Source organism: Pleurodeles waltl, chromosome 4_2 (genome assembly GCF_031143425.1).
Source record: "Pleurodeles waltl isolate 20211129_DDA chromosome 4_2, aPleWal1.hap1.20221129, whole genome shotgun sequence".
In the NCBI taxonomy this organism is placed as follows: Eukaryota; Metazoa; Chordata; class Amphibia; order Caudata; family Salamandridae; genus Pleurodeles; species Pleurodeles waltl.
This window is the reverse complement of record NC_090443.1, coordinates 554,894,330-555,016,225: the sequence shown is the minus strand read 5'-3', so window position 1 is coordinate 555,016,225 and position 121,896 is coordinate 554,894,330. Positions and strand designations below refer to the sequence as shown.

Sequence of the window (121,896 nt, the reverse complement as noted above, 5' to 3'; positions counted from 1 at the left end):
GTCACACTAAATAAGCAAATAGCCTCTACCATGGATCATCTCTATCTGTTATGAAAAAACTACAACGTATCCAGAATTCCGCAGCCAGGCTACTACTACATATAAAGCCGCAAGCCCACATCTCCCCTGCCTTGAGAGCACTACACTGGTTACCCGTTGCCAGACGATGCACTTTCAAGCTGCTTTGTATCACCCACAAAGCTATACATGGAACAGGACCGCTTTTTATCAGAAAGAAAATTACCAAATACATCCAACAAAGAACCCTCCGCTCAAGACTGGCACCCCGCCTTAGAACACCACCATACAAGAAAAAGACTGTAGGTGGTACTTCCTTCTCCGTCCAAGCAGCCAAACTATGGAATTCATTACCCCCAACTATAAGAGCCACAGATAACTTTCTTGTCTTCAGAATACTACTCAAGAGTTGGCTCTTTCCTTCATAACCACCTTTTTCAAACAACTATGAACTGCATATGTCTATGTGGATAAATATTTTTTTCAGATTATTTGTATATTTCTATTTATTTATAGTTTCTTTGGAAAATATGTATTGCTACTGTCATAACAATAAAATACACACACACTCTAAACCTGTCTGACTAAGTATTTTTTACCCATGATTCTAATTATGTATTGTATGTGCAAATGTGTGTATATTCGTGTGTGTGTGTGTGTGTGTGTGTACATATATATATATATGTGTATGTATGTGTATATGTTGTTTCTGTGCTTGGCATGTTTGTGGATCATTGCATGGCTCCTGGTTTTTGGGTTGTTATACTAGATATCTATGAATTCCTGCTCTCATCTTATCACACTTATCTACTCATCACTCTTATATCATGTCTCTATCAAACTATCCTCAATTCTCACTCTGACTCATCACTTCTACCACTTTCATCTCCTAAATATCTCTGCCTAAGCTCTTCCCTCCACCTCCACATCTAACTCACCAAACCTCACTCTACCTCTGTGACCTCCCACACAACCCTACTAAATTCTCCTGCATTCATCTCGCCCTGCTACCATGCTCTCCCTAACCCTTCCACATACTCGTCCCCCTCCGGCCCTCTTTATTCATCCCAAGCCTTTGGGTTGAGTAAATGAAGGATATACTCCCAATTAACACTTCTGGATTTCTTTCCTCCTCCACCCCTCCATTACTCCAGTCAATCTAACTAACAAACTCTCATATCCGCGGCTCAAATTAACTCATAATAATACTAAAACTGTACTCATTATTAACCTATACTAATCCATCACTAATTCTTGTTGGGTTCCGGAGTAGCGTGCTACTCATCGAAAAGCGCTTCGGCGCCTCGTCAGGGGTAGTAAGCGCTATATAAATACGATTACAATACAATACAATTACAATACAATACATCTGTGTTTACCATAGCAAAAAGAGATAAGCCAACCAACATATCAAAAACATGGAATGTAGTCTGCATTTACCTCACTTTTAAAAGACGGGAATCCCCGGATCCTGCCCATCCCACCTGAATAGGCAGAACTTTTAGACAAGCCGGTTCTGTTCACCTCATCAAAGATGCACAATGATCTGTGCAACAGGGGTAGGTGGTATTCCAGTGTCAGCAGTCAGGTGAGGGCAAAAGGGGACTCCTGATTGGCTCGCCAACTCCTGCAGGGTAACTTAAAAAAATGAAAAGAAAGAAAAACTCCTCTTGGCAAGGTAAAAACAGCTCTTTACTGTCAGGATAGGGAGAGTGGCAAGTCCACACCAGTAAACAGCCAGTCTCAATTTGCTTTTTCACAGACAGCTTCTCTTATACAGAGTCAGACAATACTGTATTACAAAACGTCAAACAATTAATCACTTCATAGTTATACATTAGTTGTGTAAAAACATCATGCCACCTGTGACCCTATGACCCTAAACTTTAACCTAAGTTACTACACATCCTTTATTGGAGGTCTAAAAATACTTAATAAACTAACCACTCTTTATGCTTGAATGCATTGTATTTGTACATGTACTTATTCATGCTGCTCTCAACATCCTTTGATCAGATTTTGTGTTCCGTTTGGCTAATTCAATCGCCTGCTCCTATTCTTCAATCACATTCTTATTTAACTAGGATAACAAAATGCATGCCTTTGTGCTTTCAAGTGAACTCTTCACCTTCTTCTCTTTAACAAGGGTTTGTGGCCTGCACTGTTCTTTCACCATATACAGATGTGTGACACTCTCTACTGTTGTCTACTCTTTGCCATATTTTATAATTCACATATCGTATAACATTGTTGAGGCTAATCAACCAGACTATGAAAGGTTTCCATCATGTACCACAGCATGGTCTTAACAGTAACCTGCATCTGAGGAGGTTCTGTATAGTGACGCTTTGGCTCATATGAATGTGCATATTCTATTCTGGGGCCTTCCAAGGGAAACTTCTCAGGAATGTAGTCCTTCAAACGCTGTGGCACAAAGCCTTCGTATTTTGGAGATTCTCCATAATAACCTTTATCATAAACTTGTATATAGGGCACATCAGCTATGTCCACAGCCTGCTCCTGGTTGGTGACGTCCATCTCTAACAGAGACCAAAATCTGCTTTACCAACTGAGAGGGGATTTATAGTGGGAAATGTCTTAGCTGGCAGAGCCCTCCCTAGTATGTAAAAGTGACAATTTGGTTGTTGACTACATTATTGCTGGAACACCACACACTTATGTATTAGATGAAGTGGTCATTGTCAGTGTGGCCAATGACTGGGGCGATTCCAATGGGCTCATCATCAACAGGATTGCTGTTGATGGGACTGTAGTCAACAGTGTCCACGGTGCAATGTAGGTTTGCCAATGGTGTCATTGTTGACGAGGTCATCCTTGCCAACGAGGTGGCTCTCAATGATGGAATTGTCGATGATAATTGCTTTTTCAACCTCAATGGTAAAGGGACTAAGTTGAAGACATTGTAGGAAGAAGTACTGGCAGCTTGTCTGTGGAGCTAGATTTGGAAACCATTTTTGTTTGCTGACTGGTCCTCGGCCTTCTTCAATTCCTTTTTTTAAACTTATTTTTATTGATTTTCATTTTGAAACATATATTACAGAACTTTGCCGCAAGGCTATCCACAGCTGCTTCCTTCCTGCAGTCTTGGGCTGTTAAGCGGTTATCAGCCTATCTGTTGTATATTCCTCTTTACCCACCTGCTCTTCCTTTGCTAACCACATATCTCCCCCCATGGCTTTAATGCCTGTTCGGATGAAGATTTGGATTCCCCCTTTGTCAAGACTAATGTAGGTACTTCAGTAGCAAACTGCATCTGATGGATCTCCACATCCGTTTCTGTGCTGCCTTTGTGGTAATGCTCAGAGCAACACTTTGCACAGAATCATCCCATGATGAGGGGCATTCCCTTTAGATGGGAACCATATGAATAACTTACAAGGCTAACCTCAAAGCTGTCTGTGTGTGTAAATCTTCTTTGGTCCATCAATTTGAGCAGGATTTGAAGAGAGATCTCTTCTCCTTTTCTGGCATGGTGGCAGCTGATTGTGTCTCCCTAGCTCAGATAAAATATGAAAAACTCTAAAAACAACTCACAGTTGGGTGGACCTGAACGTAGGGTTAGTTGTTATCCAGAGAAGACCAAATAGAATTCAAAATTAGGTCAAAGTAGAGAGAGATAGGAAAGAGCTCCCTCACATATGAGGTGTGGTAGCAATATGAGGTATGGTTGCATGTATATCTATGAATGCTTCAATGATGGTGAAAGTGTTTTTTGCTAGAGGTAATTTGATTATTCAGTCTTAACAAAAATGATTTTTTTAAAACAGTTTCAATTGAATTCGGTCAATGCAGCTTTCTAATAGGATGCTAAAACAATAGTTTTGTTTAAAAATTGTATTTTCGTAGGAAAAAATATGCATACATATTCATACTGAAAGTGCTCCAGAAGCCTACATGGGGCATTGCAATTCATTGCTCATGAAAAAAAAATTAAGATCTTTGGAAAAGGGCATTTTTACACAAGACACTGTTACTTTATCACTGTTGGAAGGCAAACCTCGATGGATCAACAAATGTGACTCTAGGCAGATTTTCCTAAAAGGTATGCTGTTCAGAAGCAAAGGGTCTGGGTGATTGCAAGCAAATTACATCGGGAATTCTGAAATTTAGGGGCATATTTATACTCTGTTTGCACCGAATTAGCGTAATTGTTTTTTACTCTAATTCGGTGCAAAACTAACACCATATTTATACTTTGGTGCAAGACCCGTCTAGCGTCAAATTTATGGAGATAAAGTCTTTTTTTGGAAGTGGAGACCTACCTTGCCTTAATGAGATGCAAGGTAGGCGTTCCTGTGTAAAAAATGACTCTATGGCCTTAACGCCATATTTAGGGGCATATTTATACTCTGCGGCATATTTATACTCTGTTTGCACGGAATTAGCGTCATTCTTTTTACTCTAATTCACTGCAAAACTAACTCCATATTTATACTTTGGTGCTAGACCCGTCTAGCACTGAGGCCCTGATTTATACTTTTTTTGCGCTGCATTAACGTCATTTTTTGATGCAAAATTGGTGAAAACTTACAAAATATTGCCCCTTATTTATACTTTTTGCTGCAAAATTGCACTAATTCAGTTTTGCACCAAAAAGTTTAGCACCGGCTTGCACCATTTCTGTGCACCAGCCGGGCACCATATTTATGGAATGTGCAAGCCGGTGCAATGGGTAGGCTAGAGTAAAAAAAAAATGACTTTAGTCGGGTGGGGCTGGCAGTAAAGAAGAAGAGGGTTTAGCACCAAAAAATGACTTTAGGCAGGTTAGAGTAAAAAGAAAATGAATCTAACCAGATTAGCTTCATTTTATGGTGCTAAACCTACCATGCCACATGACTCCTGAGTTTGAAAAGGCAGGAGTCATGCCCACCACCCCAATGGCCAGCACAGAGGACAAGGGTCCCCTGGGCATGGCCATTGCACCCTCTGCCATGTATGGGGGCCCATTTCAGGGCCCCCTATGGCACTTTAAAAAAGAAAATGCAATCTTACCTGTACTTACCTGGGATGGGGTCCCCCATCCTCCGCAGTCCCTCCGGTGTGGGTTAGGGTGCCCCTGGGGCCTGGGGAGGACACCTGTGGGCTTATTCCATGGTGTCCCACCATGGAAATAGGCCCACAGGTCCCCTAACGCCTGCCCTGACCCAGGCTTTAAAAAAAGGGGCAAAGCAAGCTTTGCCTAAATTTTGGACCCCTCCTCCCTCCCTTGCACCATGTTTGGATGGGAGTATAAATATGGCGTTAAGGCGATAGAGTCATTTTTTGCACGGGAATGCCTACCTTGCATCTCATTAAGGCAAGGTAGGTTTCCACTTCCCAAAAAATGACTTTAACTCCATAAATTTGGCGCTAGACGGGTCTAGCACCAAAGTATAAATATGGAGTTAGTTTTGCACCGAAATAGAGTAAAAAAAAAAATTACTGTAATTCAGTGCAAACAGAGTATAACTTTGCCCTTTAGCGTCAAAAAATGACGCTAATCTGGTTAGAGTGATTTATTTTGACTCTAACCTACCTAACATCTTTTTTTTTTTTACGCTAGCCTACCCTTTGCAACGGCTTGCACCATTCCATAAATATGGTGCCCAGCTGGTGCTAAAAAATGGTGTAAGCCAGTCCAAAACCTTTTGGTGCAAAACTGCGTAAGTGCAGTTTTGCACCAAAAAGTATAAATAAGGCCCTTAATTTGAAACCCATGTTTGATGTCCTCCAATAGTTGCTTTTCTAAACTCTGTTAATCCAAACATGTACAATTCTGCCATTTTTAGCCTACAGAATTTTCATGTATGCCCATGATACATAAATCATTCTAAAAAATGACTAAGAAGTTTTTGTTCCAACATGTACACCTAAAAAAACACCAATGGATCTGTAGGCTCTACAGAAATCGCCTTGAGTGTTCCATGAGTACAAGCCTAATGTGATAATGTTTAGTTCATCTTAGCCACATATTTGTTTGAAATGGCTAAAAAGATATTTGAAATTATGAGAAAGTAAAATAATTTAAAAAGGATGCTACCCCTCACCCTATTTTGTGTCATGATCCTTCACCAGCACCATCATGGTGCGACACATTTTCACCCAGCACTCTTGGAGTATTTTTGCATTGGTAGAGGAGTGAGGTTGTAAGGATGAGACATAGGACAACCTCAGTATTACCTGTTAAAAATGTATTAGGATAGTATGATCAAACGAACCTCCTCAGTACGGATATTGTAAACCTAGCCCATACAAGGTTAAAAAGCAAAAAGGAGTGTGAGAAGCACAGTTGTTAGAATACAATTAGGTTGCATATGTGCCTGAATTAGGGAGGTGGGTGGGCTGCGTGTGAATCTATGAAAGATACCAATACTGGAAAACTTCAGTTACAGGTAAGTAACTTTTCAATTTTCCAATACTGGATGAAACATAGGAGCCCATTGTAACCAATGGTGTGCCCCTTTTTAACGCTTGCTCTGAGCAGGCATTAAAAGTTGCCACAAAAAATTACGCAGTGGAATCTCTTACATTCCACTGCGTCATTTTTGCAGTCCCCATAACGGGGTAACACCCCCTTCGCATACATTATGCGAAAAAGGGTTACAAAGTGGTGCAATGCATCAATTGCTTTACTTTGTAAATATGGTCCCTCGATTTTTGAAGCGTAAAAGAAATGACGCTAATGTGGTGCAAGTGCTTCTTAAATGTGGGCCTTAGAATCAGAGGCTGTGGAAGAAATACATGCGCATAAGTTCCTGACCAACTTACTAAAAATTCGTTCCCATCTGACTCTGGAAGTAAGCGCTTCCTGGTAAAGTAAAGGTATTTCAGGTTATGGTTGGAAGTAAACAGCTCCATTTTTGGTTTGCCTGAGCAACAAAATATGCTCTTCGGTTAGGTTTGAAGTAGCTCCTACATGCTGCATTCTTTTGTTCGGCTGGGAATGTCTGTCTAGGAGTTTGTTATGCCTTCATCTGAATATGATGTTGTGTCAACTAATTCCATATGTTCTGGGTTTCTTTGGATAGTAGGCGTGATCATGTTGCTCCTTGTTTGTTGATATAATACATATGTGTTGTGTCATCTGTACATATCAAAATTGAAGAATTACTTATTCTAAGATGGAAAGCGTGCAGACCTAGAGAAATGTATCTGAGTTCAGGGACATAGATGTTAATTTCAGTTTCATATAGAGATCGTTTGCTGTTGACTCGTAACTCTTACAAATACACCTCCCAACGTCCTAGGGGGGCATCTCCTGTCATTCTGAAATTGTTTTTTTTCCTAAAGAAAAAATAATCAGACAGTTGGGCCCATATTTATACTTCTTTAGCGCCGCATCTGCGCCGCTTTTTGACGCAAAAGCGGCACAAACTTACAAAATACAATTGTATGGGCCTTGGTGTTTTTGCATCGAACACACCACATTAAGTCAGTTTCATCTAACATGTTACTTTTATCAGATCATTGAAGTAACCTGCCTACGGCAGCCACTGCTTGTCTAATGCATCTTGAAATTGCCTGATGTAGGTGGCAATGTGGCATCCAAGGGATAACATCATCCTGAAAAAGTGCTTGAAAAGCAACTTGGTGATTAACCTTTCTTGCTCTAGTTGTGTGACTAAGGCAGTGAGACGAGTTATTCTTTCCTTGAATGGTAATGCTTTGTTTCCATTAGTATCCAAAATGGCATCCAAAAACTAGAACTTCCTGTGTGGACATAGAGAGGATTTGTCCCTATTTAGCATGAGCCCTAGCTTGTCAAATAGCTGCAGACAGTCCTTGGTAGGTTCTGTGACTGACTTGAAATAATTTCCTTTGAAGATCCGGTTGTCTCTATAGTGAAAAAATTGGGGGCCTATTTATGAAAATGTAACGTATAGCAGCAAGTCACCTTGCAGCGCTGCGTCACAGGGAAAGGAAAGGAATGCACAGTATTTAAGGCAATACTGTGCATTCCTGTTTTTTCCCTTGCACTGGTGCCCTTTTGGCAGTCAGGCACCAATGCAGGCACCCTTACACTATGGTGCAAGAGTGCCTGTGTTCCATGTGGAATTGTTTTTGTGCAGGAAGGGATGCCACCTGCAGAAAAATAATCCTAAAAGGCATGTTCCTCTATGTGTGCAGCAGAATGCAGCACACACAGAAAGAGGATGTAACAAGGAGAAATAAAGATATTTCTCCTTGTTGCACCTCAACTGAGAACGCACATCTTTTTGGGGCATTCCCAGCTCTTAACAGTTCTTGTGACCCTGGAAATACATAAAAACCCATGGGAGCTGTGCAGGAACACCCAGGCAATGCCCATGGAACACCTTACCAGGGTAGAATAAGGCAATGCAGCAATTTGTGCTGTGCTGCCTTACTCCAGATTTATGGAGCCACGCAAAAGAGCCTTGCGTGGCATCATAAATCACATGTAAGTTTTGCATCGCCACATGTACCACATTGCATTGCATACGTGATGCAAACAAACTTGTACATATGCCCCTTGATATCTTTGTTTTCTGAGATGGACACATAACAGTGCCATCTACTTTGTGAATATCTTTGGTGCAGATTAGAGGCTAAAGGGAAGGACTTCGAACAGGTCATGACTATTGGCTACTTGGAATATTCTGCATCTTCGATGAGAGAGATGAATCAGGATATGAAAGTATGTGTCCTGTAGGTCAAAAGATGTTCTGTTATTAATGTTTGGTGCGTGTGCCTGTCACCCGGGAGAGTACCCTGGCACCTATAAAGAGGGGAGAGCCAACCTGTCTGAATGTCTGTTGAAAGATGCAGATTTTCAGTTTCTTTCAGAATTCCAGTAGATATCTGGTGGCTCTGGTATGAAAGGGGAGTTTTTTCCAGGCTTTGGGGAAATGTAGAAGGCTTAACCTTTGGCTCTGGCCCAGCAGATGCAGGTTACGTGGGGGAGGAGTAGGTTGGCATGGAAGAGATGGCCTGTCGGTGTGTGAAACTGGATGCTGTTGCTGAGGCATGCTGGGCCTTGGTTGTGTAGTGCTTTGTATGTGTGAGGAGCTTCAAAAGGGCACACTTTGTGGGCAAAGAGCCAGTGGAGGTTTTTCAGGTGCTTGAATATCTGATTGTGGTGAGATAGGGTTAGTGTGAGTCTTGTGCTACATTTTGGTGAGCTGGGTAGTGATGCCATCATAGAGTCCGTTTTCATATTCGAGCCTACTCGTGATAAGGTCTTGAGTCATGGCTCTTTGGGTGTCAAGGGGAAGCCACTTGAAGGCATTCCTGAGCATTTTAAGGGTATAGAAAAAGGTGAAGGTGACAGTGTAGACTTAGTCATTGATATTCAGTTGTTGATCATGATGTCCAGGCAATGCTGGATGGGTGGTGAGTCAGGCCAAGCTCGGTGAACCACCAGCCTGAGGACCAAAGGGAGGAATCTTTTGCCGAAGAGGACCACATCTGTTGTGTCTCTGTTGAGCTTGTGGCAGTTCCTTTTCATCCAGTATGCTACCGAGATCATGCGGCTGATGACATTTGCTAGGGTGGTCATTGTGTCTTCCGATAAGGAGAGGATGAGCTGAGTGCTGTCTGCTTTGGAGATGTTAAACCCTAGAGAGAAAATGATGCTGGTGAGAGGAGTATAGGGATCAGAGACAATCCTTGTGGGATGCAGCATATCAGGTTGGCAGCTTTGGATGAGGAGAGCGCTAGGCTATTCGAGTGAATCCAGTATGGAAAGAGCTGATTTGACATAGTGCCAGTTCCTAAATGCCGGTCTGCTGGAGGAGTACCTTTTTCCAAAATTATGGTTATTGTTGCATTTATTTGGTGTTTTTAATATATCTGTTTTCATCGTCTGCATCAGGGCAGAGGTAGGTGACAAGGTCTTTTACAATGTAGTTGATGGTATTGAACCTGACAGTGTCAGTGACACTGATGGCTTTGATGATAGTAAGGATGTCAACCGTTTGTGTTTCCTCAATGGCTCCATAAATACTTTCTTCTTAGGAATAGCTGCCTCAGAAAGAGGTTTATGAGGCATTTTAGACTGCACCTTTCCTATCAGAACAATAACTGAGGCACGTCTCGTCTGGACTTTTTAAAAGCCTTTTGTGTGACCCCTGAGAGGTTTAGGATTTTTCTTCAGGTAGCATTTTTGAAGGGTGTTCATAGTGTGTGTGGGCCCTTTTTTGCAATTTATCTGATGTTTTGGATGAACTATCAACTTCTTCCTCAGAAGAATGGATATCTCCAGACTTCAATATTTTGAGCCATATTAACAGCCTCCTGTCTATAACCTTAAGAGTTCTAGCTGAGAATTTCCTACAGATCTTTGAGTCCCATGCCTTGTGGACTGGATGAAGGCAATATATACACTGTTTATGGGAAGCCTCAGAATGCGGCCTTTTCTTGTCAAAAGTCCGACATTGTCTCAAAGTCCTTTTTGGAGGTTTCATACATAGTCTAACTTGTATAAACTTTGTACCTTGAAGATTGTAAGTCAAGTCTCTCAGAAATGTAAAGAGAAATTATGGAAAAGTCTACGTTATCTGAGTGAGCAGTGCTTAGAGGAGACTTCATTCACACACAAAGGCCCATATTTATATTTTTTTAGAGCTGCATTTGCACCGCTTTTTGATGCAAAAGCGGCACAAACTTGCAAAATACAATTGTATTTTCTAAGTTTGCGCCATTTGTGCGTCAAAAAGCGGCGCAAATGCAGCTCTAAAAAATTATAAATATGGGCCAAAGTGGGGTAGAAACCTGAGCTATGGTAGCCTGGGTAAGGAAGGATGAAGGCAGTGCTTTGCTTTGATTGGCTATCAGATTTTTTTATAATGGTTTGAACAGGCTAACTCTAGTGACTATGTTAAAGTATTACTATTTATGTTTAATATTGTACTGCTAACTACACCTACTTAGGGATTCCAAGCTCAATGACAGGGATGGTTCAGGCATATGAATATATGAAAGATCCAATATTGAAGAACACAAATGCTTGTGCCACATGTGAGTACTTAATTCTGATAATATTCTTATTGGCCACAGTCCCTGATATGTGTACCCTGACCTGTACCATGTGTGAAGAATTTGGGCATCAAAACTGTTTCCAAGCTATGCATTACCTCTCAAATAAATTTGAAAGTATGGTCCTCTTGATATTAATAACCTTTATTAAAAAGAATATTGTATTATTATCATATCCGCACAGAATTCTGGTTCTGAATGTCTGCATATCCTCTTGTGTTGATAAATGTTCCACACCTTAGCTGGACTTACCAAAGTCATCAATGCAACTGATACATAATGATGCTGCTACATAGGTATGGGATGTAAAGATGCAACCATATCAAACCTGCTTTAGCCTCATTGCATTGCTTTCCCACTAAACCAGAGATTGTGCTGAGGTCCAAGACCTAGATTCACAAAGGTAAGCATTACTTTTTGAATGCTAAACCTTTTTAAGGATTCACAAACCAACGCAAATTCGTATTTGCATTGGTTTGTATGGAAAAGTAATGCAAAGAAGCGCTAAATGCTGCTTTGCATTACTTTGTGTTAATGGGGCGTTACGTGGGCGTACTCGTGCTACCACCCATGCTTTTTGATGCTAAACCCTATCCACTAACACTAGTAGAAAGGGTTTAGCAACAAAAAATTAACACCTTTTGAAAGCAGGCGTTAAACAGAGAAATGTTTTCATTTCTATGTGCTTTTCCGACTTTGCACGTGTGCTGCATTTTACAGCACACATACAAAGTAGGAAAAGCTTTTTCACTTGTCTGGGCATAGTACTTTGTACAGGAAGGGAACCTTTCCTTTACAAAACCTATAGTAGATTCAGGCACGCACCCTACCACTGCGGTGCTAAATTGTCCGCCCGGCACACGGCGCACGGCAGCTGAAATCAGCGCTGGCGCTAGGGAGCAGGGAGGAAAGAGCCATTTCTAGGGGAATATGGCGCTCTCCTGCTTCCTCTCTGTCACGCAACGCAGCGCAGCATCTATGGGTGCTGCGCTACATTGCCTAACAGCTTTCAGAATATGGGCCCATGTGGCTCATCCATAAAGCTATCAAGAAGACGATTGTACCATGTTTTAAAATGGCACTGCCTACAACGGTTCTCAAGATCTGATGTGCAGTTTAATTTGCTATGTGGTCGAAAGTCGAAACGAGTAAAGGTGGCTAGTAGGTCATTCTCTGGCGCAGCTCATTTCAATTGTCTGCCCTTTGCAATTTGGCTAAAATCGTGTCTACTCAAGGTCATAAAAGCCTTAAAGACCTGGCGTTTCCTATATAAAAAGCCAATCTTTACGAGAAAGTAAGATGCCAAGCGCCGGATTTGCATCGTTTTTTTTTTACACAAATCCGACGCAAAACTAACTCCATATTTATACTTTGGCGTTAGACCCGTCTAGCGCCAAAGATCTAGGAGTTTGCGTCATTTTTTAGCGTGGACACCTTCCTTGCGTTAATGATATGCAAGGTAGGCGTTCCCATCTAAAAAATGACTCCAAGGCATGTGCGCCGTATTTACACTCCCGGGCAAAAATGACGCCCGGGAGTGGGCGGGTAAAAAAAATTGACGTCCAGCCGCTTTAGCGTCATTTTTTAACACCTGGTCAGGGCAGGCGTTAAGGGACCTGTGGGCTCGGAAGGAGCCCAGAGGTGCCCTCCCATGCCCCCAGGGACACCCCCTGCCACCCTTGCCCACCCCAGGAGGACGCCCAAGGATGGAGGGACCCATCCCAGGGAACTTAAGGTAAGTTCAGGTAAGTATTTTATTTTTATTTTTGGGTGGCATAGGGGGGCCTGATTTGTGCCCCCCTACATGCCACTATGCCCAATGACCATGCCCAGGGGACATAAGTCCCCTGGGCATGGCCATTGGGCAAGGGGGCATGACTCCTGTCTTTGCTAAGACAGGAGTCATTTAAATGGGGGTTGGGAGTAAAAAAAAATGGCGCTAATCGGGTTGAGGCGAAAATTTTGCCTCAGCCTGACTTGCCCCATTTTTTGGCGCCCAAGCTCCATTTTCCCCTACACCGGCGCTGCCTGGTGTAAGTCATTTTTTTTTACGCACACTAGGCAGCTCCGCCGGCTAACGTCATTCCATAAATAAGGCGCCCGCATGGCGCTTTGGAATGGCGTTAGCCGGCGTTAAAATTTTTGACGCACAACTGCGTTGGCGCAGTTGTGCGCCAAAAAGTATAAATACGGCCCCAAGTGTTCCTATGTTTCTACAAAAGGAGCACACACGGTCTGTAAATGTCACTACAAAAACAAAGTTTCAAGGAGCAGAATGCAGGAACATAGGAAAGGGTGGCACTTTTTCTTACCAGCTAACCAATGATTTCCACATGCTTTAGCGAGGCATGTGAGCAGACACAAAAATATTTTCCTAATTTACTATGAAAGCAAAGCTCTATATGCAGAAGTCCTTCCTTCAACTCACTTAATTTTGAAAAAAAACAGTACTTTCCAGGTATCCTAATAACTGTAGGCTGTTTAGGTTTTAAATAGGACATGTTCCCCTAACAAATTATTTAAAGCGGGAAGAAGAAGGAAAACACATACACATTTGTATTTTCACAAATTATTAAGTTCCAGCAGCAAAATGTCCCTACATTACATTTTAATTACATTTTGTTTTCTTGCTAGTAATAGGAAACATAGTAATAAATGGATATAGGACGATAATTTTTGTAATCTTGTAAGTGCCATACAATTTCTGTGCATTTCACACTATCTTCCAACCCTTTCACAAAATAGGGGTTGGTGTATGTAAAGCATCACAAAATGTAGATTTGACACATTTTACTGAAGTGATTATAAAACCGTAATCATATACACATTGTTTGTTGTTCAACTGTACCAGGTTTGGAAAGTATGAAAATTCCAAACGTATAACAAGAGAATCAAATCAACGTCACCCAAATTTTGTCACACTAACACAAATAAACTGCAATTAAATCACACCTGAACAGATAGTATCCAAGTTTGAATAGCTAACCATGGAATGTAGCAAGAATAGAACATAAGATTATTAAACCTGGTAATGACCCAAATTCAGAGAAAAAAAAGTCAGAGAAGAGAGTCCTCAAAATATGGCATGCAGTCTACGGCCCAATAAGGACATCATAAATGAGACGAGCAACTGGAAGATATAAGGAGACACTTTGTATAAGCAAAGTTTTAGATTTTATTTTGCAGTCTTTTCTGAATGTTCACATGCCCCTGGGGCATATTTAAAAAGAGCCAGTAATGCACTGAGTTGCCCATTGCTTCGATCTAAAGTATCAGGATACAGATTTTTCCTGATCATGAATGTCGCTTAGGGAAGAGAAGCCCCCCTCATTTTTCTCCTCAATCTAAGGTCCACTTACTGTTTAATCCGTGCCTCAGTGGCCCGTTATTGAATGTGAGGACCATTGCATGGACACAGCTATAACCTGGGTGTATTTCTCCACAGCAGACAGAGCTATAACATGGGAGAGTCCTTCTTGACATCCTGTTGTTCTGATCCAGGTGTATTGGTGTTTGGGGAGGAGGAGCTGTTTTCAACAACATTGCTTCCGAGTAGGTTCATCTGGTTCAGCAGATCAAAGGGCAAAGGTAGCACAACAGTGGGCGGCCTTGCACCTGTCAGGGCCTGCAGGGTGTGCAGGTATCGCAGCTGGGCTGCAGCAGGGGTTCCAGACAATGTTTGGGCTGCCATTTTCAGCGATTCCGAGGCTGCCCTCTCAGCTTCCGCTGCGATGACCTGGACCGATTTGTAAGGGAATGAGAGGAGATGCTATGAGCTAAAGAACATATGAGTGATAAACCAGAAAACTCTCCTCCTCAATTAACCAACATTACCTCAGTATCTCACTGAGACAAAACCTGCAACTGATGCCGCCACTCCTAGTTGGTTCTCCCAAATAATTTCCTTATGGCATGTTTCTACCAAACCCTCATGCTGAGGCAATTGTCCACAAATGTCACTACTCCCAAAGAGCATCCAGCATGCCTAATCGACCATCATATGTCTAGGGCTCACACACACCATGTACTCCTACAGTTCAAAATACCAACATAATTTTAGCCAGTTTTATAGAATGCCCTGCAACTAGCTCTTCCACACCCCCTTAGTAAAGTCAGCACTTTTACACTGTTTCAGTGAGGTCAGCAACCTTATACTCCCCCAGCACAGACAGCTCTCCCTGCCACAATGCAGCCTGCTCTCTTGCATCCTACTTTAACTTTAAATAGTCTAAAAGCTGTCCCAACAAATTGTTCCCTTACACTCCCGGATACACAAAACAGTCATAGCTTCAACACCATCCTCTGCAGGTAATAACCCTACATTGTGCTCAATCAACCACATTCCTAAACCATTCCTTGTAGTCAGCAATCCTATATGGTCTCTGCAGACTACATTTACACCATTTATAACTGCACACAGTGATCTCTCATATCACCCCCTAGTACTGACAAGCTTCTTACGCCGCCTTCCAACTCTCTAACATAACAATGTTTTCATAATTGTGTTGGACATCACATGCTAAAAAGGGGCCATCAGTTCCCAGTGGCCTATGGATCTTTGTCTCTATCCATACTCTGAATCCCTTCTTCCATTGCCAATGTCTGTCTATGCTTGCAGTGACTGGGCTGTAGTGTGTGCCCCTCCATGCCTACACTGGATTCCTTTTTCATGACAGTCGTGATGGGCTGAAGTGTGTGCCCCTCCGTGCCTGGAGTGTCTAGGCTGTAGTGGGGCCATTCATGCCTCGAGTAACTAGAATGCAGTGCCTGTGTCTCTTCATTTGTGCAATGATTGAAGTGCAACGTCTGCACCTTTGTTTCTCCAGTGGCCATTTTGCAATGCTCTTACCCGGACTTTGGCCTGTCTCTGGGCCTCTGCTTCTACTGCCAGTGACTGCTTCAGCTCAGATGGGAGCTTCACATCTTTACTAAAGAACAAAGATTGCAACAAAAATTAGAGGTGAAAAAAGGTAAAGTATAAATAAATGAAAGCAAGAACTGATTTAAAAAGTGAGGAAAGTTCTTCAAATACTTTCTGAAATTATACAGATGTTTCCGTTCAAATTCAGGTATATGGTTGTTCCAAATATAGAAGCATAGGGGGCCTGAAGATCTTAACCAGGAATCCCTGGCCTTCTATGTCTCAGTAAAAAGGAGCATTCAGCAATGTATATTAGCATTACAATAAAAGATTTCAGCTGTTGTCATAGGACATCCAAATGAACAAATGAATTTCTATAAGGCATTCGTTTGTGGAACACAAGGTAATTAATATAAAAAGATAGCATTAAGCAATAGGACTTTGTACACCTCAAACTTCACCATCTTCTGGACAACACACGGTCAGGCTTAAGAAAGAACCACAGCACCGAAACGGCACTTATCATGGCCATAGATTACATTCGAAACATCCTAGACTGAGGAGAAATAGAGGCCCTCATCCTGCTCGACTTCTTCCCAGCCTTCAACACTGTCTCCCACAAAGGATCCGCTCTCAAATAGATCTGTTCCTTCCTCACGGGAAGAAACCAAAGGGTCAGGCTGCCACTCTTCACATCAGAGATCAATAAACTGGTATGAAGTGTCTCACAGGGATAAGCCCTCAGCCACTGCCTTTTCAACATATACATGACACTGTTTGCAAACATCATCTGATCACAAGATATCACCGTCATCTCCTACACCGATCCTCTCCCTGATGGACAAGACAACCATCACCAGAGCCAGCTTCACCAACTGCATGACCATGGTAGCAGAATGGATGCGAACCAACTGCCTGAAGCTCAACTGTGACAAGATGGAAGTACCAGTCTTCGGCAACAAGACCTCCCCATGGGATTCCACCTAGTGACCATCACAGCAAGGACCAACACCCAAAAACCATGCAAAAAGTCTAAGGATCATTCTAGATGACAAGTTCAACATGACAGCTCAAGTCAATGAAGGGTGCTTCCACATACTACACATGCTGCAAAAGATCATCAAATGGTTGTCTCAGAATACCAGACGGACTGTCATGCAATCACTCATCACCAGAAGGCCGAACTACGGCAACACTTTCTACGCTGGAATCTCCAAACAACTCCTACAAAGACTCCGGACCATTCAGAACTCAGCCACAAAACTCATACTTGACCTCCCAAACCGCACCCACATCACACTGCAAAGCAGGAAGCTTCACTTGCTTGTCATTCACAAGTATAGCAGATTCAAACTTTCCATGCACACATACAAAGACCTCCACTACACAGAACCAGAATGTCGGCACAGCTGCATACTTTTTCACCAATCCCCCAGACACCTACGCTCTTGCCTCACTCTTACTTGCACACACTCCCCACATACACAAAAGCAAAACTGGAGGTCACTCATTCACATAGCACCCAAGACACGGTCTGGCCTTCGTCAACAGATCAGAGCCTCCTCCTCACTTCTTGCATTCCGCAAGAAGCTGAAGACCTGTCTCTTCATATAGGCACCTTCGGATCAGACACCTGCACACCTTGCCCAAGTGCCTGGATATCCTCCTGGGTGATTAGTGCGCTATGCAAATCAGCATAACTTAACGTAACGTACACAGCAGAGACCATTTGTTTTGGAAGTTGATGAGCAGCAGTTGAGTGTGGGTACTCGATGTAGTGTTATCAGTTTCAGCTATTTCTGAGTATGTTTTCAGAGCAGGGTTCTAGTAGTTACTTCCAGGAGTGCATTCAACTGGAGTGTGTTGCATTTCCTGTGTGAGACTTTAGAGTGTTTTTCATGCAGGGAAGCTTTTTGTGTCACCCATGCGTGCAGACAATAAGTGATGTCATCATACAATACTGGAGAGTGTGCTGAAATGAGTGGATGATAAATCAGGAGTTGCTTCTGTTCAGATTTACTGAAAGATGCCTTTAGACATGTAGGCCCGTATTTATACTCCGTTTGCGCCGAATTTGCGTCGTTTTTTTCGACGCAAATTCGACGCAGAACTAACGCCAACTAACGCCATATTTATACTCTGGCGTTAGACGCTTCGGGCGCCAAAGTGCCCGGAGTGTGCGTCATTTTTTAGTGTGAACCCCTTCCTTGCGTTAATGATATGCAAGGGAGGCGTTCCCGTCTTAAAAAATGACTCCCAGGCCTTTACGTGGTATTTATACTCCCGGGCAAAAATGACGCCCGGGAGTGGGCGTGGCCAAAAACGGCGCTTTTGCGCCGCTTTTTAACGCCTGGGTCAGGGATGGCGTTAAGGGACAAGTGGGCTCAAAATGAGCCCAGAGTGCCCTCCCCTGCCCCCAGGGACCCCCCCTGCCACCCTTGCCCACCCCAGGAGGACACCCAAGGACGGAGGGACCCATCCCATGGACATTAAGGTAAGTTCAGGTAAGTATTTTTTTTTTTTTTTTTTGTGGCATAGGGGGGCCTGATTTGTGCCCCCCTACATGCCACTATGCCCAATGACCATGCCCAGGGGACAGAAGTCCCCTGGGCATGGCCATTGGGCAAGGGGGCATGACTCCTATCTTTACAATGATAGGAGTCATGTTGATGGGGGATGGGCGTCGAAAATAAATGGCGCAAGTCGGGTTACGATGATTTTTTCGACGTAACCTGACTTGCCCCATTTTAAGACGCCCATGCGCCATTTTCCCCCTACGCCGGCGCTGCCTGGTGTACGTGGTTTTTCTCGCGCACACCAGGCAGCGCCGGTCTGCTTGCGCCGGCTAACGCCATTCAATAAATACGGCGCCCGCATGGCGCTTCAGAATGGCGTTAGCCGGCGCAAAACTTTTTGACGCTAAACTGCGTTAGCGCAGTTTAGCGTCAAAAAGTATAAATATGGGCCGTAATCCCCAGAACAGCAGTATTTTTTCAGCGCTACCAGGAACCACTTTACAAGCTTGTCCAGAGAGGCACTCAGCCTCTTGAAATCATGACTGGTTTCGATGAGGCCATACTATAGTCTGATACAAAGGTTATGAGGTGGACCCGGGACCATAAGGGTACAGGAGAACCACTGGGATACAGTTAGTGTGACAATGGAGTGGGTTGCACCTGACAAGGATGATTTAAGTTATCAGATAACAGATTCACTGAAAACCTAAATGTGAGTTAAAAAAAGTCGTTTCTGTTAAATCTATTCATACCAGGAAAAGTGAGGACTGATGAAGAAAGGCAGAGGTATTCCTATAAACAATTAAACTCAGAATGCAACAACTCTTATTTGTTCAGGATAAGGATTCCCTACTAAGATTTCATACAAGTATGCTAAAGAGTGCTGTTATTTCTTATTCACTAGCATGATGACCATTTTCATCCATATCTAGATTGGATTTAAGAAGTGGCAAATCCTAGACGAATTGCAGAGGTGCATGTAGAAACCCATGGGTCCCACAGTAAACACTGAAAAAGAACAAGAAAATACTGTTAAGAGTAATGTGAATCTATGAGAGAAGAAACGTACACTGAAGAAAAATAAAGAAAAGAGTAACGTGCGTTAATGAGAAAAGAAAGGATGCTTAACAAAGCCTAAACAACGTTATGGGGTAATAAAGTGATATTCTGCCACCAGGGACCTGTTGAATGACTAAGAACTTAGAATTATTTATGTGTGATAGGATAACATTTATGGCCCAATGCCAGTATAATCCAGACTGACTGTTAGAAACATCAGAAACACTGCACAATTAATTGTGCTTACAGTTTTCGCTTCATTAATAAACACAACCTTTTACATGCAAATCGGTATGTTGAAGACAGTTTTGTTTAAGAACTTGTATGCTAATGTTAGAAGGAATGACTGTTGATTCCTTATACTTAAAATGTTTAGAAAATTATACACAGAGATTTTGAAAGATAATGAAGCCCAGGTTCAAAGTTAATCTTATGAATAAGACTTTACTTCCCTCCAGTGCTATATTCGGAAACAAAAAATGGGAAGCAGGGCATGGAGTGAGGGATTGAGACACTGGTGTGCCAGACCAAAGTGATAATGGATTTATATATATACCACAGCACAAAGGGGCATTTAAGGAGGTATGGATAAATTAACCACTGGGTTTGTACTGTTCAGTAGACGAGGGGGGGGGGGGGCTTGAGGCTTGCGTTTTTAATCAAAGTGGTTGTGGGATAGAGAATACACAAGTTTGTTTGGAGAAATAGGCTGAGGGAGGGTTCAGTTGTTTGACCATTTGGAGAATGAGGAACTGGAGACAAGGAGTTTTTACAGTTTGTAGAAGTAGATGGAGTAAGTTGTCTGACAGTTTGACTGTTGCTAGATGCAGAGGTGTGGGCGGGCCAGGAGATTGTAGTATTGAAAGAAATTAGGGGGGACAAGGAGTTGAACTGTTTGTGGAAATAAAGGAGGGAACATCTGGATTTCGAGTTGTTTGTAGAAAAAGGGCAAAGGTTTGTGATGAGTTTGTACTGTTCTTGAAGGAGAAGAGGGGGCAACACGTCTGACAGTTTGCGAGCAAAGAGGAAAGAGGATTTGATAAAGGAGTTTGAAAAATTAGAATAACGACAAGGAGTTCAACTTTTTGAAGACTCGAGGGAGGGCCAAAAATCTTTACTATTTAGAGAGGTAGATGATAAAGGGCAACCGGGCTTGTATTGTTTGTCAAAACAGGGCAAGTGGCAAAACGTTTGATTTGTTGTAGACAAACAGATAGTGGCATTTGTAAAAGCAAACAAGGGTGCCCAGGAGCTTGAATGTTTGTAGAAGTAGAATCAAGGGATCAGGACGTTTGTAGAAGTAAAGAAGGAAGGGATACGAATGCCACTTTTCGAAGAAGTGGAGAACTTTGCCAAGAACTTGCATTGCTTCTGGAACTAGAGGAGGATCGGAGCAATTTGCAAAAGTTTGACTGCTTGTAGATACAGAGGAGAGTGGGAACCAGCAGACTGTCTTGTTAGTACAATTATGTAATTGCACGCTCAGGAACATTCAATTATAAAGGTAGAGGAGCAGTGGCCAGGTTCATATAGATGAAAAGGAAGGGTGTATGGGGTCTGAATAGTTTGTATCAAAGAGGGAATTGGAACTTGTGCTGTTTCCTGTGGTAGACAAGAGGAGTGGGATCCCAAGAGATGTTGTGGTTTAAGGAAGCAACAGCGGCAAGGTAGGAGCTTTTATCATTTGTCACACTGTGGGGTGCAGTAAATGGCACAGGAGTTTGTTTTGATTGCAAGTGTCTGAGAGGAGGACCTTGGGAGTTTGTGTACAGAAGTCAAGGTTATGCAAGGGTTGGTATTACCAACAGGAGTGGAAGAGATTTAGGAGATAGTATTTTTGGTAGGCGAGGGCTTCAGTTTCCAGGAGTTTTTGTCAGCTAAGTGCTTAGAAATCTGGGATGAGGCCTAGTCATAAATAGTATTTACAGGAGCAGATGAGGAGACCCAGCTGAGATTATGTTCTCATATCTACCTGTGCATTCCACAACACAAACTGAATCATCTTTGCATATGTTTCAGAAAAGGTGAAATAAGCAGAAGGGTGACAAGTAAAGACGTCGGGGTGAGGCAGTGAAAGAGACAGTATTGTAGTGGGAAGAGAAAATGGAGCAGTATCCTTCATTTCTGTGTGCCTCCGACCTACATTTCCATTCTCTCCACTTTAATCCCCCAGCGACACGTGACAGAATCCAGGGCCACCTGCAATGAAAAAACAATTCAGTTCAAAGGTTAGCGGGAGGATGTTACAAGGGGAAGGTAAAGAGTGATGTATTAAAGAGGCGATGCAGACTAAGGGCAATAGAAGAGTTAAACAGAAGGAGTGCAGTGAAGACACCAAAGAGGAAGAAAATAGTGGAGGTGTGAAAGACAAGTTACACAGAGTGGGGCCTTAAGAAAAGGGATTGGTGGGAATGGGTTAAACATGTAGAAGTTGTATAAACACAGTCATTAGACACATTGAGAGATATTAAAGGGCAAAGTGATATAGACGGTTCCCATAGTAAGACCCAGGTCTTTTCAGCTCATACTATGGTCATCTACATCCAAGCCTTGAATTCTATGTCTTCTTTCTATCTTACGTCCCAAGCCATATGACACCCTGTTCTCCTTCCCCACCAGCCCAAGCACACTTTTTGAAGGAACCTCTTGCTGATGTAGTTGGTCACCAGCCCCACCTTACAAATTCTAAATTACAAACACTCCATCCATTCTGTGCTGTCCCTTCTCTACTACAAGTATGATGCCACCTGTCTTCCCACTAGCATTCTTACTTTTGACTAGGCTCCTTTTCCTACTGATTCCCACCTTGGCTTCTTGTGCAATGTTCTTCCTCTCTGTGAGAATCTCGGTGAAAGACTTGTGTGCCAGAAGATGCTTGGTAGTTGTCTGTGCAAGCAGCTGCAGGGCACTGGTCATGTTGCTGACCGAGGTGAGGAGGAGAGATGCATTTTCTATTCGGTAATAACAGATAGCATCCACCTCCACTACAATCAGGTCCTTTGTGACCACCTAAGCAGAGAAGAAGGTAGGGTGTCAGGGTCAATACCAGTGATTACATACTGGGTTATGAAGCTTAAAGTTTGCAGGTGTATGCTCACCTCATGGAAGGGGATTTCCATGGTTTTCAGTCGAAGGTCTACCTTATGATAGGTGTCTAAGCATGGTAGGAAGAAGAACAGCCCTGGGGAGAGAGAAGAGACATTGGTACTGGCCATTTTAAAAGTATGTAGGGTTTGTAACTCAACAGCATGATACCTGGATCTTGATGTTCATCCCTGTTTAAATCAGGCTAGCTGCAGAACTCACTGCACAACCCTGAGGTGTGTTTACATGCAGTGCAGAAGATTACTGAGCCATGCTCTGAATAAGTAATGGAGTTTATTTCAGGTATTACACATATACAATGACATATCCAAATTGGAGACACTAACTTGGAGAGAATATGAACAGGGCTCAGTTGTCTGGATTTAAAGGGCAACTGACAATCCCAGAGGAGATCTGAAACACCTGGAAGATCATACATGTCCCAGAGGATCATGAAGCAGATGCCCTCCTGTATTTTACGTAGTGCTTGAGGAAGCCCCTCCAAAGTCAAGCTTGTTGAGATGTTTGCATTTTAGCACCATATCATTTTTTGTCCAGAAAGGAAGGTATTATTCAACAGAGGAGAATGAAAAGGGTAAAAGTTAGGGTTGAGCAAGGGGTATTGGTAGGTTTTTATTTACAGTTATGTTTATGGTATGGTCAGAGAATAGTAATGTTACAGTTGGATAAGGGATGGGTTGGATGTAGCATCAACACACTGGTAAGGTTGTATATGATTGTGTGAAGTGGGTTTCCAGTCAAGGTAGCTCTTCTACAGAGGTCTGGTATTCCAAACGTGCACCTTATCAATTTGTACCAGCCCCTTGGTTGTGATGTACTTGTGGTTACCTGCTTCCCTGGGGCACTGGTGACATTTCACTGTCTGCAGGTACCTTTGTGAGCGGAAAGTGTTTAAGGTCTAATATTGTGTTCTTTCTCTGTGGTGTCATACTGAACAACCTGGTGCCATTTAGTTGATAACTCATTTCAGGTACATACTTCGTACCATGTACAGAGCATCATAGTGCTGAATATTAAGTTGAAATTGTATTTAAACATTTGTGAAAAGATAGCTCAAGTAATTCTCAGTTTGATTGCTGGTGCAGGATTATTTACTAGCATGATGATTAGTGAAGCGCAGAGAAAATGGGCAGTGATAGGATATATAGGTTGGGCCAAGTGACAATGAGCCAACAATGGTACCACTGATTGAGTAGACTGACTTTTTCATTTTCAGTGCAGGGGAACCCTTCCTTGCCGATTGGTTTTAAGCAATGTTTATAGTAAAAATGAAGCTTTGATATAACAATGGAATTTATAAGTGGGTTAACCTTGTATAAGCTTATAGTTAGGTTCAATGTATGGAGGCTTAATGGCATATGTAATAGAATCCACAGATTTAGGCTTTATAATCTGGCATTGTTGGGAACACAGTCGCAGTCAACAGGGTCACAGGCTATTATCTGTATCCCCAGCACTTGCCCTCTGGATGAGTGAGGAGCTACCCAGTTGGCATCAATAATGTTTTATCTATTATACTATGCACGTGTTTCTTTTATCCGAACTATTGGTATGCATGCAGTCATTTATTGGATGTTCTTGTATGGAAGCAATAGTTTCCATACTCGTTTTGCACTACGTATAGGAAGTAAATTAAAAATATAACTGAATTTGTTTAATGTTTGTAAAAAAAATGATCATCTTATAATGCCTCATAAGAATTGACAAACCCTAAGCAATTTAGTATTACCCTGTACTGATTGTAGATTATGAATGGTATTGTTTTTAGGAGCTACTGTTGCCTTGTTTAATAATACATAACTGTAATCCTAAGCACCTTATCTTTAACCTGCTTTAACCCCCTCATTGATTGCAGTAAATGCCTTTAATGAATTGCTATCTCTAAGTATTGTGTACTTCTGGCTGATCAAGATTGGTATTTTATGTGGAATGAACTCTGTCTTTCTTTATAATGTATTGGATGTTCTGTAAAACCAAATTTCAGATAATGAGTGAAAATGTTTTTAGAAGCCAATCCTTGCACCAAACTTTGAATAATGAATGAAAATGTGTTTAGAAACTAATCCTTAAAGAATTTGTTAAATTGTAATTTAAATTAGATATATTTGCAGCCAAATACTATAGTTGTATCATGGTTAATCTTTGATTGTGACTGATGCATAGTTGTGAAAATACAGTTTTTATCTAGTTTGTCTACAATGCAATGATTTTTAGTAATCAGACAATAAATCTTTCAAATTTCAAAATTCAGTTGCCATCACCTGCTTACAGATGTGACTGAGCTGTCTGCAGCCCACCACTTTAACATTAAATTAAACATTAAATGTTTATAGCAATAAATTTCATATTTCATACCTCACCATTCCTTGCTTTGTGGCTACATTAAGCAACCACTAACATCACATTATTAAAATTTTTGTTGCTAGGTAGAACATTGCAAATAGCTACTGGTCTGTTACTATCCTATTTATTGATATCTGGATATGTAGATAACTTTTAGAACTATGTGCTTCTTTCTTAGCACCTAGGTTGTTATTATGACCACTCCATACATTCTTTATATTTTGTAATGCGCATGGGATAGTTAATACACTACTGCTTTAATATCTAGTTTTTTTGTTTATTCCCTGTTCCTAATTTTTGGGTAGGAAGAATTCTGTTAATATACACAGAACTTTTTTTTTTTTTAATCAATTAGGGCTTTCAGAAGCAATCCCTTGATTTCTGACTTTACACATGATTGTTAGTTATCCCTTGTTTTGTGAATTTGTATACTATAACCTTGTATACACTGCTGGGTTTTAAGGGGTTCCCTCCTAAACGAGAGGAAGTAAATTAAGCATGTGAATCTAAACAAAAACCAGTGCTGGACAAGTACATATGATTGTTCTGTACAGTCAACAATACTTGTGTTTCCTTCTGAATCAGTGTAAAATTTAACATCACAAAGAAAACCACCTAAAACTCTGTCATGAAGTCCGATGATGCACTTTTTTCTAAAGGCTATATACTGCAGTACTAGTTTCTAGGAGTGACATTTCATGCCAAGCAGGTTGCATGAGGCCATTAGTTGCAGGGTCATCTTTACAAGGAGCAATGTAGTTATTTTTCTCTTGGATACCACTAATGTAATAAGGGGCCAGATGTAGCAAGATATGCTTTTGCAAGTCTGAAATTGCGAGTCGGTGCGACTCGCAATTTCAGACTTGCAAAAGCATATGCAGAATGGTGTCTCAGACACCTTCTGCGACTCGCTATGGGGTCGCAAAGACCCACCTCATTAATATTAATGAGGTGGGTCGCTTTTTGTGACCCCAAAGCGAGTCCCTGCACTCACAGGGATGGTGGCCTGCTGAAGTCAGCAGACCTCCATGTCTGTGACAGCTTTTTTTAATAAAGCACTTTTTTTTTTCATTTTGCAGCCCGTTTTCCTTAAAGGAAAACGAGTTGCAAAATTAAAAAAATACTGAAACCATTTGGTTTCGTTTTTTCAGAGTAGAGCTCTGAAAAAATATTTTTGTCAACATTCACAAAGGGGAAGTGGTCCCGTGGGGACCCCTTCCCTTTTGCGAATGAGTTACCACTAGTGTGACACTAGTGGTAACTGCAAGTTGGTTTGCGACCGCATTCGCGGTCACAAAGCAACTCTGAATGGCGATGCGGTCGCAAATAGGAAGGGAACACCCCTTCCTATTTGCGAGTCGCATTCCCAAATTGCGAGTCGGTACCGACTCACAATTTGGGGATGAGCATCGCGTTCGGCCTTTTGCATGCCGCAAACTGCGTTTTTCGCAGTTTGCGACATGCAAAAGGCTTCGTACATCTGGCTCTAAGAAACAAATAATTTACCCACAACTACATTCTCCCACACTGGAACCTTTTACAGGTTCACATGCTTTAATTGCTCCCTGACATCAGGGTAGGAATACCCAGTAGTTTAAAACAGCAATAAACATTGTAAAAATGGCCACCATCCTACAAAGTGTTAATTCAGTAGCACATGCATATAATTGAAAAGCATGCAAACCTCATCTATTCAGATTAATTCACCAGCTCACTCACTCACTCCCCAGAGAAGCCTAGATAGCTCAGATTTTCTGATTTTTAAAGTACAGGAATGGAAGGGTAGCAACCAGTGAGTTTCTGATCAGGGAGGATGGTAAGCCACACATGAATTGATGAAAGATACCAATGCTAGAGAAATGTAGTTACAGCTTAGTAACTTGTTTCGACTTCAGCACTGGATCTTTCATAGAGCTACATGCCTGAACTAGAATAGTTAGCAGTCAACAGTACATTATACAGCAGGAAGCAAGCTAACCTTGTCTAAGAGATTGCACAGAACTGCTTGTCAGAGCAAGAATCTCCTGCTGCATCCATACTAATGCATTATTACAGAAATCACAATGGCTGCTATGCGATATGTTTGCACATCTGTATAAGGAGCAAGGTAAGGGGGTATAATAATAAACTGCTGTTATGACTGTCCATAATCTGGTGCTCCCATGGTATAAATCATCCTGCCACCCAGGGTGAGATGCCCAGCCGGGAACCAAAGTCCCAGAATGGAACATCTGTACAGAAAAATACTGAACAACACATATAAATCAAGTCTAAATGGTCTGTGAGTCCAAGGACAAGTTCCAAGACATAAAGGTTACCAAGACATAATTTAGTTTCCAAATTTCTCCCACTCATGAAGTAAAGACATCCTTATGATATTTGAACCCCAAAATGACGTTTGGCTTATTTTAGACACTCTGGTTCACTATGGGGAACTATTTGGGCTCTTGGATCTACCAAACACTTCAGATATCCTTCCTCTTGCATACCTATTTGGTCTATGTTTTGCAGATTTAATTTGGGCACTACTTGGATGTTTGGACTTTTTTATACACTTCCCTGAGGATTTATACAGAGCTACTATCATCCTTACTAGATACTTATTTTTATCGTTTTGAGGTTCGAACAACACAAGGATGTCTTTACTTCATGATTAACTTCTTAATAACTCCCTCTTGGGAGTGACTCACATTTCCTTCTTGTCATCGACTTCTGTAATGACATGACATGAGTGCTTTGTATATGTTGTCTGCAGCCTTGAAAAAGTCCAAGTGATGAAACAAGTGACGGCTGCCTTTCCTTTTGATTTGTACCATGAAATGAAGATCAGGGAAATTTAGACAATAAAAAAGTGTCTTGATTACCTTCACGTCTTCAAACTTAGGGCCAGATGTAGCAAAAGAAAGTTTTGCGAGTTGCAAATTGCGAGTCATACCGACTCGCAATTTGCAACTCGCAAAATTGTATGCAGAAAGGTGTCTCAGACACCTTCTGCGACTCGCTATGGGGTCGCAAAGACCCACCTCATGAATATTAATGAGGTGGGTCGCAAATTGCGACCCCATAGCGGGTCGCAAAGACCCACCTCATGAATATTAATGAGGTGGGTCGCAAATTGCGACCCCAGAGCTAGTCCCTGCACTCACAGGGCTGGTGGCCTGCTGGAGACAGCAGACCTCCAACTCTGTGACTGCTTTTTTTAATAAAGCAGTTTTTTTTTTAATTGCAGCCCGTTTTCCTTAAAGGAAAACGAGTTGCAATTCAAAAAAATAATGAAACCATTTGGTTTCATTTTTTCATAGAAGGCAGTGGTCCATTGGACCACTGCCTGCTCTGAAAAAATATTTTCAGCGACATTCAGAAAGGGGAAGGGGTACCATGGGACCCCTTCCCGTTTGCGAATGAGTTACCACCCACTTCAAGTGGGTGTTAACTGCGAATTACTTTGCGACCGCTTTCGCGGTCACAAAGCAATTCTGCATTGCGGTGCGAGTCGCAAATAGGAAGGGAACACCCCTTCCTATTTGTGAGTCGGATTCACATTTTGCAAGTCGGTACCGACTCACAAAATGTGAATCAGCATCGCGATGGCCGTTTTGCATGTCGCAAACTGCGTTTTTCGCAGTTTGCGACATGCAAACCGGTTCCTACATCTGGCCCTAAATCTTGGACTCAGACCATTCAAACTTGATTCATATATGTGCTTCGATATTTTTCTGTACACATTTATGCATTAATGCTTGGTAAAAGTACACTTTTTAAATATTGCAGCACAACAGATATCATTCAGAGGCATTACTGCACACAAAGCTGTCCCTCCTGCTCTCTTCAGCCACTCATCTTCTCAGAGATCTCTGTTTACGTTTGTGTGACAGAACATGTTGACTCAGAGCGATCTTGATAGTCTCTTCTTAGAACAGTGAATGCTCTTCAGGCTTCTGAAGGGCACACATATTTGGAAAATTTTTCTGATGTCTTTTCTTTAGGCAAGATAATATTTGAGGCACCTGTGTAGCTCCTGAAATCTTTTCCACTAAGGTACATTTTGGAAAGACAGGATCAACATAAACTGAGGAGGATGTCTGAAGGTAGCTTTGAATTTGGACACAGTACCATGCTATCCGTGGAGAGCTGAAGGAAGGGTTTTCTTGATAGTGCATGCAGCTCACTCTATTTTTCACAAAGAGGTCAAGGCAAGAAACAGCACAGTTTTCAAGGAGAGAACTTCAACTCTGCTTTATAAATAGGTTCATACAGAGTTACCATGAGGTGTCCAAGAACATTGCTGAGCTCCTGAGGTACTGCCAGCAGTATCTCAGGAGGGAAGAATCAAAATATCATAAATTGCTTGATTATCTGTTGAATTGGGAAAGATGAGCCAGAAGAACATCTGTATCTGGAAACAATAGCCTGACAGACGTTGATGGAAGCATATTTGTTGCCAAATTTGATGAGAGGTAATACATTTGGCAATACCTGAGAGGTATGCATGCCCATTTGATTTAGGCTTTTACTAGCACAACAGACGGGTGGATAAGTATGGCGCTAAGGCCATATCGTCATTTTGTGCCTGGGAACGCCAACCCTCCATCTCATTGACACAAGGTAGTTTCCGTTAGCAAAAAATGACTTTAACTCCAAAACTTTGGAGCTAGATGGGTCTAGCACCAAAGTATACATTTGGAGTTAGGTTTGCGCCGAATTTCCATTAGAAAAAATTAAGCAAATTTGGCATAAAGCAAGTATAAATATGAGGGCAGGTGCTCTAAAGTGAGTTCTGAGTCAATGCGGATTTCCAAGTTGCCTACCACTGCAGCTGGCTCAGGACCAGGGCCGGATGGCTGGACGTAGATTTTGATATTGTTCAGAGTTATTATAAATTCTGTTTTTGAAGAGTTATGTTTTACAAAGTTTGTGGCCATCCAAAAAAAGTATGTGGTAAGCACAGAGGACAGGTCACATTTGTCAACAGCTGAGGCACTACTGGAGCAACTTGAATGCTGGAGATTAAAGATCAGTTGCACATTGTCAGCATATCTATAAAAATATGTCCCAATAATATTCAAAGGTTGAGCTAGTGGGGCTAGCAGGGGTTTCCAACCTTTTCTAGAATAAGAGCTATGTATGGTATATAAAAATCATCCTGAACTGCTAATATTATTAGTGTGGGAACAGCGACCATGTCAGACAAGATTACATCAGTTGGGACCTTAAGCAAGATTACTAGCAGCGACTACTTCACTGCATCAGGCAGGGTTGCCAGCAGTAATGTGAAAAAGGCTTTATGAATTTGGAATGCCTAACTAACGTGCCCCTGGCACCAATGTAATAGTATTAGTAACAAGTCTCCCAATGACACAGGATTGAACAATCAAATATCAAACTTTCAATTTTGGAATAAATGCATTAAATGAATTAAGCAAACGCTTCTAATTTAGTAGGTTGGGCTGCACACTAGAGAGCGACCTACAAGTGTATGGAGAGCTACCAGTACTCATGAGCTACTTGTTGGAGATGCCTAGGCTAGACAAATGTTAAAAAGCAGACAAGATAATACAGAACCCTGTGGTAACCCAAAAGAAACCAATTAAGAGTTTGATTTGAATGAAGGAAGGAAGATGGTTTGAGTGTGAGATCTAACAAATGTTAAAATAACATAAAAATTATGGTTACAACTAACTCTGTGCTGTGTCCTGCCCTGAAGGGCAGCTTTTAATGGATGGAGACGGTTATTGGATTCAGTAAACAGTTAGAACTGGTTGAACAAAAGGTTTTTTAATACTTTTGCAAAGAATCAAAAAAAGGGAAATGGGATGAAAACTCCTAAGATATGAAGTGATTTTTCATGCAAGGTTTTATAATTCCTAACTTGACAGTCCATCTCGAGTAGGTGTTCCGCTACCAGCCAGTGTTTGCCACTGAATGAAGGCTCTTTGGGCTGACTGGAGGCTGAAAGCAAGGGCTGTAAATTGATAGTGTTGTCCAGCCATCCAAAATCTTAGATATTGCCTGTGGTTCTGATGACTAGGGATATTAAAGTCTGCTCCCTGTACGATATTTTTTGCAGAAAAGAGAGGATCTTCTGACCATCCTGAAAGATTGAAATATGAGTAACTTATTTAATTCCCAAAGATCTAAAATGGGCCTCCAGCCATCTGTTTTCTTTTTGACCAGAAAATACTTGGAGTAGAAGAAGCCATGTTTGTGTTGATGTTTGGGAACTTTCTCTATCGCTCCTATAAGCGGGAGCTCAAGAATGTCCTGTTGGTAATGCTAAGTATGATAGTGATTCTCAGAGGTTGGTGGTTCACATGGCGGCTTCTGAAAGAATTCCAGTGTGTGCCAGCAATGTACTAACTGAAGTACTGAATGGTCTAAGTGATCTTCCCCTATTAGCCTGTAAAACTTGAAATTCTCACAAAATGGAGTCAGGGTCAATATTTAAATTAGTTTACCACATCATTCTCACCGTTTGTGGGCAGATAGGGGCCTTGGGCTGTGTGGTTGTATATATTCACGTAATACTCTTCATTGAGGACAGAGACCCCAGCATCGTCCAAAGCTCAGGGAGTGTTGGATCGGGGCACTGGGGTATGTTTTTGACACTGTTCTACAAGTAGCACACAGCCTATGGATCATGAAGCTGACCAGTAGTATGCAGTCCAGGTACTCAGTGATAGTTTTTGCCATGATGAAGATAGCCTATGGGTAGAGATTACCCAATGTGACTAACTATAGACGTTCCACTGAAAGAAAGATGCCCTAATCCAAAGTGATCAACAATGCTGGATGTTGCAAAGTTAGATTCGAGTATGTGTACAAACAGTGCAACCAGGCCCATCAACGTAGGCAGTTCCAAGCTGAAACAGGAACATCCCACTGTATCCACCGCAATTTGGGGTGCCCCCAAAATGAGCAGATAACAGTGTTTAGCAGGCAGGATGGCACGTTATCTGTCTCCACTGCTAGACATGTGGCTGGAAAAGTGTCGGGATAGTGCCAGTGATGCGCAAACTGGGCCTGGGCACAGTAATAGTACAGCTCCAGGTCTGGTGTGCACATGTGCCCCAGCTCAAATGGCTGCGTGAGCACCTCCTATGTGACTATAGGTTGCCTGCCTGCCCACATTAAGCATGTTAGCTAATGAGATTCAAATTAACGGGACAAAGAATTGTCTGGTACGTGGTATAGGAATGATGATAAAAGTACAGAAATTTAAGGAAAACTATCATTTTGGCAATTGCAATTGTTCCCGCCATAGACAAACGTAGTCTAGACCAGAGAGGCACCCTTTCTTCCAACCATGTCAGTGTTTTCCAATACTTCTAACACCATATATCATCCAAGTCCCTGCTGATCCATACTCCCAAATTTTTGAGTGCAGTTTCTGATCATTTGAACGGGAACTCAAGGGATGCTCTGTCATACATTGTGTGAGGAGAAACATTACCGACTATGCCCAGTTTATGGTTATGCTATGCCAGTGAGGCATTCAAATATTGTAAGATTCTTGAGTAGCAGAGGAGCATTGGCAGCGGGATCTGTGACATCATCCGCACACATGCATATTTTTAGCCTTCTAGTGGTGTAATTCAGACCTTTGCTGGAATGGAGTATTCTGGTTGCAAGGGCCTCCATGGCTATCGCAAATAGTATAGGCAATAAGGGACAGCCTTGTCTGGTGCCCCTGCCAATTGGAAATTTAGGGGTTACAGCCCTATTACCTCAGAGACGTGCTACTTTATAAATGTTCTTATAAAGTAATCTAATTATTGTGTGAAGCATTAACCCCTTCGCTGACAGGCCTTTTCCCCCTCCTGTGCCGAGCCTTTATTTGGCTATTTGGGGCAGTTCGCGCTTAGGCCCTCATAACTTTTTGTTCACATAAGCTACCCATGCCAAATTTGCATCCTTTTTTTCCAACATCCTAGGGATTCTAGAGGTATAGACTTTGTGGGTTCCCCTGAAGGAGACCAAGAAATTAGCCAAAATACAGTGAAACTTTTATTTTATTTTTTTAAATGGGAAAAAAGGGCTGCAGAAGGCAGCTCGTGGTTTTTTCCCTGAAAATGGCACCAACAAAGGGTTTGTGGTAGCAAGATCACCATCTTCCCAGCTTTCAGGAACAGGCAGACTTGAATTAGAAAACCCAATTTTTCAATACAATTTTGACATTTTACTGGGACATACCCAATTTTTACTATTTTTTGTGCTTTCAGCCTCCTTCCAGTTAGTGACCAAAATGGGTGAGAAACCAATGCTGGATCCCAGACAGCTAAACAGTTCTGAAAAGTAGACACAATTCTGAATTCAGCAAGGGGTCATTTGTGTAGATTCTACAAGTGTTTCCTACAGAAAATAACAGCTGAAATACAAAAATATTGAAATTAAGGTGAAAAAACTGCCATTTTTCTCCATGTTTTACTCTGTAACTTTTTCCTGCAATGTCAGATTTTTAAAAGCAATATGCTGTTTCGTCAGCTGGACTCTTCTGGTTGCGGGTATATTTAGGGCTTGTAGGTTCATCAAGAACTCTAGGTACCCAGAGCCAATAAATGAGCTGCACCTTGCAATGGGTTTTTATTCTATACTGGGTATACAGCAATTCATTTGCTGAAATATAAAAAGTGAAAAATAGGTATCAAGAAAACCTTTGTATTTCCAAAATGGCCACAAGATAAGGTGTTGAGAGCAGTAGTTATTTGCACATCTCTGAATTCCGGGGTGCCCATACTAGCATGTGAATTACAGGGCATTTTTCAAATAGATGTCTTTTTTACACACTGACTTACATTTGGAAGGAAAAAATGTAGAGAAATACAAGGGGCAATAACACTTGTTTTGCTATTCTGTGTTGCCCCAAGTCTCCCGATAAAAATGGTACCTCACTTGTGTGGGCAGGCCTAGCGCCCACGAAAGGAAATGGCTCAAACCCCAACGTGGACACATCACATTTTTTCACAGAAAACAGAGGTGTTTTTTGCAAAGTGCCTACCTGTGGAAACCTAGCAAACCAGCGCATTTTTTAAAACTAGACACCTAGGGGAATCCAAGATGGGGTGACTTGTGGGGATCTGACCAGGTTCTGTTACCCAGAATCCTTTGCAAACCTCAAAATTTGACCCAAAAAACACTTTTTCCTCTCATTTCGGTGACAGAAAGTTCTGGAATCTGAGAGGAGGCACAAATTTCCTTCCACCCAGCGTTCTCCCAAGTCTCCCGATATAAATGGTACCTCACTTGTGTGGGTAGGCCTAGCGCCCACAAAAGGAAATGGCCCAAAACACAATGTGGACAAATCAAATTTTTTCACAGAAAACAGAGGTGTTTTTTTTTACAAAGTGCCTACCTGTGGATTTTGGCCTCTAGATCAGCCGGCCCCAGGGGGGCAGAAATGGCCTAAAATAATTCCAACCTCCACGGGGAGTGACCCTTGCCTACGGTGTCGCTCCCCTTGCGTGACATTGGCACAAAAAAAAAAATCCCCGATGCCTAGTTGTTTCTGGCCCCAACCTAAAATCCGCTGATCTGCCCCCGAGGGGGGCAGAAATGGTCTAAATACAATTTGCCCCCCAGGGGAGCGACCCTTGCCTAAGGGATCGCTCCCCATTTGTAAAACAACAACAACAACAAAAAAATGCCCGGTGCCTAGTGGTTTCAACCCCCTTTGGGGGCAGATCGACCTAATTAAAATAGGCTGCTCTGCCCCCGAGGGGGGCAGAAATGGCCTAAAATAAATTTGCCCCTCCAGGGGAGTGACCCTTGCCTAGGGGGTCGCTCCCCATCTGTAAAACAACAACAACAAAAAATCCCTGGTTTTTTAGTGGATTCTGTCCCCCTTGGGGGCAGATTGGCCTCAAAAAACTGTCTAGTGGGCGTTTCTAAAGCCGGATTGCTTTACAATCCGGCTTTTGAAACACTGAGAGAGACTTCAAAGGGAAGCCTCTCTTGCCTCCTCCACGTGATCGGAAGAGAAATGCTTTGCATTTCTATTCCGATTGCGCTGGAAGCGGAGCTTCCAGCGCGATGGAGGAGGCCCTCTGTGACAATCAGCGCGCGATCGCGCGCTGGCGTCACGGGGGTGATTCGGGGGTGGAAGGGGAAGGTCTTCCCCCTTCCATCCCTGCCTTTGGGGGGTGGGGAGGAACCCCACAGAGGGAGCGCTAGCGCTCCCTCTGGGCTCTGTGCCCAGGACGTAATGGTTACGTCCTGGGCACACGAGCACTGTGCCTCAGGACGTAACCATTACGTCCTGGGCACAGAAGGGGCTATATAAACTCAATTTGCTTCAAGAGCATGAAAATCTATTTCCATTCAAGCAAGTCAAATGCTTTAGTTGCATCTAGAAAGATAGCGAATGCCTCCATCTGGGGTCCTAGAGAGTGTGGGAGTGCACAGGTACTGTGTAGGGTTTGTGCAACTGAGCGTCTGGGGTTAAACCCCCACTGATCAGGCCAGACAATGCCTGTTAGGAGGGGGGCTAGCCTATTTAGCTAAAATTTTGTTACCCACATTTATCATAGAGAGCAGCTTGAAGAGGTGCATCTCTCAGGGGGTTTATAAGGCTTCAGTGCAGTAACAATTCTTGCCTGTCGGAAGGAAGGTGTGCACAGACTTTTCATACATAGTCCGTAAGTGTAGTGCTAGCATTCTTTATAGAACAGGGGGGCCAGACCACCCAATCCTGGAGCCTTATCTGCTGACAAACTATGTATCATCTGTACAATATCTTCCATCATGTATATATATATATATATATATATATATATATATATATATATATATGTAGCATGTAAATCTGCAGCACTACATGCCACGAACAGATGTACACTGGGTAAGTGACATTTTCCATATGTGTGTGTTTATATATATATATATATATATATATATATATATATATATATACACACACACATATATATATATATATACATACACACACACATATATGGAAATATGGAAAATGTCACTTACCCAGTGTACATCTGTTCGTGGCATGTAGTGCTGCAGATTTACATGCTATGCATTGCTTCCCCCATCTATTGTTGGGCTCGGAGTGTTACAAGTTGTTTTCTCCGAAGAAGTCTTTTTGGAGTCATGGGATCGAGTGACTCCTCCTCCCGGACATACTGGGCATGGGCATCAACTCCATTGTTAGACTGTTTTCCCGCAAAAGGGTGTAGGAAGGAGTGATAGAGTGTAAGAATATAACTGTTCTATAAAAAATAGTAAGTAAAAATAGATGTCCATGCAAATGTAAATGTATATACATATGTACAAATAAGAAAAACTGCAACGACTACAGGCTTCCGGGGAGGAGGGAGGGTGCACGTGAATCTGCAGCAATACATCCCACGAACAGATGTACACTAGGTAAGTGACATTTTCCATTTGATGGCATGTGTAGCTGCAGAAAGCAAAGCAAAATACAAACGCTGTGGGATAGCATAACTGGATGGACGGAATGCGGAACCAATCAAACATTCACCCCCAGTCACAGATCTGGGTTTAATCCATCCATTATTTTGCTCACCATGCCACCCCAGTTTGAACCCAGCCATATGCAAATCAGTCTTGACCCTGTTCCACATGGGAACAGTCCAGCCCGAACTGCCAGGCCAGGTTCTCCCTGGACCGGAAACAAGCATCCTGGGCCCGGTTTCGGGGTTTCACCCCTCCTCAGCCAGGCTAGCTTGAATCCAGTGGCACAGTGAGCCCGGGACCCACGTCTGGGCATACCCGGCGCACTTAGGGCGGCAAAAAGCAAAGCAAAATACAAACGCTGTGGGATAGCGTAACTGGATGGACGGAATGCGGAACCAATCAAACATTCACCCCCAGTCACAGATCTGGGTTTAATCCATCCATTATTTTGCTCACCATGCCACCCCAGTTTGAACCCAGCCATATGCAAATCAGTCTTGACCCTGTTCCACATGGGAACAGTCCAGCCCGAACTGCCAGGCCAGGTTCTCCCTGGACCGGAAACAAGCATCCTGGGACCGGTTTCGGGGTTTCACCCCTCCTCAGCCAGGCTAGCTTGAATCCAGTGGCACAGTGAGCCCGGGACCCACGTCTGGGCATACCCGGCACACTTAGGGCGGCAAAAAGCAAAGCAAAATACAAACGCTGTGGGATAGCGTAACTGGATGGACGGAATGCGGAACCAATCAAACATTCACCCCCAGTCACAGATCTGGGTTTAATCCATCCATTATTTTGCTCACCATGCCACCCCAGTTTGAACCCAGCCATATGCAAATCAGTCTTGACCCTGTTCCACATGGGAACAGTCCAGCCCGAACTGCCAGGCCAGGTTCTCCCTGGACCGGAAACAAGCATCCTGGGACCGGTTTCGGGGTTTCACCCCTCCTCAGCCAGGCTAGCTTGAATCCAGTGGCACAGTGAGCCCGGGACCCACGTCTGGGCATACCCGGCGCACTTAGGGCGGCAAAAAGCAAAGCAAAATACAAACGCTGTGGGATAGCGTAACTGGATGGACGGAATGCGGAACCAATCAAACATTCACCCCCAGTCACAGATCTGGGTTTAATCCATCCAGTATTTTGCTCACCATGCCACCCCAGTTTGAACCCAGCCATATGCAAATCAGTCTTGACCCTGTTCCACATGGGAACAGTCCAGCCCGAACTGCCAGGCCAGGTTCTCCCTGGACCGGAAACAAGCACCCTGGGACCAGTTTCGGGGTTTCACCCCTCCTCAGCCAGGCTAGCTTGAATCCAGTGGCACAGTGAGCCCGGGACCCACGTCTGGGCATACCCGGCGCACTTAGGGCGGCAAAAAGCAAAGCAAAATACAAACGCTGTGGGATAGCGTAACTGGATGGACGGAATGCGGAACCAATCAAACATTCACCCCCAGTCACAGATCTGGGTTTAATCCATACATTATTTTGCCCACCATGCCACCCCAGTTTGAACCCAGCCATATGCAAATCAGTCTTGACCCTGTTCCACATGGGAACAGTCCAGCCCGAACTGCCAGGCCAGGTTCTCCCTAGACCGGAAACAAGCATCCTGGGACCGGTTTCGGGGTTTCACCCCTCCTCAGCCAGGCTAGCTTGAATCCAGTGGCACAGTGAGCCCGGGACCCACGTCTGGGCATACCCGGCACACTTAGGGCGGCAAAAAGCAAAGCAAAATACAAACGCTGTGGGATAGCGTAACTGGATGGACGGAATGCGGAACCAATCAAACATTCACCCCCAGTCACAGATCTGGGTTTAATCCATCCATTATTTTGCTCACCATGCCACCCCAGTTTGAACCCAGCCATATGCAAATCAGTCTTGACCCTGTTCCACATGGGAACAGTCCAGCCCGAACTGCCAGGCCAGGTTCTCCGTGGACCGGAAACAAGCATCCTGGGACCGGTTTCGGGGTTTCACCCCTCCTCAGCCAGGCTAGCTTGAATCCAGTGGCACAGTGAGCCCGGGACCCACGTCTGGGCATACCCGGCGCACTTAGGGCGGCAAAAAGCAAAGCAAAATACAAACGCTGTGGGATAGCTGCAGATACACTTGCTATGCATAGACTACAAAGCAGTTGCTCTCCCCCAAAAATGCGGTGGCTAGCCTGTAGGAGTTGGAGTTGTTAGGAATAATGTTCTTAGGACAGCTTGACCAACAATGGCCTGTTGCTTTGAAAATACATGTACACAGTAATGCTTTGTAAATGTATGTGGTGTGGACCATGTAGCAGCTTTGCACATGTCTGCCATTGGTATGTTTCATAAAAATGACAGAGGCACCTTTTTTCCTAGTGGGATGAGCTTTAGGTGTGATTAAAAGTTGTTGTTTTGCCTTTATGTAACATGTTTGAATAAATTTAACAATCTATCTAGCTAATCCTTGTTTAAAGATAGGATTGCTTTTATGTGGCTGTTGAAAGACAAAGAAAAGCTGTTTAGTTTTTCTGAAATCTTTTGTTCTATCCACATAATGCATTAGAGCTCTTTTAAGGTCAAGAGTGTGAAAAGCTCTTTCAGCGGTTGAATTTGGCTGTGGGAAGAAGACTGGCAATTCCACTGTTTTGGTTTATGTGAAAAGGTGATACAACCTTTGGCAGAAATTTGGGATTAGTTCTAAGTACAACTTTATGTTTGTGTACTTGGAAAAAAGGGGTCCTCAAGCGTGAATGCCTGTATTTCGCTAACTCTTCTTAGTGACGTAATCGCTACTAGGAAAGCAACTTTCCAGGTTAGAAATTGGATCTCACAGGAATGCATGGGTTCGAAAGGTGGGCCCATTAGTCTTGTGAGTACAATATTGAGATTCCAAGCAGGAACTGGTGGTGTTCTAGGTGGAATAATAAGTTTTAGTCCTTCCATGAAGGCTTTAATAACTGCAACTCTAGAGAGGTATGTTGTATAGCCTGCAAATATGCTTATATGGCAGTAAGATGAATTTTAATAGATGACAAAGTTAAATTTGACTTCTGTAAATGAAGTAGGTAGCATACAATATCTTGTATTGATGCTGTAAGTGGGTCAGTATTTTTAGATTGATAGTAATAAACAAATTGTTTCCATTTGTTAGCATAGCATTATCTAGTTGTAGGCTTGCAAGCCTGTTTGAGAACTTCCATGCATTCTAATGGAAGTTGCAAGTATCCAAATTCTATGACTTCAGGAGCCAACTCGCCAAGTTGAGAGCACTGGGATTTGGATGTCTGATTTGTCCTTTGTTTTGTGTTAGCAAATTCGGTCTGTTTGGATGTTTGTAGTGAGGTACTATTGACAGGTTTAGGAGTGTTATGCACCAATGTTGTCGTGCCCTCGTTGGAGCTATGAGTATAATGGTGAGAGAGGTCTGACGCAGTTTGTTAACCAGAAATGGAAGTAGTAGGAGAGGGGGAAAAGCGTAAGCATATATCCCTGACCAGTTGATCTATAGAGCATTTTCCTTGGACAGAGGGTGTGGGTGTCTGGATGCAAAGTTTTGGCATTTTGCATTTTTGCTAGTTGCGAATAGGTCTATTTCTGGTGTCTCCCACTTTTGAAAGTACTGATGAAGTACGTGAGAGTGCATTTCCTGTGTATCTGTTGGTGTGTTCTGCTTAGGAGATCCGCTAGCTGATTGTGTATTCCTGGGATGTTTTCTGCTAGTAGATGAATTAAATTGTGAATTGCCCATTCCCATATTGTTTGGGCTAGAAGGGACAGTTGAGATGAATGTGTCCCGCCTTGTTTCTTTAGGTAACACATGGTCGTCATATTGTATGTTTTTATCAAGACAGTCCTGTGTTTGAGAAGTGGTTGAAACACTTTTAGTGCAAGGAACACAGCTAATAATTCTAAGTGGTTTATGTGATAATGTAGCTGCAGATTTATATGCTTTAGCTGTTTTGAATCCCATCCCATCGACATCAAGGCTTCGACTCCGAAGAGTGTAAACGCCGACTCGGTTCGGAAGTCGAGCTTTTGGTGGACTTGCTCGACTCCGGTATCGAAGGAGGTGTGGCCTTTTTTGGCGCCGAACCCGATGGTCAGGCGACGAGTATTTTCTTGCGGGTCGAACCATGGCTTCCTGGCAGTGGTGCACCCAAGGCCTTCGATGACTTTTTAGGAGTGGGCGTAGGGGCAGTCATGCTCACGTGCTGACCGGCAGTGACGAGTCTATCTTCCTCCGAGTCTTCTTTGCAGTCGGTGTTTCGGATGGAAACTGACATCTGCACCTGTTCTTCCTCAATGGTGTCGATATACTCGGTACTCTTCGACGCCATTTCCAGTCTTCTGGCTGTCCAGTCACGGAGGGTCTTCTTGGATCGAAACGATCGACAGGCCTCACAATCCTCTTCTCGGTGATCAGGAGAGAGACACAGAATACATACAAGGAGTTGTTCTGTGTATGGAAATGGAGTCCGATCCATCAGGCTTCGACGTGGTAGGCCCGAACAGGCCCGAGTTGAGCGCTCAAGCCCAGAAGGGCGAATTTTGGTTTTCAACAGTACTATTGGTTCGACTATGGGTGGATCGCGATCGAAACAATACCGACGGTCAAAGAAAGTTATCTAAGGTTTCCGATTCGAAATCTCAGAGCGAGAGGAAACACGTCCGAACCAGACAGTGGAAAGAAAACAATCTAACAATGGAGTCGATGTCCATGCCCAGTATGACCGAGAGGAGGAGTCACTCGATCCCATGACTCTGAAAAGACCTCTTCGAAGAAAAACAACTTGTAACACTTGCAGCTATACATTGCATCGAACATATATATATATATATAAATATGTGTGTGTGTGTTTGTGTGTGTGTGTTTTGTTCTGATGTGGATCTGACAGTAGTCTGATATAAAAGGATGTCGAAATCAAGGACTGTTAGCGCAGTGCCCTTGGTATTAGAGTTGCTGGCTCGTCTATAAGTTGAGTGATGTAAGCACTGTTCCAGGGATTGCCAAGCTAGTGTTTTCCCAGCTGTATCCCCTTCTTCATATTTTGTGTCTGCTGCTTCTTTGTTTAAATTGCGAGTTTCTCTAACTGCTGCCTCATCATATTCAATTACGTTGTTCTTAATGTCCACTAATAGTGTAATTTCATCAGATATGAAATACTCCAGTTCCAGCACACAAATATCCCTTTCTGGTGTGATTAGTTGTGCCATAAGCATCTTTAATACTCCCAGCTCTTTGTACATACAAGTCCCACTGATAAAACTTTGAATGCCTCCCAGACCGTGCATTCTGAGATCACAGATTGATGATGAATATAGACTTATATTGCGCACAACTAATCAACAGAGTGTCCCAGCGCACAAGTCAAGAGGTCAGGAGGAACACTGACAGTTAAATCTGATTGAAGAGCCACATTTTCAACTGTTTCTTAAAAGCTGACTGACAAGAAACAGCCTCTAGTTCCAACAGGAGCTTATTCCAGGCCATAACCCCTAGAAAAGCAGCAGATCTGCCGCCAGTTCTAGTCCTTCGCACTCTAGGAATAACTGCCAGTGATTTATTAGCTGATCTTAGGTTGTGGGAAGGGCAGTGAACGCTAAATCTGGATCTCAGATATTCGGCCCCAGATTGGTAGAGGGCCTCATGTGCCAGCTCCAATGTTTTGAACACAATTCTTTTCCTTATCGGCAGCCAGTGCAACTCACGGACAAATGTGCAGGCTCACCTGTAGTTTGAGAAGGAGGCAAGCTGCTGCATTTTGCGCCACCTGTAGTCTCTCCAGGAGATAATCTGGCAAGCCCAAATAAAGTGCATTGCCGTAGTCAACTTTGATGTTACCAAAGCCTGGATGACTGACTTTTTTAGAGGAGAAAGACAGAAGATGTAGAAACTTTTTCGGTGAGCTCAACATCCCAAAGCACGTGCCCACCACTGATTTTATTTGAGGCTTAAAAGATAATTGTTCATCAAATTTCACTCCCAGGTTTTTTCCCAATGCCATCCTGAGGGCCAGGAGGAAAAGCATTAGTGGGCCAAAAGGATTGCCAGCAATTAGAAGGTATGTCACCAATAACAAGAATTTCTGTCTTCTCTGCATTACACTGTAGCTGATGTTTTGCCATCCAGTGAAATACTCCAGTTAAACATACTTTAATCAAGTTTGCCGGGAGCTTACTGTCCTTATCACAAGAAAACAGAAGCTGAGTGTCATCAGCATAGGATATGACTTTGGCATTCAGAGATTCTGCCAGTAGAGCAAGAGGGGTAAGATATACATTGAAGATGGTAGGGTTCAACTCCAAACCCTGGGGGACCCCTACTTACCAATCTCAAGATTCAAATCTGCTTGCTGTGTCCCTCTAGAAAAGAGGAGAGCCATTTCAGGGCCTGACCTGTTATTCCTACATACGCTCTAGGAGGCCGGTATAGGGTACCGTGTCAAAGGCAGCTGATAGGTCTAGCATTATCAAGACCACCTTTCCCCCATCATCTAGTGTGCCTTTGATGTATTTACTAACCTCCAGGAGTGCTGTCTCCATGCTGTACTTGGGTCTAAAGCCTGACTGACTGAGGTGTAACAGCTTATTAGATTCAAGATATCTGGAAAGTTGAAGATTGGCATGCTTTTCCAGAATCTTAAAAAAAGCTGGAAGCAGACAGATTGGTCTTTAGAAGATGTTCATTAAAAGAGAAGTATTCAATAATTTCAGTACTGATTTCCTCTCAGAATAAACTGTTATCAAGTGCACTCAGTGGGAGCCTCCATTAGAACATGCAGTCTTGCATTCCCTCAAACAAAAGTTCTATCAATATTGGTGTATGGTCAGAGAGCCTTCTAGGGAGGCTGAGTAAGTAAATGCTTCACCAGCAAAAATTCTCATCTGGCCGTCTGTACTGCGACAGTAAAGTCTGGGAATATTGACAGGCAATTTCCCTGATAGATGATCCCCCTGTTTTCTTGCCAGTCTCAAAATGGAGTCTCAATTTTTGTAACGTAAAATGTGTGCAATAATACGCTGTGCCGGAGCCCCCAGAGAGAGCCAACGACCCAAAGAGCGGTGCATCCGTTCTACAGAAAATCATCCACGAGGGCCCCTCTGAATAGTAGCTGCAGCATGGTTTCAATATACATTTCTATTTTATTCATAGTTGTAGATTCGGGGGAGTCATAGAATATGTATGTTATTGCATCTGAAGCATGCCTCTAAGCCTTCATTTTTAGCTTTGATGACTCTCAGCACTTTTTCCATACGCAGCAGTTATTCACTCCAAGCTGTGTCCTATCAGTCAGAGACCCAATGCTACAGCTGATCAAGATGGCCATAGCACTTATCTATTCACTCATTCATGTGGTCCAGTCTGTTCATAAGGGAGTCAATTCTAGCGTCAATTATCTGTACCTTACTTTTCGTTTCAGGGAAGAGGCTCCTGGTATCCTGCTCTGTGGCCAATTGCTGGCAGCCCACCAGGGCAACTCACCATGACTCTAATCCTAATTAGTACATTTGACGAATGGATAACTGGAATTTGTATGGCCCCACTTGCCCATTCTGGCACAGTTACTCCCCAGAGGTGGAGGAATCCTCTGTGCAGTATGAAATGAGGTTGAATCGTATTTCACCTAGGCCAGCTCAAGACTCAATTAGGTAGCTCAAGCCCCCAATATGTCACAGTAAAGGTTAGGCCCCACCCCACGTCAGGACCAGTGTGTTCACAGCTGAAGATTGAAATACTGGGGGTGAGTGCATAACTTGGAATTTGCAGCAAGAAAGAATATTCACCAACGGCTTCAGCTGAATCAGAGGTTCCTCTGACGGAGCAAGGAGAACGGGTACTTTCTGGGCCACAATTAGGCTACAGAACGGGTACTTTCTGGGCCACAATTAGGCTATCAGTATATGATGGCACAGCTCTCTTTTCATCTTGTTCAACGCCCTCTAGATGAGGTGAAATGGGGGAAAAGTGAAGACAAAGTTCCCTCAACATGGTACCGAAAATGCAATATGCCACACCTCCAGTAGAATGTGTTTGCTGCAGTCATATTGGCATTTACGATTCACATTGGCAGCAAACAAATCCAGATGTGGTTTGACCCAACAATGGAAGATTCTGGTGAGTTGAATTTGATTCACCACCCACTTGTGATACTCCAAGGTTTGCTGAGGATGTCTGTCGGGTCTTATATACCCGTTATATGTTCTCCCATCAGCTTGACTTGATGGATGGCTCAGTCCTATAGCTTTTGAACTTCTTCTGACAGAGGGCAAAATGTTGTTCCCTCTTGCATGTTCATAGAGTACGTGGATGTTGTATAGTTTGTACTTAACAGAACTGAAGATCCTTTGAAACTGGGTAGGAATGACTGCAAACCTAGAGACAGCTCCTAGTTCCGGCACACTGATATGAAGTGGTGTTTCTTCTGTCAATCGTCTGCAACTGACAACTAGATCTTGGAAGTGTGCACCCTAACCCTCCATGGGAGTTTCTCTTATTACAAATGGGACTGTTCTTGTGCAAAGCTCAGACCTATAACTGTGTTTTCCTCTCACGCAAACCATGGCAAGGCAGCCTTCATCCTTTGGCGTGACTTCGATCAGATCGTCAAATAAACCTTTGTGCTGGGCCAACTAGCGGTTGAGTCCTTCTTGAAATGGTCATCATGTGAAGATAGAAAGCAGGAATAATGGGATGCAGGATGATATTATTCCCAACAGTGACTTGAAGAGGAGTTCTGAAAGGACTGTTTTGCCTGTAGTAGCTTTGCTAACTCACTTAGCTACAATATTCTTTCTTTGAAATAAATGCATTTTTTGTAACTATCCAGTTTAGCGCCCCAAAAACGGTATTTTCATCCAAGGCTTTGGAGACGACTTGTACTCGTATAGGGAAAGTCCTAATCTGTTGAAGAGCCATAGACAACATTTGCTAATTTCCCTTTCACCAGTTAGTTGTCCAGACTGGGGAATACATGATGGCCTTGCCTCCCGAGGTAAGCTTTCAATGGAGCCATACAAGCTATAAATATTCTTGGGCAGGTTTCAGAACTAACTGAAGCACTTTGAATTGAAAATGGCGACTGACCATTTTTAAGTACAAATGTCTTTGATGTTTGAGTTGGATGGGGATGTCAAAATATGCAACCTGTAGGTCTAAGGATGTCATGTAATACCCTTCCTTTAGGAGCGGGAGAACGTTTTCTAGTGTCACTATAAGAAAAGATTGTTATTTGAAAAACTCCTTTAGCAGTGTTGGTCTTAAATTAGCCTCCATTCGCTCAATTTCTTTCTGACATGGAAACAAGGGAAAAAAATACATTTTGCCAGAAATTGGGACCAATTCTATAGTTCTTTTTCTTACCATGGAGAGATTCTTGGCTTGTAACAGACTACGATCCTGATGTGACTTTGTGTGGTGGAGTAGGTGGGGATTTCTAGTTGAACTCCAGAGTATGACCATATTTCACAAGGTCTAGACCCAATGATCTGTTGTGATAGTGGTCCACTCTCCGTAACAAATGGAGATCTTATCCCCATTTTTCTCCCCATCCCTGCCCCCACCCAATCCCATGAGGATGTCTGAGCATGAGCATGACAGGATAGATTCCTTGGCTGTTGCCTGAAGATTGCTACTGCTGCCAGGAACTTTCTTGCATTCTTGATTGATTGCCATGTTTTCTGTATGGCGTTTGTTTTTGGTTGGCTGTATATTGCTGCTGGTAATACTTCTGGCGGCAGGACTGGTGAGGCAGCTGGTATGTCTAATTACTGTAGGACTTAAAAACCTAATTTGAAGCAAAATTGGCCCCTGCCTGTCTCTACATGAAATATTGCAGTTGCCTCTGCTGACGACCTCCTAGAAAACTTGCAATGTCTGTGTTAATCTTAACTGACTGGAGAACATCTACAATTAACGGAAGAACTTCATCTGCATGTCTTCCGAATACTGATTCTCTGTCATATGCCACATCCAGAGATCTGGTCTAGATCTTTGGCCTAAAGGTAATGGGGTGAAGCCATTGCTTCCTGCACAAAACAGTTCCCATCACAAGTTGCCTAAAGTCAGTGGCTGCAATGTCCAATACAAAGTCATTATTTGTGGAAGATGTTCTTTTGCCCTCATGTTAAATTGTTTTTAACTTAAGGTTGCTTACCTTCAGGCAGCAAACCTAAGTAAAGGCCAAGGTTTGACCACAACTGCCTGTCATAATGGCTAATGATTGCCAATGAGTTGGCTGCCATGATGGGGGGTCACAGCCATGGCAGAAAACCTTTTGCTGTTACCGAATCATCTTCCTTCTTTGTCAGGTGGACTAAAACAGGGAGATATCAGATGCCTGAATTTTCTCAGAGCAGCCTGCATTATGATGGAGTCCACACATGGGTAACCAACTAAATATGCTGGAGTGTTATCAAAAGTGTGATGGTTTTGATCAAATTGGAGAATATCTGCTTCCTCTGCAGACGGAGTTTTTATTACTTAAAGGCCTTCAGCCTAGATTTGGTCGATGATCAAACTGCTTTCACAGCGTTTGAGTGTAAGATATTTAAGCTCATATAAAAAACAATACGCTCCCTTGGTTGGAAAGGGCAGGTGAAACCATTTTGAAGCTTTCTCCATAAGTGAGTAGAACCTCCGTTGTCATCCGGAGGAGCATCTGCTGAAGGTGGAGTAGAAAACCCAGATGCTGGTGCAATGTAATCCTCCCACTCTGTTCTTGTGTACTGTGCAGTCTCCATGTACTTCACCTTCCTCCTGGATATCATTGTCCTTATGTGCTGAGGGTATGGGCATTCTTGGAAGAGGTGATTGGTGAACAGGATGTACTTTGGAACCTGGAACAGAGATGCCTGATGTAGAAGGCCGACTTTGAGGCTACGGCTGAGGCAGCGATTGTGGTGTGGAAGGATGTTGGCCTGGTTCAGCACCTGGAGGTTCTGGTAATGCTGTGAAGTAACCAGCAACGATCTGTTTATATCTTTTACCATTTCTGCTGGAACACTGACCACTGATTGTTGTGGGCAATTAGGGTCTTCCTCATAAGGGTCATAGTCATAGTGACACTCTTCTTCATCTTGAAGTTCTGATAAGGTCCATTAGGATCAGATCCATCATTTTGCTATTCTGGACCAACCTTAAGGCTTTTGTCTCCTTCAACATAGTCACTGTCAGCACGGTCCTGGTACTTAAATGTAAGTTTATTATGACTGTAGCCTGGACCAAAATGTAACTTCTGTGTCCAAAAGAAATTGAGCTTTTAGTGGCAAGATGTTATTGGATAAGTGTGTGCTGGTAATAAGGACAGAGTGTTTCCTTTCTTGGAAACTAATGTAATTGTCAATGTCTTTCACGTTTGTTTTGCAATCTGGATCTTTACCAACAAAACTGTTGCTGGACAGTTGCTGGAGTTGCTGTAGCGGACGAAGAAGTCATTGTCGCCACTGGAGTCATTGATGCTCTTGTTAACAGGACTGAAAAAATTGATAACCACACATTTGTTTTTTTATCGACAGTTGTTTCTTCTGTAACAGTGCCTTCTTTGTCAGTGCTGTTGGTGCTGATTCAGTCAACAGTCTGGATTTTGGCACAAGTTTCAAAGCATTGTCTTCAGGAGTGTTGGAGGCCCAGATTTAGGCCTGTCAGAGGAAGACTTTTATGAAAATGTTTTTTAAGAGAGCACAGCAGCTCAGATGGACGTTGGGCTGAGATTTTTGCTCAGATTTCCTCTGAATTTTCTTTTGTGGTTCTTTGGAACTTGAAGCAAACTCCTCGGAAGAAGGTATGAAAGTGTCTCTTTGTTCTGAATGTACTTTTTGGGGGCTTTCCTTGCTGAGAAGTGAAAGAGGAATCCCCAAAGGAGGTCTTTTTTGCCTTTTAATTTTATAGCTACAACAAATGTCTGTCTGCCCCGTCTTTGAGAGTTTTTGTATAGAAAGTCAGTCATATTTTGTAGTAGTTTACTTTGTGGGAAAGATGTAGAAATTCTGTCCTTGACAGTCCTTTGAATGTAATCTCAGACTCTCACAGGTCCCACCTACCTGAAAAGGAATTTTTGTGAAGCAAACATGAACTGTTCAGTCAGAAACAATGCTCAGACGCATTGCCCAAATGTGGTATGATTTTGGGTCTATCGTTGGATGCTGGGTCATGAAGAGCCGATCAGCATGCAGAAGCACTGGGTGCAGAAAATTACCAGTATTATATCTTGCATTATGCAAGACCTAATTTATGCCTATTTGAATACTTGTGTCTGAAGAAAACATGAATGCTCTTTGTCTGGGAGTTCCATGTTTGGCCGTTGTGGGGTCTGTCTAGGCCACAGGATGACGGAGATACCATCTTAGCTCCTGGTGTGGCTAAATCTATATACATATGTTCCAGGTGCATTGTCTACGTATGTATTTAAGAATAAAGAGCACAGAAAATATCAGGAGGCCTCCGGCCATTTTTACATGTGCAGATGGCAGACTTAAAAACTAGGTGGTTGGGTAGATCAAGGTAGAATTAGATCTTAACTTGCCCAAACCTTCAGTGCGACCACATGATAGAAGGGTGCAAGAAGGTAAAGCCTTGGTGAGGATAGTCATGAATTTTGGAAAACTAGCCGACATTTTGGTGGATAATGTTGCCCGATTTTAGGCACATGACAAGGCACCAGATTGCTGGTGAAAATTAAATGGCTCGGAATATCTAATTCTTTTTAATCCATGGCAAGTCCTTAGTTTAACTCCTCCTTTCATTTTGCGAGAAGGCATTCTCCTCATTGCTAAGTAACCGGTGTTTGGCAGAGTAACTACTTTTTACATTGGATGGATTAACATTTGAGATTTCAGGACAGAGGTAACTGAAGAGAGGAGATCATGAAGTGGTTTGTATTACCTGGTCCCCTAGCCCTTCCTGGAAGCAGCCGTCCCAGTCTGAATATGACTGCTCTCTCGTACTCTCGTACAATCTAAAAGACAGAAAAGGGAATTTTAGAATGTACTGTAGAGGAATTTACATTGTGTGGCAGACATATATGTTTCTGCAACCGGACTGCATCCATTCGGAGATTACCTGAACATTAGAAGCAATGAAAATCCTGCATTTACCTTCATTACAGATGTACATGCGTTATCTAGCTAAAAGTGGCCTATTCCCAAGACTTCTGTGCAATATTTGTCACCTGTCCTCAGATCTCAAATAAATGCAGAATTAAAATACTTGTGACCGAACAAAGCAGGATAACCTTTTGTTAAATGGTTGTGTGTCTACACCTACCACTTAGTGCTGGACTAATCACATATGCTTATTCTCACAAATGTTTTGTTCTGTGACATATTTTCTGTCCTTCCAAAATGATGATGTGCGTTCCTGCTCCTTAATGTGAAGGAAGCACATTATAAGAGTGCTCCATCTTTCCTTCCCAGACTAAACCTTGAACTGCAGTCTTACTTTGCCTTACCTTGGTGTAGTCTTAATTGCTTTCTGTCAAGCTGCTTACTTCAGTGGGTAACTGATCTTCACCAGCTACCTTGTGTGAAACTGAAAATGTTCTACATGAAGAACTTGCAGTTCGGAAAGTATAAACAAATAATGAGTTTAGGAAAAATAGGCACCCAGGGAAGGTGGGAAATATGTGATGCACTTCAGATAAAGGAGAATTCACCATAGAGTGAATGTGTGATGCATGATAGGAGAATATTTATTTAATAATGGATGTGGTACAGATGATAGAGCAGGGATGTAAAGCAGAGGTCAAGGAGGGGTGTACCTATGCCACATTTTCATAAAATCCCAATAAGATACAATTAACTGACAATTAATTCAAACAGCACTCGCTCCCCTTGTCAGTGTTAACCCTGAAAATTTGGTATACATCTGGTCCTCCTGGATTTACAGTGGACAGCCCAGTAATAGTGATGTATGTCAAAGTACTGAATACAGAAATATTGTCTGTCATAGTCACTTGCAAAAATATCATCCCATTCGGTGTAAGTTTCCAGTTACTGACTACCCTAGGGTGATATTTTGAGACAATATGAAAGACAAAACATGTATGTCGCACAATATTTTCAAAATGCTATTCTGGTACCAGGCATTAATACCCGAGAGAATTTACATAACAAAATGTTTAGCAAAAAGATTGGCTTAGCTACATATTTTCAAGCTGATAAAAACTGCAGATAGATCACAGTGTAGAAGTTAGGATGCATACAGTTCACCAAGTTAAAAGATGATGTGCAGATTAAAGGTGATGGGTGCTGTAAAGATAACAGACAGCACACACATGAAAAATACTTTAGAGATGATGACCTATCAATCAGTCAATCAGAGGATGTGTAAAGCGCACTACTCACCCGTGAGGGTCTCAAGGCGCCGATCGGGAGAAGGGGTCTGCTACTACTGGATCAGCCATGTCTTGAGGTGTCTCCTGAAGGTAAGTAGGTCCTGTGTCTGTCGCAGGTGGGTGGAAAGAGTGTTCCACATCTTGGCGGTGAGGTGGGAGAAGGATCTGCCGCCGGGGGTCGTTCTGTGGATGCGTGGGACGGTGGCGAGGGCAAGGTCGGTGGAGCAAAGCTGTCAGGTCGGGTGTAGAAGGAGATCCGTCTGTTGAGGTATTCCGGTCCGGTGTTGTGCAGTGCCTTGTGAGAGTGGGTGAGGAGGTTGAACGTGATTCTCTTGCTGACGGGGAGCCAGTGTAGGTCTCTCAGGTGGCATGTGAGTGGCAGGGGTGGGGATGTCCAGAATGAGGTGTGCGGAGGCGTTCTGTATGAATTGAAGTCTTTTCTTGAGCTTGGCCGTGGTTGCTGCGTAGAGGGCATTGCCGTAATCCAGTTTGCTGCTTGCGAGGGCTTGGGTGACCCTCCTGATTCAACACCCTCTGCATGCTTCAGAAGATCTACAAATAGATCCCCACTGAAACCAGAAGGACAAAGAGATGGCGTTGATCTGCCGCCGGGGGTCGTTCTGTGGATGCGTGGGACGGTGGCGAGGGCAAGGTCGGTGGAGCAAAGATGTCAGGTCGGGTGTAGAAGGAGATCCGTCTGTTGAGGTATTCCGGTCCGGTGTTGTGCAGTGCCTTGTGAGAGTGGGTGAGGAGGTTGAACGTGATTCTCTTGCTGACAGGGAGCCAGTGTAGGTCTCTCAGGTGGCATGTGAGTGGCAGGGGTGGGGATGTCCAGAATGAGGTGTGCGGAGGCGTTCTGTATGAATTGAAGTCTTTTCTTGAGCTTGGCCGTGGTTGCTGCGTAGAGGGCATTGCCGTAATCCAGTTTGCTGCTTGCGAGGGCTTGGGTGACCCTCCTGATTCAACACCCTCTGCATGCTTCAGAAGATCTACAAATAGATCCCCACTGAAACCAGAAGGACAAAGAGATGGCGTTGACCTGCTGGGTCACGGATAGTGATGAATCCAGGATGAATCCCAGGTTGCGTGCGTGGTCGGTGGGTGTCGGTGCGGCTCCCAGTGTGGCAAGCCACCAGGAGTCATCCCATGTGGATGGGGTGGAGCCAAGGATGAGGATGTCAGTTTTGTCGGAATTCAGTTTCAGGCAGCTGTTCTTCATCCATTCGGCAATGGCCGTCATTCCTTCGTGGAGTTTGGTTTTGGCAATGGCGGGGTCCTTGGTGAGGGAGAGGATCAGCTGGGTGTCATCGGCGTATGAGATGATGTTGAGATTGGGAGATCGAGCGATGTTTGCGAGCAGAGCCATGTAGTCGTTAAAGAGGGTCGGGCTGAGTGACGATCCCTGGGGTCACCGCAGATGATTTTGGTGGCTTCAGACCCGAATGAAGGGAGGTGGGCTCTTTGAGTTCTGCCGGTGTGGAAGGAGGTGATCCAGTCCAGGGCTCTGTTGCGGATCCCCGCGATTTTGAGGCATGTGCGTAGGGTGTGATGGCAGACGGTGTTGAACGTGGCTGAGAGGTCCAAGAGGATGAGGGCCGTGGTTTTACTGTTGTCAAGTATTGTTCTGATATCATCGGTGGCGGCGATGAGGGCAGTTTCAGTGCTGTAGTTGCTGGGGAATCCGGATTGGGATGGGTCCAGAGTGTTGTTCTCCTCGAGGAAACTGTTCAGTTGTTTGTTGACAATTTTCTCTATGACCTTTGCCAGGAAGAGGAGCAGGGAGATGGGCCGGAAGTTCTTGAGGTCCTTTGGGTCTGCCTTGGGTTTCTTGAGGTGGGCGTTGATCTCAGCATGTTTCCAGCTCTACAGGAAGGTGCCGGTCTCAAAGGAACTGTTGATGATCTTCCGGAGTTGGGGTGCGATGATGGAGCTTGCTTTGTTGAAGATGTGGTGAGGCCAGGGGTCCGATGGTGAGCCGGAGTGGATGGTGTTCATTACTTCGATGGTGTTGTCGTCATTGACGTGGGTCTAGAAGAGCAGAAGGCTGGGGGGTGGTGAGTCTGTGGTGTTGGTGGTTGACGGGGGGTGGGTCTGAGTATTGAAGCTGTCATGCATGTCTGCAATCTTGCGGTAGAAGGTGGCTTGGGAGTCGCAGAGGTCTTGTGATGGTTGGTTGTCGTTGATTTTGGAGCCGGGGTTGGAGAGCTCCTTCAGGATGTTGAAGAGCTGCTTGTAGCTGTGTGCGTTGTTGTCGATGCGTTCCTTGAAGGCGGTTCTTTTGGTGGTTCTTTTGGTGGTTCGGATGAGTTGGTGGTGTCTGTGGATGGCTGTGTGGTTGTCCGGTGTCTGATCTTGGCGCCACTTCTTCTCAAGTCTTCAGCATGTTTGCTTGGAATCTTGGAGGTTAGCGGTGAACCAGAGGGCCTTTCTGTCGGTGCCTCTGTTCGAAGGTTTCTTGATCGGGGCAAGAGTGTTGGCACAGTCGTCGATCCATTGCCTGACTTTGCTGGCTGCTGTGTCGGTGTGGTCAATAGGTGGGTTCTGGGAGAGTGTAGTGATCAGCTGGTCTTCGGTTACCTTGTTCCATCTGCGGTGGGGAATCCGTTGTGGGTGATGGTGTGTTGTGGGTTTCTCGACCATATCAAAGACAATGTACGGTTCGGAGATGACTGACAGTTGAAAGATGAACAGTTTACAGATTATGGCTGTTTGGAGATGAGGGGCATCTCAGAGATAAAAATTCAGACATTAGGATGTATACGCTGTGAGGGGTAGTGTGGTCTTTGGTTTATTTTCATAACGAGTCAAAGAGACACTGTGGCAGACACTGAAAAACATGATTCAAGATGCTTTAGATCAATCAGGAGGTGGCAGAATAATGTGCAACTAGAATGGTGTGAATCTACAAAGGTAGTGTTGCAGGTAAATAGTATTTACCATCAGAGTTGGTTGCCGGTTCAGATGTGATGAACAGTGCAAAGATCAGATCATGAACCACTCAGAGATTATGTGCCAGTCTGAGACGATCATGGTTGAGGGGATAGATAGGTATGAAATGATACAAAGAGCAAAGACGATGGACCATTTGGAGAGGACAGATATGGAGGAGACTATGAGAGGGTTCAAGGGTTATGGGCAGGTAAAGGATGCTGGATAGTTCAGATGTGGTAGACAAGTAACATGATTGAATTATCCATCATTGAAATTTCAGAGACAGTGGATAGCTCAGATAGAACATATGCTTCTGAAGTGCTGTAAAGTTCATGTATTATTTTATTCACCTCCAACAATGGACACCTTGAGATGCCTCACCTTCACACAGAACCAGATGGAGATGGGAAACGTCAGCACAATGACTAATAAAGATGCAAGGGTCAGAAGCCACTCACAGACCCCAAGGCCCACAGCCTTTATGCCTAAAAAAAGAAAACGTAGGTAATCAGAGTCATCAGATTATTTTTGAGACAGTTACCATTAAAGAGCAAATGGATTCGTCTGAAATCAGAACCTGTCAACAAGCATGCTATCCATGAGACCAATACAGAAGAACAGTGGCCACAGCACATGCCACTCACATTACCCACATACCTTTCCCACTGTAGTAATCTCTTTGAAACACTGGAGTGGTTTCATTACTGTAAGTGAGCAGAGATAAACTAGCGTTATGCAGAATCAGCCTTGAACACCCGTAGCTGATGTTAAGAATTGTTGGTGAATGTTAAGAATTGAGGCAAACACGAATGCATACAATCCATTCAATGAGTGGGGATGCAGATCTGAACATTCAATCGGCCCAATCCTTGAATCATTTGAGCTAAATCAGAACCAGCTCACAGCAGAGAGTTACTACCTGAGTCTAACATGACTGATGGGTACAGGTGGATGCAGGTAATAAGGCAGGCATCTATTAAGTTGGAGTATGGTAACATTGTTCTTGGCAAAGAATGAACCAAAAATATTCTATGATGTTTACTAAATTGGCTTGTTACACCCCAGGCTCATCAAGTGATAGTTCGCATCCCAGCGCCAGACCCTGCTTTCATCCACTTGCTATTGCTTCTCCAGCTTTCTCCCTTGCCCAGGTCCACTACTAACTCAACCTTTTCCTGCTCACATGGGACCACGTAGTGTATGTGTTTATGGGCACAACTTGAGAATCTACTACTGCTACAGGCAGGCAGGGGTAGAAAAACACAGTGTGGAATCAAGTGGCAGTGTTGCATAGGAAGAAACAAAAGTCTTACCTGTTAGCTACAGTTCTCCAGTGTTGGTATCTTTCATAGATTAACACTGCCAAACTAGGATTCAATGGTTGTTTTTGAAAAACAATAAGCACTGTGAAAATGGCCACAGGCTTAAGAACTCTGTTGGTTTAGTAGCATATTGATCTTTTTTTAAAACACCCAAACTTTACCCAATGAGGTTAACACATTGAGCATTCTCACCTCCACTCCTCCCCCACTTTACCCACACTAGATGGCAACATAGCTCAGATTTCCAAAGCATGAGTGACAGGGATAAAGCAGTGAGCTTCTTACCTGAGAGGAGGGTGAGACACAAGTGATTCTATCAAAGATACCAAATTCTGTAGCACTTTAATTATAGGTAGGTATCTTGTTTATTCTCCACAACTAAATCGTCCATAAATTCACATGCTTGAATTAGAACAGTTAGCAGCCAACAGTACATTAAGAAGCGGGAAGCAGTCAGACAATAGCAACAGAACTGCTTATCTCACTGGAAAATCTCCAAGTATAAGAGTGATAGATGGAATGCTTCAATTAATGTCAGCCATCCCAGTCCATCGTTATTTTGAAAACCATGCAAACTCAGTTTGGATCTAGATATATGGAAGTCAGTCTTCCCTGTGCTCCAATGAGAACAGTCCAGCCTGAACTGCCAGACCAATTCCTCTCTGAATCGGAACACAAGCATATGAATGAGTGCAAACTGAGGTGGCTTGGTGTGCAAAACAATAATGGATTGGGATGTGGCCCGAGTAATTACCAGTATCCCGGCTGTAGTACTTGATAAATACATACCTGCTCTTCTAGGTTGCAGCTTGACAGATGACATTTGGAGAGACTCCTGCTTATATGGCTGCTGTTGAGGAAAATCCTCTGATTGATTGCACTGTCATTCTTCCTCACAAAGGTTGGTTTGCCTATGTATAAGTATAAGCTGGGATGAAAACCATCTTGACTATCCTTGCTTAGAAAGCAGACAGCCCCTTTTAGGGCTGACTGAAGGGCACAATCTGGCCAGTTTGTCTTGTGTATTTAGTTTGGTTAAATTCGAATTTTAGACCACTGTGCACAGCCAAAGACTGCAGAGATCTTTCTTCTTTGGAGGCAGATTTCAGAAAGAAGAAAATGAAAAACTACTGGCTCACTGGAGTGTCAGTGTCTGAATGTACCTCGAGTATACGTTTTGGATTTTGAAGCAGTACATCTTTTGCCAGATGTATGACTATTTCCTTTTGCAACTTGCAAATTATGAATTTTTGTGACTCGCAATTTGCGATTCACAAAAGGAAATGTACTAATGTATCACAGACACATTTAGCGATTCCAAATAGGGTCGCAATTTACCTGACTAATCAATATTCATGAGGCAGGTCGCAATTTGCAACCCATTGGGAATGGGCAATAACACAGGGATGGTGTGGACAGCAGACCACCATGTCTGTGTTTGCTTTTAAATAAAGCAACTTTATTTTTAAACACAGCCCGTTTTCTTTAAAGGAAAACGGGATGCATTTCAAAAAGAAAAATGAAACGTTTCTGTTTAATTGTTTCATTTTTTTAAGGGCAAGTAGTGGTCCGTGGGACCACTGCCTGCTCTTAAAAACATTTCGCAACCATTCACAAAGAGGAAGGGGTCCCCTGGGGACCCCTTCCCGTTTGCGAGTGTCTCACCACCTATCTGAAGCAGGCAGTAAACTGAGATTGTTTTGTGACTGCATTCCGGTTGCAAAACAATTGTACATTCCCCTGCAATTCGCTATTTGGAAGGGACTCCCTTGGCGTGCTCCTTTCTAACAGCGACTCACATCCCCTATTTTGTGAGTTGGTAATAGGTTATCAACTTGCAAAATAGGGTTTGCACATGCCGGAGGCCATTTTTTCAGTCGTAGAGAGGCTGAATCTCAGTTTGTGACAGCTTAAAACGGTTGTACATCTGGTCCCTTGTCCCTTGAGAATCGAAGGAAGGGTAACTTGAAATTGGGTGTGATCAGCTCACTCACTCTTCCTGAGGAGAGCAAAGCATGAAAAGAAGCACAAGTTTCCAGGAGAGGAACTTCAATTCTGCCTTGTGAATAGGTTCAATTGGTGGTCCTGTGAGGCATCTAGAAACAGAACTGAGTTCCCAAGGCAGTGGCATAATACTTTGAGTGATGAAAGGTGGTCTAGGAGAACATCTATATCTGAAGAAGAACTTTGTTGGAAGTGCACTTTAGGTTGGATTTAGTGAGCTATAGTAAATATGCCAATATCCTATGACGATGCACCTCCAGCAGATGTCACTGTATACCATGGTAGTGGATGGTACATGGGCTTGCTATAAAACATTCCTGCAGTCTTGTGGAATGCCTAAGTAACCAAAATACAGGTCATCAGGATTCAGGCTGTGAGGTTCAGGACTCCAGATTGTGGTGTAGAACTTTGTCTTCTTGCCTGTACAGGAGGTCCAGATGGACTTTCAGCAACAAAGGGGGAGTGCTCGAGAGAAATAGAAGCTTGATATATGAATAATTTCTCTACTGGAGATCAGTATAATTTTTTTACCACTATTACCTTGCTGAGAAGCCTTGTGGGACTAAAGAAAAATGCAATAAAGCTGAACTAGCTCATCAAAATTTCTTCATTCAGAATTCCCTGTTGACAATGCCTGCTAGTGAAGAGATGGCATTCCTTGTTGTCCCGGGTCACAAGTAGTTCTATGTGGAGCTCACCCTACAGTGTGAACATCCAGAGTTATTCTGAGAGCATTTGCGTGGTTGTTCTGAAGATCAGATAAGTATTCTGCTTTCAGCTTCATGTTGCTGGTCATCGTCCAATTCCACAGTTGCTGGGCCTCTTCTGATAGGAGCAAAGATCTTGTATTTGTCTGACTGGATCAGGGTGGTGGTATTTAGTAGGCGTGGAAGAAACACCTGAAGACCCAAACAAATGGCTTGAAGAAAATTAGGTGAAGATTCATCACGGCCTCTGACCCTCTGCCTTCTGTCGTCAATTCTTGCTTCTGAGCCCCATCCTTCCATTCATGCACCAGTTATCATTACCCTTGAATGTGTCAGTCCAAGAAAAGGAAGGCTCTTTGCAAAACTGTGTGGTATTCTCCACAAGACTTGCTTTAAAAGGTGGGTACCAAATGACTTGACATCCTGTGGTCCTACAGCCTGCCTTTACTGATGTTTGATCACCTGCAGGATAGGTCTATTAGGAGTCTGCAGTGTGGGATTAGAGGAATGCAGGATGGCCTACACATCAGAAGTGACATGTATTGGGCACCTTGACAAATGAGAGTGCCCATAATGTGGTTAAAGTAACCTGTTTCTCCACTTGATCCAGTGGTGGGAGAATGTTCCCTTGAGAAGCATTGAGCACTGTGCAGGATGTCAGGTTAGTTGCCAGTGATGGGGAAGGTTTGGCCTCATTCATGCTGAGCTCCAGATGATGGAATACTCTCAGACAAGTGAAAGGTGAGAAAATCACCTATCTATGGAAACACTGGGTAGCCTACCTTGCACAGGTGTGCCACAATGGAGCTAGACATTTTTTGAAAACGTTTAGTGTTGACGTGGTGGAATGGAAGTCTTTTGAACCGACAGTGCTGTCAGATCATGGGAAAGGGTATGTATTGTGTATGGTTTTGATGAATGGTGATGTGAAAGCTTGCATTCTGGAGTTCTACAGGCATCAAGAATTCCCCTTCTTGTGGGAGGGAAAGGACCTCCTGAAGACTGACCATTCGAAATGGCTGTGACTTTAGGGGACTTTTTAACTCAAAAGATACATGATATTTTGCCAGCTGCCTTTTTACTTTTCCTGTAACAGAAACATTGATTCTGTAGGTTTTTAGGTACCTAATTTATCCCTCTTTTGAGGAAGAGCTCAAATATCTCCTATTACAACTGCTGCAAATAATTAATTTTTAAGCTGGCAGTCAAAATGGGGGGTTCTGCAAGAACTCTAGGCTGTGTCTGCAATCAGCTGAAGTACTCAGTGGTGCAAACTAACCTCTGATTCCACAGCAAAATCTGAAATTGTTCCTCCCAACAGATTGAAAGATGGCGTGGTCTGTTGTAAGTATAAATTTGAACTGCTTTGGTAGGAGTACAATTCTGTTTTATTTTCTGGATATCCAGGCTCCTTGCAGATTATAAGTTTGCCCCTGTAATGCAGGACCAAGCAGGAAAAACTTTCCATCTGTAGGATCTAGTTTTCAAGTCAGTACTGTTTCATGAATGTGTGACGTCGATGCCCACATTGCAGCCTGGTAGATGCCCACAACTGGCACCACCCTTACCATTACAGCTGTAGCTGCCTGACAGTAGTGAAATGAGCCGGCAGGCTTTCAAGGAGTTGCTTTGTAACCAGCGCATTGCAGATTTTTATGCCAAAAACTATCCAGCTCAACAGAGTCCTTTTCTGCACCACCTTCCTTTCTTAGCTCCTGAGAAGAGAATCCTACAAAGGACTGATCATCCATCAAATTCTTTTTTGTACAGGTGATGTCGAAACTCCAAGCGCTTTTAAGGCTGAGCCAAGGAGTTTCTCCTCATCTGTCTAAGGACAAAGAGGTTTAAAAAATGAAACCCAAGCAGAGTGATAGACAGGCCAATGTGATAACATGTCACAACTTTGAGTAAGAAGGCTGTCTGGATTCTCAGCACTAATTTGTCCACAAAGAAAGTGGAGCAGGGTAGTTGCACTGGGAACATCTGCACGTGGCACGCAGAGGTGACGGCAACCAAGAAAACTGTTTTATACTTCAGAATCCACAGTGAGGCACTGTGCACTGGCTCAAAAGGCATGTGCATAATAAATGCCAACACTAAGTTCAAATCCCACTGTGACATGACAAATGGTTTTGTGGGAAAACATTAATAAGATCCTTGATAAAATGCACCACAACGGTTGATTTAAATAGAAAGGACTGATCAGGTAAACAAAGGGTGATAGAGTGGATAGATAACCCTTAACTGTGACGATTGCAAGGCCTTTCTGGGCTAAAGACAGAACAAACAAAAATACATCCACAGTTTAGCCTGCCGAGGTCGGTGCAACACACCAGGTCATGGCTTTCTCCTTCTGCCCAGCAATATGGACTTTGTTGAAAGGAATCAGGCTGTTAGGACAGCATGGACTACTGCAGCCAAAAGATCAAACGCACTTAACTGTGCCAGCTCCGTTTCCATGCATGGAAGTGTAGATTGCAGAGACTGGAGTGCAGGACCCTCCCGTCTTGTCTTGACAGGAGGTCATACCAAAGTAGTAGCTGAATCGCAGGGCAGAGCATTTTGCTCATGCTTAGCAGTTCTGGTTACCATATTTTTTTGATCCAGTGCGAAGCACATAATATGACTCTGGCCTGGTCTGTAGGTATTTACTCAGAACTCGAGGCAGGAGTGGTAGTGGTGGGAACTTGTACAGGAGATTGTGTCACATTGCAGTTGGACTGCATCTCTCTGACTTTCCATGAGGAAACTCCTATGTGCAGTAAGACACTGTGTTCTTGATGGCGGTAAATAACTCTAGCCAGGGCATGCCCCAGTGATTGAAAATAACCCTAGCTCGCTCCAGATGGAGATGCCAGCCATAATCAGCCAGCCGATGTCTGCCCAGCTCATCTGATCCAGCATTCACAGATGCTGCAAGAAAGATTTTCAGCTTGTCCAGCCACTTTGAGATGTTTGGCTTCTGATTGCTGCAGTACCATATGGCACTCATGCTGTGCAAGAGAACATGCACCATCTTCCAACTGATGGATGATAGGAAGGCTTTCAGGGCCAGACAGATCGCTTGAAACTCCAGAAGACTGATATGTAGCGGGCCCTCAAGCGAACCCCAGAGGCCTCTGATTTCCACATCTCATGTGATAACCTTAGAACGGATTTGTCAATAGTCTGAAGTCTGTGTGGTGGAAGGAGAATGGCCCCTGCAGGTCGGGGTGGCACTTGTCTGCCACCACAGAAGAACTTGAGCTGTCTCCCGCAAGATATGGATGTGGTCTAAAAGGTAAGGATACTAGGCCCACTGAAACCAAACGTTCCACTGCAGGGACTGCATATGCCATCTAGCTTTCAGAGCTAGGTGGATGCATGAGGCTAAGACTCCAAGAAGCCTCAGAGCCTTTCTCATCGACAACCACAACAGAGTGAGATATCAGAATCATACCCGGAATGTTCACTGACTTGCAGCAGTGAGAAAGTCTTGAATGCCACTGTGTCTAGGACCGTCCCAAATGAAGGAAACATTCTGCATATGGCAAAGGTGAGATTTCTGACCTTTGATGGAAAAGCTCTAAGATGTCAGGGCTTTTGGCTGTTGTCTGGGGGTGATTCACAACAGACTCTGGTGAGCCACCATGAGCAGCCAGTCATAGAGGCACAGAACTCATATATGACCAACCTCCGGAAGTGGGCAGTAAGCACAGCCCCATTTTTGTGAACACCCAAGGTAAAGCCGAAGGGTAGCATGGCAAATTGGAATGTTCTGATCTCACAGTGAACTACAGTTAACACTTGTGGAACTGATAACAGGAACATGATAACATGTTTCCTGCATGTTCAGGGACACCATCTAGTCTCCTGGTCCAGGGTAGAAGAAATCTGAGACAGGTTGAGCACTTTGAACTTGTCCTTCCATAAAAAGGCATTCAATGGGTGATCCAGTATAAGCCTGAAACCTCAGTTCCTCTTCGGTTCAGTAAGCAAAAACAGCAACCCTCTTCTTTCTCCAAAGCTGCACCTGCTTGATAGCATGCTTGGTCAACAAAAGGTTGACTTCATGCAGTAAGATTGCAGAATAGTTGCACCCTCAAAGGCTCAGGCCTTGTGTTACAGTGCCCCAGAGCACTCCAGCTAGTGCATATGTCCAACCCTGGACAAGCCCCCACTTTGGGATGACAGTTCGGCAAGAAACTTGAGAAAAACAAGGAGGAGTGACCACTTCAGCTGGGACTACCCCTAGGGTGTCTAGAGCTGAAGTGACCCCATCCCTGCACAATCCTCCAACTTGGTTTGGAGGACAAGGACTAATAGGGATCGGAATGTGCCCCCCTCCCCAAAGGGAGTGGACACGAGGAGGGTGTATCCACCCTAAAAGACAGTAGCCATTGGCTACTGCCCTCTGACCTCTAAAACGCACATAAACCTTGAATTTAAAGGCTTCCTGAACCAAGCTAGTCAGATTCCTGATGACCTCACAAGAAGAAGAAGGACTGCTTAGCTGAAACACCTGCAGAGAAGGAAAGGAGACAACAAGTGACTTGGCCCCAGCCCGACCGACCTGTCTCCTGCTTCAAACAACCTGCAAACTAAAAGCAACGCATCCTGCAAGTCCAGCGACCTCTGAAAAACCTCCAGAGGACTGCCTGCATCAGAGAGGATTAAGAACTCCCGTGGACAGCGGCTCTGTACAAAGAAGAACAGAATAAGAAACCTCTTCTAAAGGACTCCCACCTCCCTCCAGAAGCGCGAGTCCTGACCACTCTGCACCCGACGCACACGGCCCATGTATAGGTGGTCCACGCAACCAGAGAGGGTCCCCAGGCAATTCAGAGCAACTGGGAGGACTACTGTGCGCCAGGGGGAGGACATGACCAGGGAACCGGCTCTCCAGGAGGCGTCCTCCGAGATCCTGGGAGCCTACCAACATTCCCGGGACATGATGGGGCAGATCCTTGACAACGTGCAGGAGAACAGGCGGCTGCAGGAGGGACACTATCAGGGGATCAGGGAGGACTTGCAGGCCATTAACAACACTCAGATCTCCATAGCAGGTGTGCTGACAGAAATGGCCAACACCATGAGGGGGGCAACAGCACAGCAGCGGGCCGCTACCACTAGCCAGTCAACTGAACCGCCCTCCACTTCTGCTGCCACTAGTGGCCAGGAGGCCCCGCCACAAGACCCACAGGCCACCAGCACCCCACCCCCTGCAGAAGGTGAACCACCCTGCAAACATTCCCTGCGACCCAGACAGAGATCAGAGGCTGTAGAGATCACATCAGGACATTGTTGTCATATCACCAACATCTGTAAACTGAATATCCATAGGTAACAGTAAGTAGGGGAAAAAAGTGGATAATGCCAGCATGCCAATGCCACACAGAATACACAAATTGTCATAGAAATGTGAAGTAGCACTGTCTCACCTGTGTGTCATTGAAAGTACTGACATATCACCAATGTTCTGTTGTCCACATCCTCATCCTCTACCTCCTCATCCTCACTGTCTTCAGGGTCCACTGCTGCCACAGGGGCATCTCCAGTCTCCTCCTCCAGCAGAAAAGGTACATGGCATCTGAGGGCCAGGTTGTGCAACAAGCAGCATGCCACTACTATCTGGCAGACCTTCTCGGTGAGTAGCACAGGGATACCAGAACGACAACACTGAAGGTGAAGGAGGCAGCACAATCTGGGATGAAAGGGAAGAGTCCAGGACCAGCGGGGAGGAAGGGGAAGGAGCCTGCATCAGCTGTGAAGAAGGGAAAGGAGCCTGCACCAGCTGTGAAGAAGGGAAAGGAGCCTGCACCAGCTGTGAAGAAGGGGAAGGAGCCTCCACCATCTGTGAAGATGGGGAAGGAGCCTGCACCAGTTGTGAGGAAGGGGAAGGAGCCTGCACCACAAGGCAGGGAGGGGAAGAGCCCATCCACCTCTGCCAGGAAGGGTAAGGGATCCACTACCCATGGACAGCAGAAGATGAGGCACTCTATGCCAGCGGAAGCTGTCAGGCCAACACCGCCCCCACCACCAGCTGTCACGGGGCCCCCAACGCCAGCTGTGGAGGTGCAGCCATCGGACAGTGCAGGGGCTGCCCAGGTGGCTCCTCCAACCACCACCACAGTGCAGCCATCGGACAGTGCAGGGGCTGCCCAGGAGGCTCCTCTAACCACCACCACAGTGCAGCCATCGGACAGTGCAGGGGCTGCCAGGAGACTCCTCCAACCGCCACCACAGTGCAACCATTGGACAGTGCAGGGGCTGCCCAGGAGGCTCCTCCAACCACCACCATAGTGCAGCCGTCACCACCAGTGGACGCCATATAGGCCACCCCCAGGGGCTGCTGTGTGGACTGCCCCCTCCAGAACCAGTGGGCAAGTCACCCACTTGAGACTGTGGCCTTGCACTCCCCAGGACAAAGCAATGGGCATGTTGCCCCCTCCAGAACCAGTGGGCAAGTCACCCACTTGAGAGACTGTGGCCTTGCACTCCCCAGGACAAAGCAATGGGCATGTTGTCCCCTCCAGAACCAATGGGCAAGTCACCCACTTCAGAGACTGTGGCCTTGCACTCCCCAGGACAAAGCAATGGACATGGAGCCCCATCCAGAACCAGTGGTGACGTTCCCGTATTTGGCTGAGGTTCCCTCCCCCAAATCCCCTTGAGGTGCCTTCCCACTTGCAAAATGATGCCCCTGCAATGTTATCTCCGGCTGTGTCAGGATACAGTTTGGGCCTTGGACTGTGCCCTGTGGACTTGTGTGCCCTCATGACTTTGGACAGGGCATTGGCCCTTTATGGACATTTGTATATATTTGGTTTGTGTGGTGATTTTTGCTATGCTAATACATTGTCAGTACTCCAGCATTGTTGTCCATGTTTTATTATGCCATGTGTCGTGTGCCATTGATTTACGTGTGTAGCTGGTTGTGAGTATGGTGTGTGTGTCAGGTGTGTGTTGTGCATGTGTGTGTGTGTCACTCTCGTTTTCCTTCCTCCCCCCCTTGTGTGCTAGGCAGCTGTACTCACCGTCGTCGTCTTCGTCAGCGTTGGTGTTCCAGGTGGAGCATGACATAGAAGATCATCGGGAAAACTTGCTGTTTTGTTCCATGGCGATGTTCCCTTTGTCTCCAATGGTGAGTCCTTTCACTTCTGAGCTCTGTTTCCGCCATGCTTTTGTTTGCATTGGTACCGCCCCGGAAATGGTGGCGGTTTCATCTTTCTTAATATGGTGGGCAGTACTTTGTCTCCTGCCTGGCTGTTGGTGACTAACGCCGTGGTGACTGTTGTTTCCGCCCTGGCGGTTGGTGTGGTACATTGGCGGTCTATGGGATATATCACCGCCACGGTCATAATTTGGCGGTACTTACTGCCACTTTTTCACTCACTGCCATGGTCATAATGAGGGCCTAAGGGCCATATGTACGAACACATTTTCCCATAGACACAGAATGGGCAAAACTGCTTTGCTACATCTGGCCCTAAGTTCTTTGTGTGAGTGGAGGGTCTAGATCGACTGAAGTCATTGAGCGCTAGAAGCTGTGCCTCATTCCAAAGAGCTGTGGGATTTTGTTCTTCGTGGGAGAGTTCGGGAGTGTCTGGTGCAGTTCAAGTCATCACGCACCAAACTAGTGCCTGCTCCTCAGGAGATACCACACTGGGCATTGTCTTTGGAGTTATCTTATGGTCGGGCCGATTCAGTTCATCGGGTCCTCTTGTTGTGCCTCGTTTTTGTGGAAGCAAAGCAATGAGCACTTTTCATGTGGAAGTGTAATCGTCTGTTCCAACTCAAGTCTTCATGCAACAGATACAGCGCCTCCTTGTAAAGGCGACATGGACCTAGGCAAACAGAATTGTCAAGGGTGATTCAAGTCAACTTGTCCAAATGGTGCACCTCTGTTTGGGAGGTGCTGAAACTGGTAACTATTTTGTAACGCTGACTGTCTGGTAGAGCTGGGTGACATGTAGGTTAACTAGCAGCCCCAGTAACTCTTCCCGGTGTGTTGCAGACCTCTGAGTGAACCTCCTACTGGGAGCACAACTGCCTCCTTGCTAAGTGTTGCCAGATCTGCTGTTGTCTTTCCTTCCCCTCTTCCCATCTTGTCTCCAGGATCCTGTGTAGAGCGACTAGGAACAAGAGCACCCAAGTATTCGGGGTGGGGGGAGGGGTTGATGCAATCTATGCTTTGAAGTGGGGTGGGATAGGCTAAGCTGGTTGGTGGGTGGGGGCGGTTTGGGACCTGGGGTACATGCAAACACAGTGGCATCCACTAGCCAGATATCAGGGCACCGCATTAGGGTGCTGGGAGTGCGTGCGTACAAGTGTGTGTGTGCACGAGCCAACTGATATCTGTGTCACTGCCTGGCGGTGCAGAATGGATGTGCGGACGTAAGTGTGGGTGAATGCAAGGGCAGCACTGGGGTGTTGCTGGTCACGTTCGACTGCCAGGGAACTCCTGAGGTTGGCAATTATGGCTTACTAGTGCAGCCTAGGCCACAGTGCTATGTGTAAGTGTACAACCCTTGTATTTACATATTGCTGCTAGCTTTGGGAACGGGGTTGCACAGTGAATTAAATGGTTACATCCAGGTTGATAAATTATAGGGTGGGTCTTGTGCTGACAATGTTTGCCACCATATGAGGGTGTGGGGAGAGAAAGTTATTGTTTTCTCGCTTGTACATATTGTTGTTGGTGTTCCCCACAGTTGGGCTCAATATTGTGAACGCTATTGTTAAATGTGATTTATGGATTTCCATGATATACATGCTGTGTTGACACTGTGTATGCTGAATACAATCTTTAAATACCTACACATTGTGTGAAATCTCACTTGTGCCGCCTAGCATGGTTATGGTGGGGAAGTGCTGTGACATTGCTTTACACATTGACTCTGTGATCAGCCTGGCTGCTCTGTGCCAAGCTACCCAAGGATGAGTGCAAGTTATACAGTGAGTGTAATCACCCACCCTTAACGGGAGTGGCAACATTCAGCCTGGCTGGGGCCTTGCCGCAGCCAACCAGAACGTGCCGCCTCCAACCGTTAAGTATGAGAACCTTGCTGATTTCTTTATTTTCAGCTCACTTATCTGTTCTTTTCAGCATCTCTACTCTAGAAAGTTCCTTCATTCCAGTCTTTAGGTCTATCTAGAAAGTAGAGGCAGCCATTTTGAGACTCTTGGTGTGCTTTCTACTCCTGTGGAAGGCATAGTATCCTGTCAGTTGCTGACAAATCATTGTGGGACCAATGCGACATGAGGCCATGAACTAGAACTCTGTGCACAGTATCACCCTCTTAAGACAAAGAAGTCAACATTTCCGATTGTTTTTAATTTGCATTGGCAAACAGAAATTAGCTGTGGCATACAGCTGCTTGCACACTGTTACTAGAGCATCATTAATATCAATTGCTTTTCTAAATATGTGACAGCTGGTTGTCCCTGGTGCATGATGTTTTTCACATTTGTTGACATTGATATTGGTTTATTCATTACAACTGGCTACATTCTTAGTAAGTTCTCATTCTAATGGGCTGAGCCCTAGGCACAAACACCACGGTTCTATTATTAAAGCTACCAGAGAGGGTCAGCATTGTTGCATAACAAGCAAGATGACAGTAGAAGCCTCTGGCTGAAGCCCAATACATGTACTGAGCATAAAAACCCAGTTTCAGAAGTGGTTTGTGCCGGTCCCCTTCGGTCAGGCTGTTGAAATCTGAATTTAGATTCAGATCCTTGAATTACTTAAGGGGATTATGTAATTCCCTTCCTTCTTCCTTTTCTGATTTTCCAGCTACGGCCCAAGTAGGGCCTTAGCTGTTCTCACAACAAAGACGCCCATAAGAAGGCCTACTGCTTCTCATGTAGATCTTGTTTTATTTAGCATAAGGTCAGCCACATGCCCATGTTCCTTCCTAGTTATTAGTTTTTCCTTTTGTGTAAATGTATACTCCACCATCTTTTTCTGTCTGCCTATGAGCTACCCACACTGAGTTTTTTTGATAAATAATTTTTATTGATTTTTGCAAAAGAAAAAATAACCATGATACAAAGGTCATAACACGATGCCAACGGGCATCCAACATTGGTCGAACCTGTGATCCCAGATAGCACTAATATTAAAGATAACAAATAACATAGTATTCAGGAGCCTAGTGCGGCTTCCCATTTCCCCCATATCCTATTATATTTATTCGGACATCCTCTAGCCTCATATACAAGTTTTTCACTCTGCGCACACCAATCCACTCCCTGTCTCCATTTAGCCAACGATGGGGCATTCTTGGCCTTCCAGTTTGCCACTATGTCCCTCTTAGCCACTAAGCACGCCACCCCAAGGAAAATTCGATCTGGTCTCCTTAGCTCGATGTCACCCATGATCCCGAGGAGGAGGGGTAGAGGCTCTCTCTCTATATTCTCCTGCAACACCTCAGAAATCTCCCCCAGGACCGCTCCCCAATAGGCTACCATGGCCGGGCAGGTCCACACCATGTGGAAGAAGTCAGCTGTAAGGTTTCTGCAGCGAGGGCACTCCGCGTTGGGGCGGAGGCCCGCTCTGTGTAGTTTGTCGGGTGTGAGGTATGCTGTGTGCAAAAAGTAAGTTTGTATCAATCTGAAACGGGTGGCGATCGCCAGGGCCCGCGGGGCCATTAGCGCCTCACCCCATTCCATCTCTTCCATGGGGCCCACCCACCCCTCCCATCTCTGGCGAAGTACCCCCAGGGAGCCCGAGGTGCCGGAGACCAGGGTGCGGTATATCTGGGAAACACCTCCCCTACCTAGGCTCCCCATCAATGCCTTGGCCTCCATGAGGCTGCATTCGGGTATGTTTTCCCCCTCTCGGATGTGTACTGATAAGGCATGTCGGAGCTGGAGGTATCTGTGGAACTGTGTCTTGTTTAATGAAAAGTTTTTCTGGAGATCTTCAAAGGACCGTATGTGTGACCCGTTCCAGACATCGCCTAGTGTGGAGATGCCTATGTTGTCCCAGTTCGGAAACCCCTCCAGGCCCGCCACCTCCACCAATTGCCTCCCATGCCACAGTGGGGTCTGCTGGGTAAGTCGTCCCCACCACCCCGTTGACTTTTGAGCCGTCCGCCATCCCTGTAGAACCACCCTGGTCACATCTGGGACGTCTCGAGAGATCGGACCTCCATAGAGGGTGTCCAAAATCCGTGGGTAACCCACCGTTTGGAGCTCCAGTCGGTACGCCGGGTCTGTCCACCCACCCCCCATCCAGTCATTAATCACAAGTACTTGTGTCGCGAGGTGGTAGGAGTGGATATTGGACATGCCCAAACCTCCATCATATACATCCCTCTGGCAGGTTTTGAGCGCTAATCGTGGGCGGGCTCCGCTCCATATAAATTGACGCACCAATGAGTCCATTTCCCCAAACCATTTCCTAGGGATGGGATGGGGAAAATTTTGCAGGAGGTAGAGGAGCCTAGGAAGGATCATCATCTTATAGAGCGCGATTCTACCGAGCAGGTTAAGGGGGAGTGTCCTCCAGTGTAGGAGATCACTTCTGATTTTTCTGGTTAACGGTGTAAAGTTAAGTTCCCATGTCAACTCAGGGAGAAGTGAAATATACATTCCCAGATATTTGAAGCTATTTCTTCGTACTGGAATGTTTCGCTGCCAGTCCACACAATCCCCGGAGCGGTGTAGGGGGACCAGTAGGGACTTGGCGGGGTTCAGGATCAGCCCCGAGGCTTCCGCGAAGAGGCCCAGGATCTCTAGCACCCGGGGGCCAGTTTTAGCCGGGTTGGATAGGTATAGGAGGACATCGTCTGCGTATAGCGCCACACGGTCTTCTGCACAGGCAGGCCAGGACCAGCCCTCGATCAGGGGGTCTCCTCGCAGCAGTATCGCAAGAGGCTCTATCATTAATGCGAAGAGCAACGGGGATAGCGGGCAACCCTGCCGGGTTCCGCGGCCAATAGGGAATGGGTCAGAGACCACTCCATTCACCCGGACTCGAGCTGTCGGTTTGGAGTACAGGAGTCTCACCAGGCCTCGGAATCTGGGACCGAGTCCATTTTTCTGCAAGACCAGTTCAAGGTAAGACCAATCCACTGTGTCAAAGGCTTTTTCAAAGTCCAGCAAGAGTAATGCCAAGTGTGCGTGCGACAGAGTATTGCGATGTGCCAGAGCCAGATGCAACCGCCTAATGCAGTGCCTGGTGCTACGAGTGGGCATAAAGCCACACTGGTCAGGGTGCACTAGTGTAGGTATTATCTCTTTCAGTCTAGAGGCCAGGGTCGAGGAAAGCACTTTGATCTCAATGTTTAGAAGTGAGATGGGTCGGTATGCCGAACAATGTCTCGATGGGGGCTGAGTTTTGGGAATCACTACTATTGTCGCCTGGTCAATCTCGGTGGGAAATCGGCCTAGTTTCTCGGCTTCCCCATACATGTTGAGTAAGTGGGGACCCAGTATATCACTGCATTTGCTATATAGCTCTGCCGGGAATCCGTCAGGGCCGGGGGTCTTGCCCGATGCCAGGCTGGAGATTGCACTGGTGATCTCTGCAAGGCTAATAGTTTCATCTAGCCTGTCTCTTGCCTCCAGGGAGATCCTGGGGAGAGTGATCTCATTCAGGAGGGGAGTCTCTTTCTCAATAGCGGGGCGGGGGTGCATTGCATAGAGGTGGGCATAGTAGGACGCGAAACTTTGTGCGATTTCAGCTGGTGTCCTAGAGAGGGCGCCCGAGGGCTCCAAAACCTCAGGTATAACCCTGCTGGCCAGAGGACGCGCGGCCAGCCAATGTAGGAGCTTCCCATTTTTGTCCCCCCAGCCATATATACGGGCCACCGAAGCTCTCCAAATGCACCTGGCTGAATCTAGCATTATGTGTTTAATTTCTTCTCTAACCATAGTCAGCTGTCTCAGGGCAGCGGCAGACGAAGAAGTCATTTGTTGGCGTTCCAGTCTCAGAGCCCTGGCCTCCAGGTCAGAGATCTGGGAGTTCCTGTCCCGCTCGCGGGTACGGAGAAGGTACTTGGCATGCCCTCTGAGGGTAGCCTTACAGGCGGCCCATAATGATCCTGGGGAGCGGACCGACCCCAGATTCAGATCGAAGTATTGAGTTAGTTGATTTCTGATCTCTTGGGTGTAGTCTTTGTCTTGTAAATACCATGCGTTTAGGCGCCATACTGGGCGTTTGGAGGGATCCGCTCCACCCAGTCGGACCCGCACTGGTGCGTGGTCCGAGACTCCCCGGGGGAGTATCTCTGCCCCTGTGACACTCGAGAGGTCCAGAGCAGACATGAATACCAGATCAATTCTGGATTGCGTCCGGTGGGCGGCCGACGTGTGGGTGTACCGGCGATCCCTAGGGTGCCAAGTTCTCCATACCTCGCAGAGGCCAAGGCTCTTGGTCCAACCAGTAAGAGCCGAAGCCCTGGCTAATCTACTGGCCGTAATCCCGCCGGATACATCCAAATCCGGATCGAGAACCGCGTTGAAGTCCCCCCCCAGCAGGGTGGTCCCCTGGGGCAATCCCACAACCACTTGGCGAAGCGAGTGCAAGAAGGCATCAAGTCTCGTCGGGGGGGCATACGCAGATATAAAATTTATCGGAGTTCCATGAAGAGTCCCCGTAGCCACTACAAATCTGCCCTGTGGGTCGGCCTGTGTTGCTGTGATCACCACAGGCAGAGAGCGGTGAAGTAAAATGGCTACCCCTCTAGAGCCCCTGGAGAAGCCTGCGTGGTATACTCTGTCATACCCTCCCCGTATGAGCATGGGGCACCTAGTCCCAAGGAGGTGGGTTTCCTGCAGAAGGACCACTAAGGGGGAGTATCTGCGGAGAGTGTTAAATACTGCTGACCTCTTAATCTTATCCAACAGACCATTTACGTTCCAAGAAAGAACCTGAGTTAATGAGTGCCAGGCGTGAATTGTATAGGTGGTGCATAGGGCTGAGTGTCAGGCTGTGGACCCAGGGACGACCATTTCAAACAAAACAGTAAAATAATAAGGAAGCTAAGCAACTTCTTCCTATCTAGGCTAACTTCAAAAACCCCTCCCCCCAACCACCCTCCTCCCCATACTCCCACCCCGGAAGCATCTGTCGCCCAAATACCCAACCAAAACCAGACAGCCAGCAGGACTGTCCTTGGGGTGGAGTGGTGGACCCCTCCATATAGTCGGATCAATTACAATTAGTGGTGACCTGCCAAGTCTCAGGTATCTTATAGTAGAAAGGCATGACGCCTTCTGTAGTGACCCTTGTAAGGTCTGCATAGGTGAAACGGACATCTCAAGTCATTTTGGACTCCCATCAGCAGGTGTCAAGTGTGTCATATTAACCAAGGACCGGGGACTGACTCAGGCCGTTATCATCTGCCGTTTGGCCTGGGATCTGAGGCCCAGAAGGGTCAGTGGGTTTCTTCTCTGTTTGTGAGCCAGAATCTCGGATTTCCTCATTGTTGTCCAAATTGTTTGTGTCTTTCGGTCTCCCTCTCCGGGATCTGGTGCGCCTCCGGCTCCTCCGGGGGCCTCCCGGGGTGAGGGGTCCGACCCGAGGAGCCCCCTCCGTGTGCTCCAGGGGCCCCCTCCGGGCACCGATGCCCTCCTCCGTCAGCCAGTCCCAAGCCTCTTCAGGTGTTTCAAAAAAATGTGCTCGCCCGGCCAAGAGGACCTTGAGCCGCGCGGGGAAGAGGAGCATGTATGAAAGTTGCATCGCTCTAAGTTTCTGCTTAACGTGTTCATACGACCGGCGGCGGATCTGAACCTCACGGGTATAGTCTGGGAAAATTAAGATTTTATGGTTCTCCCATTGAAGATCTTCCGACCTCCTAGCCTCTTTAAGGATATTGTCTCTATCCTTAAAGTTAAAGAAGCGCGCAATCATTGGTCGTTTTGGGCCGCCCGGTGGGGGGCGCGGGGCCAATGCCCTGTGGGCTCTTTCAATCGCAAACCAGGGCGAAAGGGACTGGTCCGGCATCCATGCTTTAATCCACCTTTCTAGGAACTCAGATGCCCCACCATCCTCCACGCCCTCCGGAAATCCGATGAAACGCAGGTTGTTGCGTCTTGATCGGTTCTCTGCATCTTCCGCACGACGGTGCAGCTCGCCAGTTCGAGTCTGCAGCTGGGCCACTTTACTTCTAAGGTCAGCTAGGTCGTTTTCAGTCTGGGAGACTCTAGTTTCAACCTCGGTGATCCGGCTCACTGCGTTTCTGAGGTCTTGCCGAACCAGACCCACGTCTTCTCGTACTTCCCCGATCTTAGTCTCCACAGCAGACTGTGATGCTTGAATGGCTTGAAGGATGGCACTCACTCCGTCCGGTGCGGGGCCTCCGCTAGCTGTATCTCCCTCTCCTCGCTGGCCAGCCGGTGTCGTGAACTGGTCAATCTTTTGCTGGGAAGATGGAGGTTGCTTGTTCGCCTTGTCTCTCCCCATCATGGCATCAGAGACAGGAGTCGGGTAGTTTTCCAATCAAGTCTAGATCCCTTGCAGGTTTGCTGTTACTGCGATTATGAGTGCGTGGGGAGAGGCATTCAGGCCCAAGCTGTGATCTTCTTCACCTTTGAGATTTGATGAGTCCAGTTTCATCTTGGCCCAGTTGCCAATTGCCATTAGGTATTAAGTGCAAGGGGGGGGGTAGGGCATCTTTCTTCCCTGACTCCTTTCCCCTCCCGCACCCCGTTTTCACTTCGAGTCGGTACCTTCAGTAAAGCCTCGACCGGCCCCGGTGTTAATTACGCTGCTCCAGTGACGCCATGAGGTCACTCAGGGCCATTGCCCTTCCGTTAGTTCGGATCGCAGTGCTGATTTTTCGGCCGTATCAGTAACTTTAGCACAGCCTCATCCTGCCTCGATGTCTCCGTCGCGCTCCGTGAACCCCCGGCATGCCTCCGCCGTCACTCAGGGCACCAGGGAGTCCCTCTCTGCAACCGCCCCTCCACCGCTCCAGCTCCGGCCAGCGGGGTCCCGGGTACAGCGCAGCCGCTTAGCTCCCTCCGCCGCTGTCCCCAAGTTTGCGCACGGCCGCAGCCTCATCCACACGGCGCTCTCTTCCTCCAGACGCAGTGGCGCCGCCCCCACACGCCGCGGGAGCCGCGCTAGGGTCGTAGCCTCAACCCTATCCAGGGTCCCCTTCTTACCCCGTCGCACCTCTGTTCCAGCGCGGCCGCGTCCGGGGGGATCGCCGGTCCGGCCCCAGCTCAGCCGCGGAAGTCAGTCCCGGCCGCCATTTTGTTTTCGGGGACGGGACGGTCGCGGCTCGACAACGGGGGCTGCTTTCGCCAGGAGTTCCTCGCCGGAGCCTCTCGGGGGCCCAAGGGTCACAAGGACTGTCAAAACGACGTCTCCGGCTCGGTCAGGCCACTCTAACTACGGGCGGATGACGGAGGGGTCCAGAGCACTCTCAGAGTGCGACCGCCATCTTGACGCCCGAAGCCACGCCCCGACCCACACTGAGTTTGGGGTCAAAGCATGCCCCCCCATTGTATTTTCCACTTTCTTTCATGGATTTTTGTCTCCATTCTTAGGAACACATCTTCCTCCCGAGCCTAGACATTTTTTTACTCTGCCTACTCTAGGTTTTCTACTGACCTACATGTATCCAAACGACATCAATGAAAGAAGTATTGGAGAAAAAAATATCAAAAAGGGATACTACCCAACATTTAGTTGAGGGGTGATGAAAGATTACTGCTCTTCTGTATCCCATTTTGTGAACTTTGACGTTGCCCCTATTAGGTTGTACCTAATGCCATGTCTGGCTATGACTGGTTCCTCCTGTGTGTAAGGAAAGTAGAGGGTGTAGTAACATGATGGGTACGTGTACTCATGGGCTTGGTGGGCATGCTGTAGAATGTTAACTGTGGATGATGTGAGAACGTAATGATGCACTGAATGTTGGGATCAGTGTGCTGGGTGAAGCCTGAAAGTTGAGGACACTTGGGAGAATGGCACCCTTGCACGACCTATTAGGATGTGGCAACAACCTAAGGGCCTAAATGAAATAAAAAAGATACCTTCTACCTAAATGGCTCCAGCTTCTTGTATGCTGTCCCAGTCCTCCAACTACTACATAAGTGCAGTCCGCTTGAAGATACTGAACAAATTGCTTCTGAAGGGAGGTTAAAACAGGTAGCCCCTTCTTGATAAAGGGGGGCTTCTACTTAAACACATTGTACCATGCACGAACACTCATCGATATTTGGAAAAGTGCAACTAGAAACAATTGGGCACTTAACTCTGTGTAAAGATTTGTTCACATGTAAAATTACACCATACTGTTATGGAATAACTTTAAAGGAAAACAAATCTCCTGTTAAGGGTGTGCTGTGGGCCCTACAGCACAGATGTACTCGATTAAAATTATACCAGTCCGGAGATTATCTATATAATGGTGTAATTTTTGAATGGTTATAAATTCCCACGCATACAGATTTGAGTTTTGAGATTACCAAAGTTCAATTTGCAGTCACAAATGGCCCTAATTTGAACACCAATTGTTATATTGGTGCACCAGAAGCTCTGTAAATTATACCCCCATATTCTGTTTTTGTCCTTTATTTACAAAATTCAACTTTTGTGATTTGTAGTCTTCATAGCCTTCAAATGAACCAACTGGAATAGCATGGCAAATAACAAGAATTAGTTATAGTAAACAATCATTGACCACTCTATGGCCCATTCGAACAAGTATGGGTGGAGTTGCCCCTATCTTTGCAGCATAAGCAGGAGTGCTTCCATTTGACAAAAAGTATTTGTAGTCGCTGGCATACGTGTCTGCGCCAGAAAGTGTGGAGAAATGCCCACAGGGCTGAACTCTAGATGTTCAGGCTTTGCAATGTAATACAATGAGGGCATGTTCTGTATCAATGAAGACTGCTTGCCCTGCTATCTTTGGGAACAACAATCGTATGGCTAGCCTCATGGCCTGTAACTTCAAGATGCTGATGTAGAGTGCCTTCTCTTTGTCTGACAATAGGTCCCTAGTTGTTAGCTCCTGCCTGTGGGCTCCCCACCCTCTACTGATGCATCCATAGTCAGCACTATTCTTTCCAGCGAAGGTTGGAATGGGATGCCTACTTTGAGGCTTGACAGAAACCTCCACCACAGCAGAACTTGCTGGTCTTCTTGTTACCCAGACTGTTTGATCCATGAGTGTTTAGCTGTTTCCACTGATGGTCGAATCCCCTGATGCCATGGAATGACTGAGTTTCTCAACCACCCTTTCAATCAGTGCATGAGAGTGGGTTATGTCATCTTGAAGGGAGTCAAACTGCATAGGCGACTTGTCTCCCTCCTTAGGGCAGATTTGGTATTCCCATGTTTGATAATAGTCTTCCTGGAGCTCATCCTCTTTTTTTAAACAATCCATGTTTTTTTGTTTTTTTCCAACAGATAACATTGATACAGGCAACTGTGGCAGTGAAATAAATGTTTGCAATACTCATGAAACATTACTAACATGGTTATAAGGATTCCACAATCTAAATGTAAAACTTTTGGTCACTTTTAATGATGAAAAGGCGAATGGAATGGAATATTCTGATGTTGACGGTATGGATATTTGAGGTGGTAGACATCACTGCTGGTCTAGCTGTCGATGGTGAAGACAGGTTCGCTGTCGACAATGGCATGACATCCTTGGCACAGTCCCCGTGATGAGATTGTCAACAATGAAAATCTCTTAGTTGCCATTGACGAGGCCTGCATCACAGGCTTCAATGGAGAGGGATGAAATGGTAGTCAATGCTGCAGTCTTCTTCATTGTTGATGAGGATTACTGTATCGTCAACAGTAAGGATGACAATTTTTCAGGGCTTGAAGGGAGCTGGATTTTTGTGCCATCTCTTCAGCAGATTTGTTTACTCTTTCTAGGACGTTCTTCTGTGGCCATTTCAGTTTTTCCCACTAGGTGGTGGCTACAGGTCTCAGATAACAAATCCAGCTTTGGAAACTCAATGTTTCCTTTTTTACACAGTGTTCATTGAAGTGCTCCATGGAGAACTGTACACTTAATCTTCCCCAAATGGGGCACTTCTTATGGCAGGAATCATTTTCTTCTCCAGCAACTGCAATGTCAACCTCCTCTCCAAATCCTTCAGAGTCTTAGAAGGAAAGGTTTTACAAATCTCACAGCTTAAGGCCTAGCGTGCTGGATAAGACAATAAATACACTGCTCAAGTAGGTCATCAATGCAGATTTTTTTCTGTCCATAGTCTCAACATAGTTTGAAGAGAGATTTAGTCACCTTGTCATTCATGACTTCAGCTAGTGACAGTATTCTACACAAAAATCTCCTAAACAACTTACAGTACATAGAAATATGAAGTTAGTGCTGGCTGAAGTCCAGTGATCAACAGGAAAGTATCAGGATACGGTCAGAGAGGTTAGCGCAGAGCACAGTTAGTGTCAGGGACTCTATCAGTCACAACGTGTGCTATAAATCTGAGCAATGTGGCCACTAGTGGGACTAGGAGAGCACAGCACTTCCACCTCATTGGCTGAAGTTCGCTTTGCTTCAAAATAGGTGGACATGCTACTGATCAAACACTGGTGTAGAGACCTACTGCCATTTTAACACAGTTTACCCCTATTTCTCATTACTGGGATTTCTAGCCTGCTGACGGGATATGATTCAAGCATAGGAACATGTGAAAGATCCAATGCAGGAGAAGAGGCCAGTCCTGCAACTGTCCATCTCCACCAACACCTGATCAATGCTGGTTATGTTCTGGCTTGACAACGCAGTTGTCGCCAGACCATTGTGTGAAAATCACCAAAAGAGGGACACTGGCTCCACCCACACTTTGGGAGCAAAGAGTACAGGATTTGATTGGGCAGACATTGTGTGCTTGCTCAGGAAAACAAAGTACTTCTTGCACTCTCATTGGCTCTGAGGGGGTTCCTCATCGCTAAAGATGACCACTGCATAAAACACAATGACGTAGCAGTATCCTGTTCTTGTTGTTAGTATAAAATGGGTAGTGCCTTAACCTCACCTTGCATCTGTTGCCTTAAATGGTAAGTAGTGTGCATGCCTGTCTGGTGCTACCACACACACGCTGAAGTACTCGGCAATACAAGCAAAGCTTGGAAGCTGTGCTTGCCCTACACTGATTAAGGATAGGCCTTCTGTGTAGCGTTCTGTGCCGTGAGAGCTGGGAATATGGTTCCTAATCAAGTAGGCCCATAGGGATATCTGACGTAAAATAACTAGTGTGTGTCTTCATGAATCTTGGTGTTTCACCAGATATGTGCATATTCTAATGGCATTCCTGTGGAAACAAAAATGGTTACGAAGGCTCTGAAGTCAGGCAGCATATGACACAAAGAGCCTATCCATCAACCAGTGCTAAAATGTACATACAGAGTGAGCGACATATGTCAGCAAGGTGGGCAGTGCGTGGTTAGACGGTGATTGGTGCATGATTGCAGGGTGAGCGGTTCTTGAGTGTAAGGTGATGGTGCATGAGTGCAAGGTGGGCAGTGTATTAGAGTAGAGCGAGAGGTGTGTGTGTGTGTGTATTTTTAGGGAGAGCTGTGCGCATGTGTGAACAGGGTCAGGAGTGTAAGTGCACAGTGAGAGGTGATAGTGCAGAGTGACAGTTGTGAGTGCAATGTGGCTGATATTTGACTGGAGAGTGGCTGGTAGGTGAAAGCAAGATAAAGGAGAGTGGAGACTGACTGTGCGTTGAGTGGTGTCTGATGGCAAGTTCAGAGATTTGAGAGTGCAAAATGAGTGTGTGGTGAGTGGCATCTGTGCAAAGTGAATGCTATGTTTGTGCACAATAAGAACACCGTATGTAGTGCATGTGTGACTGCTGGGTGAGTGCTGGGGAAGAGGCAGGTGAGTGCAGGGTGAGCAGTGTCTGCTGGGTGAGTGGTGAGTGGTGAGGGACTGATGTATGAGCGGTGCTTGAGTGCAGAGTAAGAGGTATGTTTTACACAAAGTGAAAAGTGTGTGAATCCAAGTTGAGCAGTGTAAATGCAAGGTGAGAGGTGTGGGAGCAGTGTATGAGTGCAGGGAGAATTAAGTAAGTGTTGTTTGCGTAGGGTGAGTGGTGCATGGGTGCCGGTTGAAATATATCTGAATGCCTTAATGCAGGGTGATTGGTGTATGCTCAGTGCAGGGTGAGAAGTGGGTGAGAGTGCAGGGTACACAGTGCGTGTGTAGTGTGATCAGTGAATATGAGAGGTGTGTGAATGTGCAGGGTGAGAGATGTTAGCCTCTTCAAGATCAGAGGAGTGAAAGTGTAGGATAAATAATTTGTGAAGAGTGTAAGTGCAGGGTGAGCAGTTTGAGTTCAGGTTGAGAGGTGTGAGTAGAGGGTGAGAGGAGTGTGAGTGCTGGGTGAGAGGTATGTCAGTGGTGTGTGAGTGCAGGTCAGCAGTGTTTGAGAGCTGTGCGAGTGGTATCTGAGTGCAGGTTCAGTGTTGGTGCATGTGCAGAATGAGTGGTGGGTGACTGCGCAGGGTGAGCACTGTCTGAGGGCCGGGTGAGAGTTAGGCAGGGATAGCAGTGAGTGTGCAGGGTGAGCGGTGTGTTAGTGAGTAGGGTGATCAGTGTGTGAGCAGAGTGAGCTTTGTGAGTGTGCAGGATGAACTGTGTGCAGGGAGAGAGGTGTATGTGCAGGGATTGTGTGAGAGACGTGTAAAAATGGAGTCTGAGAGCAGGGTGAGTGGTTTGTGAGTGCAGGGCGAGTGGTTTGTGAGTGCAGGGGAAGTGGTTCATCAGTTCAGTGTGCGTGGTAGATGAGTGCAGTGTAAGTGAGAGAAGGGTGAATAATGGGTGGGTGATAAGTGAGCAAGTGCTGCATGAGAAATGTATGAGAGGTATATGAGTACTGGTTGAGTAGTATTGTGAGGATAGGGACACAGTCTCTGAGATTAGATGAGGTGTGCTAGTGCAAGGTGATGGGTGTTAGTGGCAGGTGGGCAGTGTCGGAGTGCACTGTGAATGTGGCTAATGAAGCATGTCTAAGGGCAAGGTGAGAGGTGCCTGAGTTAGGGTGAAAGTGATGTATTGCTAAGTGAGTGGTGTTTGATGAAGGGTGCGTGGTGTCAGAGTGCAGGGTGAGCAGTGCCTGAGTGCAAGGTAGGCAGTGTCTGAATACAGGCTAAGAGACATGTAAGTGGCCAGGGCGAGTCTTGCATGTGTGAAGGTGGGAGGTGTTTGAGTCTGCAGGGCGGGATGTGGGAGAGTGAAGGTCGAAGGGTTGGCTTGAGCTGTGTTTCAGTGTCTGTGAGTGCATAATCAGAGATGTGCGAGTGGTGTCTGCGTTAAGGAGGAGCGATGTTTATGTGCAATGTCAGAGGTAGGTGAGGGCAGAGTGTGAGGGGCAAGAGGTGTGATCACAACCTAGGTACAAAGTGAGGTGTGGTAGGGTGGGAATACGCCCGGGATGTGAAGTTTGAGTGCAGGTTAAGAGGCAAATGGTGTGCCTGTGTGATTGCCGGATGAACAAGTGTCAGGGTGAGAGGTGCGCCATTCTGCTTGCAGGGTGAGTTGTATGCTTTGGTGAGTGCAGGGAGTAGCACACTAAAGCCAGACGTATTGGGATTGAAAATGCAAGCTTATCTAGGGGCAAGAATGACGCGCCTTAGTACAAATGTGAGTGAGTGCTCTCCTGCAGCTGTGCAGCACCGTGCTCCTGCCTTTGACAAACCAGCTGTTCCCATCAAGCTCACTATTACACACTTGCCCTCTGTCTATGAAGGACACGATTTGTCACACATGCACAAACTGAAGGCATGCAGGGGAGCTGCAGTGACTTTAGGATCAGTACACTGAGTGCAGCGTCATCTAGGGCAGTGATTCCCAACCTTTTGATTTCTGTGGACCCCCACTGTAACATTAATGGAACCCAGGGACCCCCACTGAATCATCATGGGAATCCGGGGACCCCCGCCTATGTCATTACTGGAAGCTGGGGACCTAATTTAGCAATATTTGTTTATATGTTTTAATTTTCTAGGCTCTCGCGGACCCCCTGAGAAGGCTTCGCGGACCCCCAGGGATCCCCGGACCACAGGTTGGGAACCACTGATCTAGGGAGAGCAGCCACTAGAAACTGCTTTTGAGCGGTTCATAAGAAGCAGGAGGCACAGTCAAACTGCAGAGTGCAGGCACAATGGGGCACGTGGGAGGAGGTTGACACATTTCACTAGTGCTTGCTGATTGGAGTAAACACAGACAGTTGTGCACATGAACTGGAGGTCAGGATTCTGGGAACGGGGGTTGATAGCTGGGGCAGCCTGCCAGCAGCGGGGTGTGTGTGTGCAGGGAGAGCACTGTGTGCAAGGGGTGAAGTGTGTGAGTGCAGAGGGACAGGCGATAGTGCAGAGTGAGAGGTGTGAATGCAGAGTGACAGGCATGTGAGTGGAAAGTGGGTGGTGAGTGAGTGCAAGACATGGGTGAGTGGCGAGCGACAGCGCAGTGACTAGTGTCCGAATGTAAAGTGACTGATTTGAGAGTCCCAGATCAGTGCAAGGTGAGTGGTGTCTGTGTGAAAGGTTACCGGGGTGTGTGTGCAAGGAGAGCAAAGTGTGTGGTTGTAGGGTGAGCGGTGGGGTGTGCAGGGTGAGCAGTGACTGCTGGGAGAGCAGTGTGTAACTGCTACATCCTCAATAAATACACAAGGTGAACTGTTTAAGCCCTGGTGGTGGAAAAGCAAAACACCATAAATACAGATGGCACCCTCACACCTTTCAAAGACTAGAAGTCAGAAACTACAGGGAGCGCTCTCACATTCCTCACAAAGTACCAGTCATATACTACAAAAAGCATCCAAACGCCCCTCCCAGGATAGTACTCCGACACCGGCACTTTCATATCACACACACACTGTTACTCCCCGTATAGGTCAGGAGTCTGACCCTACAGACAGCACTCCCACTTCCTTCACACTCATACTACCAAAAGCACTCTTTTACCCCCACACAGACTAGCTGGCATACACCACCGAGATCACTCTCAAACATTTCATGGAGTAGCAATCACACACTACCAGAAGCACTCTCATACCCTTCGAAAACAAGCAGCAAAGCAGCAAGTCTAGCGGATAAGTGAAAGTGGTTCTTGATTTAGTGGTGAGTTTGGGTCCATGGTACTGTAGATGGGTGCATGGCTGAATGCATGAATAAGTCGACTGGTGGATGAACAGACGCGTGAGCACAAGGATGAGTGAGCGCATGGATGGATGAGTGAGTGCATTGATAGAAACATTCAAGCACTTTACTATTTTTAGGCCAAGCATAAGTGTACGACTGATTGTATACTTCAGAATACATCTTGTGGACTTAAATCCATTTCATTTGTTTGTTTCAGTGTCTTTTAAAAATCCTTACTTGCTAGTGGTCAGTCCTGCTTCTTTGTTCCCACTTCTTTCTCTTTGGGAGCAGGGACTAAGTACTTTATGATTGTGTTTTTGTTTGTTATCTGTTCTTTGGCAGAATATTTTTTTTTCTTCTCTGTCTGCTCCTCTTACGGTTTGCTTGTGTTCAGCTTAGGCGCCTGTGGCTGATTGCACTTTAATACAGCATTCCTCCCTCCCACCTCCTCCGAAGTCTCTGCATGCCCCCCCCCCCCCACTCCCCCTTGTGCCTGGTGCTCCCGTCCTGTCCCTTACCCCTACTGCCATGTTACTTATTTTATTTTATGGTCCACAGCGTGATGAGCAGAGGCGTCTTCTGGTTTTTGTTACAGCCATTGTTTTTCATCTGCTTCTGTAGTCATCATGGTGTGAGTGGAGGCCTGGTGGTGCTTTCTTTCATACTGACTTTGTGGCTGCTTGCCACATCAAAGTTGACAACAATGCGGAAGGTAACAACTAGAATCAATGTACGGTGTTCCACTGAGATCAAGTCTCTTTGAATGTGGAAATACGATCAAACGGAAGCAGGTTATTACTAGCATGCCTGTCCCACACATGGCCGCTTTTGCGAGTTTAGCACCTGAGGCAGGTGGAAGGCCAGTAATGCTTTGAGAGTACACTGCGCCAGAACTGTTGAGCTTCACAGGCGAACAGGAGTGGGGTGGTGGTGTGCACATACAGGCAGCGCGCTGTGAACTGGCACCATAACCTGCTGGATTTAAACTTGGTTTACTGGGTTTCTCTCTAATATATATCGACCTTTCTTTGGTGATCCCATGCTGTCGGTCTGGGCTCGAATCTCATTTTTGATCTTTCACCATTTCTCACTCTACATAATTCCAGTGCTTCAAATTAGGCGCTGGGTTAATAAACATTTAGTTAAGCAAGACGCTAAATGGTGCCTGGGAATGTTTCAAATTGCAGCTCTTCTCTTGCGCTGTAAACAAGTAGCAGCAAGAATTACATAATCTTTGCAGTCTTAATTGCTGACTGTTAAATGGGTGAACTTGATATGTTTTAACTTGTACGTGTTTCCTACTGACTGCGAAGCACCTGCCTTCCGGGGAAGGGTTGTAAAATTCATAGCGCGTCATTCTGACTGCTTGGGCCCTTTCCGAGTGCTGGTCAGTGTTACATTTGTGGAACTTCTTCTGTTGGATGGTGCAGAGTATTCCCTTCTGGGGTGGCCAGACTTCCTCAATAACTGGTATCAAAATGAATGACTATTAGTGAGTTTTGCTGATGTGCACGAGAACCCTTATGCATTTTGCTAAAGTACGCTTCAACAACCCAGCGTGGCATAGTTATCTACAGGGCCACTGGAATTATGTGGCAGGAAAGAACCAAATTATGAGGCAGGGTTGACCAATTTATGTGGCAAGAAAAATCCAATTATGCATTTACGACGTCAATAGCTCTAACTTTCGTAGATGCAAGGCCTATTGTATTGCAAATGCTTGTTACGCTATGGAAATCCCAGACACAGCTGACCACCTGGAATGCTCATTTCTGCCTTTGATCCTTTTCCCAACCCTAGTAGCCATAAAATTCTCAAACTATACTTTTGTAGTCTTCAGGCGTAGCTCGAGGGAAGGAAAAGGGGTGGGCGGCTTGTGGCGGAGTTTGGGGCAAAAATATAAATAACAAATAATTTTAAAAAATAAAACGTACCTTTTTTCTGCGCGGCTCCATCCACTCTGCTCTGCTCCATCTTGCAATGCAGGCACAGGCTCCCAGCCTGCCTGATTCCAATCCTACCTCTGCTTTCATGCTGCTGGCATGAAAGCAGCAGTAGGATTGGACAAAGCACCCAGCCAGAGCGCTCTGCGGCAGAGTAGGAGCCTCCGTCTGCTCTCGCCAACCCGGCAACGCAGTGCTGGGTTGGAGAGAGCCTAGTGCGCATGTATGTTTGGCCGGCCTGAGATGGCCGGCCAAACATACACAGGAATTGAGGGGGAGCGTGTCGTCGGTCCCTGTCATGCCCGTGGCCCCGTCCCTTTCTTAGTAAAAACATAATAAACAGAGTTTATTCTGTTTTTACTATAAACGTTTTGCAGCTGCAGCTGCTGGTGGCGGGGAGGGGGCGACGCTCCTCTGCCATAGCGGAAGAGCCGCCCCTGGTAGTCTTTCTGGTATTTATTTATTGTGTTACATTTTACTGTGGCTTTTTTTTTATTTCAAAGCAATCTATAATTACCTTACATTTTAAATTGTCTTTGCTTTATTTTTTTCCCTTGTTCGACGTATGGTTTGATACTGGGTTCGGGTGGAAATGTTTTCATTCGTTCCAGTTGTCAATAAAGTGACTTGTCATTCGATGTGCCAGCCTTTCAACAATCAGCTTACTTACAAAAGTTATTCAAGAACTCAGGTTTTCGCCACAACATGTTCTCACTGCCGACAACTGTGTGTGACTTTAAAATACCGGCAGAGTCAACTATTCACAGCGCTTAGAAACTGCAACATTCTGGCTATATTAACAAGTACTGACAAAACCAATAAGTTGTTTAGTTTTTGCATAGTGCAAGCACACAGAGGCATGCAGGACACGGATACTCATGCATACATAAATATGCACCTAATCACACAGACCAACACACATACTGGAGCAGTTCTCACAGACTAATGGTCATACATAACCTCATTCAGAAGGATGAACTAAATGATGTGCATCAAGGGCAAATGGTGATGTGAAGGTCAGCACGGGGTGCTGTGCATCAGGTGGCAGAATGTGATATGATGCAAGGGGGGGCACAGGACAGGGTGATATCGAGCACCTCGGCACAGGAAAGCACAGCAGGGAAGCACAGCGTAACGTGTACATGGAGGCACCGTGAAACGCTTGTGACAGATATGTGAATGGCACTACCCTATACCCAGTATGTGTGCACAGGATGATGTACAATGTGGGGATGATGATAAATCATAGAGTAAAACAGCAATGTATGATGTCACGTGTGACATCATCAGGCAGTCCTGTATTTTTGGTTTTCCAGTACTTTTGTATTCTGGGATTTTAGGTCTCTAGTTATAATGATGAAAGCAAAACTACAAGTCTTAGAATTCAGTGGTTGAAGGGGTCACACCTTAAACTGTCCCTTGGCATGTCAGCTACGCACATGTCCAGCTAAGCACATGAAAGGCTGGGAAATATAAAAAAACATATTTCCTTTTAATGACAATAGGTCATGTTTTTGTTTAGCTGCTTCAAACCTTCCTGTTTTTGGTGCCATTTACTCCGAAAAAAAAGTGCCGCATAAGAAACACTGAATCAACTTTCATATAGTGTGTTCCTCAGAAACTTTTCCTGGGCAGTGTTTATATCGTATTCAAGGTACAAAGGATTACCTGCAATACCTGTAAAAGCGTCTGTGAAATACAAGATTCGTCGAACCGTGATGGGATCGTCCAGGCGAAGAAATTACGACAACAGTTACTGTGAAGTCTGAGTCTTTTCTCAACCACCACCAAACCTACAAAAGAGCAAATGCTCGAGGAAGAATGCAGTAAACAAATGGCCATTCATGTGATGCTTGTAGTTAACTCATCACAAAAAAAAACACTTCTCTCATCACAGTCCTCTATTAGATTTTGGCATTCAATAAGCCAAACACCAAAAATAAAAACTACAAAGAAAATCATTTTGGATTTGTATACTTAAAATTTATGAGTGTTGCACTACTCTTGTCTCAGGGTTGCACAATTAACTCTGCATCTTGTGCGTGGGTGGTTGATGAAATTATCCCTCAACATGTCTAAGTCGTGAGAGATGCTGTTCCATTTCACCTGCTTCAAAACAGCTTTGCTACACTCTTCTGAAGAGCTCGAAATACAGCGAGCTATATGATAATGCTGCACTAAATTTTGTGCTGTACAATCTACCACAATGAACATACTGCAGTGCCAATAGCTAATTATGCAGTTACTAGATATAAAGAAGATGTAGTCTATTACAATCATCGATAAGGCCACAATGCAAAGCAAGACTAAGAACAGAGAGAGAGAGAGAGAGAGAGAGAGAGAGAGAGGGGGGGGGGGGGGGGGAGTGTGGGGTTATTGTTGCTTTGAATCAGTATTCCCACAGGATATAACATTATGAGTCACTTGATAAGGAAATAATGGCCCAGATTCAAAATTCCATTAAACTACATTGGCCAGGCAGGAAGAATGTGAAGGTGGTAAGTGAGTACAATTTGCAGAGTGTTCCCAACTTTATGGTACTAAAGAGCTGGGAAATCACACAAACTAAAATCAATGTGGCTTCCCAAAGCAGAGCAGCTTGTTGTTTGTATTCAGATTAGTAGGTAGTCGCTCCTCAACTTTGCCATTTGATTTGTGAATGCTTTGCATGCGATAGGCACTTCTAGTAAGGTTTCAGTACTAGACCATAAATCTACTGATCTCGAGTGGTTGAGGCGTTTTCAAATACAGATTCTTACATCAACATCTGATCTTCAAACTTCATTCTGGATTTTTTAGGAAGCCACTGAATGTCCATTAACATGGGTTTATGTGAAATCTTTTGGGGACATTTAACTACACAGGCTTCTATGTTTTGCAGTAACTGAAGTTTAGCACGGTTCTGTGTTGTTCTTTCAAGGGTAAATCCATAGTCAATGTTCACACCAACTATAGCTCTGGTCACTGTAGCCTTTTGGGGTTCTTTCAAGCGTCTGTCAGCCCTTCTATGAGGTTTTAGTTAATAGGTACCAAAAGATATGATGGAGTTAATACGATTGTTTTAGAACATTATCCATCAAACATTATGTTCATTGCTTTTACTTTCATCTTCATTTGAGTTTCTGCAGCTACCTCTGTGTCTCTGGAAACATTATTTTGGCCCTTTTAGGAAAATGGTATGTTCCGCACAATGAGAAACTCAGTCTTCATATCATTCAAGTTATGTCAGTTTGAATTCATCCACAATATAGTTCTTGTTGTCCACAGAAAGTTGAAATATCACCTGGCATTGTTTCTATAACTCAAGACCGCTCACCACAAATCGTGGAAAAGCGTGCCTTGCACCTTAACCAGGGCCACTCGAAGTTATTCTGTGATCTCGGAGTTTTCTGCATAGTTATGGATTTACCACTCACCTCATAATACACCATCTGCTGAACAATTTACAGATTTCAACAAACATGTTTTTGTTCGCAATCTAAATGATCAGAAAATCAGCAACTATCAAGTGGCTAGTCTGCAAACGGCAGCCACTTTGAAAAGATTATATAGCCACCTGGTAGCTGCAGATTGCTGTATTCAGATGTTAAACCTGTGCTAGGTGAAACTTTTTTCCCAGATAGTATTAATGCATATTAAAAAATAACAAAATATCATGTTGCTGCCATAAAATGTACCGCATTATGCTATATATTTTGTCTTTTCTTGATGCATTATTTATTCAGCCCAGCAGAATTACTTGGTCATCCACTGTCACACAATTTCAGAGGCCCTGATGTTAGCAAGTGTGGCAGACAAACATGAGTCTGGCGAAACCTGTATAATATGGCTTTCTCTTTGACTTATCCTCAGTCTTGAAACTTCTACTCATATGACTGAAGAAGGAAGAGACCTTTTCAATATAGTTGATATATAGGTCACATTTTCCAAGAGCTGAAGTTGGATCTGGTGACACAGCGTGTCAAATGCAGCTGAGAGAATAAAGAGCATCAGGACACAAAACTGCTTTTTTTCCAGAATGCTAAGAAAATGTACCTGGACATCCAGGAAGGTTGGTTTCAGAGCCTCTCTTTCACTTGTAGGGAGGCCAACGGTGCTGCTTTCTGCAAGACTGCACTGATTTTCAATGGCCTATCCTGCTGCCCACAAACGAGGGTCCTCCACAATGCAGCTTCAGGTACGAGCTCAGCATTAGAGATAAAAATACAGAATATGGACATCTGGTGTTAATCAGCCCTGAATGTGTTCATGAAAACAGTGCTGGCCTCATGAACTGGGAATATGCCTTTGGTGTTATTTCTTATATGAAACCTGTTTCACAGTGCTTCCATGTTCTCCGATTAATGGACAAAGACAATGATGTGTCCAAGAGCAAACAGTTTGTTAAAACAGGATAGCTGAGTCTGCAGCACGCTACTATATGCTCCAAAGGCTATAAATTTACCTTGCATACTGCTGAATATACCATAAGACTGGACACTATCCTCCTTCCCCAGGTAGTATCCAGTCCAGTCTTTGTAAGCACATATTTCGAGTAGCTTTTAAACTGCATCTAAATAGTCCCACTCTTTGCAAAAAAAAAAGGGTATGGGGGGTAAATTAAAAAATGATTGCCAAAGAGTATACATTTGGGGTGGCTTGGATTCAAAACCATGTCTCCTAGTTTCACACTTTCCAAGTAGCTCAATGTATCATTACTGGGTGGGAGTGTTTTTGATGGAAAGGTCAGGGGGCTACCTTTCACGGGTAAATGTCAATGTGCTGCGAGCCCTGTCCATATTTAACATCCAGTAGTTACTTCCAGCATATGTAGGTGAAGTGGTAAAGCAGAGATTGTCCTATTCAATGAAACATATCCACTGAACCAAATCTAGCTCTGAAGTCTACTCCCCCAGTGTCTTGCTCACTTTGTTGTTGGTCCTGCAAATATGTATTTATAGCACTTTCTTCCTCTACTGGGCCCGTTTATAAGCTCCTCCAATACTTTAAGATAATGGAAAAATACATAAGAAGACTGGAAGACCTTTGGCGTTGGGTCCTTTGGCTGCTGTTTGCCGTTGGAGACTCAGGAGGGCAGACTATTTCATTCCGATTGCATAAAAAGTTGTTAATTTTGCAAGCGTGAGCCTCAAAAGTGCAAAAGCAAGCAGTCAAGGCTTACTGCAAAGGGTGGTAAAAGAAACGGGGCTGAAAGAGATTATGACGCAGTAATCACGCCAAATTAACCCTAAAAAAAATGCTTTGCGACTCATTTTTCCCCATTCCCCAACAAACAGCTTTTGACGTGGCAGGGAGCAAAGTGTTTTCAAACATTCAAGTGAAGAGATAAGACAAAACTGGTCATTCTATTCAGTGGTCATTTAGAAAGAATAAGAATGTGGGTAAAACGAGAGTAGCACTAAATGAGGGTCGTGGAAAAGCTATGACTAAAGAGGGTCATCATATGTACTGCCCAGTTCTCTTCAAAGAGCCTGCCTCTCCTGCTCAAACATGTGAACTATGGCTGCTGGCGGTGCGACAGAGCGCTGTGATGCACAACTCCATCATATCTAGTGCTGTTATCACATGTCCACCTCACTTTCTCCCTAAACCCGCGTCCACTAGTTTTCCTCCTACACACACTCATGTATGGGCCTCTCCTCTAAGATCATCTTTACATTTTACTGCAGCCTTCTCCTTATCTGTCTTTCACACCCTTCGCTTACCTTACCATCACTTTTCCACTCACCTCTCCTTCCCCATCCTCTCTTAAATGCATCCCTCCAGCATGCGCGACACTCACCTTCCTCGGGCTTCTCACTCTCCAGCAGGGCCGCCATCTCGGCATCGTCGTCAGATGCCAGCACTTCGTCCACGTCCACCACAGTGGAAGCCGTGGCCTTGCCGTCGGCGTCGAGCGTGACCTGCGTGTCCCGGGACCTCGCTTTGGGCGTGCCCCTACGGGAACCGGGCCTCTCCTTACTGGAGGCTCGGCCGAGGCTCGGCGGTCTGTCAGGCCGACCGTCTTTGGACGGAGGCTCTCTGGCCCTCCGCTGGGACTCCCTCGCGGGGCTCCGGGATCTCTTGTCCATGTTTCTGGGTGAGTGGGCGCTCACCGGCATGCAGTCGCCGGGAGTGCACTGGGGAGTCAGGACTGGCCCCGCGGAGGAGAGGAGATGCATTTATACTGGGAGGAGGCGGGTGGGAGAGCAGCTCTGAGGTCAGTGCAAAGCGTGCATATCCCTCGAGCTGGTACCCCCGTCACCCGCACAGCATTCCAGAAATCTCCTCGTGAGGAGGGGTCTGAGAGGGAGCAAGGTAGGAGGTCAGTACACAACATATATATTGTTTTTAATACATTTTTTGGACCGTGCTTCACACGACAGATTTGTCATTTAAGAAGGCTGTAAACAACCGATGTATTTCTATTTTCGAGTTTTATGGTACTCAATTTACTGAGCCCACCAGAGTGAAAGGCCGAGTTAGCGTCTGTGAAATTAAAATTCGTGGTCCAAAGGTCACACCAGATGTCACCTGAGAGTTCTTAACTCGCTGAGTCTCCTTACCAACCCACTTTCAGGCACTGAGTAACGGGGACATTAGTGAGGACAAAGAAATCGGGGAGTTGAAAGAAGGTCACAAGGCATCGTCCACACTCACTGGGACAAGAGTTTAACTGTTCAAGGTCTCAGATACCTAGCAGCAAGGGGCAGAGGGACAGATATGGATGAAGAGACATGATGCCCCAGTCAAAGATAGTGAGTGATACGGGGCAGGAGCAAAGGTAGCAGGACAAGGCTTCAGCCAGCCAGTGATAGGGGTGTCTGAACACGAAGCATCGTTACCTATAAACAGAACAGCGGTGTCAGGACACAAGGCCTCGGTCACCGGCGTAACAGAGGTGTCACTAGAAAACACCTCATCCAGACAGTGATATTAGGACAGAGGCACAAGACGCCAGCTGGACAGAAACAGTGGGACAGATGTGTCAGTACTCAAGACTTTAGACAGGAACAGAGAACCACTGATGACAGTACACAAAACACCTCCCATATAAACAGAGGTATAGGGTGTCAAGCCACGTCCAGACATTGTCCTGAGAACAGACACCAGACTTCCAGTCCTCAATGAGGGAGTGATAAAGACCCAGGGGTGGCAGAACACAACGCCTGAGTCCCGTGCTTAATTTGAAAATAAAAACGTGCCTGTGCCCAAAGCCTTCCTCGTGAACATGCGGATGCTGCAATTAAATGTTTTTAGCACGGAATACTAAGGCAGCGTAATTCTGAAGCCATCTCGGGCCTCCTCAAAACATTTAAAGCCACTCCCTGCTCCTTCATCTCACTCTTGCAGCTTTCTGCTTTCTCACATTGTGACCCTTTTTCGTTTTTTCTCGTACTCCGTCTTTCCCATATGTGCCTTTTGCTCGTAGTAAATGCTTGAGGCAGAAAATAAGTGACGGCCCTCAAAAATATGTGCCGGTGCTCCATACCGGAAACAACAAGCAGAAATTTAGCACTGCCTGAGTGATAAAACAGTGACATGAGGCATGCCTAGGGCTGTCAAGACTCCAGTCTCAGACTATGACATCAGGACACGAACAGTTGTTTCAGGACAAGTAACGTCAGCCAGGCACCGACTTTGTGGGGGAGGCTGGGACAAAAGGCCTCATCCATACAGTAATATGAGGGCAGCGGTGTCAGGACAGAAAGAAACAGTAACTACATTAAGACAGGGATTAAGAGACTATGGGCATTTTTATACTTGTTTTGCGCCAAATTTGAGTTATTTTTTTAACGCAAATTCGGTGCAAAACGAACTCCATATTTATACTTTGGTGCTAGACCCATCTAGCGCCAAAGTTATGGAGTTAAAGTCATTTTTTTGACCTGGAAACCTACCTTGCGTCAATGTGATGCAAGGAAGACATTCACGTGCAAAAAATGACTCTATGGCCTTAGCACCATATTTATCCCCTGTGCTAAAATCACGCACGGGGAGGATGGGGTCAAATAATTGTGCATAGGTTGCTTTGCACCATTATTTAACAGCTGGGTCAGGGCAGGCGTTAGGGGACTTGTGGGCCTATTTTCATGGTGGAATACCAAGGAATAAGCCCACAGGTGCCCTCCCAGGGACACCCCCACCCACACCAGAGGGACAGCAGAATATGGGGGACCCCATCCCAGGTAAGTATAGGTAAGTACTTAAGTGCCATTGGGGGCCCTGAAATGGGCCCCCCTACATGGTACTGGGTGCAGTGGCCAGCCCCACGGGACCCTAGTCCCCTGTGCTGGCCAGTGGGGTGGTGGGCATGACTCCTGTCTTTTCTAAGACAGGAGTCATGTGGTATGGATGGTTTTATGTCAGAAAATGATGCTAGGCTGGTTAGAGTCATTTTGTTTTTACTCTAACCTGCCTAACGTCATTTTTTGGTGCAAAACCCCCTTCTCCCACCCAGCAAACGTCATTTTTTTTTACGCTAGCCTATCCTTTGCGCCAGCATGCACCATTCCATTAATATGGTGCCCGGCTGGTGCTCAAGAATGGTGCAAGCCGGTGCAGAACTTTTTGATGCAAAACTGCGTTAGTGCAGTTTTGCACCAAAAAGTATAAATATGCCCCTGAGTGGTCAGGAAGTAGCCCTCTATTCGCAGACTATGTCTGTGAAAATGCATAGCAATGTGATGACGTCAAAGCCAGTGACAAATCGACAAATACACCAGTCATCTGCCCCAGGCAGTGAAAGCGAGACAGGGAGATCTGCCTTCGAGCAGTGAAACTAGGACAGGGTGATCAGCCCTCGGGCAGGAAAATCCGAAAATGGAGATTACCCCTTTGATAGGCCTTGCTAGTACAGTTGCATCTGTTCCAGAACATTGGTCGTTATTGGGAGGGCTGTAAGTCGCTGCTAAGGGCATTGCTGGGTCTACTGCTGCTATTGCGAGTCTTGCTGGATGGTCAGCGTTTTTGGTGGTGTTTTTATTCTGACGCTGTTGTAAGAACTAAGGTGAGAGCAGATGAATCTGCAAGGATGGCAAATTACTGTTTACTCTGGGATTCCTCTATAATTGGAAATGATGTCCGCCCGTGTACGAGGATATGGGGGCAGCTGGCCTCCTAACCTCTCAAAATAAGAAGTAAGCAGTAAAGAATCCAAGTACACTGAGGCCAAAAGTGAATAACCGTATCACCATGTCACCGAACTCATCTGCTCCAGAGCGCTCGCATAAAATCTCTACTGCTTGCCTTAGGCTTCAACCGAGTCCCACACACAACCCCTCATCAAAAAGTACTGCATTTTACAGGCAGCGCCTGAAGGAAAAGAATGCAAGCTTCCAATGCTTCAGGATCTGTTCTGGTAACCGGAAACAACGGCTGTGTACCCAGCACACGTTTGCTATTCTCGTTTCCACACTTTACTGCGCATTATGGGAAATTGTCTTCCCGTCTTCACATCGGACTGCATGTAAAACACCACTGTCATGCCTATTTGCACGCTACCATGTATGTTAAGCAGCTAAACTATTTTGCCAGGTTGCACAATGGCCTGCATGTAATGCATCACTGCCATTTCAGTTTCCACACCAGCCTATAAAATACCATTATCCTGTACACTTCAGTGGAGTCTTACATACTCCCTCGCCACTCGCTTACACAGGTCAATGCAGTCTCACTGGTCTAATCCACTTCAGTTGAGTCTCACACATTCCCTTAGTGAAGGATCTAGTGCATATCTCATTACAGCCATTTTGGTTTCCATTTGGCTCCCAAGGTGCCTACAGCTTCACCAGGTCTTATAGAGGGTGTGGGGCTTGTTGCACCTACTAAGCCCTAAGAATATTTGTTCTTGTGCCAAGGCTTCATATTTGTCCTTGTGCCAGAGCTCCACCGAGGTACCTAGCTTCACCAGTTCTAATAGAGGGTGTGGGGCTTGCTGCACCTACTGAGCCTGAGAATATTTGTCCTAGTGCCTACTAGGCTCCATCAGAAGTTCTGGTAGTTACGGTTGGTACTACTGTTCTGATCCTTCCTCTGTCAGATGTTAATAATGCACTTCCACCTCATAAAAGAAGAAGAAAGAGAAACCGGTCATCATCACCTCCCGGTCTTCCTCGGATTAAAACACAGGGGCAACATTCTAGACTCTGTCATCTCCACCTGGATCTCTGGATTGTAACTCCATTGCAGATCATATTTCTACTTTTCAGGAAGTGCTTCTCAGAGGGCAGCCAAGGTGAACAGTGTGTGGAAAATGTCACAAACACTGATTTCAGTGATTGTGGAGACATTTAAGCAAAGAGATCTATCAAGGCAGCTATTGCCTTTCATGGCTGGATTTGTTCAGATTCCAGAAGATAAGTTTTTAGCCACAGTGACACAGAAGGTGGCTCCAAGGCTAAGGAAGAAATATAGACTTCCATGTCAAGACATGCTCTTTGTAAGCACTGACTCGTAACAGGATTCAGTTATAATGTCAGCAGTAGGTAAACTTCACATTTCAGCTCCAGAAACAACAATGCCACTGGATAGTAAATGCAAAAGGCAGAGTTCTTTGGGCATAAAGATGTGCGGGTAGCAGGCATGCCATTAACTCCTTCACTGCTAGGCCTCCCACCTCCCCTCTCCTGTACTAAGCCTTTTTTTGGCTATTTGGAGAAGGACATGTTTATGCCCCTATAACTTTTTGTCCAGATAAGGTGTCCAGATAAAGTATCCACTCCAAGGCGTCCTTTTTTCCAACATTCTGGGGATTTTAAAGGTACCTTGAGTTTGTGGATTCCCATTGAGGGGACCGGGAAAATAGCCAAAATACAGCTACATTTTGGGTTTTTGGGAAAAATGGGGAAAAGTGCTACAGAAGACAGTGTCTGGTTTTCTCCCTGCAAATTGCATCAAAGAAGGGTTTGAAGGTCTAAAATCACCATCTTCCCAGCTTTCATGAACACGCAGACATGAATCAGAAAACTAACATTTTCAACACAGTATTAGCATTCTACTGGAATACAGCCCATTTGTCCTATTTTTTGTGCTTTCAACCTCCTTCCAGTTAGTGGTAGAAACGGGTGTGAAGCCAGTGGTGGATCCCAGAAAGATATACATTTCTGCAAAGTAGACAAAATTCTGAATTCAGCAAGGGGTCATTTGTGTAGATCCTTCAAGGTTTTCCTATAGAAAGTAAATGTTGAAGTAAAAACATATTTGAGTTGACAAAAACAGCCCTTTGTGTCTATGTTTTCATTTATAACTTTTTCAAACTATGGCAAATTTTTGAAAGCAACATACCGTTATATCCACTGGCCCCTTCTGGTTGTGGGGATATATAGGGCTTGTAGGTTAAACAAGAACCTGAGGTACTCAGAGCCAATAACTAAGCTGCACCTTGCAATGGCTCTTCATTGTGTACCAGGTATACAGCAATCAATTTGGTAAAATATAGAGGGTGAAAAATAGGTGTCAAGAAAACCTATGTATTTCCAAAATGGACACAAAATATGGAGTTTAGAAGCAGTGATTATTTGCACATTTCTGAATTTGTGTGTACCCATACTAGCATGTGTATTAGAGGGCATTTCTCAAAATGACTTCTTTCTTACACTCTGTCTTACATTTGGAAGGCGCATTTGCACAAAAAGACAATTGGTAATAACATATGTTCTATTATTCTGTATTTCCTCAAGTCTGCTAATAAAAATGGTACCTCACTTGTGTGGTTAGGCCTAGTGCCCGCAACAGGAAATGACCCAAAACGCAACATGGACACATTACATTTTTCCACTGAAAATAGACTTGTTTTTGAAGGAAAGCACCCTCTTTTTGGCATGTTTACCCCCACTTTTTGCCTGTTGTCAGTATGATACTTAGGTACCCAGGGCATTGGGGCACCAGGTGTTCCCCGTAGGCTGCAGCATGTTTTGTGCCACCCATGGAAGTCCATGCAAAATGTGTCTGTAGGCATTGGAGCCTGTGTGAAAAGGTGCATGTGGACTTTCACTACAGGTCACTGCAAGTTACTCCTAAGGTAGGCCCTTCTACCTCAGAGGGCAGGGTGCAGGTACCTGTGTGTGAAGGCACTCCTGCATGAGCAGAGGTGCCCCTTCAAACTCCAGCTCCATTGCATTGGACTTTGTAAGTGCAGGGAAGCCATATTACCCGTGCACTGGACACAGCCTACCTGTGTCCAGCTACAAAATGGTAACTCCGAACTTGGGCATGTTTGGTATCGAACATGTTGGAATCATATCCCAATACTGTTGCCAGTATTGGTTGTATGATTCCATGCACTCTGGGGGCTCCTCAGAGGACCCCCAGCATTGCTCATAGCAGTTTTCTGGGCAGCCCGCGCTGCTGCCACCCCTCAGACAGGTTTCTGCCCTCCTGCTGTTTGACCAGCTCAGGAAGAGGAAGGCAGAACAAAGGATTTCCTGTGGTAAAGGGAGGTAACAACCTCTCCCTTGCAAATAGGCGTTACATGGTTTGGGAGTGGTAGCCTCCCCAAGCCACCGGTATGCTTTAAAGGGCACATTTGGTTCCCTCCTTGCATAAACCAGTTTGCACCAGTCCCAGAACCCCCAGTCCCTGCTCTGGCGCAACACTGGACAAAGGAAAGGAAAGTGACCACTCCCCTGTCCATCACCACCCCAGGGGTTGTGCCCAGAACTCCTTCAGGTGGCCACTTGTGAATTCAAGGTGGGCAGAGGCCCCTGGGAGCATCTGTGTGCCCAGGTCAGGTAAGTGATATCACAGCCCCCTCCTGATATGTGGTCACCCTGCAAGGTGACCAATCCCCCTTCCTGGGCAATTTAGAGTCTCCCTCTTGGGTGGGACCTCAGATTTGACATGCAAGATCCCAGCAGGACTCCTCTGCATTGTCTGCTTCATCTTCTGACCACTGGAACTGCAACTTCAGCAACAACTCCGCTCTGCAACATTGTTTCTCTGGCTCCTTCCAGCAACTGCAACATTTCCCCAGCTGTGCATCCTCAGAGGGCGGCAAGTCTTCAGCCTGCACAATAAGTAAGAAGGAATCTCCCTTGGAGTGAAGGAGTCAATCCCCTGCATCCGAGGCACCAACTGCAATGATGACCGGCTGTGCGGATCTGTTGTCCTCCAGAACTGCATGGATCCTGCATCACAGGTGGTGGTCTTGAATGGTCCCCTTGGTCTATCTACCAGCTGTCTAACTTGGGAGATGGTAAGCCCTTGCCTCTCCTTGCAGGACAGTATCCCCGTGCACTGCGACTCTTGCAGCTACCAAGGCTTGTTTGCTCCTTCTCCAAGGGATCATCAGGCTATGTGTAGCCCAGGCCCCCAGCACTCCTTTCCGCATAGCACAGTCTCCTGCCTGCTGCTCCAGCGACGTGGGACTCCTCTTCAGGTGTGCTGTGTGGACATCACTGCGGCTGCTGTGCCTGCTGCCAGTGGGTTGCCTGTAGGGACTGCCTCCTTTTATTGTGATTCTCCCAGCTGCTGAGGGTCATCCCGGACTTCCCTCCCTGAGTTGACTCCCCTGGATCGTGCTGGTCCTCTTCAGCCTTGCAAACATTCTTCTTCTTCTCTTGCATGTGCCATACCTTGTTGGTAGTTTTCCAGCACCAATAACTGACTGCATCTCGAGCGCCGACGTGGAACATCACTTGCATCACTTCTGGTACTTCTCTTCATCTCCTGTGCAGCACTACTGACCTTTTTTGTCCACCGTCGACCTGGTCCGGCATCCACAGAAGGGTGGGTAGTGGCTCCTGCCACAACTGGACATTCCTACACAAAATGGACTTGGTCCCCTTCCTTTGCAGGTCCTCTTCTGCCATGATACACTTTTGGGTTCTTCCAGTCTTCGTAGGGTCCTGCATAATCACTTTCCAAAGTCCTCCTATTGGGGGAAAAACAGGTTCTTACCTCTGCTCTCCTGGTCGCTGGGGGTCACTCTGGTACTCACCTCTTGGGGTTCCTAGATCCTCCAGCTCCCTTCTACTGATTCCACTTCCTTGGGTAGGGGACTGTTCCACTTTTTTATTATATGGTTTGGCCCTCCCCTAATGGCCCTGTTTACTCATACTTTTCCCAATGCTTATTGTTTCTATGCTCTTTACTAATTTCTAATGTGCATGTAATAGTGTGTTTACTTACCTCCAGTTGGGGGATAACTTATTCAGTATTCTAGTATTAGTGTTACTATAATAAAGCACCCTTATTTTTGTAATACTGTAATTCTTTCATGGGTGATAGTGCTGTGTGAATGTAGTGGTATTCCATAAGCTTTGCATGTCTCCAGGATAATTCTTGGCTGCTCATCCACAGATACCTCTAGAGAGCCCTGGCTTCCTAGACACTGCCTATACTTCACTAACAAGGGATACCTGGACGTGGTATAAGCTGATAACACCATAGGTGCTTACCACACACCAGGCCAGCTTCTTACAGTTTTTTGGCAAAGTTCCTAGCTGTTGATTTTGGGCTCTAGCACAGCCATCACCTACAGAAATCTAGCAAACCAGTACGTTTTTGAAAACTAGACACCCAGGGGAATCCAGAATGGGGTGACTTGTGTGGCTCTCACCAGGTTCTGTAACCCAGAATCCTTTGCAAACCTCAAAATTTGTCTAAAACACATATTTTCATCACATTTCTGTGATGGAAAGTTCTGTGATCTGAAAGAAGCCACAAACTTCCTTCCAGCCAGCATTCCCCGAAGTCTCTTGATAAAAATGGTAGCTCACTTGTGTGGGTAGGCCTAGTGCCAGTGACAGGAAACGGCCCAAAACACAGCATGGACACATCACATTTTTCCACTGAAAACGGACTCCTTTTTTGCAATGTGCCTAGCAGTGGATTTTGGGCACTAGCTCAGCCGGCACCTGAGGAAACCTAGCAAACCTGTACATTTTTTAAAACTAGAAAACCTGGGGAATCCAGGATGGGTGACTTGTGTGGCTCTCACCAGGTTCTGTTAACCCAAATCCCTTGCAAACCTCAACATTTGACTAAAAAACAAAAACACATTTTCCTCACATTTCTGTGATGGAAAGTTCTGGAATCTGCACAGAGACATAATCATCCTTCCATGCAGAATTCTTCTAAGTCTTCTGATAAAAATGTTACCTCACTTGTGTGGCTGGACCTAGTGCCAGTGACAGGGACTTATCAAACCAAGGACAATGGGAGCCCTTGCCTGGTGACTCCTAATGGCATTGTTTGGATACATTCCTGTCTGTGGCACTAGCGTGGCAATGTTGGGTCCTAGGAATTTTATGGATTCCTGCAGATTCCAGAGTTTCCATTACAGAAATATGAGGAAAAATATGTGTTTTTAGTCAACACTTAAAGTTTGCAGTGCATTGTGGATTACTAAATGGTGTGGGACAGATGCAAAGTACACTCCCCCAGATGTCCAGGTTTCACAACTGTCTGGGTTTGATAGGTTTTTCCGGGTGGCAGCCTGCACCCGCCTAAAAAGTGCAGCTGTTCATCATTGCAAATGGGATGATACGGGGAGTTAGCCAAACTCTCCTGGCCCACTTGAAAAAAATACACCAAAAAACAAATACCCTCTTGCTTGCCATTGGGATGAGATGTTTTAGTCTGCAGGGGAGCAGAAAGACTGTTTTCCCATTTTTGAGGGGGTGGGGCATGGCCAAGCCCATGCTGGGCAGCCCTCACTTTACAAAAAAAATGAATCCCTAGTGTCTAGTGGTCTTTTTGCCCCCCCAGGTGGTAGATGGGGATATTTGCCACCGTCTGCTCCCCCACTAAGGGGGGAGGGGAGGCAGAAAGACTTTCCCTTCTTTTGGGGGGGGGGCATGGCTATGTCCATGATGGGCAGCCACCACAGATACAAATTAAAAACAAAAGTAATCCCTGGTGTCTAGTGGTCTTTCTGCATCCCCCGGGGGCAGAGGTGGGTAATTGACCAGAAAGACTGCTGTCCTATTTTGGAGGGGGGTGGGGCATGCCCATGCCTGGCAGTCGCCCCTGATACAAAAAAAAAAAAAAAAAACGAATCCCTGGTGCCTTGTGGGATTTCTGCCCCCCCGGGGGCAGATGGGGGTAAAGACTGTTTCTATTTTTTTGGGAGGGGTGAGGGCATGCCCATGTCGGGCAGCCCCTATTGATACAAAAAAAAGAAAAAGCAATCCCTAGTGGTTTTCCACTCACCCCCAGGGGGCAGATTGACCTAAAAATAATGCTAATCTGCACTCCTGGGGGCAGAAAATGGCCAAAATAATTAATCACCCCATAATAGGGATAGGCCCTTGTACAAGGGGCCACTTCTCAACATATGTTTTTTTAAATCCTTGGCACCTAGTGGTTTTCTGTCCCCCCCCCGCACTTCACCCCCCCAGCGAGCAGACTAGCCTAAAAATAAGACCGTTGGGGCAGAAAACAGCCAAAATAATCAACCCATAATTAGGAGCAGCCCTTGTCCAAGCGACCACTACTCAACTTGTTTATTTTTTAAATCCCTGGTGTCTACTGATAATCTGCCAACCCAGGGGTTGGGGGGGATAGATTGGCCTACATGTAAGGACAATCTGCCTCCAGAGGGGGTAGAAAACGGCCACAATTAATGCCCAAATATTGGGAGTAGCCCTTGATTAAGGGGCTGTGCACTGCTCCCCAAAAAAATCCCTGGTGACTAGTGGGGTGGATCCATGCTTGGGGAACTCCCTCCTTGGACGATCCCCAAGCAGGAATCCACTTGGAACAGGTACCATTGGAAAGGATAGATTCTCTCCTTTCCAAGGATACCTCTCCTGTGTGCTTTGGGGCTCAAGGGCAGAGATAGCCCCGCAAGCACCAAAGCAGTGAAAGTGAAATGAGACAAACTCCTCATTTCACTTTCAACGTAATGATGTCAGCGCATCATGCACGCTATCATCATTATATTGGGGGAAATAAAAGCCTGGGGCGGCTGGGGAAGGTCTTCCCCAGCTCCAGAGGCAAAAAAAAAGCAAAAAAGGAAATCCCTCTGCTGTTTACAGCAGCGGGATTAGGCGCTTGTGTAATGAGGCACGAGTGCCAGTGCGCATGACGGAACGGTTCCATCATGAGCACTGAAGGTGTTAAAACTGCCAGTGCAACAGTACTGTTGGGATTGGGAATGCCCATAGCAAGATGTACACCTGTATTTGCCTGTCCTGAATGTCTGATTGTGAGTAACTGCTATCTTGTTTTTTTTGCCCTAGCCTCACACCATACTACTGCCTGCATAAAAACCTAGCCCTATCGAATGACATGAGTTGAGGACCTGTGACCCAGAGAGGTACACTAAGCATGTCCTAATTTCACTGACAGTGGACTACTGGCCTTGTAAAGGGGTTAGCATGTAGAGTGGTGGTGGCAGTACACTGGGGCCCATATTTATACTTTTTGTCAAAAAATTTACCGCCGGCTAACGACATTCCTACGCACCAGGCAGGCGCCTTTTTTAAGGATTGACATTAGCCAGAGCTGCGGGATGGTCAGAGTGAAAAAAAAATGACTCAAACCAGGCAGCGCCGGCGTAGGGAAAAATGGGGGTTGTGCGTCAAAAAATGGTGCACGTCAGGTTTGAGTCCTAAATCATGGCTCAAACCGTACTTGCGCCATTTTCTGACCCACAATCCCAATTAAAATGACTCCTGTCTTAGCAAGGAGTCATGCCCCCCTGCCGAATGGCCATGCCAAGGGGACTTCTGTCCCTTGGGGCATGGCCAATGGGCACAGTGGCATGTAGGGGGGCCCAAATTAGGCTTCCCTATGCCACTTAAAAAAAATAAAAAAATTATACTTACCTCAACTTACCTGTACTTACCTGGGATGGATCCCCCCCCATCCATGGGTGTCCTCCAGGGGTGGGCGAGGGTGGCAGGGGGTGTCCCTGGGGACAGGGAAGGGCACTTCTGGACTGCTTCCATAGTCAGAGACCATGGAAGTGAGCCCACAGGTCCCTTAACACCTGCCCTCACCCAGGCGTTAAAAAACGGCCCGCCCCCTCCTGTGCGTCAAAATGATGTGGGAGAATAATAAGGCACACAGGCCTTAAAGTAATTTCTTGGACGGGAACGCCTACCTTGCATGTCATTAATGCAAGGCGGTTTCCCGCATCCAAAAAATGACGAACACAGAGGATGTTTGATGTCTGCGGGGTCGGGCGTCATAGTAAAAATGTGGGGCAAGGTTTGCGCTGAATGTGCGTCAAAATGTTTTACCATATTCGGCGCAAACAGAGTATAAATATGCCCCTGGGTGTCATGATTTGGTGGTTGTGATCAGACGTTTTTATCTGTGTCACTGAAGTAAAGGACTTCTGGCCCACTCATGTAAAGGTTCACTTCAGATTGGTAAACTAGATCCCTGTGCATGCATATTGCCTGTGTGGTGCATAGGGTGTGTGTCTGAGTAAGCCAGAGAAATAGAGGCCCTTGCGTTCCATTTTGTGAGCCCCTGGCCTATTGCTTGTTCCTGTGCACCTGATGGAGGTGAAGTGGTTTTGCAAGACAGTAGAATTGTACTGCTGACATTACTGAAGCTGGTGGGAAGAGAATCAAACAGTAAAGAGGAGAGAGAGAAACAAGGCTCCTTTAAAATTTCAACAACGTCATTATGCTGAGAGAGACTGCTTGTTAGCCATCCTGTAGCACTGTCATTTGGTTGAAGATATAGGTGAAGGGTGATTCTGTTGTTCAGGGTGAGAATGGTACTTTAAGACTTTTGTCTTTTTCCTGTGCCTCGCTTGTGGATACTCCAGGCTGGAGACTATCCTTCTGTAAGAAGCATCACATTATGCAAAGGATTTATCAGGATAACAGTCTGGAGAGAACAGGTGATGAGAGAAACAACCAAAACTAGTTGACTGCAGGAAATCTACACCCTTGGTCTCTGCAAGACTGAAAGCCTCTTACAACCTGATTTTTCCAGTTTAAAGTTCTCTTCACGTTCTCTCCATGGAAGAGTACTCCATGGAATATTCAGAGGATTGTTCCACAACCAAAACTGGTGTCTGCACTACACCTAGCTTTCCAGATGTAAGGGACATCACCTGTAGTCTGGCCTTGCTGGAAGAAGTGGAGTCTCTGGCCTAAAGCACCTTGATGCCAATATGCTGCACAGAGAGAGAGGGAAGGAGTCTACCAACCCTGCAGCCGTGAGACAGGCCTGAAGCACCCGAACAGTTTGATCTCCAATGGTGCATTTTGCTGAAGCAAAACTGGAGAAAGTGATCCATGTGCCCAGAGGCTTGTGGGCGGCAGTCTCTCAGTGAACAAGGTTCCAGGTGGGTAACATAGAGGTCATCACCACTGCCATAGAGAAGAGTGTGCCTGAGGCAGTGTGTGTCACTATCAAGAATTTTGTGCCCAAAGAGTGTGTTGCCACCCAGAAGTTATCCCTAGGTGGACTGTGCTGCTGCAACTGAGACCCCTATGTAGATGCCCTCGTCTTTCTATGTCTTTTGACCTATGTGGCCTGCCTACAGCACCTCACTGGCAACCAAGAAGAGGGTCCACTGTTGCCAGTCACTGCCTACCTGTAATAACATGGGGCGGCAGCTCATGCTGTATTCCTGCCGCCGCCCTCACAGATTGTGGATGATTCTCCAGCCAGTGTATCTCCTCCTAGAGGTAGAAGTGAAGTGAGACAAGTGTTCCCAATCACCTCCTATCCATCTGGATGCTGGAAAACAGACTGAGACCTGCATTGTGGTGTACAAAAGCAGAGACGTTCTTGAAAACTTAGCACTACCACTAAACACCTTGGTAATCCGTACCTAAGCCCTGACACATGCCCAAAAGGACACTCAAACCCTGTGAGGAGACCTACCAAAAGCGGTAGTTAACCCCAGAGATGGGAGAGATGACCAGAATACAATGTGCAATACCCCAATCACCAGTACAATAAATGTGACTTTTTTTGTACTGCCGAGTGTTTAAGTGAAGCTATAAAGTACTTTTATTTGACCAAAGTTAAGCAATAGGTTGGACATTCAGCTATTGTTCTGCTGGGCAATACATGAGTTTTGAGTTTGCACAACCCCACACCACTTTCCTGCAAAGCCTGTGACTGTCTGCCATCGCTATCACAGAGTGTCAAAAACTGAAGAAGATGTACTTGGCCGAGTTTGCAAAGCCATAGTACAATGGACCTTGGGACATCAGAAGCAAACAACTCCAGACTTCATGACTGAAATCAGTTGCCTCTCTTTGCCTCATGGCCCACTGAATTGGGTTTGACAAGGCTTTTTTTGTCAGAATGACAAGGCTTTATGAGATCTGTGAAGGTGTTCTCAGAGAATCTCCTTAAGGACAAGAAGAAATACTTTTTACAAATCCTTCATATATTCTTCTGGCCTTGAATCAGGTCATACATGTGGCTCTAGATTCAGCAGACAAGGTGAACTAAATACTCCCATGGCATCACATTGTGGAGATCAGCCTGGTTGTGTCTGATGGCTCCAACAATGATGGACACAATTGAAGAATTGCAAAGAATTAAGGAAGAGACTCTGAAGGCAGCTGACCTGAAAACGTTATTCAATTCCCAGCTCAAACTAGCATTATCAGCATTCAGCCAAATACTTTCTTCCCTACAGGTGTTTCCCATACTACATCACTGTCAATGACTGCACCTACCCAAAATATTTAATTAGCCTGGTTAACCTACTTAACCACCACCATAATGCTGTGGCATTTTGTAGTATTGCTGAAGGGCTTTTCAGTGCTTTTAGGAGTTGGGTCCTCATAACCCCAGGGTAGACTCTCTACAATATGTACAAGGGTCTCACTGGACTGGAACACGGCTGAGTAGTTTGGAAGAACATTTCTGCGCCCTATGCTATTTTATAGTTTAAAGTGCATCAAACGAGTTGATCATTTGTCACTCATGGGTAGACTCCAGTTAGCACTCCTGAACAATTTACTACTGCTCCAGTTGGTTTAGCATTGGGTTGCTTATCAGTGGGAATGGTTAGACTCCGCATAATGCTCCTTGGTGGTTTAAAAGTGCCTCCAATGGATTACTCATATATCATTCCTTGGATAACTTCACCTAATATTCTTGATGAACATCAACATTGGCTTCAATGTATGATGCTGTGGATCCACAAAAAGCTATATACCTGCATGAACAGCTGTATGTATTTTCACACCTCTATGCAATACTCATGCGTATACGCTGTGATGCTCAAAGTGGCGTACGCCCACCATACCACCAAAACGCATGCAACTCACTCAGCATATTCATACAGGCCAATCCCTAAACCTCATCCTTTTCACAGTGCACTTCCAAGCGCTCACAGTAATCGGGAGCACTTTACGACCTTGCTGAATATAAGTAATATAATTGGACCACCCAGAAAAGTGATGCAGGCTTCGCAAAAGGTATGGAAAGGGCAATATATATATATATATATATATATATATATATATATATATAAATAAAACATCAGTGGCTCTATACACTTTAATAAAGTCTCACATGTTCCGTCATCAAAGGACCCATACACTTCAAAGGAGCCTCACTCATTCCCTCATCTCTAGACCTAAATATATGTATATAGCAATAGAGTCACACTCTCCTTATACACTTTAGTGGAGTCTCTCATAGTTACTAATTATTGGTCTCATGCATATCAATTGAGTCTCACAAGTTATCCCATGAAAGGCCCTACGCACTTGAATAGATTTTCACGCATTCCCACATTTATGATCCTTCACACTTGAATGGAGTCTCAAATATTCCATCAACACTAGCCCCATACACATCAGTGAGTTCTGGCTCACCTTACACACTTCAATAGTGTCTCACACATTACCTCATGAATGACACCATACAGGTCACTGAAGACTGTCACATATGCCATTAAGTACTACTAGCCCAGACCCTACATTGGAGTTTTACACAAATCATATCACTAGCTCCGCACACCTCAGATGAGTCGCTAATTTCTCATCCTTGGTGTCGTACACTTTAATAGAACCTCACTCATTGGTGATTTGGGGGCTTCTAAATAGACATGCACCATTATAGGATAGGAATGTCCCATGCATTGAATATGGTGATGTAACAAAACTGGTAACCTGGCTTTTTGTTTGGCTCTGACTCCACTCTAATCTAACGTAAGTGTGCCATCACAGTGGGCATGGACTACTGTGTATATCTGAGGAAAGTTACAAAAAGAGGTGATGGTAGTGTACAGCACTTTTAAGACTCATTGGTGTGACAGATATAGGGGAAATCCCAAATCACCCCACAAACATTCAAAACACAAATATAGTATCCTGTGCGGATCAACCAGAGTATACATTTTGACCACAGTAAAAGTATTCAGTTTGACACTAGGCCCTAAGATTAAATCAAATCAAAGCACTTTATTAAATTATTCTATGGTTGTCCTTCCAGTGTTTCCACTCTGCATTTGGATCCTTGGAGTATCATTAAAAATACAAATACATAAATAAACCCATCACCAATCACAACCTAGTTAATCAAATGTCAAATACTCAGTGAGCAGTCTCCTTTCTTATATTACAAAATATATGGTTGTCCTATTTATCAACGTGCAATCAACGCAGAAGTAATTGTACAGAAGAAATCACATTCATAGGCAATGATGCACTCTCTTTGTTATAAAGTCCATATGATTCCATTGTTCCTCAAACTTTTTTAGGTAACTCCTCCTTCATATAGTGACAACACATTTCGGCCGGGATTGATTTGCAGGAATCATCAGCACTGATGAAGACTGAAGACCCTTAGAGTTTCATTATCAAGCTCATGCCTTATTGGGCCTACGTACTGGGACAATCCTTCTGGAGTAAATACCTCTGCCAAGCCATCAATGGGGGGGGAAACCTCTCTCCTCTTTCCAGACACGTGGACGCTGCCGCAGATCATGCAACTTGTGGTTCAATACAGGAACGCTGACCTGCTAGGCTAAAAGTTGCCTAACTGTACACCTGTCTGGATGCCTAAATACTGATTTTGTTGTCAGACGGGGAACACAAATTATGCACATGCAACATGACATAGGCCTTTCTCGCAGATTGCGGTCTTGTTGGACCAGGAAGGGCAACCAAAGTGCTACCGACAGTGGTGGAAGGCTACCACCTCCACCAGCAGCTAAGCAGCACATGCACAATGGTGGCAGGACACTATGTAGTGATCAGTAGTAGTAAACAGGTTTTTTTACTCTTTATCACTGGAGTGAGCCCTTCAGGCTGACTCACCTTTTAAAGCGTTCTGCTGCTGTGTGCTTCACAAATCCTTGTGTACATCAGGTAGATGTGGCGTGCTGTGCAGCACAGAAATTGTGACTCTGGGCTGGCTGTATGTGGGCTTGGGAAGTGTACAGTATAGGATTAGTACTGTGCAATATATGCATGGTTAGTGCATGCATTGAACGTATGTCTATGCCTGTTGGCGGGTAAAGTACCTGATAGATGTAGTGCTGTGCAGAGCGTGCACAGGGAAAGCATGTGCTGAGTGTATATGTGCTTGTGTGAAATACAATACAAGAAGGGTGAAATGTGCATGCACATTGGTGAGTGTGCATGTGGTGGCAGTGTGTGTTTTCAAATAGCATACACTGGAACAAAACAGAAAGCTATAATACTGAGCAGTGTGCACAGACTAAATGTGTCTGTAATGGCACAATACATGAACGTTACAGTGCTGCAGAGTAAAAGTGCTGTAAACGTACACTGAGTGCCAATGTGCCTGCAATGGTACTTTACATGGAGGACTCCGGGTTCCATTTTGGGAAGCCCAGGCCTGCCTCGTGAAGACACGAGGAGAGGAGTAATCCATCCAGACAAATTTGTGTTTTGCTATTCCTGTGAGATGGGTGGGACACAATGAAGGAAGGGACTCTCCCTTTACATTTCAAAAGGTTGCTCTTTGATTCAGCAATAGATCACAAGGAAGGGGCCTGGACACATCTCAGGAAAGGAGATGGAGCTGAAAAGGGAATCAGAAAGAGAAGTGCTGGGAGCCTAGGATTAAGCTTTATATGCACATATCACTATGGCTGACACCCAATGTGAATTCTGGTCACACCCATGAATTGTGTTGTGGGCCAATGAGCTTTGGAGTCATGCCTGCTGTGGAAGACATCCTTTCAAGGGGAAGGGAAAAAAGAGAAGTGTCTGATTCTAAAGAATAAGAAACCCAACATAAAAATTCAAAGACTCAGGTGCAAAATTACATTTTGGTGTCTAGAAATGGACTATAAGAAGAGGAGGTTGAGACCTCAAACTTGTTCACCTACAAAGGAGCCAGATGGGCTGTGTGAGGAAGGGAAGCTCTACAAGAGTTCTGCCTGTGACCTGGACTTTGGGGGATGGGTGAGGGGGCTGCTAGGCCTCCTGCTTGGCGAGGAGACCTCACCCAGAACACCATGATCACTTGCCCTGGAGCAATGTTCCCTGTGAGGAAGGGGAGAACGCTGGATGGAGCTAGGTCAAGTGGGGACCCCTGCAAGAGAACTCCCTCAGTGAGGTGTGATGGAACGGCTGTGCACCAAATGGGTCTTTGCCCATGTGCAGAAGTGTCGGTTCAGCACTCCCCATATGACAGGAGAGGGCAGACGTGACCTGAGCCTTTAGTTAACCACTGTGTGGGCCTGGAAGAACTTGTATCCCGCGCTGCGGTGACCCTGTATGGCAGTAAACCAGTAGCCCTGTATCCCAGTAAAGTTGCTACTGTGAGAAGTGCTGAGACTCATAACCATCTTTGCGAGGGAGCTTACATCTGAAGAAACTGCCCCCATGCTATCAAGTACCGTAAGAACTCTGTATGCCATGAGGGGCTGCTGGTGCCAACATTGTTAAGGCATTTTGACTGCAGCTTGTCAGGTTGGACCCGCACTGTGAGGGAATTGCACCTGTGAGACCGCTGAGGATTGCTGAGGACGCCGTCTCACTCTAGCTGGGTTTCAGTTGGGGGGGGATTCCCACCCCCACTGGGTAAAATTGGTAAAATCAACTTACCAAGTCTTTGCGAGCTGGGAGCTGCTCAGACAACTGAGAAGAACTCAAGCAGCACTGCTCAGGAAAGAAAGCCTGTGCCACCAGGTGCTGCCTGACTTTACCAAGCAGAGCAGGACTCGCGTAAGGGCACCCGCTGCACCACTGAACTCTTCCATGCTGTGAAAGTGGGTAAGACGTGAATTGGGCATGTTGGGCCCCAGGGGACTCACTACTAACAGTGCTGTAGCACCATAGACACTTTTGACTAAATCATAGAGAGTCAAAGGGGAACTCTAGAGTACAACCTAATGAACGAGTTACTTACCTTCGGTAACGACTTTTCTGGTGGATACATTAGCTACCTGTGGCTTCCTCACCTATTGAATACTCCCCTTGCGCCAGCATCCAATGGAAATCTTCTTCCTAGCTTCTGCACGTCGACGAGGACGTCACAAATGCCCACGCGACGCCGTCTGACGTCATACAGGCAATAAGAGGTCCTCGCCGACGTGCCGACGTCAGTACCAACATTTTTTTACGTGCCTGAGACTAATAGGCCATTGAGACAATCAATCAAATAACAATATTTAATAACATCCAAAATAAAAACATCATTCCAAAAACTCATATTTTTTTTTTTTTTAAATAAATAAATACATAAATAAATATATACAGTATATGTACAAGCCCTCAAATACCAAGAGGAGCACACCCAAGAATAACTTGGTTAGACCAGACAGGCAACGGGGAGGCGGGTGGGACCGTGAGGAATCCACAGGTAGCTAATGTATCCACCAGAAAAGTCGTTACTGAAGGTAAGTAACTCGTTCTTCTGATGGATACAACTACCTGTGGATTCCTCACCTATTGAATAGAGTCCCAAAGCAGTACCGCACTCGGTGGAGGGTGCCTGAATGGTCAAACCAAGAAATCCTGCAGCACTGAACGTGCAAAATGGCCATCCCTTCTAACCTCCGAATCCAAGCAGTAATGCTTCGCAAAAATGTGAAGGGATGACCAAGTTGCGGCCTTGCAGATGTCGACCACAGGAACACCCCTAGCCAAGGCTGAAGAGGCCGACTTAGCTCTGGTGGAATGAGCTCTTATTCCATCAGGGGGTTCCTTCTTTGCTAGAGAATAACACAGTTTAATGCAAAGAATGACCCACCTGGAGAGTGTTCTCTTGTGGACTGCCCTTCCTCTCCTCTTTCCCACGTACCCGATGAAGAGTTGATCCTCCAACCTGAAATCCTTCGTTCTGTCCACATAGAAGCTCAGCGCTCTCCTCGGGTCTAAGCGGTGTAGTCTTTCTTCCTCTTTCGAAGGATGAGGTGGAGGATAAAACGAGGAAAGAGTAATTGTTTGGGCCATATGAAAGGGTAAAACAACCTTCGGTAGGAAAGCAGCCTTGGTCCTCAACACCACCTTATCCCCATAAAAAGATGTGTAAGGGGGTTTAACAGATAGAGCGTGCAGCTCACTCACTCTTCTTGCTGAAGTAATTGCAACAAGGAAAACAGTCTTCAGAACCAAAAATCTTAAAGGACAAGAATGCATAGGCTCAAACGGTGAGCCATAAGAAAAGTCAAGACTAGGTTTAGATCCCACTGGGGCATAATGAAAGGAGTGGGAGGAAATTTATTAATGAGACCTTTTAAAAATCTTAGTACTATAGGGGATTTAAATAAAGAAGGCTGGTCTGGAAGACATAGAAAGGCTGACAGGGCCGATAAATATCCCTTGACTGTAGCCACTGCACAACCCCTCTGTGGCAGAGACAATGCAAAAGATAAGATATCCGATAAGCGGGCATGCAAGGGATCTATTTGCTTCTCTCCACACCATATCACAAATTTAGCCCACCTGTTAGCGTAGATAGAATTAGTGGAGTGTCGCCTGGCCAATAAAATAACATCCACTACCTCAGGTGGGAGAGAAAAGGAACTCAGGTTGCCCCGTTCAATCTCCAGGCATGAAGGTGCAGGCTCTGGAGGTGGGGGTGTAAAACCTGCCCCTGCAACTGCGAGAGGAGGTCTGCCCTGAGAGGGAGATGGAGCGGGGGGCACAGAGAGAGTTGGAGAAGATCCGAATACCATACCTTCCTTGGCCAATCCGGAGCTATTAAGATGACTTGGGCCCGGTCTTGGCGAATTTTCCTCAAAACTTGAGGAATCAAAGGTATGGGGGGAAACGCGTAAAGCAACTGGTCGCGCCAGGTCATCTGAAACGCGCCCCCCAACGCTCCTTGTACCGGATACTGGACGCTGCAGAATAACGGGCAGTGCGAGTTCTCCCGAGTGGCAAACAGATCTATCCGAGGGATCCCCCACATCTGGAAGATTTGGCGGACTTGATCCGGATGGAGACGCCACTCGTGATCGGTCGAGAAATGCCGACTGAGACTGTCCGTACGCACGTTCAAGACTCCGGCCAAATAATTTGCTACCAAGCAAATCCGATGGTCCCTTGCCCAAGACCATAGCCGCAGAGCTTCTCTGCAGAGAAGGTACGACCCTACACCTCCCTGTTTGTTTATATACCACATCGCGGTAGTACTGTCCGTCAGGACCTGAACCGACTGACCGCGAAGGGAAGGGAGGAAGGCCTTGAGTGCAAGACGTATCGCCCGCAACTCCAACAGATTTATATGAAACATCTTTTCCACTGGAGACCAAAGACCTTTGATCTCCAGGTCCCCTAGATGAGCTCCCCACCCTAGAGTGGAAGCATCTGTTATTACTGTGGTCACCGGCAGAGGTTGCGAGAACAACCTTCCTCGGCAAAGATTGCCGTCCGCAATCCACCATTTTAAATCTGCCGCAGCGTCCCTGGAGATCCTTACCGACCCCTCGAGATCCCCTTTGTGTTGAGACCACTGCTTCCGGAGGCACCACTGAAGAGCCCTCATGTGCCAGCGAGCGTGAGTGACCAGCAGAATGCAAGAAGCAAACAGACCGAGCAGACGTAGGACCTTGAGGACTGGAACGACCGCTCCACTTTGAAACATTGGAACCAGCACCTGAATGTCCTGAATCCGCTGAGGCGGAAGAAAGGCGCGACTCAATGTTGTATCCAGAACTGCCCCTATGAACAGGAGGCGCTGAGAGGGCTCTAGGTGAGATTTGGGCACATTCACTGAAAAACCCAGGTCGAACAACAACTGGGTTGTCGACTGTAGGTGATGCAACATGAGCTCCGGAGACTTTGCTTTGATCAACCAGTCGTCCAGGTAAGGAAAAACTGCTATCCCCTTCCTTCTGAGCTCTGCCGCAACCACCGACATCACCTTTGTGAAGACTCGGGGTGCTGAAGTAAGACCAAAAGGAAGGACCGCAAACTGATAGTGCTGCAACCCCATCACAAACCGGAGATACTTCCTGTGCGACTTGAGTATTGGGATATGAAAGTAAGCATCCTGTAAGTCGACAGACACCATCCAATCTCCATCGTTCAGCGCCAAAAGCACCTGAGCTAGGGTCAGCATCTTGAACTTCTCCTGTTTGAGGAACCAATTCAAGATCCTCAGGTCCAGGATTGGCCTCAACCGACCGTCCTTCTTGGGGATCAGGAAGTATCTTGAGTAACAACCCTGACCCCTCTCCTGCTCTGGAACCAACTCCACCGCACCTTTTGAAAGGAGGACTTGAACCTCCTGTTCTAGTAACAGGAGATGCTCTTCTGAACAGTAGGATGGGCGGGGCGGGAAGGGGGGAGGAAACTCCCGAAAGAGAAGGGCATAGCCTTTCCCCACAATGCTGATGACCCAGGAGTCTGATGTTATAACCTCCCACTTGCGGAGAAAGTTCAATAACCTCCCCCCTACAGGAGTGGTGTGAGAAGGAATTGGTGGAAGGCTAAGGCTGCTTCCCATGCTGCACCCCTCCAGAGGAAGAGGCAGAGTGCTGCTGGGCGGCTCCCTTGGTTCGGACCCTACCCCTCCCCCTGTAGGATCTTTAGGAGAGAGCAGAGGCGGGTTGTTGCTGAAATCTGCCTCGAAAGGAGGGGGAGGAACCACGACCAAACCCCCTAAACCTTCTAAAAAGTCTGGAGGAAACAGAAGAGGAGGCCTGCAAGCCTAAAGACTTCGCCGTGGCTCTACTCTCCTTAAACCTCTCTAGGGCAGAGTCCGCCTTGGAGCCAAAAAGTTTATCCCCATCGAAGGGAAGATCCAAGAGGGTTGACTGTACATCAGATGAGAAACCAGAGCTACAAAGCCAGGCTTGCCTCCTTGTAGCAACAGCAGTACCCATAGCCCTGGCTACAGAGTCAGTCGTATCCAGTCCAGATTGAATTACTTGGGTTGCTGCTGCTTGAGCATCAGAAACTAGGCTCATCACCTCTTGAGGCACTTCAGTATGAGACGACTTTATTTCGTCCATCAGGGCGTAAATATATCTCCCTAAAATACATGTACCATTTGTGGATTTTAAGGCCATGCCACATGACGAAAAAGCCTTTTTAGAAGAAAGGTCAATCTTCTTTGAGTCTCTGTCCGAGGGCACAGCTGGAAATGAACCTGGGGCAGACCAGGATGAACATGAAGCCTGAACCACCAGGCTTTCAGGGGTTGGGTGCCTGGAGAGAAAGCCTGGGTCAGCAGGAGCCACTCTATATCTTCGAGCCACCGATCTGTTCACTGCCGAAGATGACACCGGCTTCTTCCATATTTCCAGGATTGGATCCAACAGAGCCTCATTAAAAGGCAGAAGTGGCTCTGCAGCTGTTGAAGCAGGATGCAATACTTCCGTTAAAATATTAGGCTTAGGCTCAGACACCGGCAAAGGAAGGTCCAAAAAATCAGCTGCTTTCTTAATGACTGAGTGAAATGATAAAGTCTCCTCCGTATACTCTCCAGGTGATGTCAAGTCCCATTCTGGAGAGGTGTCCAGACCACTGGCTGTGTCTAAACCTTGGAGGTCTCCTTGAGATTCCTCAATCTCTCCTTCCTCCAATGCTTGTCTCCGATATTCTTGCTCCTCAAGGAGGCGAAGAGCAAGCCTCCTCGAGTGTAACCTGGCCTCAATCCTAGGCGTCGACATGGCTTCAGCAGACGTCGAAGCTTGACGCCAATCCTCGGATCCATCAGACGCCAGATCCATCGGCACCATGGATTTCTTAGGCGCCGTACGAGGCGAAGGGCGGATAGGAGACTGTTCCGGAGCCCACATTTCCCATGGGAAGGAAGGGCATAAAAGGTGCCGGTCGTAATGGAGCCGGAGCACCCATGTTGAAGGCCAGTGGGCCCGAAGGACCAGCCGGTCCACCACCTGGAGCCATCTGCTGAAAAATTGTAAACATCGCATTCAAGAATGTGGAACTGTCGGCTCCAGGGGCCGGGAAAGCCGGGTACTGAGGAGCCTGGGTTGGAGGCGACATCGGCGCCGGCCCCGGCGTCTGTGAAGCTGGAGAGAACTCCAGACGCTGAGGAACCTCAAATACCGAAGGAGGATTCACAGGCGACGTCGGCGAAGTCGGAGATTTCGGTGATGCGGCTGGGGAGAGATGGTGGGACTCACTTCCCATGTCTTCCGGCGTCGAGCTGAAGGCGACCTCGAACGCGATCTCTCCCTACTCGACCGGCGCCGAGATTCTCGATGACGCCGGGAGTCACGATGTCGCCGATGCGACTTCGGAGAAAATGACTTGCAATGATGTAGCTTTTCTTTTTTTTTCGACTTTGCCAAAAAGAGCTTTGCCTCTCGCTCTTTTAAAGCCTTTGGATTCATCCGTTGACAAGAGTCACATTTGTCAACGTCGTGGTCAGAGCTGAGACACCACAAACAGTCAGTATGTGGGTCCGTAACCGACATCTTTCCACCGCACTCATTGCAGGGCTTGAATCCGGATTTTCTTTGCGACATTCTATCTTTTCTCAAAGAAGAAACAGCAAAAATAACTGTAACTACGTCGAGTAGTAACAGTAGCTCCCTCGAAGAATAACCGGCGTTCGAATGGCACGGAAAAAAGGGAACTGACGTCGGAGAGGACCTCTTATTTCCTGTATGATGTCAGACGGTGTCGCGTGGGCAATTGTGACTTCCTCGTCGACATGCAGAAGCTAGGAAGAAGATTTCCGTCGGATGCTGGCGCAAGGGGACTATTCAATAGGTGAGGAATCCACAGGTAGTTGTATCCATCAGAAAGTGTGTATTTAACTAATACGGCCACCAGTGACTGGAGAATAACCCTAAGCATGTTACTTGATGGAGGGTGGGACAGGGATTCACCAGACTACTACTAGGGCCTGACCTCTAGGGGATTGTGTTGTTGCTTCTCAATGTCGTAAATCTGTGGATGTGTAGAGTTAGCAATTAAATACTACTTTTGGTATAAAAACAAAAATATTTGGCTGTATATTGATTTATTGTTCGTACTGTTTGCTCTTTGAGTTATGAATTATGTTCACTAACCTCTATCTACCATCCTCTTACCCCTGACTTCTTGACCACAGCTACCGCTGAGAGTCAAGTGCAGAAGCTGTACTTGGCCCAGTTAAGCAGGATCCACAGAAGGTTGGGCCTTGGGACATCAGGAGTAAAAGGCCTAAACCACCACAGTTGGGCCCAGTAGCCCCTTCGTGCCCCGTGGTCCTCTGAAAGAAGTTTTGACACTGCATGCAGGACAGTGAGGTCTACTGACTCTCCAATACAACGTTCTTTTATGTGAGCCACAGAACCTTACTCTGTGATTCCATGGCATATCAAGTGAATCGTACATACAGCAAGTGTGTGTCACATGTATGGTAGTAGGACTCGGTTGATGTTGGAGTGGGGACGACTGGGATCTATTTTAGATGGTCCCTGGTTTAACCTGACACAAGACTGAGGGTGTATACAGCTTTCCTATTTCCTAGACAGTGGAATCATGCAGACTGCATTTCTGTGGCTGCAGGGTCGAAACTCAGACAATGAAGTGAAGGATGGTGGCAAGGTTCCCCTTAAAAATACAATGAAGATCTTGTTAATAGAGGGCAGTTGATTAAGTCTTCCTGAGCACTGCCATCTGTTAAATGATAGGGGAGAGAGGTGGGACTGCAGTTTCTGTTATTCAAAGTAAGGACGTTTTCTAGGCAGGGCTGGTTTGATGCAGTAAGAAACGGCAAGCCTAAAGTCCAATCTACACACCTGCTCCTTTTCTTTGGTGGGATAAGGGGGAAGGAAGGAAGATGGAAGAGTGTTGAACTGGCTCATGTAAAAAAGCATTTAACACTTAAATTAAAGAAGATGGATAAGTATAAAGAGCAAGTTTATCCAGATAGAAATGGTGGTTGAACCAAGAAGGCAAGTGGTTTATTAACCCTGGGGGTCAAAGTCATTACCATTAAGAAAATGGTCAGGAAATAAACTAGTCCACTGTGCATCAGCTAGAATGAGGATGCTATAATAAATGTCAATATAAGATTCAATTCCTATGAAGAACAATTAAGTGAGCAGGCGGAAACATTGATAACCTATCTTTCAGAAAACCTGCCCCTAGCGATAACATAAATAGAGAAGACTTCTCAGGGAGACATAAAGATGGAAAGGATAGCCAAATAACACTTTACAGAAGCCACGGCTAGGCCCTCCTGGGCAAGAGATAGTGTGACCGATAGGCCGCCAGAAAGGCGTCACAAAAACAAATGGGCTTTGTTGCATGTTTCCTGGCTTCCACAGTGACTTCTGCAACCACAGGCAGCAAGCACAAAGATTCTTGTCGAGACCACTCAATCTCCATGCAAGTAGTCACAGTGTTGAGGGATAAGGGTGAAGAATCTGACCACTCTTCTGCTAGAGCATTTCCACCCAGTGCAGGAGTGCTGGGTTCCAACAGACCAGACTACCAAATCCTCCTTGCCCAGTCCAGGCCATTTAGGATCAGCTTGCTCGATCTTTCCAACTGTTCTGCGGGACGTTAAACAGAATTGGGATCGGCTGGAAAGTGAAGAGCCGACCTCATGACCAGTCAAACCCAAAGTTATCTCCCAGGGAATCCTTTAAAGGAAAGTGTATGGTACAAATCAGAGGATATTTTCTGGGTTGTGGCAAGAAGATCCCTAATCTGGAAGAGATCACTTCCGTCACTTCAAGATGTCATGATTATTATGTCTTTCCTCCTCTAGGTATTCCCCTGCTAATGAATCAAAAGTGAATTTGTGTGATTAATAGAATGCACACTTAGTTTATGTTATTTGTCTTTATAATGTGATAATCAAGTTTGCTTAATTATATTTGCAGTTCTTAATCTAAAACCCACAGCTCTGTTTCATACCATGGTTATTATACAATGGACAGAGATTCTCAGAGGTTGATAACTATGGCCCTCATTCTGACCCTGGCGGTCGGTGATAAAGCGGCGGCCAAGCCGCCAACAGGCCGGCGGTCTAAAATATGCAATTCTGACCCTGGCGGGAACCGCCAACACAGCCCGCCAACTTAACACTCCGACCGCCACAGCGGTACAAACAAACAGCGCGGCGGTTCCCGCCAACAGCCCGGCGGCAGACAAAGTACCGCCCACCCTATTACGACCCACCAATCTGCCACCTTTTCCGGGGCGGGAGCACCGCCGATAAGAACACGGCGGAAACAGACTACGAACGGGAAAACGCTCACCTCTACGCACTCCACGCGAGATTCCGGCAGTATGGAGCCAGAGTTACAGGTCATCCCCGCACTCCTATTCCTCCTCATATACCAGGAGCACGCCCGGCGGCGCGGAAGACATCGGTGAGTACTGCACCTACGACACAGGGGAGGGAAAAGATTACCGGCACACACCCACCCACCCACACCCACTACAACACACACATCAATGCATTCCCACAGATCACTGTCACAACCCACAAACCACACCCCTCCGAAATAATGCAAAGACCAAAAGAAGAGATCATAAACGGGCAGATATATTGAAATATGTACGCCATTAATCCCAAAAAATAAATAAACTATGTACAAAATATATACAGCTACTAAATGTAGTCCAACCACTGTCCGTGGATCACAGGGGTCCTGTGCAAAGGGGCAAGGCCCAGTCCCACGACAAGAACTCCACGGAGAGAACACTGCAGGGGCATCAGAAAGAAAATAGGACAGGCACCTCAGGGGGAAGGGAAGGGGGGGCACCTCAGCCACTTGAGTACACGACGCCAGATCCACGAGGGGACTCCATGACCACTGGCCCATCCTGGGGAGAGCAAAGCCACAGTCCATACAGTCCATACAGTGGGTGGCCTGCCCACTGGGCCATCCTGGGGAGAGCAAAGCCACAGTCCATACAGTCCATACAGTGGGTGGCCTGCCCACTGGGCCATCCTGGGGAGAGCAAAGCCACAGTCCATACAGTCCATACAGTGGGTGGCCCGCCCACTGGGCCATCCTGGGGAGAGTAAAGCCACAGTCCATACAGTCCATACAGTGGGTGGCCCGCCCACTGGGCCATCCTGGGGAGAGCAAAGCCACAGTCCATACAGTCCATACAGTGGGTGGCCCGCCCACTGGGCCATCCTGGGGAGAGCAAAGCCACAGTCCAAACAGTCCATACAGTGGGTGGCCCGCCCACTGGGCCATCCTGGGGAGAGCAAAGCCACAGTCCATACAGTCCATACAGTGGGTGGCCCGCCCACTGGGCCATCCTGGGGAGAGCAAAGCCACAGTCCATACAGTCCATACAGTGGGTGGCCCGCCCACTGGGCCATCCTGGGGAGAGCAAAGCCACAGTCCAAACAGTCCATACAGTGGGTGGCCCGCCCACTGGGCCATCCTGGGGAGAGCAAAGCCACAGTCCATACAGTCCATACAGTGGGTGGCCTGCCCACTGGGCCATCCTGGGGAGAGCAAAGCCACAGTCCAAACAGTCCATACAGTGGGTGGCCTGCCCACTGGGCCATCCTGGGGAGAGCAAAGCCACAGTCCATACAGTCCATAACAGACCCCACTGCCACTGGAGGAGGCAAGTTGGCCAGAGGACATCCTGCAGCCCTGCCCGAGATAGATCCTGCCCTGCCACGTCTGCCAAAGGGCCAGCGGTTCTTGCCCTGAAGGGCCCAGTTCAGCGGTTCTTGAGACGGCGGGGCCCAGTTCAGCGGTTCTTGAGACGGCGGGGCCCAGTTCAGCGGTTCTTGCCTTGAAGGGCCCAGTTCAGCGGTTCTTGAGACGGCGGGGCCCAGTTCAGCGGTTCTTGAGACGGCGGGGCACAGCGGAGCGGTTCTTGAGACGGCGGGGCCCAGTTCAGCGGTTCTTGAGACGGCGGGGCCCAGTTCAGCGGTTCTTGCCTTGAAGGGCCCAGTTCAGCGGTTCTTGAGACGGCGGGGCCCAGTTCAGCGGTTCTTGCCTTGAAGGGCCCAGTTCAGCGGTTCTTGAGACGGCGGGGCCCAGTTCAGCGGTTCTTGAGACGGCGGGGCCCAGTTCAGCGGTTCTTGCCTTGAAGGGCCCAGTTCAGCGGTTCTTGAGACGGCGGGGCCCAGTTCAGCGGTTCTTGAGACGGCGGGGCCCAGTTCAGCGGTTCTTGAGACGGCGGGGCCCAGTTCAGCGGTTCTTGCCTTGAAGGGCCCAGTTCAGCGGTTCTTGCCTTGAAGGGCCCAGTTCAGCGGTTCTTGAGACGGCGGGGCCCAGTTCAGCGGTTCTTGAGACAGCGGGGCCCAGTTCAGCGGTTCTTGCCTTGAAGGGCCCAGTTCAGCGGTTCTTGAGACGGCGGGGCCCAGTTCAGCGGTTCTTGAGACGGCGGGGCCCAGTTCAGCGGTTCTTGAGACGGCGGGGCCCAGTTCAGCGGTTCTTGCCTTGAAGGGCCCAGTTCAGCGGTTCTTGCCTTGAAGGGCCCAGTTCAGCGGTTCTTGAGACGGCGGGGCCCAGTTCAGCGGTTCTTGAGACGGCGGGGCCCAGTTCAGCGGTTCTTGCCTTGAAGGGCCCAGTTCAGCGGTTCTTGAGACGGCGGACGGTCTATGGCCAACTGCTAAATGCCTGGTGGTGCCCTCCTGGGCAGCGGGGATGGTGCTCCTTCACTGCCCACCTGGGCTGTGGGTGGTGGGGCCCTCCTGGCCAGCTGGGCTGGGTCCTCCCTGGGCAGCGGCTATGGGGCTGGTGGGCTCTCCCGGGGCAGCTGTGCCGGTTCCTCCCGGGGCAGCGGCTATGGGGGTTGTGGGCTCCTCCTGGGCAGCAGGCCTGCTGCCTGACCTCTCCAACTTGCTGCCCTTGCCCTCCTTAGTCGTCGGCCTGTGGCCCTTTCCTCCCTTTGGAGCTGTGGCTGGTGACTGTCTCTGGGTGGTGTCCGGGGGGGATGTAGAAGGCGGGCTCCTGCGGCGCCCCTTCCGCCTTCTGCTCCTCTTCCCAGGGGGTGGGCTGGCTGTCCCCTTGCTGCTGGGCGAAGATCCAGACATGCGGGCTGGCGGGCTCCAATACCCCTGCACCCTTGTCAAGGGGGCTGCAGGGCTGGTGGTGGCTGAGGTGCTCTTCTTACCCCGACGAGAAGGAGGGGGGGGCTCAGGGTCAGGAAAGAAGTTGGTAGTGGCGAGGAAGAGCTTCTTGGGACAATGGAGAGTGGTAGGTACAGTGGGAATGGGAGTGGAGGGAGAGGATGTGGTTGTAGGTGAGTCACGTTTGCTGTCTTTGGGTGCAGGTGCAGGAGGGATAGGCTGTCGTGAGGTGGATGGCTGTTGGGTGGGTGGGTGGCTGCGTTTGTGTGGTGTGGAAGAGGGGGTGACAGACACAGTGGGAGAGGACACAGGGGACGTGTAAATGGCAGTGGGGGTGGTGACTGCACGTGTGCGGACTGGAGTGGAGGGTGTGCTGGTGATGGAAACACTGGCTGATGGTGAGGTGAATGGAGGTGTGAGTGTAGACGTCACAGGGAGGGAGGAGGGAGACGAGGAGGTGGGGGTCACAGAGGTGGTAGTGACTGTTGGCATGTCTGCATCGGAATGTTGCGTGTGTGAATGTCTGCGTGATCTGTGGTGCTTATGTTTGGATGAGCTTCTCTTGGGTGTTGAGGTGTGTGCAGGCTGGTCTGATGGTGTGGGTGGGACAGGCAGAGGAACAGGAGACTGGGAGGAGGGAGTTAGTAGAGGCAGGCAGGAGACAGGGACAATGGCTGCCGTCAGTGCTGAGGCCAGAGCCTGGAACGATCGCTGATGGGCAGCCTGACCCGAATGAATGCCCTCCAGGTACGCATTGCTGCGATGAACCTCCCTCTCCACCCCCTGGATGGCATTCAAAAGGGTAGTCTGCCCAACAATGAGCGTTCGGAGGAGGTCAATGACCTCCTCACTGAGGGCAGCGGGGGTAACAGGGGCAGGGCCTGAGGTGCCTGGGGCGAAGGAGATGCCCGGCTTCCTGGCAGAGCGGGCACGGGGCGAACGCTGAGGGGCTGCTGGGAGGGCGGAGATGGTGCGCTGGGTGGCGGCTGTACCTGTAATGGCGGGGGGCACGGATGGTGCCACCCCCGCAAGGGAGCCCCCTTCCGAGGACGTGTCCGTGTCGCTGCAGGGTCCAGTCGTCCCCGTCGTGGAGCTCCCCTCGCCCTCCGTCTCACTGGTCCAGTCTGACTCTGTGGCATGGCCCTCCTGGGCCATGTGAGATGCAGCTCCCTCCTGCCCCGATGCCACTTCTCCTCCGCCTGATGATGCTGATGCACACAAGCACAGAAAGACAAACAAAAAGGGGGGGGAGAGAGAAATAAAGGGATATTGATTACATGGATCTCCGGTACAGTTAGCGGACATGACAGACACAGATGCCCCCTGCACTAAGTTGCGCACTTGGGGTCCGCTACGCATTCCGTGGAACATGCCCTACACGCCTAGAGTTGACAACTGCACCCATGGATGACACGGCCCAGGGATGGCTGTACTGACAAACTACTGAGGGTGGTGGCTGGGGACACAGGGGCTTACGGGGGTGCCCAGCCTACAGATATCGCCCTGGCCTAGGGGGACCCCCAGCCCTCCTCCCCCACCCAGACACCTCCACTGCGCGACAACAGAGTAGATAATGCTTGTACTCACCCCCTTGTGTCTGCTGTGCTGCCCTCACGCGCCCATCCAATTCAGGGTAGGCCACCGTCAGGATCCGGAACATCAGGGGGCTCAGTTGACGGCAGGCACCCCGCCTACGTTGGGAGGCCATCCCCAGCAGAGACTCGGCGGTCTTCTTGGTCCCGCGGCGGATGTCCTCCCACCTCTTGCGGCAGTGGGTGCCCCGTCGATGGTGGCCCCCCAGGGCCCGGACTTCCTTGGCGATGGCACGCCAAATCCCGATCTTCTCATGGGCGCGGACCTATGTGACACGTACAGGGAGGGAGAAATACCACGTTCAAGTTACTCAGCATTTTCCTTTCCAGTGGCCCAACGCCCCCCATCCCCGCCAGGCCCCCCGCCAGGCCCCCCGCCATG

The 121,896-nt window shown here is 46.1% G+C and overlaps 1 protein-coding gene across 1 annotated transcript; it reads right to left on the bottom strand.

Moving 5' to 3' along the window:
• Positions 1-13,595: 13,595 nt before the first annotated feature.
• On the bottom strand, positions 13,596-89,793 carry NPHS2 (NPHS2 stomatin family member, podocin). The gene is made up of 8 exons (XM_069232099.1): positions 89,393-89,793; positions 53,946-54,049; positions 49,184-49,256; positions 22,548-22,630; positions 22,255-22,458; positions 21,593-21,648; positions 15,863-15,941; positions 13,596-14,749 (listed from the first exon to the last, which is right to left on the bottom strand). The coding sequence occupies exons 1-8, from the start codon at positions 89,769-89,771 to the stop codon at positions 14,468-14,470; spliced, it is 1,260 nt and encodes a 419-aa protein (XP_069088200.1). The 5' UTR covers positions 89,772-89,793; the 3' UTR covers positions 13,596-14,467.
• Between the last annotated feature and the right edge of the window lie 32,103 nt (positions 89,794-121,896).

Excerpts from the sequence above, each read along its gene's own strand:
- NPHS2 (XM_069232099.1), bottom strand. The coding sequence starts at position 89,771 with ATGCATCTCCTCTCCTCCGCGGGGCCAGTCCTGACTCCCCAGTGCACT. Across the intron at positions 49,257-53,945 it reads CCATCTGGTTCTGTGTGAAG|ATTGTACGAGAGTACGAGAG; the intron begins GTGAGGCATCTC and ends TCTGTCTTTTAG. Across the intron at positions 22,459-22,547 it reads TGGAAATCCCCTTCCATGAG|GTGGTCACAAAGGACCTGAT; the intron begins GTGAGCATACAC and ends TTCTCTGCTTAG.